Below are 144,179 nucleotides of genomic sequence, written 5' to 3'. Positions count from 1 at the left end.
GCTCCCTACAACAAATAAGTGATGGAATACCAGATGGGATTTTACATAGTGACCAAAAAACAGGAAAGTCAGACGGTTGATGAAACAATAAAAATGCATTTAGATATTGCCCAAGAACAAGACCTACAGTGTTTTAAGAATGTTAACTGTTTGAAACAGACTCAAGCTATAAAAAAAGGGGGAAAAAACTGGGAAGATGTAAAAATAAGAATTTCAAAGAGGCAAATCAGACATAAAAAAAACAAAGAATACTGACAAAAGAAAATGTCATGTGACCACCATTGTTATGAGACAAATGCAGAATATAGAGAGAGTAAAAATAAGCAAATTAAAATATGAAACAATCCAAAGTTTTAAAGAATCTGTTCGTGACCACAACAAATATAAATATAATGATGTTAAGTTTCAGGAGTCAGTTTGTGACTACAGCAAAAAAACAGAAAAATTTACATTGATTATGCAATTTATTGTTTTCAAAAAGAAGTAAAGGGGCGACTTCCGGCGGTGTTCCTAAGCGTATGGCGGCATAATCCCGCACTCCCGCCCGTTCGGAGTTTATTTCCCAATTTGAATAATAATAAGAATAGAATTTTTGATAATCAGTGATGGAAGGGGAAAAGTGCAGGAAAGGCAAGGGAAAGCAGTCTATGAGAGCTGAGAAGAGTGAGAAAATAATGACTGAGGGCGTCATGGCCGAGGATCAAGGAGAGCGTGATGGCGCACGTGGACAAAATGCTTTAACAGCCGTGGATATGGAAGTTGCCATCCGCACAGATATAAAGATGATGTCAACGGAGATGAAGACTAAACTGAGTAACTTTCGAGATAGAATCAGAGACGACTTGAAAAAGGAGCTGGCGGACATTCGAGAGGAAATTCATCAGAAGCTTAACGAGGTCGCAACCGATCTAAAAACGACTGATAGAGTGAGTGAGGCCGATGCTCGGATAGCCGAAGCTGAAGAGTGGTCCGTGGACTTTAGAGAGGCCCTGAGCCAGTCACTAAGAGCTCAGGAAAGTTTGCAGTTAAAGCTTACAGACTTGGAAGCACGCTCAAGGCGTAACAATGTTCGCATTTATGGGATCCCGGAGGGAACTGAGGTAAACAATATCTTCCAATTCATAGAGAACTTTATTAAAAAAGAGCTGGAATCCCTTGCTGATGTGGACCTTGGAATTCAACGATGCCACAGAGCGCTCGGCCCAAAACCGCCTAGGGAAGCGCAAGCCAGATCGGTAATTGTCTACTTTCAGCAGTTCAAAATTAAAGAGATGGTTCTTCATTCTGCGTGGAAGAAAAAGGAGATTTACCACAGCAACAGGAGGATCTATTTTGATCACGACTACCCTGCAGAAACGCTAGCTAAAAGGAAGGCGTATACGCAGATCAGGAGGGTTCTTAAAGAAAAAGGAATATGGTTTCATACACCGCCGCCAGCGAAACTGCGAGTCTTTTTTGACAGTGGATCGATTACTTATGAAAACGCAGCGGAAGCAGCAGAGGACCTGAAGAAGAGGGGATTCACGATTGAGCGGGAGAAAACTGCTGAGGCTGCGGAAAAAGCACGGAAGGTCTCCTGGCAGCGATCAACAAACGCGAACACGGCGAATCGGCAGACCCGCCAAGAACGGATCAAGGAGAAGCTACAGAGTTTTCACCGCCCAAGATAGATCTAACGTTAGAGCTATTAAGGTAATCGATGCGGGTGACAACAGACCGTTAACTGACTGCATTATAAGAGTAAAACATTTCGAGTAAGTGAGGCAGTTGTCTGGTTATGGACACTAATGCTTTAATGACATTAGCTCCAAGGGACAAGGTTTAATGCCCTCAACGTGGGAGTAAAGACTAGGTTAAGTTACCTATGGTCATTTTTATTTAAGTTGTTTGTAACGTCCCCACAAGTCGTTTATTCTTTATTCATTATATTTTTCCTAATGAATTCCTATTGCTGATTCTTTAGTCCTGTCAAATTTAACTGATTAGAATCACCCTTAGCCTTTAGTGAAAATATAGCTGACCGACAAGTACGGGTAATACATCTGTTTTTGACTTTTCTAAGTGCATATACAGTACATCCTTTAGTGTGCTATAGGTTGCACTGAAGGGGGGCTCTGGTGATTAGCTGCTGGACTTTCCCCCCCACATCACGAAGTAGTTATTACTTCACAATGGAGGTCTACCTGTGTTTTTTAATTATTTTTGTTGTTGTTGTGTTCTGATTTTGTTATACAGTTCTAATATAGTTCAGGTTTGGTCACCAATAATGTGGTTGCTGTGGTCTAAATGCAATGTCAGGAATATAGGGTGATTACCCTTAATGTAAATGGTTTAAACAATCCAATTAAGAGAAGCAAGGCTATTGCAAAGATGAAAAAGGAAAAGTTACACATCACATTTTGGCAGGAGACTCATTTCAACAGTGCAGAACACGAAAAATTTAAAAAACTAGGGTTTAAGTATGTATTTTACTCATCCTATAAGAAAGGAAAAAGAAGAGGGGTAGCTATACTAATTTCTAATAGTGTACATTTTCAAGTGGTTTCTGAAATTTCTGATAAAGAGGGCCGTTATGTTTTAGTTAAGGGATTTTTAGGTCAGAAAGAAGTTACACTAGTTAACGTGTATATAGCCCCTGAGCAGGACAATTCCTGTATTAAAGAAATTTTTCAATCCTCTGGGGTTTTAATATGTGGAGGAGACTGGAACACCCAAATACAGCCTAAACTCGATTCCTCTAATGCACTAAAGAGGTTAACTTCTAGAGCTAGTATAACAAAAAAACTTTTGATGGAGATGGGACTGATTGATGTGTGGAGGGACTTCCACCCAGCAGACAAGCAATTTACATTCTACTCTGCAAGTCAAGATGTTTACTCAAGAATTGACTATTTTTTTATTTGTAAATCAGACAGGCACAGAATTATAGATTGCAAGATAGGAGTCAGAGATATCTCTGATCATTCAGCTGTCTACTTGACCCTGCATTTAGATAATAAAAGGAAGGATATGTTGTGGCGACTTAATACAAGCATTTTAAATGATAGTACATGTAAGGAATATGTCCAAAAAGAACTGGGGGATTATATGGATAACAACGATAACGGGGAAGTATCACCAAGCGTCCTGTGGGATGCTTTAAAATCAGTGATCAGGGGAAAACTCATAGCTCTCACATCATATAGAAAAAAGGAAAGAAGTAAAAAGCTGCTTGAACTACAAAACAATTTGAACCTTTTAGAGAGAGAACATGTTGAGAAGAAGAAACCATATATATTAAATCAAATAAACAATGTTAAAAAGAAAATAAATAAATTATACGAGGAAGAATTAGAGAAAAAAGCTACATTTATTAAACAGAGTTATTATGAAAATGGTCCTAAAGCTTTGAAGCTGCTGGCATGGAGGTTAAGGAAGCAACAGGCTGAGAATACAATATATGAAATTAGGGATCCCAAAACCAGAAAGAATTGCCATAAGCAAGAAGATATTAATAATATTTTTGAAAATTACTATAAAAATCTATACAAGGAACCACATATAACCAGCTCAGAGGAAATACATTTATTTTTAGAATCACTTGACTTACCTTCCATAGGTGAAGTACAAAATAAAGCCCTAATGGCAGAGATCACAAAAGAAGAAATAGTAAAAGCAATTTCTAGATTAAAAGTTAATAAAGCGCCGGGAACAGATGGCTTTCCAGCCGAGTGGTATAAGGTTTTTAAAGACCAATTAGTTCCTATACTATTTAATTGCTTTAACTATACACTTAAAGGAGGTGAACCACCAAGAACATGGAGTGAGGCAATAATTTCAGTTATTCCTAAAGAGGGAAAAGCAAAAAGGAGTGTAGTTCATTTAGGTCAATTTCTGTATTAAACATGGATTATAAATTATATGCATCGATATTAGCTAAAAGACTGGAAGATATAATACCAGAATTAGTGGACTCAGACCAGACTGGATTTGTACGTGACAGACAGACACAAGATAATATTAGGCGGGTACTGCATGTAATTGATCATATCACTAAAGAAAACATCAGTGCAGTAGTAATTAGTTTAGACGCAGAGAAGGCATTTGACTCGGTTCGCTGGGAGTACCTGTATTTGGCATTGAGAAGATTTGGTTTTAAAGATGAGTTTATTAGATGTATCAAAATGTTGTATTCATCACCAAAGGCTAGAATAAGAATCAATGGGCATCTTACTCAGAGTATTAACCTGGAAAGAGGCTGCCGCCAGGGATGCCCTCTCAGCCCTGCCCTTTTTGCTTTATTTATTGAGCCCATAGCACAGTCAGTTAGAGATGAGCAGGAGATAAAAGGTATTACGTTTCAAGGCTTTGAGCAGAAGATTTGTCTGTACGCAGAAAATGTTTTGTTGTTTGTTACTGATCCAGAGGTTAGTATCCCTAGGTTGATGTCCATCTTAGAAAAATTCGGCACTTACTCGGGATATAAATTAAATGTTCAAAAAACACAAACCTTAAGTTATAACTACACCCCTCAGAATTATATACGGAGTAGATTAAAATGTAAGTGGACTTCATCAAGTATTAAGTACTTGGGGATTATAATAACAAAGGATATTTCTAAACTGCTTGATAGCAATTATGGTCCTATAAGTAAGAACATTAAATCGGACATAGATAGGTGGTCCCAACTGCCCCTAGAGATGCATAACAGGATAGATACAGTTAAAATGAACATTCTCCCCCGACTCTTATATCTCTTCCAATCCCTACCAGTCGAGGTGCCTTTAAAACAATTTAATGAATGGGATAAGTGGATTTCAAGATTCGTATGGGGGGTAGGAAGCCAAGAATTCAATTCAAAACATTGCAGCTACCGAAAGAAAAGGGGGGCAGATCACTGCCATGTTTATCAGACTATTTCAAAGCAGCCCAGCTAAGACCTTTAGCATGCTGCTGTAACCCAGAGTATACAGCAAAGTGGAAGGACTTGGAGACCTCACAGCTGTCTGTACCATTGCAATCAGTGCTGGGTAGCAAACCTTTATATGAACAGTATTCTAAAAGGTTGAATCAATGGACTAAGGTTCCTTTAAGAATCTGGTTTAAAGAATGCAAATCTCCGTTACTTGAAAGACAATCTAGATTACTAAAATGGATTGCTTTTGACCCCGACTTTAAACCAGCAAGGGCTGATGGGAGGTTTCAGCTCTGGTATAGGCTTGGCATCACATCTTTTAGCTCAATTTCATCAAAAGGAGAATTAGATAGCTTTCAGGAAATTTCAGATAATTATGGTTTGGGAAAACTTGATTTTTTAGGTACTTACAAACTCAGACTTATTTTAATAAAGAAATACGGTACATGGAGAAGCATGACACCAATTTAATTGATCTATTTATCGACATGTACAAAAATAAAGATAATAGGAAACTAGTTTCAAAATTATATCTAGCCATTCAATTCATTAAAAAGCATTCAACAAATAAGATTAGATTAAAATGGGAAAAATAATCTGGTCTAGGTATTTCCGAGGAAGACTGGCTGAATATCTGTTTTGTACAGGCGACTTCTACCAGCTCGGGTATGTGGAGAGAATTCTGTTGGCGGAATCTTGTTAGATACTTTGTAACCCCCAAGTTAAAAGCTATTCAGTCCTGCAAGAAGGGAAGTGGTCTATGTTGGAGGAAATGTGGGGAACAGCTGGCAGACCATTTTCATGTATTCTGGAGCTGCCCAGCCATTCAGTCATATTGGCAGGAGGTAATACAAGTAATACATTTTATTTTCGGTGATGGGATTGACTGCTCATTTTATACAATTTATCTGGGCAACTTAGCAGCTCATTTGATGAAGAAAGACAAGTACCTTTTAAAGATATTATTAGGCAACCAGCAAGAAAGCTGTAACACAAAAGTGGTTACAATCTGAACCCCCAACAAAGGCTGAATGCCTGGACATTATGACCAGTGTCCAAGATATGGAGAGCATGACTTTCGCTTTAAATTTACAGATGAACAAGTATTTACAGTATTGGGATAAATGGATTGTGTTTATGACTTTATGACTTGTTTATAGACCAATGTATCATCTGTTTAACCTTTTCACGCGTGAGTTTCAAATATTCCTTACCGACCCCCCAGCGTGAGTTTTTTTGCACGTGACTTCGGTACTCTGCAGCATTTGAACTCACGCCAGCCTTTGAACAGTCACCTTGCTAGGTAAGGAACACTACATGCATTGCATTGCAAGCTTCTCTCGTTGACTCGAATTCTAAGAGCTACAAAAGTTGGTTGATTTATTACTGTAGCTAGCTAGAAAACGTCAGCTAACCGCTAGCAAACGTCAGCTGCCTGCTAGCTAACAAATCGTGACCAGTTATTCAATGCAGTGAAAATGAATAAACTATATAAAATGCATACAACGGGGAACGTAACTTCTAGAAAGTTTTTGCAATGGTTTTGATCGGTAGTAGTCGCTAATATAATTCGTTTTTGTGCATTAGTGTTGGCTGTCTGTTGGTACGTAACTAACACTTCTTGTCCCGATTTGAATGCTTTCTACCTGGTTAATATCATAGTATGGTCTTGAAACAATTACAATCAGGAAATATAGTTATAAACACTGTTTGAGCTAAATGTGAGTAAATAATAGCGCGGTTTTACCAGCCATTGTTACGTTACTTGTAGCTAGGTATGCTAATGGTGCGTTCTAAACATGACGTTCTAATCACACCAGTGTGATCGTACGCTCCAGGGACCACTCTAGATTGATCACACTGGTGTGATCGTACGCGCCAAAGGGTTAATGTAATAATGTATAAGTGACCAAACGATTGTTCTGTTTTGTTTAGATGTGTTTGTATGTTGTTATGACAGTTTTGTTTTGGTTTTGTTTTGTTTATTTTCAAAAGAAAGCATATAAAAAAAAAAGTAAAGGCCCGGCCAGAATTTGTTTGCTGTGTGTGTCACTGCCTACTGTTCAGAAAACAGGTCATAGAATGTAAAAAAATATTATCTTTAAATAATCTAGTGCCAAAAGCTTTCACACTAGATATGTTGACAGATCCCCAATCTTTAAGAAAACTTTTGCATTTTAATGAGGGCTATACATTTCTAAAAGCTGTTAGTGGAGCTCCTCCATTTTGGCAGTCTGCACAGAAAGACTTATTTGCTATGTTGAGACAACTTGGGATTCAGAAAACAGGTTATAGAATGTAAAAAAATATTATCTTTAAATAATCTAGTGCCAAAAGCTTTCACACTAGATATGTTGACAGATCCCCAATCTTTAAGAAAACTTTTGCATTTTAATGAGGGCTATACATTTCTAAAAGCTGTTAGTGGAGCTCCTCCATTTTGGCAGTCTGCACAGAAAGACTTATTTGCTATGTTGAGACAACTTGGGATTCCCACATTGGTTTTGCTCATTTTCTTCTGCTGATATGAGATGGCCAGAGATGTTGAACACATTTTTCAAACAAGAAGGAAAAGCATGTGGCATGTTGAAACGACATCCAGTTACAGCAGCCAGAATGTTTGTAACTGAGAAGCATGTAGGTGGAAACATCATTCTTTGGGGATGCTTTTCTGCAAAGGGGACGGGACGACTGCATCATATTGATGGGAGGATGGATGGGGCCATGTATCGCGAGATCTTGACCAACAACCTCCTTCCCTCAGTAAGAGCATTGAAGATGGGTCTTCCAACATGACAACGACCCGAAACACACAGCAAGGAGTGGCTCCGTAAGAAGCATCTCAAGGTCCTGGAGTGGCCTAACCAATCTCCAGACCTGAACCCAATAGAAAATCTTTGGAGGGAGCTGAAAGTCTGTATTGCCCAGCGACAGCCCCGAAACCTGAAGGATCTGGAGAAGGTCTGAATGGAGGAGTGGGCCAAAATCTCTGCTGCTGTGTGTGCAAACCTAGTCAAAAACTACAGGAAACATATGATCTCTGTAATTGCAAACAAAGGTTTCTTCACCAAATATTAAGTTCTGCTTTTCTGATGTATCAAATAATTATGTCATGCAATAAAATGCAAATGAATTACTTAAAAATCATACAATGGATTCCGTCTCTCACAGTTGAAGTGTACCTATGATAAAAATCACAGACCTCTACATGCTTTGTAAGTAGGAAAACCTGCAAAATCGGCAGTGTATCAAATACTTGTTCTCCCCACTGTATAAGAGAGTGTGTAAAGAGAGATGAGAGAAAGTGTATTTGGAGGGAGGGAGTAGAGGGTAGGGTATGAATGTGTGTGTGGCTCAAAGAGTGTTTCTTGTTGAAGAATGGGAGGAGGAGAGTGTGGATTGTGTGTGAAGAGAGAATAAAAATGTGTGCGTGATAGTATGGAGGGATGAGTGCATATATTTGCCATCTTGTGTTAGCCACCTAGGGTTAGTCACCCTGCATTAGTCACCTTGCCATGAACTTGGAAGCCACCTGAGTGACAGCTAAAATCCTCTTCCTCTAGCGACACATGCATACTCAGTGGCCAAAATGATATGGTTGAATTCCTAATACCATTGACTTTGAATGGGAAAAGGTTTAGCTTGCTAAGCTGAAGAATGTTTGGCTTAGTTACCTCATTTAGTGATTAATCTCCAGAAAGTTATGTCTGACATTTGTCAGATTTTTGGTAGCTGCCGGGTATTCCCATGTGGATGTATGGCCTTATATAGTCAGTGACCCACCCACATCAATTTCAGTCACTGATTTCAGACATTGTTTGTGATATCAACTGTCCTTATATAACTTTTAAAGATAATGGTTCAAAGGTCCTTCACACCCAACAGCATGAAATCTGTTCAGCGGTCTCGGAGGAGATGTCGTTAGCGTGGTTTTCACAGAGGTCAAAATCAATCAATCAATCAAATGTATTTATAAAGACCTTTTTACAACAGCTGTTGTCACAAAGTGCTTTACAGAGACACCCAGCCTTAAACCCCAAAGAGCAAACAACAGGAGTGTTGGATTTCAGTGGCTAGGAAAAACTCCCTAAGAAGGCTGAATTTTAGGAAGAAACCTAGAGAGGACCCAGGGTCAGAGGGGTGACCAGTCTGATTCTGGCTGTGCCAGGTGAGATATTAAGAGTCCAATTAGAATAATAAATACATTTCTCTGGGCTAAATCTAGAGTCTATTTGATTCTAGACTAGTTCAAAAGTATGACCAGGTGGACAAGGACAGGGACAGCAACGGGCCCCCCATAACCAGGTAATCCGCAGGTGTGGACCAGGACCTCATCTCCTCCTAAAATTTAAAACTGGAGGAGACTGAGAAAAGTTAGTAGTACATCCCTCATATCCCCCAGCACAATAATATAACAGCGTAACACCTTGGAACTGAGACGGGGGGGTCCGGCGACACTGTGGCCCTACCCGGGGGAGGCCCCGGACAGGGCCCAACAGACAGGAAATCAATCCAACCACATTGCCAGGCATCAACCAAAGGGACACCCACCAACCGCAACCCCCCTGAATGAGGGCCGAGTATTGCTAGCGGCGTACAGCCCAATTGCACAAGTGCGCAACAGAGAGTCAACAACAAGCCAGTGACTCTTCCCCCGAAAGGCATTGGAGGGAGGGCATCCCAGTGGCGACGAGAGCCCACCTGGCAAGACAGCAAGGGTGGACAGTATCAAGCCTACTGGTCACCTTCACGCCCCCGGGCCAGGCTACACCTAATTATAAACCGTGCTGTAGAGATGAGTTTTTAGTAGACACTTGAAAGTTTGCACTGAGTTTGCATTTCTAACCTTAATTGGCAGATCGTTCCACAGGAGTGGAGCTCTATGAGAAAAGGCCCTGCCGCCAACTGTTTGTTTAGAAATTCTAGGTACAATTAAAAGGCCTGCATCTTGCAATCTAAGGTTACGTGTAGGTATGTATGGCTGGATCATTTCAGCCAGATAAGTAGGAGCAAGTCCATGTATTGATTTATAGGTTAAGAGTAAAACCTTAAAATCAGCCCTAACCCTAACAGGCAGCCAATGTAAGGACGCCAGGACAGGAGTAATGTGTTCACATTTTTTTGTTCTAGTTAGGATTATAGCAGTTTATTTATTAATTTGTCTGGATAACCAGAGAGAAGAGCATTGCAGTAATCTAATCTAGAAGTAACGAAAGCATGGATTAATTTTTCTGCATCAGTTTTTGATAGAAAGTTTCTAATTTTTGCGATGTTTCGAAGATGAAAATAAGCAACTCTTGAGACATATATTATATGTTCTTCAAAGGAGAGGTCAGGGTCAAGGGTAACGCCAAGGTTTTTTACAGTTTTTTGGGATACGACCATGCAGCCGTCGAGGTTCACAGTGAGATCTGCTAGCAACGCTCTTTGTTTTTTGGGTCCTAAAAGGAGCATTTCTGTTTTATTTGAGTTTAAGAGCAAGAAATTCTCTGTCATCCACTTCCTAATATCTGAAACGCATGCTTCCAAAATAGCTAATTTAGGGGCTTCTCCATGCTTCATTGAAATATATAACTGTGTGTCATCAGCATAACAGTGAAAGTTAATATTATGATTTTGGATTACATCGCCCAGAGGGAGCATGTATAGTGAGAACAATAATGGGCCCAGAACCGAGCCTTGAGGAACTCGAAAGCATACCTTTGACTTGTCAGAGGATATGCCATCCACACTAACGAACTTATATCTTTCAGATAAATAAGATTTAAACCAGGCTAGAACATGTCCACGTAGCCCAATATTGGTTTCCAGTCTCTCTAAGAGAAGGGAGTGATCAATAGTGTCAAAAGCAGCACTAAGATCAAGAAGCAACAGGACGGATGCGGAACCTTTGTCTGAGGCCATTAGAAGGTCATTTGTTACCTTCACGAGTGCAGTCTCAGTACTATGATGGGATCTAAAACCGGACTGGAATATTTCATAAATGTTTTTGGTCTTTAGGAAGGCATTCAGTTGTTGGGAAACACATTTTTCTAAGATTTTTGAGAGGAACGGGAGGTTCGATATAGGCCTATAATTGTTTAATATGTCGGGATCTAGATTAGATTTTTTTAGAAGAGGCTTAATTTCCGCTATTTTTAGTGAGTTTGGTACGCATCCGGAGGAAAGGGAGCAATTTATTATGTTCAGCATTAGCTGACCTAGCACAGGAAATAACTCCTTAAGTAATTTTGTAGGAATCGGGTCTAGCTGAGAGTTTGTGGGTTTAGAACTCATTACAAATTTTGTAAATGTGTCGAGCGATACGGTATCAAAAAATTCAAGTGTCCCCATTGACACCTGGTCAGGGAGGTTCAGGAAATTTTTTGGACAACTGAGATTTTGAGGACCATAACTATTTAAGGAGTCAGTTATTTGTTTTCTAATGGTGACGATCTTTTCATCAAAGTAGTTCATGTATTCATTACAACTAAAGTGAAGACCCACTTCACTTGCTAAGCTTTGCTTTTTTGTTAACTTTGCAACTGTATCAAAGAGACATTTTGGATTGTTTTTGTTCGCCTCAATCAGGTTGGAGAAATAAGCTGATCGAGCAGACGTGAGTGATTTTCGGTATTGTACTGTACTGTCTATCCAGGCTAGTCTAAATACTTCCAACTTGGTGGAGCGCCACTTTCGTTCCAATTTTCTGGAGGCTTGCTTAAGTGCTCTAGTATTGTCGGTGTACCAGGGAGCAAGTTTTTTGTTGCGTATTTCTTTAGTTTTTAGTGGTACAACTATGTCTAATGTATTTCGCAGTATTGCGTTTAGATCCTCGATTTGATCGTTTACAGATTTATTTACTCTGTCGTTAATGAGCGAACTAGTAAGAATATCAAGGAATTTATTTGTAGTCCGAGAATTTATAGTACGGCTTTTGAAACTCATTGTTTGGGGGGGCAAGTGGATTTCTTGTTTTAACGGTAAATGTAATAAGACAGTGATTCGATAATCCAGGATTTTGGGGGTAAATTATTTGATCTAGAATATCTATTTCTCGTGACAGGACTAAATCTAAGGTATGATTTTGGCAATGTGTTGGACCTGAGACATGTTGGATGAAACCCATTGAGTCAATTATGGCTTCAAAGGCTTTTTGAAGAGGATCATTGGAGTTTTCCATATGAATATTGAAATCGCCAAAAATTTGAATACTATCTGCCATGACTACAAGGTTAGACAAGAATTCTGGAAACTCATTGAGGAACAATGTGTATGGCCCGGGGGGCCTATAAATAGTAGCTATGTAAAATTATTTTTTTGGCCTGGTTAACTTTCATGAGTAAAACATGAAACTCTGTGATATGTTTGAGAGTAAGTTTATATTTACTGTCATAAATATTAGCGACACCCCCTCCTTTTCGGGACGCACGAGGGATATGATCACTAGTATAGCCAGGAGGAGAGGCCTCATTTAAGGCAGTGAATTCATTAGGCTTTAGCCACGTTTCACATAAACCAATAGCATCTAGTTTATGATCAGAGATTAATTCATTTACTGCAACTGCCTTTGGAGCAAGAGATCTAATATTTAGGAGTCCCATTTTGAGATGCGAAGTGATACAATTATTTTTATTTTTGACCGAGGTGGAGGAAGGCTTTATCTTAATAAGGTTGTTTTTGTTAGTACTACCTTGTTTAACTTTTCTCAGCCTGTAACGAGTCACAGTGGCAATAGGTAAAGCTGTACTAACTACTCTGGCTATGCTATTGACAGACTCCACTATGCTAGCAGGCTGGCTAACAGCCTGCAGCCTGACCTGCACCCTATCTCATGTTAAAGCTATAGGAGTGAGACTCCTGTCAATGTTCCTAGATAAAAGAAGAGCACCACTCCAGCTAGGATGGAGTCCGTTGCTCCTCAGCAGATCAGGCCTGGCCCTATTTCTGGGAGAGCCCAAAAAGAAGGCCAGTTATCTACAAACTCTACCTCCTGCTACGGGCAGAACTCAGTTTTCAGCCAGCGATTGAGTTGCGCAAGTCTGCTGTAGAGCTCGTCACCACCCCTAGCTGGGAGGGGGCCAGAGACAATTACTCGATGCCGACACATATTTCTAGCTAATTTACATGCTGATGCTATGTTCTGCTTCGTGGATAACAATATCTCTGTACTCTCTATACTTGCCAGTTTTAGACTTCGCTAGCACCAACCCCAGATTTGCGGCTACGTCGGTGGCTCTGCCCCCCGGTAAACAATGTACGATCGCCGGCTGATTCTTTAGTCTAATACTGCGTGTAATGGAATCGCCAATGACAAAAGTTTTCAGTTTTTCAAGGCCACCGGTAGAACATGCCTGCCGATCATTCCCCTCCGAAGACGGCTCGGGCCTTGACTCCAACTCTAGTGGGGAAAACCTGTTCAAAGTCTCAGTTGGTTTTAGCAACGATTCAGGTTTAACTGGTCGACGGCATTTCTTCCCAGTGACCAAGAGAAAGTTATTGCCCGGCTGCAGGAGCTGTGCCGGGGGGCTAACAAAACTATCGTTTCTACCTGGTGGCACTGACGCAGATTTTTCTATTCCTACACTAGTATAATCCTTGCCTGGCATTTGCGTCAGAAGCCGAGCCTCTAACTCTGCTATCTTTAACTTAAGATGAACATTCTCCTCCGTGTTGTTGCTACAACAATTACAGTGATAAGGCATTGTAATGATACTTAGCCTCAGGTGTTCAGGGGTGACTAGTTATGTTAATTATGTCCAAAAAGAGTCCCGGTGTAGAAAAGTTGGGTAAGAGGTCAACAGATAAATATTGCGTTGGTAAAACTCAAAAATAGAATTTTTACCAATTAGTTTATATCGAGTAAATTCGAAAAAGTTAGGGTTAGGGTTAGGGTAGGTAACAGCATGCAGAGTACAGCACGTCAACAATCCCACAATGCAGTTCTAGCAAAAAAATGAAAGTCAAAAGAAAAGAGCTGAGGAGGCCCGATCTAAATAGTCCTTACATAGTTTACATTGTCCTGTTGAAGGGACAAAATTGGCTCAAGTCAAACGCCGTCCACAGGGTATGGCATGGTGTTGCCAAAGGGAGTAATAGCCTTCCTTCTTTAAGATTCCTTTTCCCACTTCACCACCATCAAAATACCTCCAGACCATCACATCACCTCAATCATGTTTGACAGATGACGTCAAGCACTCCTCAAGCAACTTTCCATATAGTCTGTCTCACAAATGTTCTTCTTTGTGATCCGAAAACCTCAAAATGACAACCCAAAAAATTTAGGATATTTAATTGAAAATAGTAAAAAGACAACATGTTGAAACTGAGAAATGGCAATGTTTTAAATAAAAAACATGCCCATTTAGAATTTGATGCTAGCAAAACATTTAACCACTGTGATGCATCACCTTCTTTTAACAGTACTATGTAAGCGTTTTGGAACTGAGGAGTCCAGTAGCTGTAGTTTTGAATATGGAATGTTTTCCCATTCTTGCTTCATCTAGGTTTGCAGCTGCTCAACAGCTCGAGGTCTCTGTGGTATTTTTTGTTTCATAATATTGCAAATGTTTTCAATGGGTGACAGGTCTGGACTCTTTTACTACGGAGCAATGCTGTCTCAACATTTGCAGAGTACGGTTTCGCTTTCTCTTGCTGAAATAATCAAGGCCTTCTCTGAAAAAGATGGTATCTAGATGGCAGCATACTTTGCTCCAAAACCTGTATATATTGTTTAGCATTAATGGTGCCTTCAGAGATGTGCACCATTAAGACCCCCAAGTCATGTGCACTAATGCACCCCCATACCATCATGGATGCTGGCTTTTGAACTGTGCGGTTTCAACAATCTGGATTGTCCCTCTCCTCTTTAGTCCGGAGGATGCGCCTTCCATGATTCCCAAAAATAATTTCACATTTTGATTAGGCAAACCACAGGACAGTTTTCCACCTCAGTCCATCTTAAATGAGCTTGGGCTCAGAGAAGGCAAAGGGCAGTTCTGGATCTTATGGTTTCTTCTTTTAATGGTAGAGTTTTAACCTGTATTTGTATTTGTGGATGCAGCGACAATGTGTTCACAGACAATGGCTTTTGGAAGTGTTCCTGAACCCCCGCAGTGATGTCCACTACAGAATCAAGTCTGTTTTTAATGCAGTGCCGCATGAGGGCCTGAAGATCATAGACATCCAATATTGGTTTTCGGCATTGTCCCTTGCACAGAGAGATTTCTCTGGATTCTCTGAATCTTCTAATGATATTATGAACCGTAGATGATGAGATCCACAAACTCTTTGTAATTTCCATAATTGTGTTAATATAAACAAAACTAACTGATGAGCCACTGAGGGGTATTCTGGGCTGGTCGCTGGGCCTGCCCCTGGGAATGCCGATGTTGTCCCCACCGAAACGAGGTGCCTCTAGGCATCTCTGCGTTACTGTTTTTTGTTCTCCCCAATTAGAGGCTGTTGTGTAAAGGGAACTATAGTTTGACTATAGTGTGTCTCCCCAAACAGCGGCTGACGCCTCATCCTTTATTCTGGGGGCTGTCCTCAGCCATCAACAGACAGATGGAACATGGAGGCCCATCATGTTCATCTCCAGAGACCTGTCTGAGGCCGAAAAACATTATGCACAGATTGAAAAGGAGGCCTTAGCTGCAACTTGGGCATGCTAACAGCTGACATCCTACCTTCTGGGACTGAAGTTTAAGTTAGAGACTGATCATAAACCTTTGGTGCCACTTCTGAGTACTAAGGCTCTAGATGAACTCCCTCCCAGGGTACTGAGATTTCGGCTAAGGCAGATGAAGTTCACTCTTGACATAGTGCACGTGCCAAGCAAGTGCCTCATAACCGCAGATGCCCTACGGAGACCCTGAAGTGCAAATCACAACAACAAATCATAAAACACAACGACAAATCATAAAACACAACAACAAATAATAAAACACAACAACAAATCATGAAACACAACAGCAAATAGGAAAACACAACAGCAAATATGAAAACACTTCAACAAATCATGAAACACAATGACATTAACTTCTAACGGAAAAGGTAGGGCCTATCTAGCAGAGGACGGAACCTCCTGATTGGACAGAAGGACTGCCTGTCTTTTAAAAGGAAGGAGGGGTGAAAAACACGGAAAAGCGCCTATTTTGAAAACATGAGTACTCCTGAAGATACTTTCGCTATTATAAAGAATTATTTTGATGCAGGGCATACATACGACGTGGTAGTTGATATGTTGTCAACCAATCACAACATCAGGATGAGTATACGCACTTTGAAGTCACGTTTGAGAGAAGCAGGGTTGTACAGAAGGAAAAACTATTTACAACTGGATGAGGTAAGACGTGCCATCCTTACAGAGCTGCATGGACCAGGGCAACTATTCGGCTATCGGATTATGTGGCAAGTACAGCAAAAACACAAGCTACGTATTAAACCAGTGGTTCCCAACTACGGTCCTCAAGTACCCCCAACAGTACACATTTCCATTGTAGCCCAAGCCAAGCACAGCTGATTCAAATTGTCAACTAATTATCAGGCTCTCATTGAGTTGAATTGGGTGTGCTTGTCCAGGGCTACAACAAAAATGGGTGCTGTTGGGGGTACTCGAGGACCGGAGTTGGGAACCACTGTATTAAACGACACACAGTGATGAGACTGCTGAAGCAGGTTGAAAGAGGTTTGTGAGGCGTACATATCACTCCATGGGTCCAAACTACATTTGGCATGTAGATGGATACGATAAGCTGAAACCCTTTGGCTCTCTCAGGATGTATAATTTGTTAGATGATAAAGATACTAAAACAATGTTGACTTTTCCCTTTTAGAAAAAGCGACTGCTGTGTCCCTAGAGGATGTCTTGCTGTTTGCTACAGGGCTCGCATCACTTCCACCTGCTGGAATAACACCACTACCATGCATCGAGTTCTTACCAAATTTGCTATTCCCTATGTCAAACACCTGTGCAAATGCGCTAAAGCTCCCTTTCCTTGAGACCTACAGTGTCTTTGAGACAAACATGGAGTTTGGCTTACAGAATTCTCCATGCTTTGGGTGCATTTAATGCTGTGCCAAGTCTGGATTTTGCCCAGTCTTAAACCTGCAGTTTATAAAGCGTAAAAGAGTGCATGCACAGTTCAAAGTATTTTAATGTGTATTAATTCTGTTCATTACTTTGTTCAATGAAAAATCACAGAACAAATGTTAAGTACAGGTCACATTACAAGTAACAGTAAAATTGTACTCAGCTAAAATGTATGTAGTTTCACATTTGAAACATTGTATAACATGTTTTGCTTGCAAACAAGCTTGTAAACAATACCTCTTGAAAAGAACCACGTTTCTTTGGTTGTTCAGACCTACAATTGACACACAGTTAACTCAATGGTGAATCAGAAAATAAACAAACAAATATAGTTTGGGAGTTACATTTGAGTTTAATGTATGTCTCCACTCTGGTATGACACTGCATATACCGAACTTCACTTGCCAAACATGATACTCAATAAACAGCTAAGCCACATTTGAGAATGTTTTCCTTTAACATCTGGCCTTTAAGAGTGGACGGCAGTAGACCATATTTATAGGCCAGCTATTTCTTTCAAGGTGACATATAGTTCTGAGGCTGACTCCCAATCATGTGGCTGCTGTAATCCATTTTGCTCAACAGTCTGTTGAAGATAATCCTGGATGTCTGGATCACTGCATGAATGAAGAGTTTGCCTTGACTCTGGAAACGTATCCAGTTCCCTGTCTTCAATTGCCAATACACATTCCCTTGAACCAAACCTGCATAGTGACACAATAATTCATCATAAAGGGAAAACATGACTCCAAATCCAAATGTATTTCCAATAATATGTGTGGTGCAATTTAAACTTTAATACACATTATATATTTTTGTAAGAATGGATATAGTCAATTCATTGTCAGTTGATATGAGAGTTACCTATGAGGTAAGAGAGTTCGTCTGGAATTCCCCCAGGACATGATGCAAGTCTGGAGAGTCTAATCCTGTGCTTATTCCAGAGGTCTGTGCTCTCATCCAGGTCTTTTTGCAGAACATTACTGAAGCAGAATCTCAATAAGTCCTGATGTTCATGGCTGCCATTAAAGTGTCCAGAGTCTCTCAGGTCTCCAAACAGGTCCATCCAAAATTGAGCCCTAGGAATACAATAGAAAGTTAGGCTACTTATTTTACACAAGAGCACAAGATTATAACTATTGAATAACTACAAGTAGGCTACTACAAAACACATTAATGTTGCTGCTGCCAATATCAGCAAAATAAATCTGATAGTGTGAATGCATAGGTGGAAAGGCACTGCATGACCCCTCAATAATGCATGAGTGGATATGACTGCAGCAGAGGGCCGCACCTGTCAATTAGGCTACCTGAGATCTCAGAAACACAAGGAGATTGAGCGCTGTCAGACACAAAATGATTAACATATAACAGGAAGATATTTCTATGCGGTCTGTTGGGCTAAAAAGTGATTTCAGTCCACGGGCACAACCTATTAAAGCTACATCGTCCAGTTTTATGTGGCCAGCTGCTTTTATCAGGATGATAATATGCAAATATACATAACTATATGTCCGTGGTAACAGCAAATACATATTGGACCTTTTTGAAAGGTCTTTTTGAAACTTAAGTTTATTGTTATCTAATTCAATCGAACATGCAGTTTATAGCGTGATCAGACATGACATTAACGTGATTTACATCTACTATTTTATATTAATTTGGGAAAGATTAGAGCCCATCCAGACTGTTTTACCTGCTGAAATACTTTTTTATTTGACTGAAATCACTTTTTGGCAGATGAACACTTTTTGCTGTAACACAATTACACTTATATGCGGCCGCAGCCGATTATTTACCTTCCTTTTCTCAAAATGGACCACCACGCCTCGATACGTTGATTCCCAACCGATGATCCATAATTGTGGCTTAAGGAGCCTGCATAGTAGTCTGTATACTCGTGTCTGAGGGTACACTGTATTGTAGCCATGGTGCCATTTTCAGTCCCATGGTCTGTAGTTTGGACCCATGGGGTGATACGTACGCCTCCCAAACCTCCGGCATGTTTTCGCATCCGTTCCTTGTGGATTTAGTTGCTTCAGCAGTCTCATCACTGTGTGTCGTTTAATACGTAGCTTGTGTTTTTGCTGTACTTGCCACACAGTCCGATAGCTGAATAGTTGCCCTGGTCCACAAAGCACTGTAAGGATGGCACGTCTCACCTCATCCAGTTGTGAATAGTTTTTCCTTCTGTACAACCTTGCTTCTCTCAAACGTGACTTCAAAGCGTGTATAATCATTCTGATGTTGTGATTGGTTGACAACATATCAACTACTACATCGTATGTATGCCCTGCATCAAAATAATTCTTTATAATAGCGAAAGTATCTTCGGGAGTACTCATGTTTCAAAATAGGCGCTTTTCCGTGTTTTTCACCTCTCCTTCCTGTTAAAAGACAGGCAGTCCTTCTGTCCAATCAGGAGGTTCCGTCCTCTGCTAGATAGGCCCTACCTTTTCTGTTAGAAGTTAATGTCATTGGCCCTCATTCAACATTCTTGCGTAGAAACGGGCGTATATGTTGGCGTAAGATTTTGCTTACACTCCTCTCACCGCCTGACTTATGAAGCTGTGCGTAACTTTAAAATGCAGGTGTACGCAATACCTGCCCTTGATAAATGCCGCGGCTGAAAATGATCGTCATTAGAATAACACGCCCCTATATATTCAAGTCATTGCTTCCCCCACGCCCTCATTTTACGCCATGGACACACGGAAGACGTCAAAAAAGAGAAACTTCTCTGACGTGGAGATTGAGACGATCATAGACCATAGACTGTAAAAAAAAATGGACGACACCCCTTCGCTCTTTTCCATTGGTGAAAACTGAAGCCGCCAGTGTCCCGATATGGCGCTGACATCTTGGACTTGCGTCTGCGCAGATAGTGATCTTGGGACCAGTTCTGCGCAGTAGTTATGTGCAGTAGCGAGCAGGAAGTAAAGCCGTAAAGCCGCAAAATCAACTGCCCCACCCCTGTGCCACAAGCGTGCCGCACAAGCCCTGAAAAGTGAAGCCAAAACGTCTCGATTGCCACCTGGTGAGTGGTCCTAGTATAGGTCATAAACCCCGCCTCCCCATGTTATTCAATGGGACGCGAGACCAACTAAACAATTAAATTACCCTTCAAATATATTTTTTCCGAAGCTGGTTTCTGTCATTAACTGTAGTTTGAATCACGCTAATGTAAATTCAAGAGTTTGTTTTTAAAATAAGTTGGTTTTTAGTTAGTTATTTAATGCTCTAAAAACGGTGGTGTGACGTCGTGATTGACTTTCTATAATTGATATAATTTCACACGGACATAATGGGTTGTTCTGCAGTAGATTGTGCTCACCGATCTGGCATTTCCTATCGATCTTTGAATTTTTTTCGGTAAGTAAAATTTATAAGCCATTTAATTAGTAAATAAATGTAATGGGCTAGCTAACGTTAGCTAAAAGACAACAATCCTCGTTAATAGCCATGTTAATAGCTAGCAGGTGATCGTTAGCTAGAAGTTACCAATTATTTTTGTATTAGGCCTATTCTAAATTAAGGTTAAACATGATGTAAGTTAGGCTATAACATATCGTCTAGGTTTAACAAGCAAAGATTGTACTGTACTTGGACTTGATTGAACTCTGTTTAAATGTGTGGTTAGTAGGCTACTTGTATTTACCTTATTTTAATGAGGTTGGAGTGGTACGGAGCAGACAGAGTTCACAGGAGCAGGACTCCACTTCCAAAACAGTGCAGCGTGTGCTTGCGATTGATTACGGTATGTGCATTCTGCAAGGGAGAGTGAGGGCGGGGCACACATAGACATAATAAAGAGTAGATGCTGCATTGGCTGCTGGGGCGCGAGAAATACGGCCACCATCTTTGACCGGTCATACTCCTAATATTCTAGTCACAAAATACAACCAATAATACGGTAATGTTAAATCTTACTTGTGAAAAGTAATCCCCCGAGCCCTGCTTTCGATGGTCCGCCGATATGAGCAGGAGTATGCTCCACAGTGCACTGTAAGATTTAACATTACCGTATTATTGGTTGTATTTTGTGACTAGAATATTACCAGAGAGTTGAGAAGGAGCAAGGATCTTTGATATTACTGTACTGAGATCGTATCCAGCTAGCTAGGCTATGTGTACTGCACCAGCCGGTGTTCACCCAGCGAACTGAGACTTGATAAGTCATATTCTATAACACTGACTTAGATTACAACTGACTCAAGAATGCTATTGTAGAAATAAAGCAAATATTACTGGTATAACATTGGCCAGCTAATTATATATTTATATAAATAAAAGACGGTATTATCATTGTTGGGCAGTACTAGCTTAGCTAGTAACTTAGTATTTTGGTGGTAGCTTCACTATTTCCAGAATCAAGTAACTTTTCAGTAGTAGTAACTCCTTTATTTACCAAGTAGCTTGGCCACACAAGCTACTTTTCTTGTCATGTGAAATTAGCACAACTTAAAGTAGCTTCCTATGTAATGAACTAGCCTACTGCTGTGTTTGTGTTACTTAGCTTGCTACATTTGACTGGGTGGTAGCTTTTGTGTAGTGAAGCTTTATTCATGACAGAGTAACTAATAGCTTAGCTCACTGCAACTTCCAAGTAACTTGCCCAACCCTGTGTATTATTCACGTGTAATTCACCCTAACAAAAGTAAGTTACCTCTCATGTCTCATACCCACCCCACTTAAAATAAAAGCAACAGGGACTTCCGGTTTGGCGAGATGGCATAGACACACGTTAAGTCTCGCTCCCACTCTTTTTTCTGTCTTTAATAGTTTTAAAACCCTAGGCCCAGACCTGTTATCGTCCGGCTACATAAATTCCAAGTAAAGGAATTGATCATCCGCGAGGCCAGAGCGAGGAGGGGAAAGCTTCATTACCAAGGCACACCAATCTCTATTTACGAAGACTATGCACCGGAGGTGGTGGAACAACGCTCCAAGTACAGAGAGGTGCTATCTGAACTGTACAATCTTGGCCTAAAACCAGCGCTGTTGTTCCCGGCCAGGCTTACTATCGTAACGAAGGATGGTGAGAGGAGAAGATTTGTGTCGGTCACTGAAGCCAAGGACTACATTGCATCCATTCGTCCTGCTGAGGTCTAAACTTGAAGTGAGTTGTGGAGTAACTCATGACTGGATCGATTGACTCATGAAGCGGTATTTCTTACATGCTTGGATTTCCATATTGACTTGGATGTGTGTGTTATACATAACGGTTGGTCGTTACATATGATAGTGGTTACACTAGATCTATAACGTTACTGTTAGATGGCTTTTAATTGGCATTATGGAGGTATAGTTCTGTATACACCCCTGTGTCCACTTCGTTCAGTGATTTAGCTCTAAGTTTATATCAATGTACACTTACAGGTATGCCAATTTATTATTATTATTATTACTTTTTTAAATAAAATTTTTATTTATCCATTTACTTATTTACTATTATTTTCTCTCCTCCCTCTCATCTCTTCGTTAGGCCTGGTGCTTGTGGTCACTATACACATTCTGTTTTAACAAATTTACTTACTTATTTATTTATTTTTGGTCGGCCCACTAGCCACAGGTTAAGCTATCTGCAAGGTTTTGTTTATTTTATTTATTATTATTATTTAATTTTCTTAGCCACTGAGGGACTAGTTTTACGGCTGTAGTGCCTATAGTTTGGGTGTGATGCACATTATAGGTAGTACTTGGTTACTACACTTGTTCTCTTTCTGCTCAGTGCGTTTTGTTTTTAAGTCACAGGCGGGACTAAATACAAGTGTTATCCCAAATGGATTTGTGTTCTACATCCTCTACACTTATTTTGTCTGCTCGTAAAAATGTGCAGTGGTGCCTACACTGTGCCTTTTTGAACATACATGAAAATGGTTATAAAGAGTTTACAATATAATTATTTTCTCCCTCTTGGCGAATTTACATGGTATATGGTCATAACCTAATTTTTGTTGTTTACTTATATTATGTGCCCGCACATTCGTTGATCACTTGACATTTTCTTTACAAAAGGGTAGGTTGTCGTTTCAATGTGGTGGGAAAGAGACGTTGGGAGTCTTGTGTTGCTGTAAAGCGTTGAGCCGTGTTGCTCGGACAATGTTCGTATTTTGGGGGAATATTTCTGGTGAGGCCACAAATACGTTTATTTTTTATTTATTATTATTTTTTTGTCTCCTCTTCTTCTCTCCCGTTGCAGAAGCCCATACAGTTCCATTTACAACCTTATGCATCGCTCTACATGGCGGTCGATATGGCGAGGATGAGTAAAGGTGTGCGCCTGATTTCATGGAATACCAAAGGAATGAATAAGGCCATTAAGATTGGTAAGGTAATGACGCAGCTGCAACATTTGAAAGGGGATATTATATTCCTACAGGAAACGCATCTTAAAACATCAGATATCCAACGAATCAAAAAGCCCTGGATGAGTCATGTGTTTCACTCGAAATTCTCGGCCAAAGCTAGAGGGGCTGCTATTATTATTACTAAGAATATATTGTTTGAACCAACACATGTTATTGAGGATGTCAATGGCCGTTATGTCATTGTATCGGGCTCGCTACAGAGCCTTTCAGTGGTCCTAGTCTCTATCTATGCTCCCAATTGGGACGACGAGCAATTCTTCATCAACCTTTTTGCTAAAATCCCGAACAGTGACCATCATCACATACTGATAGGAGGCGACTTTAATCTAGTGCAAGACACAATTCTCGACAGGTCGTCCTCTAAGCAAATTAATCTATCCAATTCTGCCAAAGTTGTTTTTAACCGCTCATCTCATTTGGGAATTTCAGACCCCTGGAGGTTTAAAAACCCCCAGAGTAAAGTTTTCTCTTTTTTCTCTCCGCCTCACCGAACCTTTTCCCGGATTGACTTTTTCCTGATTGATAATAAATTGTTGCATCTGGTTACCACTAGTGGCTATCACCCCATAGTTGTTTTGGACCATGCCCCCACCTCGCTTGATATTAATCTTCCTCTTAGTGTTATCTCCCCTTCACTTTGGAAATGTAGTTCTCATTTATTAGCACATCATGAGTTTAAGGACTTCTACTACAATCAGAATATGATTGTCTGATGACTCATATTGTTGAGAGACAACTGCAGCAATCCAAGCAACGTTTTTTTGAACACGGCGATAAGGCGGGTAGACTTCTAGCCCAGCAGGCCCGTGCGGCCATTGCCTCTAGATTAATTCCAAGAATTATGGCCCCCAGTGGTAATCTTACCACAGACCCAGCTGAAATCAACAGAGTTTTTCTAGACTTTTACATTAACCTCTATACTACGGAACAGTCTTCAGCTCCGAAAATGTTCCCCAATCCCTTAGATTCTTTAATATTTCCTAGAATTGACGAAGAGTTGGCTAAGGAATTGGGCAGCCTTATTTCCCCCCAAGAAGTCAAAGAAGCGATTAACTCCATGCAAAATAAGAAATCCCCAGGCCCTGATGGGTTTACAGTTGAGTTCTACAAGGCATACTCTACTTTATTAGTCCCAATCTTAGTGAAGATGTACAATAATTCATTTCAAGAAGGTCAACTCCCATCAACGCTATACATGGCTTCTATATCCTTACTTTTGAAAAAGGACTGGAATCCCACTTCCTGCGGTAACTACAGACCCATTTCTCTGCTAAATGTGGACTGTAAGATACTAGCCAAAATTCTGTCTACCCACCTCCAAAGGGCAATGCCATCCATAATTTCATCAGATCAAACAGGCTTTACATTGGATAGGCATTCTTTCTTCAATACTCGGAGACTACTTTACATTATTTTTTCTCCTTCATCTAATACCCCAGAAGTCGTAGTTTCGTTGGACGCGGAGAAAGCCTTCGATAGGGTCGAGTGGGAATACCTCTTCTTTGTGTTAGGAAAATTCTGGTTTGACCCCAAACTCATTTCTTGGATAAGGCTTTTGTACGCTTCCCCGTCCGCATCGGTACATACCAACGGTGTTCGATCGCCACCCTTTTTACTCCAGCGGGGTACGCGTCAAGGCTGTCCGCTCTCGCCTTTGTTATTCAATATAGCTATTGAGCCCTTGGCCATCTGGCTCCGAAGTCACGATGCATTTAAAGGCATCACACGTCATGGCATGGTCCATAAACTTTCCCTTTATGCAGACAACTTGTTATTATAAGTCTCTGACCCCATAGCTTCTATCCCCCCTATACTATCTGTTCTAGAACAGTTTGGCTGCCTATCAGGGTACAAGTTAAACTTTCAAAAGAGCAAGTTATTTTTTGTTAATCAGCTGGCTACATCTCTTCCTCATTCTTTATTCCCCTTTAAGTTAGCCTTGGATGGGTTTAAATATCTGGGGATATTTATCACCGGTTCGCTTAAAGACACCACTTTTGGAAAGATGCAAGTCAGATATTGCTAGGTGGAGTTCCCTTTCCCTTTCTGAAATAGGTTGGGCGAACCTTATTAAAATTGTTGTTCTGCCAAAGTTTTTGTATCTTTTCCAGCATCTTCCAGTCTGCATTAATAAATCATTTTTCGCCAATTTAGATCAGCAATTGAATGGATTCCTTTGGAATAACAAACCAGCTCGCATTAGGAAGTCAGTCCTTCAGCTTCCCAAATCTGAAGGGGGTTAAGCACTGCCAAATTTTCGATACTACTATTGGGCATGTAACACCCATAAATTACTTTATTGGGTTGGCTTCAAAAGCTATGCCTCTTGTCCGCCCTGGGTGCATGTAGAGATATCTTCCTCTCGTTGCTTACTTTCTAATATCTGCTCCCAGCTTCCCCTTGGATTACACAAAATCTCGAGCAATCCTATAGTTTTCAATACTATTAAGATTTGGCATCAATTCAGAAAACAATTTGGTCTACATAGAGCTTCGATTCAGATGCCAATTTCAAATAATCACTTATTTTCCCCGTCCCTTTCAGACAGCTTCTTTGATATTTGGGCAGCTACTCTAAACGACCTGTATGAAAACAAAGTGTTCTCCTCTTTCTCTTCTTTATCAGAAAAATTTAACCTTCCTAATAGTAATCACTTTCGCTTTTTTCAAGTGAGGCACTTTATTCAAAAGTTATTTCCCCATTTTCCCAATCGTCCTCCCGAATCAGAAATTGATTCAATTCTCACCTCCAACTCTGGTCAAAGTCGACTGATTTCAACCATTTACGGTAAAATTATCTCCATAACCCCTTCCCCAATTGACTCCCTTAAGCTAACCTGGAAGCATGATTTGGGCATTGACATATCCGACGACCAGTGGAAAAACATTCTCAGTTTATTTCACTCTTCATCTATTTGTGCTAGACAGAGCCCACTTCACTAATGCCAGACTGGCAAAACTATTTCCTAACAGAAGTGATGCCTGTAACAGATGCAAACAATCCCCAGCTGATCATCTTCACATGTTCTGGTCATGCCCGGTGCTATCAGATTATTGGTCCGACATTTTCAGAACTCTCTCACAGGCCCTCAATTACACTATTGTCCCTAATTCCTTGTGTCCTGTTCGGCCTTTCCCCAATCACATGTATACCAGCTACAGCGCACTGCGTCATTGCCTTTACTACTTTGCTGGCCAGGCGCGCCATCCTCCTTAAATGGAAGCATGCTTCTCCTCCATCACATGACGATTGGATAAGAGAGGTATTGCAATGCATCCACCTTGAAAAAATTAGACACTCTCTTAAAGGTTCGCTGAGATCATTTCATAAAACTTGGAGCCCTATACTGACTACTATTGAAGGCCTTACCGTGATGTCAAGAACTCCTGACTAAACTTGTGTGGGGGGGGGACTTTTCTTCTTCTGTTTACTGTTTTATTATTTTTATATATATTTTATTTATTTATTTAATTTTTTCTATTTATTTATTTCTATAGTACTACAGGTGGCCTTGGGGAAGGGGGGGTTGATGGGTGTGGGTCTATATTGCTGAGTGGAACTGTGTAACGAGGACGCGCATGGAGGACGCGCCACCCCTCCCGACGTGGTGTTTGGCGCACGTCATCGCCGGCCTTCTAGCCACGCCGCTCCTCCTCCCACGGCACTGTCCTGTCTTGTTATTGCACACACCTGGTGTCCATTCCCTCATTAGATCGCATATATAAGTTCCTGTGTTTCTGGCTGTCTTTGTGTGGTATTGTTCTATGTGCGGTGTACGTTTGTATTGAGCTGTCTACACGCTTGTTTTGCGCCTGTGCGCCTGAGTTTTACGCGTGCCCTTTGTTAATATATCTATAGCGATTGAAACTACCTCCCTGGGTTGGCTCCTTATTTCACACACCTACTACACCGGTTACAAAGGCCTGCCGGTTCCTTCCTCTCCCTGGTCTCCCGACGGCCCTGCAGACCGCGGAGGCTCTTTTCACCCATGCCTTCCGGCACTACGGGGTGCCGGAGGACATTGTTTCTGACCGGGGCCCTCAGTTCACGTCTCGGGTTTGGAAGGCCTTTATGGGCCGATTGGGGGTCTCGGTCAGCCTCACCTCCGGGTTCCACCCCGAAGCCAATGGGCAGGTGGAGCGTGTGAACCAAGACCTGGGGAGGTTCCTGCGGTCCTATTGCCAGGACCGGCCGGGGGAGTGGTTGGAGTTCCTGCCCTGGGCAGAGTATGCTCAGAATTCACTCCGCCACTCCTCCACTTCCTTGACCCCTTTCCAGTGCGTCCTGGGGTACCAGCCGGTCTTGGCACCATGGCAGAGCCAGCCCGAGACCGGGGCTCCGGCGGTGGACGACTGGTTCCGGCGCGCCGAGGACACCTGGTCCGTAGCTCATCGGCACATCCGGCGCGCCGGGGCTCGCCAGAAGTCTGCTGCCGACCGCCGGCGCAGCGACGCCCCGGTCTACACAGTGGGCGACCGGGTCTGGCTCTCGACCCGGAACCTCCCTCTCCGCCTGCCCTGCCGGAAGCTGGGCCCGCGGTTTGTGGGGCCGTTCAAAGTCCTGAGGAGAGTGAACGAGGTAACCTACAAGTTACAACTTCCCCCTGATTACAGGATTAATGCCTCGTTCCATGTGTCTCTCCTCAGGCCGGTGGTGGCTGGTCCCCTCCAGCAACCTGAGGTGCGGGAGGTCCCTCCGCCCCCTCTGGACATTGAGGGGGGCCCGGCGTTTTCGGTCCGCTCTGTCCTCGACTCGAGGCGCCGGGGGGGGGGCCTGCAGTACCTGGTGGAGTGGGAGGGGTACGGCCCGGAGGAGCGTTGCTGGGTGCCGGCGGTGGATGTTTTGATCCGGAGCTCCTCGCCGACTTCCATCGTCGGCGCCCTGATCGTCCTGCGCGGCGTCCTCCGGGTCGGCCCTGGGGCCGGCGGGGGCGCGCTGCCGGAGCCGCGCGTCGAGGGGGGGGTACTGTAACGAGGACGCGCGCCACCCCTCCCGACGTGGTGTTCGGCGCACGTCATTGCCGGCCTTCTAGCCACGCCGCTCCTCCTCCCACGGCACTGTCCTGTCTTGTTATTGCACACACCTGGTGTCCATTCCCTCATTAGATCGCTTATATAAGTTCCTGTGTTTCTGGCTGTCTTTGTGTGGTATTGTTCTATGTGCGGTGTACGTTTGTATTGAGCTGTCTACACGCTTATTTTGCGCCTGTGCGCCTGAGTTTTACGCGTGCCCTTTGTTAATATATCTATAGCGATTGAAACTACCTCCCTGCGTTGGCTCCTTATTTCACGCACCTACTACACCGGTTACAAACTGTTCTATTGATTTTTCTTTTCTTTCAGACACCTTGTTGCATCCTACATCTGTTGTAACACCCATTATATGTCTGCAGAAAACTTAATAAAAATAAATATTAAAAAAATAAAGGCAACAGAACATCTGATAGTAGAATGGTTTTCAAACAAGTTTATTATTTAGTTCAGCGGTATGTGCTCACCTACAGGTTCAGCCAAGATCACTTGGAGCTCCTATTTAATTCAATCAGAGCGTCAGGTAGGGTTGGTGTTCTTTTAATTACAATTTTGAAAATATACCTAATGAATATCTTTGTCTTGTGAGTATGTATGTATCGTGTGCCTGTTTTCCATATAAGGAGGCTGGAATAACAATCCATCGGCACTTCCAGGCCATCTTCCGCCGTATGATGGTTCGGTGTGGTTTCTCACCTGTGTAAAGCCCTATATAAATATAATGTATTTTTTAAAATTATTATTTTAATAAGGTGCTGAGTGCATCATTCTGACTTGTTGTCATTGGTTGTGTCTGTGTTTCTCAAAATAAGGCTGCACCACATTACCAAACTCACCTCTATTGAACTGCAGAAAGGGAGCACGAGGAAGAACTGTCCTCTTTCAGGGGTTTTAGAGCGTGTGCATGTGTGTGGTTCCACGACAATTCAAGACTTTAATCCTAAATTCCAGCATCCCAAAACTAATTCTAAGCTTTATATCTGTACTTTAACCTTACTCATCACACATAGTATCTTTATGTCATATCTGTCATCATTCTGACAAGATTAACACTGAAACTGAAAGCAATGGCTTAAAACTGCCTGAAAACAGTGGTCTGTCACATTTTATGTGAATACTGCTGTAAGTGTTGGTGGGTCTGTAAATACCTCTGTTTGTTTGTGTTTCATGAACTCTAGCCTCATGGTGTGTCTCCAGGAATCCAAATGTTGGTCTCCTTTGCCTTACACTGGGTTTGTGAGCTTGTGTTTAATGAAGTCTATCTTTACATTATGTCCTTGTGTTTGTGACTGTCTTAGCCCTGATCTCTTTCCCTCTGGGTCTGAAAAGCACTAGTAACTGTTTTGAAAATTAATTATTACTACATTAATTAAGTTTGCAGACTTTTCATCAGAGTTTCAACATAGTAAATGTGCAGTTTAACCTTTTCACGCGTGAGTTTCAAATATTCCTTACCGACCCCCCAGCGTGAGTTTTTTTGCACGTGACTTCGGTACTCTGCAGCATTTGAACTCACGCCAGCCTTTGAACAGTCATCTTGCTAGGTAAGGAACACTACATGCATTGCATTGCAAGCTTCTCTCATTGACTCGAATTCTAAGAGCTACAAAAGTTGGTTGATTTATTACTCTAGCTAGCTAGAAAACGTCAGCTAACCGCTAGCAAACGTCAGCTGCCCGCTAGCTAACAAATCGTGACCAGTTATTCAATGCAGTGAAAATGAATAAACTATATGAAATGCATACAACGGGGAACGTAACTTCTAGAAAGTTTTTGCAATGGTTTTGATCGGTAGTAGTCGCTAATATAATTAGTTTTTGTGCATTAGTGTTGGCTGTCTGTTGGTACGTAACTAACACTTCTTGTCCCGATTTGAATGCTTTCTACCTGGTTAATATCATAGTATGGTCTTGAAACAATTACAATCAGGAAATAAAGTTATAAACACTGTTTGAGCTAAATGTGAGTAAATAATAGCGCGGTTTTACCAGCCATTGTTACGTTACTTGTAGCTAGGTATGCTAATGGTGCGTTCTAAACATGACGTTCTAATCACACCAGTGTGATCGTACGCTCCAGGGACCACTCTAGATTGATCACACTGGTGTGATCGTACGCGCCAAAGGGTTAAATAAAAAAATCATAGCTACATGTATGACCTTTGCAGCAAAAAAACCTGCATGAAAATCAGTAAGGTATTCACTGAGGTATGATTAATTAAATGCGCTGACAGCTCGTTTCACCTGCCAAAACAGATTACATTGAGTGGAGTGGCAGACCGGTCCAAGATGGCGGTCCCACGGCTCGTCAGCGCCCGTAGGCCGTAGCGGTCGATGCGGCGTCTACTCTTTATAATGTCTATGGAGACGAGGAGGAGGTAGAAAGAAATAAAATTGTTTTATTTGGCAGTTTAAAAAGAGGAATAAAAGATGATGATATGATGTGGAGTACCATTCATTCACATTAATAATTGCATGACAATTTGTAATATTCATCTTATTATTTTATGATATTTATTATTAATGACGTTTATTGTTATTTAGAAGAAGAATGTCGTTATTATTATTATTTCTATTATTATTATTATTATTTAAAAGAAGAAGAATGTCATTATTATTTTGTCAGTCTGAATTATATTTTGGTCATTAAAAGCCTTTTATTACTGAACCCAGTCCGTGCGCAACAGCCGGGCCTAACCCTGAAACGTAATGTAAAGCGCACAGGCTCGCATCTGAAGGAATACATATAAATCAAATGCTTTGGTAAAGTCACACAAATTAAACATTGAAGGCCATGTTGCACAAAAATAAACACTGAAGTTTGTAATTATTATGTTGTTGTTTTTTTTTTACAGTGGGTCATAATATATCATATCTTTTAGTTTGTCAGTGCGTTAGGATTTTTTTTCTGCGCATTTTCACACTAACTCAAAACGTGCGTACACCACCTCCTGAGCTGGCGTAGGATTTGAGAGTGCCGTACGCCAACGTCCATATTGATAAATCTCAAAGTCACCGTGGTTTTGGGTGTACGCCAGGTGTACGCTGGAAATTTGGTGTACGCACTTTTGATAAATGAGGGCCATTGTGTTTCATGATTTGTTGAAGTGTTTTCAAATTTGCTGTTGTGTTTCATGATTTGTTGTGGTGTTTTATGATTTGTTGTTGTGTTTCATGATTTGTCGTTGTGTTTTATGATTTGTTGTTGTGTTTTATGATTTGCTGTTGTGTCTTATGATTTGTCGTTGTTTTATGATTTGTTGTTGTGATTTGCACTTCAGGACCACCGTAAATTCCCCCTTTGACATGCCCAACTCAGTAAAGTGTATCGGCAAACAATAATAAAGTTTGTCTAATTATATCTGATGGACTAGCTGCTATGCCAGAAAGCTAGAGCAACATTTATTCTGCAGTACTTGTAGGCTAGCTAGTTAGAGAAACATTATACAAATCTGTATGACTAGCAACGTGGCTAGCAAGCTTACTTGCTAACATATCCATGTTAATGTACTAGTATTGCATTCAAGCTTTGTGTATATTAGTTCTCTGATTTGATGCTACAGCAGAGTAATTTCCCAGAGTCAAATACGATATCTTGTAAAAAAATAAATCCATAAAATTCCTTGTTTTTTATTTTCCATTTATACTTTTGTACTGGTTTTGTGGGTAGTGCCAGTTGGTAGTGTGGAAAAAAAGTGTGGAAGTAGCGTTTGCTTTTCTCTATCTTTTAGGTATCTGCTGTTTTGTGGGGTCTTGTGTCCTCTCTTCCCTCATCATCCCCAAGTGGTCGAGTGCAGGACCCTGGTTCAGGGGGTCCAGGGGTGGCTCTTAGGCACCTCAGCTCCCTGACGTAGTCCCTCTCCAGCAGGAGCTTCTGCCTCTGGACTTGTAACTGGTCCTGGTGATCCCTCAGTGAGTGGGCTCTCTGGCTTAATGAAGCAATCAATCAATTAATACAATTTATGAACTCCTTTTTACATGAGCAATTTGAAACTGTTTACATTAACTCTGCCTGAAAACCAAAGCGGAAGCAAGGCATGGTGGCTATGCAAACTTCCCTAGGATGAAGGAACCTATATGGAAGAACCCTTCAGAGGGGTGTCCACACAGATATCCTATGAAATTCTATTTGTGCTCTTTATGTAATTCTATTGGTGGCTGGACCTGGATCAGCTGCTGCAGCTCTTCTCTCAGATGCTGGTTCTCTGAGGACACCTCTCTGGTGTGTGCCAACAGGCAGCGAGATGCCTCCTATTGGGGAGAAAGAGAAAAAAGGAGGCGAAGAAGAGAAGAGAGGGAGAACAGGAGTGTGAGAAGAGGTTCAACTGATTTTTTTCGTCGGCACTGGGATTCAAACTACGGGAGCAACCGTTCAGTTTCTGGCCTAATGCCTTAATAGCTAGGCCATATTGGCAGAGAAGAAGCAGAGATACTGACGGCTCATGACTTTGGGGCAATCATACATAACCAAGGGCATCTTGGGAAGTAATTTTCTTATTGTCCTCTGTAAGACAGGTGCTCTGAGGTGGCTAGGGGGATCGCCAAGGAGATCGCTGGGTGACAGACGGCTGAATAACTAATTGCAACGTGATTGAGAAACTGACTACTTCAATCTTTCTTACCTTTGTGATTATTCATTATATAATGCCAAGTTGTGTTATCACAGCATATTCCTCTTGTGGTCTTCTCCCCATGAGTAGAAAAGTAATATTATAGTGGTGGTTGGTATGTCAATTGTATGTACTATATGTTCTGTCAGTAGTTTTGGGGGGTTTTGTACAAACTGTAGTACTTCATTCTTCATTCATACCGCAGAAGATAGGTGAATGCTGAATAGTAGTTCTGAATTTTCCAAATGAATTACACAGAACTGTGTCTTGTTGGACAGTCTTGTTTATTCTGCCATTCCCACACCAGAAAGTCATATCACAGTGTGCTTATAAAGGCCTGTGTGTCTCTTACTCACCCTGTTAGCTGCGAGGGTCAGGGCCTGTACTGTGTCATTGGCCTGAGCCTCATACCTACAATAATAAATAACAATAATATTATAATACATTAACATACATGTAGCTCAGGGGTGTCCAAACTATTCCACGGAGGGCCGTGTGTCTGCAGGTTTTTGCTCTCTCCTTGATTGACTAATTAGGTTACTTGTTCGTTTCTAACCTCACCTGGTTGTGTAGGTGTGAACTGGGAACCAATTTATAGGAATTTTGAGAGAACACCAAGGGTTTGCAATGCTATCAAAAAAGCAAAGGGTGGCTATTTTGAGGAATCTAAAATATTAGAATATGTTTTCAGTTATTACACACTTTTTTGTTAAGTACATAATTCCATATGTGTTCATTCATAGTTTTGATGCCTTCAGTGAGAATCTACAATGAAAATAGTCATGAAAATAAAGGAATCGCATTGAATGAGAAGGTGTGTCCAAACTTTTGGCCTGTACTGTATATTGAACTAATTTAAATATAGTAGTTGTCTGTGTTTGTGCTTTGAGACAAGCATTATTCCAATCTGCCACTTCAATGTCATCTTGTATATACATTTTCCAAGTGTTTGATTTATCTAGTGTAGATTCAGCACTATAGTCAACCGATATGTAATAATATAATACATGGCCCTTCCCTTCTAAATTTCCAAGTGTGTCCTCAAGTTAAGGTGGTTTCAGGTCATACTTTGATGACATAGCTTTTTTTGAGATAGTGTTTTTTTAGGGATTTTATATCTCTGACATAACTGATCAAAAGTTAGTAAAACTCCATCCTAATAGAGATCCATCAGTTTATGAATACCTTGTGTATTCCATGACCGGAATCCTCCATCTTTTGCACCAGTTATAAACTGTCCATTACCCAAAATAGGAGTAAATTGGGATAATACAGGCATATCCCCTATATGTTTGCATGCCGCTGAAACTGAAATTGTATTTTTAAGAAAATGTGTGAGCAGGTAAAACATGTCTTTTATTTCTTATGGGATTCATATTCAACTGTAGGTTATAACAGAATGGCAATCATATAACAAAACATTGCAACAAAGAAAAGAAAAAAATAACTTACCCCTGTTCAAATGTCTGCATACCTTTAGTTCTTAATACTGTGTATTGCCCCCTTTAGTATCAATGACAGCATGCAGTCTTTTGTAATAGTTGTCTATAAGGCCCCGAATTCTTGCAGGTGGTATAGCTGCCCATTCAACTTGGCAAAATGCATTTGGTCGTCTTGCATGAACCGCACGTTTGAGATCTCCCAAGAGTGGCTCAATGATATTAGCCAGTAGACTGATGGCCACTCCAGGCCTTGTGCTTATGGTCATTGTCGTGCTGGAAAGTCCTTGAGCATCCCATGTGCAGCTTTTGTGCAGAAAAAAGCTAATCGTCTGCCAGTATTTTCTGATTACATGCTGGATTCATTTTGCCATCAATTTTCACAACATTCCCCATGCCTTGAGAGCTTACACAGCCCCAAAACACCAGTGAGCCACCACCATGCTTCACAGTGGGGATGGTATTCTGTTCACTATAGGCCTTGTTGACCCCTTTCCAAACATAGTGCTTATGGTTGTGACCATATGGTTGTGCCAGAAACTGTGATGCGTGTTAAGGTGTTGTCGAGCATATTGTAACCAGGCTTTTTTGTCGCAGTTAAGTCTTCTTTCTGACAACTCGAACATGCAGCTCATTTTTGTTCTTTGTATTGTGTTCCTTGAAACAACCACACCGCCTTTTCCAGAGCAGCTTGTATTTCTCCTGAGGTTATCTGTGGGTTTTTCTTTGTAGCCCAAAAACAATTCTTCTGGCTGTTTTTGCTAAAATCTTTCTTGGTTTACCTGACCTTGGTTTGGTATCAAGAGATCCCAGAATGTTCCACTTAATAAGTGATTGAAAAGTACTGACTGCCATTTGGAAGGCTTTGGATATCTTTTTATATCCTTCTCCATCTTTATAAAGTTCCATTGCCTTGTTACCCAGGTCTTTTGACAGTTATTTTCTGCTCCCCATGGCTCAGTATCTAGCCTGCTCAGTGTATCCACATGAGAGCTAACAAACTCATTGACTACATACACACAGACATTGCAATTTAAAAAGCCACAGGTTTTGGGAAATTCACCTTTAATTGCCATTTTTACCTGTGTGTGTCACCTTGTGTGTCTGTAACTAAGGCCAAACATTCAACTTTTGCTCAGGGCCATTTTGGTGATTTTTGTTATCATTTCGATTTAAAAAGGAGCCAAATATCTGTGATGATAATTGGCTTCATATGATCACTATCCTTAAATAAGACCTTTTTGGCATGATCAGTCATATTTAAAAAATCAATGCCATAATTTCACAATTTCTGCTAGAGAATGCAAATGTATGAGCACTGTATGAGCACAACTGTATGATTACTGCCAAAGATGCTTCTACAATGTACTGAGTAAAGGGTCTGAATTCTTATTTGCATGAGATATTTGTTTTTATTTACAATAAATTGTCACAACTGTCTAAAAATGTGTTTTTGCCTTGTCATTATGGGATATCGTGTGTAGATTCATGGTCAAAATAAATGAATATACACTACAGATCAAAAGTTGGGGGTCACTTAGAAATGTCCATGTTTTACATGAAAACATACATGAAATAAGTTTGAATAGGTACTTCATAGCAAAATGAATAGGAAAAACAGTCATTGACAAGGTTAGAATCCACAGGGTATGGCATGGTATTGCAAAATGGAGTGATAGCCTTCCTTCAAGATCCCTTTTATCCTGTACAAATCTCCCACTTCACACTAAGCACCCCCAGATCATTGCATTGCCTCAACAGATGGTCTGCATCTCACAAAGGTTGCTCTTTAAACACATTACATTTAGATTTGTCTGCCCATTACATTTTTTTCTAGTTTTCTTTTGCCTTAATCTTTTCTTTTTATTGGCTAGTCTGAGATATGGCTTTACAACTCTGCCTAGGTATGCATGCTGGTGTGGCCTCTTCACTGTTGACGCTAAGACTGGTGTTTTGCGGGTAATATTTAATGAAGCTGCCAGTTGAGGATCTGTGAGACATCTGTTTTTCAAACTAGACTCTAATGTATTTGTTGTCTTGTTGTGTTTTCTGGTTAGAGACAGTTTGTGCTGTTCTGTGAAAGGAGTAGTACACAGCGTTGTACAAGATCTTTAGTTTCTTGGCAGTTTCTCTCATGCAATAGCCTTCATTTCTTTGCACAAGAATATACTGAATATTTCTGGCCATTTTGCCCCTGTAATCAAACCCACAATTGCTGATACTTTAGAGACTCGACTAGGCTTAAGAAGGACAGTATTATTGGTTCTTTAATCACCACAACAGTTTTCAACTGTGCCAACATTATTGCAAAATAGTTTTCTAATTATCAAAAACAAGTATATTTCTAAGTGACCATAAAATGTGATTGGTCATGTACATTAACAATATATAAAAATAAAAAGTGAGGAGATTGATTGGGTCTGAATACATTCTGAAGGCACTGTATAGAGGCCTATACATTTTAGTGTGATGAGGCATTTAGAGACGTGTGCACACATGCAAAAAGAAACATATACACACCTTTCCTTCTCACTGAGGAAGCCAGCCTTCAGGGCCTGTAGGGATTCAGAGTGACGACAGTGCATACTGATCACCTCCTTCTCCAGTTCTGCTATACGTCCCAGTTGCTGTTGCTGAAGACTCTGCCACACACACACACACACGCTGTTACAACACAGAACTGAAAACCCATACAGTATGCATACACAAAGTATTGTTTGAAGAAATATTTGAAAAAAAAACACAGAGTGAAACAGAAAGAGGGCATGTATTTTTCACTGCTTTGTATATGAAAGTAAAATTCAAAGGTACATCTATAAGTAATATATCAGAAATTTTTAATATTAGTATATAAAATGTACAATCAGTGGTGTGTGAACAGGGGAAAAGCAAATGAGGGAGAATAAATTGGTGAAAGGGGGAAGAGAAGGTTTAGGAGAGGGGGAGATAATCGTATACCTTGAATTCTCTTAGCTCAGCGATCTCAATATTTAACAGCGCCAGTTCATTTTCCTTCTCCAGAATCTCCTTCTTCAGCTCTGTTAGGATAGGCAAGGTTAAGGTTAGGTTTGATTAGAGTTGGAATAGATTAGGGTTAGCTTAGACATAGGTCTCTCTGCTTCCACCCCACTGGCCTGTGGTGCTTCCTGCAGACTCACCATTGGCCTGTTTCTGATATTTTCCCAAACTTTCCTCCCTCTGCTTCTTCAGGGCCTCCAGCTCCTGGTGGTTCTGGTCACTAAGGGTGATGATGGCACTCTGACGCTTTTGTGTCCACTTGGACATGTACGACATGTACTCTTGCTGAGAGGAAAGAAGGACATTTGGACAGGTGAGAAGGATAGAGATGAAGTATGACATGGAAGGTGACAGAAGGAGTGAGGGAGGCAAGGAAGGAGGGAGGGAGAGAAAAAGGGAGAGAAAAAGTGGGAGAAGTGATCAGGTTAAGGAGTCAAAAGGAGAAAATGAGGCACACAGGCCAAGTAAGAAAAACTATATGTGTGAGCTGACTTTAACTTACACTCTCCATGCGAGTCTGATTGGCCTCATTCTGTAAGAACTCGTTCTCACGCCGTCTGGTAGAACAACTCAATTAAGGGCAGTTACAAAAGTAGTATATTAGAGGAGTTACAGCTATCACAGGGACAAAATAACTAGCTAATCAAATAACTAGCTAATAATTTGTATGAGACAAAGAAAAAAAGAACAACACAGAAGAATATATGAACAATATAAACAATATATGAATGGCTATGCACTTGCCATTTGTCGTACGAAATACTTTGTATTTCTTTCCAATGATAACTGAAAAATAAAAGATGTGTGTGTGTATATATATATACAGGTGCTGGTCATAAAATTTGAATATCATCAAAAAGTTGATTTATTTCAGTAATTCCATTCAAAAAGTAAAACTTGTATATTATATTCATTCATTACACACAGAATGATATATTTCAAATGTTTATTTCTTTTAAGTGGGATGATTATAACTAAAAACTAATGACAATCCCAAATTCAGCATCTCAGAAAATTTGAAAATTACTAAAGACCAACACAAAAAAATTATTTTGAGGAATGTTGGCCAACTGAAAAGTATGAACATGAAAAGTATGAGCATGTATACTACTCAATACTTAGTTGGGGCTCCTTTTGCCTGAATTACTGCAGCAATGCGGCCTGGCATGGAGTCGATCAGTCTGTGGCACTGCTCAGGTGTTATGAGAGCCCAGGTTGCTCTGATAGTGGCCTTCAGCTCTTCTGCATTGTTGGGTCTGGTGTATCGCATCTTCTTCTTCACAATACCCCATAGATTTTCTATAGGGTTAAGGTCAGGTGAGTTTGCTGGCCAATTAAGAACAGGGATACCATGGTCCTTAAACCAGGTACTGGTAGCTTTGGCACTGTGTGCAGGTGCCAAGTCCTGTTGGAAAATGAAATCTGCATCTCCATAAAGTTGGTCAGCAGCAGGAAGCATGAAGTGCTCTAAAACTTTCTGGTAGACGGCTGCGTTGACCTTGGACCTCAGAAAACACAGTGGACCAACACCAGCAGATGACATGGCACCCCAAACCATCACTGACTGTGGAAACTTTACAATGGACTTCAAGCAACGTGGATTCTGTGCCTCTCCTCTCTTCCTCCAGACTCTGAGACCTTGATTTCCAGAGGAAATGCAAAATGTACTTTCATCAGAGAACATAACTCAGCAGCAGTCCAGTCCTTTTTGTCTTTAGCCCAAGCGAGACGCTTCTGACGCTGTATCTTGTTCAAGAGTGGCTTGACACAAGGAATGCGACAGCTGAAACCCATGTCTTGCATATGTCTGTGTGTGGTGGTTCTTGAAGCACTGACTCCAGCTGCAGTCCACATTTGTGAATATCATATTTCAGTCTTTTCATGTGACAACACAGAGGAAATTACACTTTGCTACAATGTAAAGTAGTGAGTGTACAGCTTGTATAAGTGTACATTTGCTGTCCCCTAAAAATAACACAACACACAGCAATGAATGTCTAAACCACTGGCAACAAAAATGAGTACACCCCTAAGTGAAAATGTCCAAATTGGGCCAAATTAGCCATTTTCCCTCCCCGGTGTCATGTGACTCATTTGTGTTACAAGGTCTCAGGTGTGAATTGGGAGCAGGTGTGTTAAATTTGGTGTCATCGCTCTCACACTCCCTCATACTGGTCACTGGAACTTCAATATGGCACCTCATGGCAAAGAACTCTCTGAGGATATGAAAAAAGTATTGTTGCTCTTCATAAAGATGGCCTAAGCTATAAGAAGACTGCCAAGACCCTGAAACTGAGCTGCAGCATGGTGACCAAGACCATACTGCTGGAAAATGATGGTGGCTACAAAAAATATTGACACTTTGGGCCCAATTTGGACATTTTCACTTAGGGGTGTACTCGTTTTTGTTGCCAGCGGTTTAGACATTAATGGCTGTGTTTGACACTGTTATACAAGCTGTACACTCAGTACTTTACATTGTAGCAAAGTATCATTTCTTCAGTGTTGTCATACTCAAGTATTTACAAAAATGTGAGGGGTGTACTCACTTTTGTGAGATACTGTATATACACTGAACAAAATTATAAACGCAACACTTTTGTTTGTGCCCCCATTTATCATGAGCTGAACTCAAAGATTTAAGACTCTTATGTACACAAAAGGCCTATTTCTCTCAAATATTGTTCACAAATCTGTCTAAATCGGTGTTAGTGAGCACTTCTCCTTTGCCGAGATAATCCATCCACCTCACAGGTGTGACATATCAAGATGCTGATTAGACAGCATGATTATTGCACATGTGTGCCTTAGGCTGGCCACAATAAAAGGCCACTGTAAAATGTGGAGTTTTACTGTATTGGGAGGGTCCAGAGGGGTCCGAAAACCAGTTAGTATCTGGTGAGACCATCATTTGCCTCAAGCAGTGCAACACATCTCCTTCGCATAGAGATGATCACGTTGTTGATTGTGTCCTGTGGAATGTTGGTCCACTCCTCTTCAATGGCTGTGTGAAGTTGCTGGCTATTGGCAGGACCTGGAACACGCTGTCATATACGCCGATCCAGAGCATCCCAAACATGCTCAATGGGTGACATGTCCGGTGAGTATGTTGGCAATGCAAGAACTGGGATGTTTTCAGCTTCCAGGAATTGTGTACAGATCCTTGCAACATGGGGCCGTGCATTATCATGCTGCAACATGAGGTGATGGTCGTGGATGAATGGCATAACAATGGACCTCAGGATCTCGTCACAGTATTTCTGTGCATTCAAAATACCATCAATAAAATGCACCTGTGTTCGTTGTCCATAACACACGCCTGCCCATACTATAACCCGACCGCCACCATGGGCCACACGATCCACAACGTTGACATCAGCAATCCGGTCACCCCACACGACACCATAAACGCTGTCTGCCATCTGCCCTGTACAGTGAAAACCGGGATTAATCCGTGAAGAGAACACCTCTCCAAAGTGCCAGACGCCATCGAATGTGAACATTTGCCCACCCAAGTCGGTTACGACAACGAACTGCAGTCAGGTCGAGACCCCGATGACGACGACGAGCATGCAGATGAGCTTCCCTGAGACGGTTTCTGACAGTTTGTGCAGAAATTATTTGCTTAAGCATACCGATTATTGCAGCAGCTGTCCGGGTGGCTGATCTCAGACGATCTTGGAGGTGAAGATGCTGGATGTGGAGGTCCTGGGCTGGTGTGGTTACATGTGGTCTGCGGTTGTGAGGCTAGTTGGATGTACTGCCAAATTCTCTGAAACACCTTTGGAGACGGCTTATGGTAGAGAAATTAACATTCAATTCACGGGCTACAGCTCTGGTGGAAATTCCTGCAGTCAGCATGCCAGTTGCACGCTCCTGCGACATCTATGGCATTGTGCTGTGTGATGAAACTGCACATTTTAGAGTGGCCTTTTATTATGGCCAGCCTGAGGCACACCCGTGCAATAACCATGCTGTCTAATCAACATCTTGATATGCCACACCTGTGAGGTTGATGGATTATCTTGGCAAAGGAGAAGTGCTCACTAACACAGATTTAGACAGATTTGTGAACAATATTTGAGAGAATAGGCCTTTTGTGTACATAGAGAAAATCTTAGATCTTTGAGTTCAGCTCATGATAAATGGGGGCAAAAACAAAAGTGTTGCGTTTATAATTTTAAGTGTATATATAACAATGACAATCATAGAACTATTCATTCTAATGACTTCCTGGATTAATTGCCTTAAGTTTAAAATGACACCACACTTGACAATGGTCAGTATTTTCAAGGTCTCTTAAAAAATGATGCATATCACTCCATAACATTTCAGAACTTAGTGGTCTGTGTGTGACAATTACCTGCAGTAAGCAAAGGGAAAACATTGGGAATCATAGTCCGCCAATCATTTTGAACAGGTGATCTTTTCAGGACAGGATGTGGTTCCCTTTACAGTACCATTAACAGTCTTATTTTATGTGACTTCATCAATGAGACGGAAAAAGGTTAGCCTTATGGGCAAATTAAAGTTATTTAAGGCAGATGACACATGGTCCATCTTTAACCCAGTAGACCTGTATAAAATGGTTTTATTAGAATTATCATTGTTTTGATTAACAACTAGGTGCTAAAGGAAAATACATGGGAAATGTGACATGCAAACACCAATGTCTGGTCCCACGGCGTCTGTAAAAGGTCAATGATTTAAAGGATACAACTTTTCCACATTCCTCTTGAGGTTGTTTAAGGTGTCCGTTAGCTTGTCGTACCTGTAGGTTACAGTAAGATAAGGATTCCTGAGTCACATGAAGACAAACAGACAAACAGAAATGTCTCACTCTCTCTGTAGCAGATTCTCTCTGTCAGACCCTGTGTTTTCTGTGCCCACTACTCCAGTTCCGGCTCCATCCTGTTTACGGGCAGAATCTCCTTTCTTCTTAGGGGGCATTCTAGGGCCCAACACAAATACCACGCCCATGTTAAAAAGGTAAGTCAACACAACTGATCAAAGCAACTGTAAATCTTTAACTCCAAATGTGCACGCATGCACACACACACACACACACACACACACACACACACACACACACACCGTAGCTATCTAAATTAAAACAAAACTTTTACTAATTCTACCTTACCTTAACCCTAATGAATTCCAAGTCAAAGTATATTAATTGTCAAATGCACAAAATAACACAGTGTGTCCTTCCGAGAAGAGAAATTCTTATTCACGCCTATATTTAACCTAGTCCAAATTCCTAACCCTAATTCTAAGACCAATCGTAACTTTGGCCCTAAATCTAATAATTATTTGATTAACCTTAAAAAGTCCTACAAAAAAAATCCTACTTTACTAATCTTAACTCTAAACATTCCCCTAAACTTAACATCCACCAAGCCATCACCTCAATAAACTAACATTCATGTCAAAACTTAACCTTTGACCTACCGCCTATCAGCTCACCCCCTAGCAGACATATGCCCCGCGGCATATTCATTACTTAGAACCAGTGGTTAATTTGAGCTGGAACAGGATCCAGCACTCCATATTTTTCTCAGTTTTTCCGGCACCTACTTTTCACCCATTTGGAAATTTATTTTTCCATCACTGTGTTCGCTTTGCACTGTAACAATTCCACTAGAAGCAATCAGATTTCATAAAGTTGCCTTTTCCTGCAGCCTCAGCACTGCCTGACAAGATTGTGAACGTTTTTTTTGTTGTTGTCCGCTATTTGCGCTACCGATGTAATTTATTCTGCGTCGATTTGCCAACCGGATTCATGTCTCTTGCGCGCCCCAATGTGTTTCGGGACATCCCGATTTACAAATTAAGCACTGCTTATAACTAATCGTATTATCACACTCAACGCTTACATAGTTTGCTTTCTGGTAATAACTCGAATTGCAACTAGAACGTAATCAACTACCCACCCGTATAGTGAAACGAATCAGATAAAAAGTAACAAATATCTCTAACCTTCAAATGCATACTCCAGTCAAAACGTTCCCTTATTCGTTGCCAAGACAACAACGACGACAAACTTGTACAGTCAAGTCTGATTGCCTAAATATTAAAATAATCACGATTATTCATAAGCACTGTATAGCATAACATGTAGGCAAGTATCACTCTGCGCCGGAATGTAAAAATATTCTTATTATTCAACAGACAGCGTTTGCCCTACCGAACTTACCTGATCATGACCACTGCTCAACAATTATTTATCATTACATTACCGTAAATATCCTCTAAAAGGCGCAGCAGCCCAGTCCCGTATACATTGTGCGGGTTTTCCTGGAAACGGTCAATATGCAATAAACGTAACCAATGTATGTTTATTCAGCTTGTTTGTATCAATTATACATAACTCGTATTAATAACAAATAGCGTGACGGTGTATGGAATACACAATTCTAGATTCTATTATCATGTCATATGACACAAGAACACGAGAATATAGTATCCAGTCCTCACATCTTGGGTGAGTCTGGTGCGCTTGTGCAAGGATTGTTACAGCAGGGATAGCCAGCGGTGGTGGCGCTGAGGGAAAGGATGGAGATTGAGAACTACCCCAGATTTCTGAACTGAAAAACCGCACGAGCAAGGCGTTCGGTAGGCTTGGCTACTTCTCGGCTCTGTTGAATTGCTTGAGGGCAGCGAGGCGCACGGTGGAAGAGGCGAAATACAGCAAAGATGGACGATAGCAGCGAGTTCCTTTGCGGGGTTGTGGAAGGTAAGCAGCACGGTCTTTTGGTTGTCTGTAAGATCTTACGATGTTTTCACAGAGAAATTAAAAATCTGTTTGATCAGAATTACCATGCAGGGAAAAAGGTATTGTTTCCCTTGTTTGGGGTGCGATAGCTTTTGTAGCCATGTGATCAGTCAGGCATAACCTGAGATCACAGTTTTATCTTTGTTATTATATTAAACATAGCAATATTCACAATCATCATACTATTTCGTAATAGTAATGTTTCTCATTATTGGTGTCGTAGTCAGCCAGCCAGTAACCCAGCTTGCTAGTCAGTTTGTCAGCCAGCCATTCTCTGCTGTCTGGTGCTTGTGGCTAGTGATATTGAGACAGTCTCAATGGAACATTGTTGAGAAATACATAGAGATGATGCTGATGCTGATTAGTTATAGATGTTTTGTAAATTGTACTTGTAACGCGCGCGCACGCACACACACACACACACACGTTTGCCTTTTCTTTCTTATCGAGACCTGCGACATAACCCTGACTCAGAATTGCATGTTCCCTGTTACCTAGCACTAAACCTAACACTAACTACAGTTGTGCTCAAAAGTTTGCATACCCTTGGAGAATTGGTCATGTATGTGCCATTTGTAAAGAAAACATGAGTGAGCAGGCTCATGTCTTTTATTTATTGTGGGATTCACATTCAATAGTAGGTCATTACAGAATGGCACAATCACAAAACAAAACATTTTCAACAAAGGAAAAATGAACTGACACCTGTTCAAAAGTCTGCATACCCTTAGTTCTTAATATGGTGTGTTGCCCCCTTTAGCATCAATGACAGCATGCAGTCTTTTGTAATAGTGGTCTATGAGGCCCCGCATTCTTGCAGAAGTCTTTGGTCGTCTTGCATGAACCTCACGTTTGAGATCTCTCCAGAGTGGCTCGATGATACTAAGGTCAGGAGACTGATGGCCACTCCAGAACCTTCACCTTTTTCTGCTGTAATCACTGGAGGGTCAACTTGGCCTTGTGCTTAGGGTCATTGTCATGCTGGAAAGTCAGAGAGTGTCCCATGTGCAGGTTTTGTGCAGAAGAATGAAAATTGTCTGCCAGTATTTTGTGACCATAAAGCTCTATTTTGGTCTCATCACTCCAAATTACAGTTTGCCAGAAGCTGTGAGGCGTGTTAAGGTGTTGTCAGGCATATTGCAACCAGGCTTTTTTGTGGCATTGGAGCAGTAAAAGCTTCTTTCTGGAAACTCGACCATGCAGCTAATTTTTGTTCAAGTATCGTCATATTGTGCTCCATGAAACAACCACACTGTCTTTTTCCAGAGCAGCCTGTATTTCTCCTGAGGTAACCTGTGGGATTTTCTTTGTACAATTCTACAAGAACAATTCTTCTGGCTGTTTTGGCTGAAATCTTTCTTGGTCTACCTGACCTTGGCTTGGTATCAAGAGATCCCTGAATTTTCCACTTCTTAATAAGTGATTGAACAGTACTGACTGGCATTTGCAAGGCTTTGGATATCTTTTTATATCCTTTTCCAACTTTATAAAGTTCCATTACATTGTTATGCAGGCCTTTTGACAGTTATATTCTGCTCCCCATGGCTCAGTATCTAGCCTGTTCAGTGCATCCAAGTGAGAGTTAACAAACTCATTGACAATTTATACACAAACACTAATTGCAATTTAAAAAACCAAAGGGGTTTTAAATTGCTTTAATTGCCATGTTCACCTGTGTGTGTCACCTTGTGTGTTTGTAACAAGGCCAAACATTCAAGGGTATGCAAACTTTTGATCAGGGCCATTTGGGTGGTCTCTGTTATCATTATGAGTTGAAATGTAGCCAAACAACTATGTGATAATAAATGGCTTCACATAATCACTATCCTTAAATAAAGTTTTTTTTTGTATGATATTTTCAAAATAAATGCCAAAATTTCACATTTTCTGCCAGGGTATGCAAACTTATGAGCACAACTATATAGCCTAAATAACATAACGTTTGTGTGAACTAAACAAAACCATAATGTCTAAACGTAACCCTAAATCTAAAAGTAATCCCAGTTAACATTGCTCATTTGTGAAATTTATCCAAACCTAATCTCAAAAGCGGATATAGCATTTTCCTTGATTGATTTTCAAGGTTTTGTTTTCTTTGTGGAGACTTCAGGATTACACACACAAAACACACAGGGATAGACAAACAGAAACCTATGGACACTGGAAGCAAACTATAGACACTGGAGATTTCCCCAAACCTCTTTAAAAATCACTTATTTTGTTCGGCAATATGGCCAAGTGGTTACTGGCAATTGACTAGTGTCCGGAGTGTCACAAGCTCTTATTTCCCTGAAATCTGTCGTTCTCTCCCTGAGCAATCACAATTAACCCTAATTTAATGTCCTCCCCTATTACATTCCCCAAGGGTGTTGCTGAAAATAAGAATTGGTTCCTAATTTACTTGCTTAATAAAAAATGGAAACAATAAATATATAATATATAAATATGTATTGTATTTTATGGCTTTGGGCTGTTTGTACATGAGGGATTGCATTATTCTGAAATTGTGAACTGGCACTTTGTAGAATCCTGTCTCTAACATTTACAAGACTGCATTTCTAACAATAATATGACAATGTGTCCTCCTCTTTCCAAAGGAGAACTTTTCTGTTTTAAGAAATATTTGTATATGCTTCGGGTCCCTGCTATTGTGAAAATAGCACTGCCGACTGTTTTGAGTACAAGCTAGGACCCAGTATCTCTATTCCTGTGTTGATTAGAAATTGAAGGAACTGTGAGCTTGCAAGCCATAAAGTAAACTTGTCTAATCTGTTAACTGTAACACGTCAACCTACTAGTCCAGGAACCCCTATTATATCTATTAAACTGGCTTTACTTAATATCAGATCTCTCGCCAACAAATAATTCTTGGTAAATGACATTATAATATCCTACAACCTATATTTTATGTTTCTCACTGAAACTTGGCTATAACAGAAGGTGGCTATAAACAGAAGATTGTAGTGCTACTATTTTTAACGAGACAGGACCTGAAAAATGTGGCTATATGAATACATGTTGAAATGGTAGGAAAGGAGGAGTGGCTGCCCTATTCAGGAAGATACATTCCAGTGCAAAGAAAATACACTAGGTAATTTTATTTCTTTTGAATACCTCTGTTTTACATTGAAGGCTAACCATTTTCCGACCTCCATGATATTCTGCAAATTATATTGATGATTTTGCTGAACTACTCTCTGTTATATCAGTTGATTATAACTTCTTTATTATTACAGGGGATTTTAACATCCTCATAGATAATAGTACAGACAATAATGCCAAATAACTTGCACTACTTGACACTTTTGATCTCACTCAACATGTGAAAGAGCGTACACACACTCAAGGCCACATTTTAGATCTGGTTATCTCTAAAGGTCTCTATTTCCTCTGCCATGGTTAAAGACTTGGCCCGGTTCAGATCATTTCTGTGTCTTTTTTGATTAATTTATCACCCTGAATGTTCCAGGAAACTCTGTTTCTGTTAAGAAAAAGGTATATTAATGAGAGTACCAATGCTGACTTTATTGAAGCCATAACTATCTCTCCAACAATAAGTGTTGTGTCAGTTGATGTACTCCTGGATAATTTTAATGCCAAAATATTGAATATCATGGATCGTGTTGCACCGGTAAAGTTAAAGAAAACTATGATCAAACAGAAAACACCATGGAGAACCACTATGATGGTAAGCGCCCTGAAAAGAAAATGTAGGAAAGTGGAACGTAAGTGGAGGAAAACTAAACTTCATATTCACTATGACATCTATCAACAAAACCTTGGTAGGTTCAACAATGAGTTACGTAGGGCCAGACAGCAACATTTATCGGGAATGATCAACAAAAATATCAACAAAACCCGCACTCTATTTGTCATGGTCGACAAGCTTACAAACCCAATAAAGCAGATTGCATCAGAACTCATGTCCAGTGTGAAATATAATGAAAAAAGTATTAGACGGAACATCAGAACTACACAGTCTAACCAGGACTCTGTACCGTCACCACGACCACCAAGACATAATTTGGTTATTATGTCGCATTTTAATACAATTTATAAAAAATCCCTAGAAGAAACAGTTCGACATCTTAAAGCTTCCACTTGCTGTCTCGACACACTGCCATCAGACTTTTTCAAATATTTTTTAACTCTATAACAATGTACCTACAGCAAATAGTTAATAGCTCTCTGCAATCAGGCATTTTCCCAACATCTCTAAATACAGCTGCCATTAAGATCCTATTAAAAAAAAGAACACTGGATGTATCTATAATGAACAACTAAAGACCTGTATCAAATCTCCCTTTTATAGCCAAGATCATTGAGAAGGTTGTCTTCAATCAACTCAGCAATTTTGTGACCTCAAGCGGTCTCTTAGACAAATTTCAGTCAGGTTTCCGACCTCACCACAGTACTGAAACGACGCTCATTAAAGTTTTAAATGATACATGGCTGAACACTGATTCAGATAAAATAACAGTTCTGGTTATTAGATCCCAGTGCAGCATTTGACACTGTAGATCATGGAACACTTATAGATAGGCTGGAAAATTGGGTAGGACTCTCTGGGACAGTCATTGATTTGTTCAGATCTTATTTAGATGGCCGGAGTTACTTTGTCACCATTGGTAATCATGATTCTGATAGGGTGGCTATTACATGCCTCTCTATATGCTACCTCTGGGCCAAATTCGACAGAACAACAACATTAACTATCACAGCTAAGCCGATTATACTCAAATATATATGGCTCTCGACCCATGTGATAACAGTTCAATAGACTCTCTGTGTCACTGTTTAGAGCACATAAATACTTGATTGAGATTATTGTGTGTGGCAACAAAAATAAAAGAACAAGTATTAGTAAAGAGCTGGATTATTGGGCCCTTAAAACCAGGGACCAAGTGCGTAATCTTGGTGTTCAGACTCAGACCTCACATTTAACAGTCATATCAAAGCGGTCACCAAAACAGCATTCTAAAAAATATAGCCTGAATCAAAGCCTTGGTGTCCCAAAAAGACCAAGAGAAGCTCATCCATGCTTTTATCTCTAGTAAGGTTGACTATTATAATGTCCTATTAACTGGACTCCCCAAAAAGACTGTAAAACAGCTGCAGCTCATTCAGAATGCTGCTGCTAGAATGTTAACTAGGATCAAGAGAACAGAGAACATCACTCCGGTTCTTAAATCTTTGCATTGGCTTCCAGTCAGTTACAGAATAGATTTCAAAGTGGTGCTTTTAGTTTATAAATCTCTGAATGGTTTAGGACCCGAATACATTTCTGATATGTTTGAAGAATATAAACCAAGCAGGGCTCTTAGATCCATGAACACATGTCAGCTAGTAGAGTCCAGAGTCCAAACTAAACATGGAGAAGCTGCGTTTAACACTTATGCTGTACACAACTGGAATAAACTATAAGAAGATCTTAGACTTGCTCCAAACGTATCCATTTTTAAATCCAGGTTAGCACTTATACTTAACCACACTGTTTAGCCTTATAGCTTCCAATGTTTTTATCCCATTTTTTATCTTTATATGTTTTCTTATTGTATTTTGTATTAGTTTAGTAGTTTTCATTAGAAAATTTGTTTTTATGTTATTGTACTTTCATGTATTTTTCTTTGTAAAGCACATTGAATTGCTTTGACATATGAATTGTGCTATATAAATAAACTTGCTTGCTATATTCATTTTTCTTTCAAAAGCAATGACTAGGTCAATAAAGCAGCTGCACAGTACTGCCTGTTGTTTATAGCGAATATGATGTAATTTAGGAAGATTTATGTTGCTGACAAACCCCCATGTTCAGTTCTGAAGCATGACTGCACCTCAGAGAGAAAGTCAGTGGGACTCAAAATGGCCGGTTATCAGTATATTTACTAGATATAAAAAAAATATTTGGATAGGCAGAGCAAGATGGAAACAGTCAGATGTAATGGCTCCCAGGGTTGTTGCTGTAAATAAGATTATGTTCTCAGCGTACTTGGTAGAATAAGTATTATTTTGCAGACAGGCCTGACTAATATGAAGTGAAACAGAATGGAGAGATCAGACCGTTTTCACCAGGCTAAGTATCTATATGGCCACTTATACAGGCCTGTGAAACAAAAGTACTAATATGGATCAATTGTGTGATTTAAATGACATCTCTGTTTAATTGAATATCAATCATTTTCACACTCTCTTCTGTGCTTTTGTGTATGTATGTTAGGGTTTTATGGGAGGCCCTGGTCTATGGAACAGAGGAAGGTGCTCTTCCAGTGGTGAGTACTCACTTTGGTACATACAGCATTTACAGACTTTTTCCCCATTTTGTTTACGAAAATTCAACTGGTAGAAATGTGTTGTTCTTTAGGCCTGTGTAATGGGCCTCTGAAGCTCCTAACATAATCAACTGCATATCTGGGTAATGGGGTCTCAAGGATGTCAGAGATTTGGATTGGATTTAAGTTGGGGCTACAACTAAACCACTCAATTACATTTACTTTTTATTCTTTAGCCACTCCACTGTAGATTTGGCTTTCTTCTTTCGGTCATCGTCATTCTTAAAGATGATCTTTTGTCCTAGTTTTAGCTTCCTGGCAGAGGGCAGTTCTCAATTAGACCTAATGTTTTGTGCTTTGCAAAAGGTTTTGTGACATGGTTACATATTCTCCTTAGTATTGTCTGGCATACTTCAAACTGGATTCAAGACGGGCATTAGTTGTGTTGTGGCTTCTTTCTTGCTACCCTGTACTCTACCATACTGGCCAGATTTATTTAAAATACTGTTGTCACATTGACTAGGTTTTGCCATAAAAGCTTGTAGCTCTGTCAAAGTACACATTTGTCATCTTGGTAGTCTCTCTGATTAGTGTCCTATTTGCACAGTCATCTAGTATGGATAGCCTAACTGATCTAGGCAAGGTGTTGTTGGTAATACAACATGACACTTCACTATACCTTGACAATTTCATTAACTTATGCAATATGGTGTGTTAATAAGTGGGCAAAATCCCAATGTAAATGCTTGAAACTCTAAGGCACTGACAGTCTAGAAATGTAAAAACACAATGAGAAAATCTAGGCAAGATCATGCACTATTTCACACAATAGAATGGATAGATTCTATTCGCGGTCAGCGATTCATTGTTGATTAGATAAAAACATATTGGCAATGGACAACATTTTAGTATTAAGCCCAATTATAGCCTTTCAAGAGCAGAGGACAGGGAGGCCTCAAGATTTATTTTATGTTGAACAAACACAATGCTCTCAGTCAATCAAAAATGGAATTAAACCTCAAACCTGAGTGTTAAACAAGGGAAAAATGAGTTTTGATCTTTCTCAGGGGAAAACATACATGTGCACAGTTATTAGGCAACAATTAGTGTGCGGAATTATTAGGCAACTAAATTACAAAAATAATTTGTCCAACTCACTTGTTTATTCAGAAAGTGCAACAAATATTATATAACATTTCAGATCCTCCGTCACCTTTAACTGGACTTCCACTGCTATGCCGACGTCAGTCAGATCTACCTCACCATTAAATCCCTCACCAACCCGCCTCTGTCTCATATTGAAACTTTGACAAAACTGAACTTCTACTACTTGGTACAAAATCCACACTAACCAAAGCCGGCACCTTCACCCTCACTATTGATGACTCTGTTGTATCTCCATCCCCTCATGCATGCATCCTCAGTGTCATACTGGACTCCTCACTCAGCTTCCAACAACACATAAAACAGAAAGTCAAATCCTCATTCTTCCACCTTCGCAATATTGCCAAATTACAGTCTTCCCTGTCCCGCACTGCCGCTGAAACCCTAATACATACATTCATAACCTCCCGCACTGCCGCTGAAACCCTAATACATACATTCATTTCTGCCCGTCTTGACTATTACAATTCTCTCCTTTCTGGCATTAACTCTTCATCTTTCCATAAACTACAACTAGTTCAAAATTCAGCTGCAAGACTTCTAACACACACCCAGTCCTACAAGAACTCCACTGGCTCCCAATCTCCAGAGCCGTTGAAAAAGAGATTTGCGACACTCCCATAGACCGCCATAGGAACTTTGGAATGCGGAAGTAACACGTGTCGTGGAGCAGCCAATAGTTCCAAACACTGATAGTTCCAGCACTGAAGACCATTAATATTAGGAGCTTCCGAATTACGCTCGCTGGTAAGTTGATGAAATTATTGTAATTTTGACTATTAAACACATTTTCCGACCTCTCATGAATCAGTATTTTATTCAGTATTTTATTTTTTTATGTAACAAGTTTTAGTTAATGTTTATTGGAAGATAATAGATTAATTATCATGACCATTTTACTAACTAAGTTATACTGAGCACTACCAAAAAGGCAGACAGACGTTTTCAGATGTGCTGTCCAAGCTCTTTAAAAGAAGCACAAATAAACTGACTATGTTGAGGACCGTAGTGATCATCCAAAGAAAAACTTGCTGCAGCAGATGAAAGACACATTATGCCACAAACAGCATCATCCCTTGTTTTCGGAAGATGTTTAGCAGTGCCATCAGGTCAGAGCTGCAGAAAACTGTTGAACCCTGGTACACCCACCTATTGTCTGGGGAAGTCTGGTCAGAAGTGGCTGTCATTGAAGATTTGGGGCAAAAAGATGTACCTCCGACATAGAAAATAGGCCAAGAGACCTGGATATGCAGGAAAATGACAGCAGGTGCTCTGGACTTTATGTATGTAAATGTATATGTGTGTGTGTGTGTATGTGTGTGTATATATATATATATATACATACACATATACATACATATATATATATATATATATATATATATATATATATATATATATATATATATATATATATATATATATATATACACATTTGATATATTATGGGTTAAGGTTAGTTGTGTACATATTTATACTTAAGAGTAGGCCTATACTAGTCTGTACAATGTGTACATCATATCATATGGATGTATTATTCATTTTTTTTTGTGTGTGTTTTCTGATACATGGTTTAGTCTATGATTAAGGAAGGATGAATGGGTACATTGGCCATACATAATCAATCCCATTAACAGTTATGGGTCGTATTTAGGAACATAGTTAATTCACTCAGTAATTATATCTCCGGTTTCATTTCATGAAGTTAATATTTACCGAACATTGCTGCAAATATAGTCATTGCTGTAAATGCATTCTACGTTATGGGAGTCCATTTCCCTCCAAAATTAAACACTAAAACGTATTAATGCTGTTTCCGTCACTCTCCCCCCAAAAAAAGTATATTGTATGCATTTAATGTTAGCGTAAACATAATAATCAATGTACATTATGCGTCAATATTTACCTATAATTGCTGCAAATATAGCTGCTACTGTCTGTCCTGCTTAAACTCATTCAAACTGGTTGACAGCGCAGCTCTGTTTGGAACTATTGAGAGCTACATAAACCACGTGACTGCGTGGCGGTGAGCTCAATGTGTGTCGCAACTCCCTTTTTCAACGGCTCTGCCAATCTCTAAACGCACTGACTTCACAATTCTTCTTCTGACATATAAAGCCCTCCACCAGCTTGCTCCACCCTATCTCTAGGACCTTATGTTCTGCCACTGCTGGCCTCCTTATCATCCCTCGATCCAAGCTGCGGAGCTTTGGAGACAGGGCTTTTTCACCGGCTGCTCCAAGACTTTGGAATGCACTTCCACCATTCATCTGTGACTCCGAATCTGTTGCCACCTTCATCCACCACCTCAGGTCTCATCTGTTCAAACAAGCCTATCCCTAGTCCCTCCGAATCTGTTGCCATCTTCATCCACCACCTCAGGTCTCATCTGTTCAAACAAGCCTATCCTTAGTCCCAGCCCTATGTTGTTTGACCCACCCCCCCATTTAGTTTTTTTGTAAGCTACCGCTTGACTCGTTGCTCAGTTGTGCGTATTGTAAAGCGTCTTTGGGTCTTTAGGTATTATTATTATAAAAATGTCTGTCCTTTCAAAAATATTCAATGATCGATTTAGCCACCCTTCTTTTCAGTAACTGCCATGAGCCTTTCATCCATGCAGTCTGTCAGTCTGTTCATGATCAACTTTCACTGAAGCAGCAACCACAGCCTCCCAAATGCTGTTCAAAGAGGTGTATTTTCTTCCCTAACTGTAAATCTCACGTTTGAGAAGGATCCTCAATAGGATTTAAGTCCGGTAAGGAAGGGGGCAAATAGCTTGCCCCAGCTTCACACAAGGGGCAAGCTATCCTCCCCCACATGGCTAACCTCTTCAACTCTTGGAGAAGACTCACAGCATCTGGACAAACAATAGATTTATGAGTAACCCTATAACCCTATAATGATACCAGTCGATAATGACCCTAAACACCAGATCCCCCTCTCCTACATTCCTTTTCTTATCCAAACATGGGGACTCCGTACTTTTAACTTGTAACCCATTCATACATGAATTCTTCCTGTACCACTGCTTGAAGAATGTATCTTCCAGAAACTGGCAGTAGGTATGGGAGTTGAGTTTCAGTCCATCTTCAACCCAAAAAGGTCCAACTACCTCATCCTTAATGATAGCAGCCCATACCAGTACCCCTCCTCTACCTTGCTGGCGCCTGACTTGAAGTGGTGCCCTGTGTCCATCAGTGATTACCACAGGCCCACCAAGAGTCACTCTCATTTCATCTGTACATAAAACCTTTGAAAAATCTGTATTTCTTTGCCCAATCTATACGTTTCAACATGTGAATCTTATTCAGTGGTGGTCTTCTTTCAGCCTTCTTGACCTTGACCATGTCTCTGAACACTTGACACCTTGTACTTCTGGACACTCCAGGTAGGTTGTAGTTCTGGAATATGGTGGCACAGGAGGATAATATGTTCCTGGTAGCTCTTCTCAAATCTTTTGCAGTTAATTTGCGTCTTTTCTTCTCCATGCATTTTTTGCACCCCAGTTGGATATTCGCAACAAAACGTTTGAGTGCCGCTGGTCACACCTCAATAGTTTAGCTATTTCAAGAGTGTTGCATCCGTCTGGCCCGTTTTACCTGGCCCGTTTTACCTGAAATCTAATCATTATGCACTTATTTATATAAGGTGTTATTCACTGTTGCTACACCCTCCCTCCTTACACAAATACATATCACCTGAAAATGATTAAATCCAATGAGCATTCCAACTCCAAACCATATACATTTGAAAAAGTGCATAGAAATAATAATATGATCAGAATACTCACTTGCCTAATAATTGTGCATGCGTTGTAATATTTTGTATTATTAAGGCAAGAGTGTCATAAGATACACCAAATAAAACAAATTATTTAACAACAATAAACAGTATCATTTGCACTCAAAGTTAAACATGATCTGGAATCGATCTCGCACCATAAAAAATTAAAGCAGCAAGCAGCGTTTAGCGGGTTTCAGCATTGAAGCTACTACTAGCCAGATTGCAAATTTTACTGAATGGATGTTTTTCAGTCTCCCCCAGTGCAAAGCATATTGATGAAATCACCTTTTGCTTGTTGTATGATAACGATGAGGACAGAAGAGATAATCATTATAATTTTCAAAAGGTACAGTTGGGAGAACGCATATTTGATACACTGATGATTTTGTAGGTTTTCCCACTTACAAAGGATGTAGAAGTCTGTAATTTTTATAATAGGTACTCTTCAACTGTGAGTGATAGAATCTAAAACAAAAATTCAGAAAATCAAATTTGACATAAGTATTTGATACATCAGAAAAGCAGAACTTAATATTTGGTACAAAAACCTTGCAATTACAGATATCATACGTTTCCTGTAGTTCTTGACCAGGTTTGCACACACTGCAGCAGGGATTTTGGCCCACTCCTCAATACAGACCTTCTCCACACCCTTCAGGTTTCGGGGCTATCGCTGGGCAATATGGACTTTCAGCTTCCTCTAAAGATTTTCTATTAGGTTCAGGTATGGAGACTGGCTAGGCCACTCCAGGACCTTGAGATGCTTCTTTACGGAGCCACTCCTTAGTTGCCCTGGCTGTGTATTTTGGGTCATTGTCATGCTGGAAGACCCAGCCACGACCCATCTTCAATGCTCTTACTGAGGGAAGGAGGTTGTTGGCCAAGATCTCGCGATACATGGCCCCATCCATCCTCCCCTCAATACAGTGCAGTCGTCCTGTCCCCTTTGTAGAAAAGCATCCCCAAAGAATAATGTTTTCACCTCCATGCTTCACGGTTGGGATGGTGTTCTTGGGGTTGTACTCATCCTTCTTCCTCCAAACACGGCGAGTGGAGTTGAGACCGAAAAGCTCTATTTTTGTCTCATCAGACCACATGACCTTCTCCCATTCTTCCTCTGGATCACCCAGATGGTCTTTGGCAAACTTCAGATGGGCCTGGACATGCGCTGGCTTGAGCAGGGGGACCTTGCGTGCGCTGCAGGATTTTAATCCATGACGGCGTAGTGTGTTACTAATGGTTTTCTTTGAGACTGTGGTCCCAGCTCTCTTCAGGTCATTGACCAGGTCCCGCTGTGTAGTTCTGGACTGATCCCTCACCTTCCCCAAGATCACTGATGCCCCACGAGGTGAGATCTTGCATGGAGCCCCAGACCGAGGGAGATTGACCGTCATCTTGAACTTCTTCCATTGTCTAATAATTGCGCCAACAGTTGTTGCCTTCTCACCAAGCTGCTTGCCTATTGTCCTGTAGCCCATCCCAGCCTTGTGCAGGTCTACAATTTTATCCCGGATGTCCTTACACAGATCTCTGGTCTTGGCCATTGTGGAGAGGTTGGAGTCTGTTTGATTGAGTGTGTGGACAGGTGTCTTTTATACAGGTAACGAGTTAAACAGGTGCAGTTAATACAGGTAATGAGTGGAGAACAGGAGGGCTTCTTAAAGATAAACAAACAGGTCTGTGAGAGCCGGAATTCTTACTGGTTGGTAGGTGATCAAATACTTATGTCATGCAATAAAATGATAATTATTTATTTAAAAATCTTACAATGCAGTTTTCTGGATTTTTGTTTTAGATTCTGTCTCTCACAGTTGAAATGTACCTATGATAAACATTACAGACCTCTACATGCTTTGTAAGTAGGAAAACCTGCAAAATCGGCAGTGTATCAAATACTTTTATGTGCTGTCTATGAGGACAAGTTGGATGGATTGGACAAAAAAACTATTTTTTGTACAATTTTTTCAGACCTTTTACCTATGATCTCTTAAAAAAATTATCAAAGAAAATTGGTGTTAAGAGCTTTGTTTCAGAAAAGGGTTAGGATGGAAGAAAATAAAGAGATGGAATTGGAAGTTGGTTAAAGGAGAAAGGGTGACAGATAAAGAACAAAAAGGGTGAAGAGAACATTTGTAATAGGAAATTAGCGAAATATAGATTAATGTTAGAAAAGTTTTTCTTGTGTAAGGAGAAGTATGCATATAGTTTAGCCTAAATATTTTAATTTTGTTGTATATTAATTTTTATAATTAATTTAAAGAATTTATATTTGAATAAAGGGCATCAAAAGTAAATTATTGTAATTGAATTGTGTAATGTTTTAAAATTCTTGAATGTACCATATGAACCCTGCCTTTTAGTTACTGATTTTATTTATATCCGACTTACATTTGCTTTAGGTCTATTTCATACATGTTATAATAATATAGGGCTATTACATTTTAGAGTACCTTTTATGTCCGAAAAAAATATAATTGTCAGCTATGAACTGCAGAAACATATTTGTCCCCCTCACATTTGAAATCAATCCATAAGTAATTAATTAAAATAAATACACATAAAACATTTAGAAATCTTGAAGAAAAGGTAGAGACTGAAATTTTAGTAGCTTGATAAAGAACTCCATGTGCGTTTGAGTCACTATTTATACCAATTATTTCAAGCCTAAAGGATCGTGGATATTTTTGATCATCGTCAGCGCGTGTTCCTACATGCCGGGACAAGCTTAGATCCTGTCTGAAGCAAAAACTTGCAAAATTTTGAAAATCAAGCAAGGTAAGATTTGTACATTTTGCATATGTGTCAGTTACTTAATAAGTTACTTATTTAAGGTTACAAACTGTAAAAAAACAAGGTGAATAACTGTGTGCTGTTGGCTTGGTTGGTAAGATTCAAATCGGCTAGCTAACTTTACCAACTAGCACTGAAGTTGACGGTAACTGATGTGCTTGTTAAGCTGTGTTAGTTTGTCAGCGACATGGTGTCATGTGCTTGGAACATTTACCTATAGCTTTTACTTCTAATAGGTTCTTTTTCATTTCAGTACTAGGTTGAAAGCCAACATTGCACAATTACATTGCACAGTTTACAAAATTGGCTATATTGCTAATAAAGAAAGCACGTGTATGCACAATTATCACATTCGTTTCTCTCTACAGTTAAACAATGTGGCTTGTTTTCAAGCAAAAGCAAATTGGAAAATCGACATCAGTCATATAACAATCGGTAAGTTGTCTTTTAATGGACTAGCATAGTCAGCTAACTTAAAAACAAATTGCTAATTAACTTTAAACTGAATTTGTACCTGGAAATGGGTTCTGATTAAGAAAAAAATTATCAGTGTGTCTAATTCTTTACAGGGGCTGAAGGAAGTAATTACTGACACATTTTAGTATGTCAATGTTGTCACATCAAATTTAATTAAACAATTATCAAGATCCAAAACATGTGATTAATCTCATAGTGCCAGTGGTGACAAAGTAGAATATTTAGCTTGATTTATGTCTAGAAGCACTGGACCATACTTAATTTGCATGTGGAAATTATTTTAGACTAATGTCTTCCTCCTGGTCTTCCTTTACCCCTTAGGCTGTTCTCAGGCTGCTGTGTAGTTCAAAGTAACATTAAGAAAGAAATAAGACTAGTTTTTCTAAAGAATTCAAAACATTGAAAGGTTATGTGGGTCATCAGGGACTACACATTCATGAAGCACATGGCCAATATAAATGTATTGTCGGCTGCAAATCTCAGTTTAAGAAATACTACTTTTAAAGCTCATCTATCGTCATCATCCGGTGTGGCACAACGTGAGACTATGCAAGGACCGTTCATATGAAGCAATCCTCGCTGTCAGAAAGAAAGCTTGGATCTGGAAGAGCTTCTTGCTCATCTGAGGTCACATGTTTCACAGAGAGTAGTACTACATTGCCCATTTACAGACTGTAATAGTACCTTTACACTGAGATCTTAATTTACTGCTCACATTTCAAGGCGGCATTGACATGCATTGAATGATTTTAAATAATTAATTTTATTGCATGACATAAGTATTTGATACATCAGAAAAGCAGAACTTAATACAGTCATTGCCAAAAGTGTTGGCACCCCTGAAATTATTCCAGAAAATCAAGTATTTCATACAGAAAGGTATTCCATTAACACATGTTTTGCTATACACATGTTTATTCCCCTTGTGTGTATTGGAACAAAAAAAAAAAAAGGAAAAAAGTAAATTGGACATAATTGGACACAAAACTCCAAAAAAGGGTTGGACGAAATTCTTGGCACCCTTAACTTAATATTTGGTTGCACACCCTTTGGAAGAAATAACTGAAATCAATTGCTTCCTATAACCATCAATAAGCTTCTTACACCTCTCACCTGGAATTTTGGACCACTCTTCCTTTGCAAACTGCTCCAGGTCTCTCATATTGGAAGGGCGCCTTTTCCCAACAGCAATTTTAAGATCTCTTCACAGGTGTTCAATGGAATTTGGATCTGGCCTCATTGCTGGCCACTTCAGAACTCTCCAGCGCTTTGTTGCCATCCATTTCTATGTCCTTTTTGAAGTATGTTTGGGGTCATTGTCCTGCTGGAAGACCCACGATCTCAGACGCAAACCCAGCTTTTTGACACTGGGCCCTACATTGTGACCCAAAATCCTTTGGTAATCCTCAGATTTCATCATGCCTTGCACACAGTCAAGGCACCCAGTGCCAGAGGCAGCAAAACAACCCCAAAACATCTTTGAACCTCCACCATATTTGACTGTAGGTACTGTGTTCCTTTCTTTGTAGGCCTCATTCCATTTTCGGTAAACAGTAAAATTATGTGCTTTACTAAAAAGCTCTATCTTGTGGACAGATGAGACCAATGTTTTCCCAGAAGGATTTTGGCTTACTCAAGTACATTTTGGCAAACTGTAGTCTCTGTGTCAGCAGTGGGGTCCTCCTGGGTCTCCTGCCATAGCGTTTCATTTCATTCAAATGTCGACGGATAGTTTGTGCTGACACTGATGCACCCTGAGCCTGCAGGACAGCTTAAATTTCTTTGGAACTTGTTTGGGGCTGCTTATCCACCATCCGGACTATCCTGCGTTGCAACCTTTCCTCAGTTTTTCTCTTCCGTCCACATCCAGGGAGATTAGCTACAGTGCCATGGGTTGCAAACTTCTTTAATGCTGCACACTGTGGACAAAGGAACATCTAGATCTTTGGAGATGGACTTGTAACCTTGAGATTGTTGATGTTTTTCCACAATTTTGGTTCTCAAGTCCTCAGACAGTTCTCTTCTCTTCTCTTCTTTCTGTTGTCCATGCTTAGTGTGGTACACAGACACACAATGCACAGACTAAGTCAACTTCTCTCCTTTTTATCTGCTTTCAGGTGTGATTTTTATATTGCCCACACCTGTTACTTGCCCCAGGTGAGTTTGTTTCAAGCATGTTATGCTCCTTTAATTTGATTTATCCACAATTTTGAAAGGGTGCCAATGATTTTGTCCAGCCCATTTTTGGAGTTTTATGTGCAATTATGTCCAATTTACTTTTTTCCTTTTTTTTGTTTTGTTCCAATACACACAAAGGGAATAGACATGTGTATAGCAAAACATGTGTTAATGCAATACTTTTCTGTGAGAAATACTTGATTTTCTGGAATAATTTCAGGGGTGCCAACACTTTTGGCCATGATTGTATTTGGTAGAGAAACCTTTGTTTTTAATTACAGAGATCATAGTTTTTGACCAGGTTTGCACACACTGTAGCAGGGATTTTGGCTATCAGAGACTTGTTGATGGCTATTTAGCGAACATGAAACCATTATTGTGCTAATTAGCACTAGCTGGAACAATAATATGCACACTTTGACCAGTTTGCACAAGCCTAAATCTAGCTAAAAGGCCATTTAATTGCTTCTTCCGAGCAATATTCACTTATGCATAAGGTTTAGTTAAACAACCCACAATGCATGTTTTTTTTTGTTGTTTTTTTTAACATCAGGTTGTAACAGTATTTTCCAGCAACAAATGGAATCAAGAAGTGTCTGCTCGGACACAAGCTCGTTAGCTTATTGTCTCAAGAAAATACTTTGGAGAAACCTTCCTAAAACGTGTTTGCGCTCATACAAATAGAATAAACAAGAACATTGTGTCACAATTGGCATAGTGGTGGAGAGGAAGGAACCAGGCGCAGGCAGAGTGGCAGGCAATGTTGTAATTTTAATTGAAAAGAACTCAGAGCACTGAAAACACACTAAACGAAAACAAAATGGCTGGCTATGCCGCAAAAAGCCATTAACCACGGACGAGAACAACCAACAATGACCGACAAATGAGGGGAGCAGAGGAGCAACATTTAAACACATACTAATGACCGAATTGGGACCTGGTGTGAGTGATAATCAAAGACACATGACAAGTCCGAGATGTGTTTGTGAAGGAAAAGTAAACCGGGAAAAGCGGGATATGACGGGGCTGTCCGTCACCTCACCGTCACACAATGAATGATTTTCTAAGTAGTATTATTGTTTCTCCGTCATCATCAATTTACTTGATTATATAGCCAATTAGCTAAATGAAGCGATGTAACCTACTTGTCAAGTAGAAAGGTAGCCAACTCTGTATCACACAAACTTCAACTCTCTCGATTTACCTGCTTTCTCCGTAGGGTGGCTGGGCGATCCCTTAGAGATAGGGTGAGAAGCTCGGTCACCCGGGAGGAGCTCAGAGTAGAGCCGCTGCTCCTCCACATCGAGAGGGGTCAGCTGAGGTGGCTTGGTCATCTGTTTCGGATGCCTCCGGAACGCCTTCCTGGGAAGGTGTTCCGGGCCCGTCCCACCGGGAGGAGACCCCGGGGAAGACCTAGGACACGCTGGAGGGACTATGTCTCCCGGCTGGCCTGGGAACGCCTCGGTGTCCCCCCGGAAGAGCTGGAGGAAGTGTCTAGGGAGAGGGAAGTCTGGGCATCTCTGCTTAGACTGCTGCCCCAGCGACCCGGCCCCGGATAAGCGGAAGATGTTAATGATGATGAGGTAATAAGCTACAACTGCTATTAGACATTAAAATGACCGCAGCTTATACTACCTCCCATGTAAGTTATGTTGTGGAAATTTCTATGCACAATGTATTCTCTCTGAGTAAAGGACTGAGTCCCACTGTTAAGATAGGTACAGGAATGTGTGGGACCTGGTATTTGCATAGGGGACATCTATTGTCTGTCCAGATGCAGATCAATGGGTTTTAGGACAGGATAGGAGAAGATACAGCAAGGGGGCAGTAAGGTCAGTTGGCCCCTTTGGGTAAACATTATTGCAGGAAGGATAAGGTGGGGGAAGATAGCATTTGACGTGTGTGATAGAACAAAGGGAAAGGTGTTTGATTGACATGAAACAGATGGCAGCATCTTACCACACCCCTTCTTCCTATGTAATAAATACTGTCGAAATGATGTTTTTATTTAGAAACTATCCACCGTTACTTTGTAACCTGTATACTTTCTCCTTGCAAGCAAGATTAAAACCGTTTATTGCGCAATTGATTTCTCCTGTCTTACCTACCATTTTCATAGAACTTTGGAATTTTAGAAATTGCCATCACAGTTACTAGATATTCAAATTATTTGCTTTTGTTTTTACAATATTGCTTTACTTTTGACGTTATATAATATCTAGCTAGGAAGTTACAATATGTTGTGGCCTGAAGACTGTAATGTAATCTAGACTGGATGTCCCTGGATAAACATGTAGCGAGGGACACATTCAATCAACCATGAGGTAAGAGGCCTTAGCTACTGAAAGTTCTAAAGAAAAGCCACTGCTAACGTTAAACCTCTCCAGCTTGAGTAGAATGTTTGATTTCTTATTGGTTCGAAATAATGAGTATACTTTGGTGGGGAACATGTGAAAATATAATGCATCTTAAGCAGAGAAACAGCCCTTTCAAATTGTATGTCATACAATAGCAACCCAGTCAGTGAACTGGTAATCGGTTAATGAATAATCCCTGGGGAAATGTGTATATTGGACAAAATCTAAAATAATTTTCCCCAAACAACTGCCATTTAAACACTATTAAACTGAGTCTTGCTTGTTTTGTAAGGTGAAAACATTTAAAATCAGCATAGAAATACATGATACTGTTACAAGTTACAGCCATTTTAGTGATTGATGGTATTTAACTAAAATTCTACAGAATATTTCATAATCAGACTTTCTGACTAAAACTAAACTGAACCTGTACACTGATTTACCAAAATATTATGACTACTGAGCAGGAGTAAAGACCAGAGAAACCACATTTTTATGGCCAGACGACTGAGTCAGAGCATCTGCAACGGCAAGGCTGGTAGTCCGAAGAGGGACAAACCACAAGCCGGCGACAGGGTGTTGGGCGCCCAATGATCATCAATGTGCGAGGGCAACAAAGGCTGTCCTGGCTGGTCTGAGCCGTCAGAAAGCAGTGTTGCCAACTTTTAGCGATTTTCAGACCCCCTTAGCGACTTTTTTTCAAAAAAGCGACTAGCGAAAAAATCTAGCGACTTTTTATGGTGTTATTGGAGACTTGTTCTTACTCTTCTCAACGAGCAGCGGGTGACGCCGTGGGCCCCTCTCCCATCTGAAAGCACTCACAGGCGGCTCAGTCCTGGCACAGCAGTTCCTCCGAGCTGCAGTCAGAGCAGGAGATGTTAACTCCTCTGCGTCCAGACTGAAAATGAATCGCGCATGCGCTCCGCCAGAGTGTCTCTTTTGGGTAACGGTCCCAAGCCCAGATAAAGGAGGAGGGTTGGTTTAAAAAAAAAAAGAATCGACAGAAGAAAGTTAATTTGTAGTTCTAAACATATTTAGGGGGTTTTTACTAACTTTTTGTCTCTCCTACGACGTTATTCCTCTCATACAGGCAGCGTCCATCTCGTGCAGTTGGTGCAGTTCTCTTAATCCATGACCATGATCATATCTCCCCTTGTGTGTTGCTCTTAAGCCTTTTGATTTTGACTTAAATAGAGCCTCCTTTTTTGATTTGTTCATAGTTTTTTTGCTCAGGTGATTATTTCTTGTACATGGACAACATTTGTAAATACGCATGTATATTCTTTTCCCCAACGAGAGTTTTATATGTTAAAAAAAAAAATCCATTCATGATGCTGATGGGAAATTATGCAAATTAGGTGATGATGTCATTTAGCGACTTCTAGCGACTTTTAGGACAGCCAATAGCAACTTTCCTTACTGAGGAGTTGGCAACACTGTCAGAAAGTCTATTGTGGCACGAGTCACAGAAAAATGTACTGATGGTTACAGGAGGAATGTGTCACAACCAGTGTTGGGGAAATCCTGCTAAAGTTAATGTTTCACCTACTAAAGCCATGCGTACATCTCCAAATAATGTCAAATTGATATGTAGCCTCGACTATCGATTTGTGCAGCGGAAAGCTGAGCTGCCATAATCAGGCTTGGAAAGCAGTTTCGGTAGTATTATTTACCTCGCTTATAACCAAACTTAATGGTTTGTTTTTTGAGGTGTGTTTATCAGTGTATAATGCTACAGCTGTTCTTCATTGTTCACTGCAATGGATCTATCTAGCGTTGAAGTCTGTATGTGAATAAGCTAGGCATGAAAATGTGGAGGCACTTGCAATACAAAATAATGTATTTATTTAAGAGATTCTTGCGAGAACTAGATCCAAATTTTGTTTCTTATTATGGTATATGATTACTTGAGATAATAGGATTGGTCACTCCTGCTGTATAATTATTAATAATGTAATATCCGGGTGACTGACACTGATTATGCAATACCTGACTATGTAAATACACAATAACCCATTAAATGTGTGCCTTCTGAGCAAAAGTGACTAACATGAATATAGAATCAAAGAATCAAAAGTAACCAAGTAACCATCGAAAGCACATACAATGACTGGACATTGGGACTGGACATTGGAGCAGTGGAAAAAGGTGGCCTGGTCTGATGAGTCCTGTTTTCTTTTACATCACGTGGACGGCCTGTGCATCTTTGCCATTTACCTGGGGAAATGATGGCACCAGGATGCACTGTGGGAAGACGACAAGCTGGTGGAGGGAGTGTGATGGTCTGGGAAATTTGACACATGCCACCTTCTTAAACATTGCATGGCAATGGTATTCCCTGATGGTAGTGACCTCTTTCTGCAGGATAATGCGCTCTGCCACACTGCACACATTGTTTGGGAATGGTTTGAGGAACATGAGTTGTCCTGGCCTCCAAATTCCCCAGATCTCTAGTCCAATCCATGGCAAATCCACCTTGCAATTTACAGGACTTGAAGGATCTGCTGCTAATGTCTTGGTGCCAGATACCACAGGTTCTGGCTTATCAGTGCATATCAAACATTAATCAGCACTAAATTCACTTTAAAATACAATTTGATCTTCCATGTTCTATCGAAAGAGTAAAACAAGTTATAATATTAATGAAATAATCCCTATTTTAGAATAAAAAGGTCAGTGGAATATATTGACTCAAACAAACCTATTGGAAACTTTGGAAATCATTGCGGTCAAAGCAGTATATTATAAATTAATCTTATATTAATTTATATGTAAAGGCATTTGATTTGAGGAATTTTGAAGGATGTATGTGATAAGGAAAAGGTACGAGTGAAAAACATTCAGGACAGTTTTATGGTGGAGGAGCAGCTCGGGCTTTTGGTGGAATAGAAAATGATCTTATGTAGCTGTGGAAGTAAAAGCAGTTTGTAAGAAGTAGTAATAGGAAGCAGGGCCAATGTGAAAGTAACAGTCCATCAGGAGGAGGAAAGAAGAGTAGAGGCGAGTGTGAAGTCTGTCTTGGATGGGGTGTTGGGAGTTCAGAGACTGATGCTGGGTAGCTGGCAGACCTATGGAGGGAAGGAAAACCAATGGACAGGCATCAGTTGGTGTGCCATTAAGCAAACTAGAAATCTGCAACCTATGCATCCCAGCTAGATCTTTTAATGCAAACTTAGATTTTATAATTTAAAAAACTGACTCAAACACATGAATCAGTAATAATATAAGGTCCTAAATTGTGTACTAGAGATTCCTTGGAGTGGGTCAAACTCCAAAGTGCTGTCAGGAGAGCAGAAACAGATGCCCAAGCCACCTCAGCTGACCCCTCTCGATGTGGAGGAGCAGCGGCTCTACTCCGAGCTCCTCCCGGGTGACCGAGCTTCTCACCCTATCTCTAAGGGAACGCCCAGCCACCCTGCGGAGAAAGCTCATTTCGGCCGCCTGTATCCGGGATCTTGTCCTTTCGGTCATGACCCAAAGCTCATGACCATAGGTGAGAGTAGGAACGTAGATTGACCGGTAAATCGAGAGCTTCGCCTTGCGGCTCAGCTCTTTCTTCACCACGACAGACCGATACATCGACCGCATTACTGCAGAAGCTGCACCGATCCGTCTGTCAATCTCCCGTTCCATCCTTCCCTCACTCGTGAACAAGACCCCTAGATACTTAAACTCCTCCACTTGAGGCAGGCACTCTCCACAAACCTGAAGTGAGTAAACAACCCTTTTCCGACTGAGGACCATGGCCTCAGATTTGGAGGTACTGATTCTCATCCCCACCGCTTCACACTCGGCTGCAAACCGTCCCAGCGCATGCTGAAGGTCCTGGTTTGAAGAGGCCAACACGACAACATCATCCGCAAAGAGCAGAGACGAAATCGTGTGGTCCCCAAACCTGACACCCTCCGGCCCCTGGCTGCGCCTAGAAATTCTGTCCATAAAAATTATGAACAGAACCGGTGACAAAGGGCAGCCCTGCCAGAGTCCAACATGCACTGGGAACAAGTCTGACTTACTGCCGGCAATGCGGACCAAGCTCCTGCTTCGGTCGTACAGGGACCTGACAGCCCTTAGCAAAGGACCCAGGACCCCATATTCCCGAAGCACTCTCCACAGGATGCCGCGAGGGACACAGTCGAATGCCTTCTCCAAATCCACAAAACACATGTGGATTGGTTGGGCAAACTCCCATGAACCCTCCAACACCCCGTAGAGGGTATAGAGCTGGTCCAGTGTTCCACGGCCCGGACGAAAACCACACTGTTCCTCCTGAATCCGAGGTTCTACTATCGGCCGTATTCTCCTCTCCAGAACCCTGGCATAGACTTTCCCGGGGAGGCTGAGAAGTGTGATCCCCCTGTAGTTGGAACACACCCTCCGGTCCCCCTTCTTAAAAAGAGGGACCACCACCCCGGTCTGCCATCCCAAAGGCACTGTCCCCGACCGCCACGCGATGTTGCACAGGCGTGTCAACCAAGACAGCCCCACAACATCCAGAGACTTGAGGTACTCAGGGCGGATCTCATCCACCCCCGGTGCCTTGCCACCGAGGAGTTTCTTGACCACCTCAGTGACTTCAGCCCGGGTGATGGACGAGTCCACCTCTGAGCCCTCATCCTCTGCTTCCTCAATGGAAGATGTGACGGCGGGATTGAGGAGATCCTCGAAGTACTCCTTCCACCGCCCGACGACATCCCCAGTTGAGGTCAACAGCTGGCCACCTCTACTGTAAACAGCGTTGGTAGGGCACTGTTTCCCTCTCCTGAGGCGCCGGACGGTTTGCCAGAATCTCTTCGAGGCCAGCCGATAGTCCTTCTCCATGGCCTCACCGAACTCCTCCCAGGCCCGAGTTTTTGCCTCCACAACCACCCGGGCTGCAGCCCGCTTGGCCTGTCGGTACCCGTCAGCTGCCTCAGGAGTCCCACAAGCCAACCAGGCCTGATAGGACTCCTTCTTCAGCTTGACGGCATCCCTTACTTCGGGGATTGCCGCCTCGACAGGCACCGGAGACCTTACGTCCACAGCTCCGAACGGCCGCTTCGACAATGGCGGTGGAGAACATGGTCCACTCGGACTCAATATCTCCAGCCTCCCTCGGGATCCAGGCGAAGCTCTGTCGGAGGTGGGAGTTAAAGATCTCTCTGACAGGAGACTCGGCCAGACGTTCCCAGCAGACCCTTACAGTACGCTTGGGCCTGCCGAGTCTGTCCAGCTTCCTCCCCCGCCATCGGATCCAGCTCACCACCAGGTGGTGATCAGTTGACAGCTCCGCCCCTCTCTTCACCCGAGTGTCCAAGACATACGGCCGCAGGTCAGATGAAACGACAACAAAGTCGATCATCGACCTGCGGCCTAGGGTGTCCTGGTGCCATGTGCACTGATGGACACCCTTATGCTTGAACATGGTGTTCGTTATGGACAAACTGTGACTAGCACAGAAGTCCAATAACTGAACACCACTCGGGTTCAGATCAGGGGGGCCGTTCCTCCCAATCACACCCCTCCAGGTGTCACTGTCGTTGCCCACGTGGGCGTTGAAGTCCCCCAGTAGAACGATAGAGTCCCCAGTTGGAGCACTTTCCAGCACCCCTCCCAGAGACTCCAAGAAGGTCGGGTACTCTGCACTGCCGTTCGGCCCATAGGCACAAACAACAGTGAGAGACCTATCCCCGACCCGAAGGCGCAGGGAAACGACCCTCTCGTTCACCGGGGTAAACTCCAACACATGACGGCAGAGCTGGGGAGCTATAAGCAAACCCACACCAGCCCGCCGCCTCTCACCATGGGCAACTCCAGAGTGGTGAAGAGTCCATCCTCTCTCAAGGAGTGTGGTTCCAGAGCCCAAGCCGTGAGTAGAGGTGATTCCGACTACCTCCAGTCGGAACCTCTCAACCTCACGCACTATCTCAGGCTCCTTCCCCGCCAGCGAGGTGACGTTCCACGTCCCTAGAGCTAGTTTCCGTGTCCAGGGATCGGGTTGCCTAGGCCCCTGCCTTCGACTGCCGCCTGATCCTCTACGCACCGACCCCTTATGGTCCCTCCTGTGGGTGGTGAGCCCACGGGAAGGCGGCCCCACGTCGCTCCTTCGGGCTATGCCCGGCCGGGCCCCATGGGGAAAGGCCCGGCCACCAGGCGCTCGCGTGCGAGCCCCAACCCCGGGCCTGGCTCCAGGGTCGGGCCCCGGCTGCGCCATACCGGGCGACGTCACGGAACTCAAATAATTATTCATCATTAAGGGGTGTTTTGAACCGCTCTTAGTCTGACCCGTCGCCTAGGACCTGTTTGCCTTGGGAGACCCTACCAGGGGCATATAGCCCCAGACAACATAGCTCCTAGGGTCACTCGGGTACTCAAACCCCTCCACCACGTTAAGGTGGCAGTTCATGGAGGAGGTCATAAATCTTGAATATCATCAAAAAGTGTATTTCAGTAATTCCATTCAAGAAGTGAAACTTGATATATTTCAAATGTTTAATTATTTTAATTTTGATGATTATAACTGACAACTAATGAAAACCCCAAATTCAGTATCTCAGAAAATTAGAATATTGTGAAAAGGTTCAATATTGAAGATACCTGGTAGCACACTCTAATCAGCTAATTAACCCAAAACACCTGCAAAGGCCTTTAAATGGTCTCTCAGTCTAGTTCTGTAGGCAACACAATCATGGGGAAGACCTTGCACAAGGAGGGCAAGACAGAAAAGGTCATAGCTAAAGAGGCTGGCTGTTCACAGAGCTCTGTGTCCAAGCACATTAATAGAGAGGCGAAGGGAAGGAAAAGATGGGGCAAAAAAAGTGTACAAGCAATAGGGATAACCGCACCCTGGAGAGGATTGTGAATCAAAACCCATTCAAAAATGGGACATATGCAAGATATCTTGCATATGCAAAACAGACATATGCAAGACATGGGTTTCAGCTGTCGCATTCCTTGTGTCAAGCCACTCTTGAACAAGACACAGCGTCAGAAGCGTCTCACCTGGGCTCAAGACAGAAAGGACTGGACTGCTGCTGAGTTATGTTCTCTGATGAAAGTACATTTTGCATTTCCTTTGAAAATCAAGGTCCCAGAGTCTGGAGGAAGAGAGGAGAGGCACAGAATCCACGTTGCTTGAAGTCCAGTGTAAAGTTTCCACAGTCAGTGATGGTTTGGGATTTCATTTTCCAATAGGACTTGGCACCTGCACACAGTGCCAAAGCTACCAGTACCTGGTTTAAGGACCATGGTATCCCTGTTCTTAATTGGCCAGCAAACTCGCCTGACCTTAACCCTATAGAAAATCTATGGGGTATTGTGAAGAGGAGGATGCGATACGCCAGACCCAACAATGCAGAAGAGCTGAAGGCCACTATCAGAGCAACCTGGGCTCTCATAACACCTGAGCAGTGTCACAGACTGATCGATTCCATGCCACGCCGCATTGCTGCAGAAATTCAGCCAAAAGGAGCCCCAACTAAGTATTGAGTGTTGTACGTGCTCATACTTTTCAGTTGGCCAAGATTTCTAAAAATCTTTTTTAATATTCAATTTTCAGAGATACTGAATTCGGGATTTTCATTAGTTGTCAGCTATAATCATCACAAATACAAGAAATAAACATTTGAAATACACTCACCTAAAGGATTATTAGGAACACCATACTAATACTGTCCCCTTTCGCCTTCAGAACTTCCTTAATTCTACGTGGCATTGATTCAACAAGGTGCTGAAAGCATTCTTTAGAAATGTTGGCCCATATTGATAGGATAGCATCTTGCAGTTGATGGAGATTTGTGGGATGCACATCCAGGGCATATATAATATAATGTACAAGTTTAATTTTTTGAATGGAATTACTGAAATAAATAAACGTTTTGATGATATTCTAATTTTATGACCAGCACCTGTATATAATTTGCCTGTCTCTGTCCTGTGTCTATTTGAGATATTTTATATTCTTTAATAGGACTTTAAGAAAGAGGCTAGGGAGACGGATGAAGGGCAGGCACTCGGCAATGCAGGGGCTCAAAACCTGTCACCAGGGAGATTGGCCCTCATTTATCAAAAGTGCGTACACCAAATTTCGAGCGTACACCTGGCGTACACCCAAAACCACGGTGACTTTGAGATTTATCAATATGGACATTGGCGTACGGCACTCTCAAACGCCAGCTCAGGAGGTGGTGTACACACGTTTTGAGTTAGTGCGGAAATGCGCAGAAAAAAAAATCCTAACGCACTGACAAACTAAAAGATATGATATATTATGACCCACTGTAAAAAAAACAACAACATAATAATTACAAACTTCACTGTTTATTTTTGTGCAACATGGACTTCAATGTTTAATTTGTGTTACTTTGCCAAAGCATTTGATTTATATGTATTCCTTCAGATGCGAGCCTGTGCACTTTACATGACGTTTCAGGGTTAGGCCCGGCAGTTGCGCACGGACTGGGTTCAGTAATAAAAGGCTTTTAATGACCAAAATATAATTCAGACTGACAAAATAATAATGACATTCTTCTTCTTTTAAATAATAATAATAATAATATAAATAATAATATAACGACATTCTTCTTCTAAATAACAATAAACGTCATTAATAATAAATATCATAAAATAATAAGACGAATATTACAAATTGTCATGCAATTATTAATGTGAATGAATGGTACTCCACATCACATCATCATCTTTTCCGCTTCTTCCGCTTTTTAAACTGCCCAATAAAACAATTGTATTTCTTTCTACCTCCCTGGTGATCGTCTCAATCTCCACGTTAGAGAAGTTTCTCTTTTTTGCCATCTTCCGTGTGTCCATGGCGTAAAATGAGGGCGTGGGGGAAACGGAGACTTGAATATATAGGGGCGTGTTATTCTAATGACGATCGTTTTCATCCGCGGCATTTATCAAGGGCAGGTATTGCGTACACCTGGATTTTAAAGGTACGCACAGCTTCATAAATCAGGTGGTGAGAGGAGTGTAAGCAAAATCTTACGCCAACATATACGCCCGTTTCTACGCAAGAATGATAAATGAGGGCCAATGTGCGGTCCGGAGTTGGGAGTTTAGACTGCTACACCAGATTCCAGCACGTGCCCTGTCTTATAATATTGTGCTTGGCTGAATTATAATGGTTTGTCCTGTGAGGATAAGTAGGCCTAATAGTATGAATCAGCCAAAGCCTTTACTGTACCATTTATCAATATCCTAATCTGCTATGAGTCATATATATCAATGACCTGTTCCTCTGCATACACCAGTAGGCAAGTGTCCTCACCTGTCACCTGTCCTCACCATACATCTCTTCATATAAACAATAAGAAATGAAATACATAGTTAAATTAGTCGCCTCATTTCATAAATCCATAGAACATTATCAGAAATTATCAGAAAAAAACTATTGTCTCATCTATCACATGGACATGTGGTGAATGGTAGATAAGTATCAATGAAAGACAATGAGACGTTCCTGCTCAATGACTTTTTTACTACTCGTGAGTTGGACTTTTTGTTTTTGACAGAGACCTGGCTCCATGCTGGTGAGTTTACTCCTCCCTCAGAACTTCTTCCTGTCATGGTGCGGTGAGCAGCAGCGCCACCGTGCCATATTTTCACAAGTTCCCATATTCTCACGAACACATCCCGGACTGTCACATGTTTTCAATCCTTCACACCAGGTCCCAATTTGAATCGTTTATGTGTATATATGTTTCCCCTCTGCTCCCCACATTGTGGCTCATTGTTCTTGTCGTGTTTGGAGCCGTTGTTTGTAAGTACTTGTTCCATTGCATATTGTCGTTTTTGCTGCTTTAGTCAGCCCTTTGCTTTTGTGTGTTTTGTGCTCGGTGTTTGTTTATTTCTTGTCTATTAAAGACTCCACACCGACTACACCTGCCTGCACCTGGTTCCTTGCTCTCGCAACACATCACTACACCACCTATTGTGACACTTCCTCCGGAGTGTAATTTCCTCAGCAGCCCTAGGACTACTGGCAGGGGTGGAGGGCTAGCGTCTGTATTCAATTTTACTTTCAAATGCCGGAAGACTCCTTCTGACAGTTTCGTTAGTTTTGAACTGCAACTGTTTGAGTTCAACCATCCTTTTCCCATACTGTGCACAGTGGTGTATCGTCCACCTAAAGTAAATAAGGTTTTTTTGATGGATTTGCTGACTTTTTGGCGGCGATTATGTTGGATTACAATCGTTTGTTAATTGTTGGTGATTTTAACATACGTTTGCTGTGAAATTAGGCCTTTGGTCAAGGGTTTTATGAGTCTTGTAGACTCCTTCAATCTCGTTCAGTCAGTGACTAGTCTGACACATGGATATGGGCACACACTGGACCTTGTGTTGTCTTATGGTTTATGCATCCACGTCACTGAAATTTGTGATATTTGTATATCAGATCACCTGCCTGTTTTGTTTACTGTCACAGTTCCCTGCTCTAAGGCTGAAAATTGTGTTCCTGCACATAAATTACATGTGATTAACCCCTTAACTTCATTGCATTTTTCTAATGCTTTTAACAAGTCTATCTTGTGTAATCTAGATGACAGCTATGCTCTTAGCGCTGATGATTTTACTACTCTCATGCATTCCACTTGCACTGATATCTTAGACTCTGTGCGCCGTTTAAATCTAAATACGCTAAGCCAGCTTTAGAGCCTTGGATAGTACCCGTACTCTCAGACAGCCACTTAGACGAGCTGAAAGAAAATGGAAGAAGAATAAACTCCAATTTTCCCCTAGGAATGCTATGTGACTGCTGTACTAACTATCAGAGATGTTAAAGCTGCAAAAGCACAATTTATATCAAACCTTGTTTTTAACAATAATCATAGGCCTCAGGTTCTCTTCAACTCTCTTAACTCTCTGATAAACCCCAGTAGCGTGGCTTGTATTGTTCCATCAGCCAAACTGTGTGAGGATTTAAAAAAAACAATTATTGGAAAGATTGCTGCTCTAAAAAAAATTATTCTGCTCCCTTTCCTTTTTCAGCTGTCTTCGATCAGTTTAAGCCTGTATCACTCATCATTAACAAAGGTAGTTCGTACCATGCGCCCCACAAACTGTCCCCTGGATTCCATTCCCTCGCGTCTTTTAAAATGTTTTTGATACGGTTGGGCCCAGTAGTATTAATATTCGGATTTATACTTGCCTTATTTCTGGGTGTGTTCCAGCTGCGTTTAAACATGCTGTAGTACAACCTCTTATTAAAAAAATAAACCTTGATCCTAATGTTCTTTCAAATTTTAGGCCCATCTCTAAGCTACTTTTTCTCTCTAAAATACTAGAGAGAGTAGTTCTTAACCAATTGACTATGTTTTTAGAAAATCATGATATACAGGAAAAGTTTCAGTCTGGCTTCAAGCCACGTCATACTACTGAAACGGCACTCTTAAGAGTTTTTAATGATCTCCTTGAAAACATTGACTCAGGGAGCCCTGCTATTCTGGTGCTTCTGGACCTGTCTGCACCCTTTGACACAGTGGATTATTCTCTTGAAACGCCTTGAAGAGTCCATTGGCATCAAAGGAACTGTCATGAAATTGTTTGAGTCATACCTGACTGATGGGAGTTTTTCGGTCCACCTAGCCGAATTTTCATCTCTCCTCTCACTTGTGGGGTCCCCCATGGCTCCATTTTAGGTCCCATCCATTTCTCACTATATATGTTGCCCTTGGGGTTGTTAGATTCTGTACATTTTTAATCCATGAATACAATTAATGCAACAGGGAGAGCCATCTTTATTCAGTTACAATGTTAACCTTCCTTCTTTCATTTTTCTCTCTCCTTTTTCTCGCCAATGATAACAAAGTGAACACAGTCTTTTATGCCCCAGCACATCCCCTCCAATATCTGGCTGTCTTCCAATCACATACGTGTATTCTGTATCCTAACCTTACATGGCCTAATAGTGTCCCCTCTTAAGTTTCTTGGCTTCACAGCTTATCAAGTTGTGTGGGGCCCCTCAGTAGTAGATACCAACTGCTTGCGATACGGTACCTCATATAGCACAAGATAACGAACCACTCTTCTAACAAGAGAATAGAACTAAAATACATACATATCATCAGGTAAAGACAGGTTTCCTCACAATACTGTCTATGACAGTCACATGGAAAACTCCTATCAGGAGGTATGGACAGAATGTGTCGAACCCATCAGAAATGGGGCATCACATTTCCTACCTATTGTCCTTCATACAGAGATCTTTAATACTCACATTCATTTTGTAATTCAGTAAATTTTCATGCCCAATATCTATCAGGGTAAATTTTTAAGAAACACTATCTCCTTTCATTGCTTTGCCGACAATGTACAAATATACACTCACCTAAAGGATTATTAGGAACACCTCTTCAATTTCTCATTAATGCAATTATCTAATCAACCAATCACATGGCAGTTGCTTCAATGCATTTAGGGGTGTGGTCCTGGTCAAGACAATCTCCTGAACTCCATACTGAATGTCAGAATGGGAAAGAAAGGTGATTTAAGCAATTTTGAGCGTGGCATGGTTGTTGGTGCCAGACGGGCCGGTCTGAGCATTTCACAATCTGCTCAGTTACTGGGATTTTCATACACAACCATTTCTAGGGTTTACAAAGAATGGTGTGAAAAGGGAAAAACATCCAGTATGCGGCAGTCCTGTGGGCGAAAATGCCTTCTTGATGCTAGAGGTCAGAGGAGAATGGGCCGGCTGATTCAAGCAACTTTGACTGAAATAACCACTCGTTACAACCGAGGTATGCAGCAAAGCATTTGTGAAGCCTGGAAGAATGTTGCCTGGTCTGATGAGTCTCGATTTCTTTTGAGACATTCAGATGGTAGAGTCAGAATTTGGCGTAAACAGAATGAGAACATGGATCCATCAAAGCCTTGTTACCACTGTGCAGGCTGGTGGTGGTGGTGTAATGGTGTGGGGGATGTTTTCTTGGCACACTTTAGGCCCCTTAGTGCCAACTTTAGGCCCCTTAGTAGACCGTTTGTTAAGAATCTCGGTTTTATCTTTGATAGCTCCTTGAAACTCGATATGCAAATTAATCTAGTAGTGAAACTACTAGCTTCTTTCAGCAAAGACTTTTGGCAAAGGCTATGGTCTATCTTCCTCCGAGGTATTTTCAGAAATGTATTCATGCATTTATTACGTCTTGGCTGGATTAATGTAATTTTTTTGTACCTGGGGGTAGATTAGAAAACCTTAAATCGTCTCCAGTTAGTAAAAAATGCTACCGCTCGACTTTTAACTAGTATAAGAAAATGGGAGCACATAACACCAATTTTGGCCTACCTCCTTCCTGTTAGTTTCAGGATTGATTTTAAGATTTTAATTCTTGTCTTTAAAGTCTTAAATGGATTGGCAGCTTTATATCTGTCTGAACTTTTACATCGTCATTCTCCAGTCCAAGCACTGAGGTCAGCTAGCCAGTTACTTCTAGTTGTCCCAAAAGCCAGGCTAAAAACTAGAGGGGATCGAGCTTTCGCGGTGGGTGGTCCCATCCTCTGGAATAGCGTACAGCTGCATATTCGAAATCCCCAGACTATACACACTTTTAAGTCACTGCTAAAGAGGGACCTTTTTACTCTGGTTTTTAATCTTAGCTGAGTTGGCATTAAATGTCTGTGCTGATATTTTGTCTGTGTCTTATGTGTATCTACGTAATTTCTTACCTGTAAATTTCATATATTTTGTATACTTAGTTATTTTTTTCTGTACAGGACTTTGGTCAACGACAGCTGTTTTAAATGTGCTTTTTAAAATAAAGTTGACATTGACAAAAAGGATAATAAGCATTCCTATTGGCAAAATGTGGATTAGTAATAGTAATTGTTAGAAATCAGCCGTTTCGTAAAGTGGCTGAAATAAGGATAACCCGTTGTCAAGGGAGACAGTAATTCAATTAATTATTGCAGCATTAGATAGTCTTGTTCATGAGGTTACAGACCTGGTCTTCCTTACACAACCTCAATCTCATTTCACTCAATCTTATCTCACTGTAATGTTGGTTACAAGCTGATATATACATTGAAGGGTGTGTTTACCTAGCAAAGATCAGGTTTCTTAGACAGTAACTCCCATGCCAAATGGTCAATGTAAAACATTCCTGTGGTTAGTAGAGCACAACCTACAGAGTGAATCTAAACAGAAAGGTTTCTGTTCTCATTATCTAGGCACATCCACTTCCAATGCAACGTACATTCACATTGTAATTGTTAATGCTCAGATTCCACACTACCCCCTATCAAACATTTAAGAAAAGCATTGATAACATTGAAAAACATTACAAGTACAAATAATGACAAGAAAAGGCCCATACACACATGTTACAAATGACTAAGACGAAACAACCAAAGGAGTATCTGACCAATCTGGTCTTATTGTTCCTCAAATGAAAATGTGATACTAATACTATTAGTGTTAACGTTCTTCAGCAGAAAACCAGACTCAACATGACATCATAATTAAAACATTTCCCCCAAGTCCACTGAACAATCAAAACACCCCTTGTCCGTATCATGATCCATGCTACAATATCACACAAAAGACTTATGCATATCCTATTGTACCTCTGAAAGATTCTACCTTTTAATATAGGAAAAACATGTACCTTTGACAGGGACCACCTATAATAGGGAACAATTCACTTTCCAAACATACCATGATAGCCGTCATAATGTAGATCATTAAGCATCATCACAATTACGCACAAGTCCAATACTGGGACTGTCATCATACAGAGTTTCCCACCTGAGAGAAACAAACCTTCACACATATTAAATCACCATATCAGTTCATTTAGGAATATCTTAGATTGTAAGGAAAGAAGTTAGTTTCCAATCAAGTGTCCTTTAGTTCCTGTCTTCAGTTCTTTGTCTTGCATCAGTAATGAAAGTTCCTATATCAGTTATTGCAGTCAGTATGATGTGGACCCAGCAAATTACCTGGTTGTCCTAACAAGTCAGTGTAGGTGTATAATGGAACATTGAGTGTCCAACACTTCACTTATTCAAGATTAACACCACATCAGTGTCTTCCACTGTGTTGGGACTATGTGACCTGCCCAGTCAACTGGCCTGTGGTTCTCTGACCTGTAGTATGTGGAGTCCTTTAGGACTCAGATGGGTTCTCCTCTCATTTCGCTGTCAATGATTCATCTAGAAATGTGATCTGACCCTGGCATGGTCCTGCCATGTGAGTGGTCAGGAAAATTTGGAACATAAAGTTCCTTTTCCATCCAGAACTGGCTTGGTTGATGTTTGGTTCCTTGTGCTATATTATTGCCCTATAGCAACTAGCAGTGGAATAAGATTGTCAGACTTGACTGTGCTTAGCCAAATCTGAAATGGTTAGATCTATGCTATTCAACCATTAAATGTTAGACATTACATCAAACAAAAAAAAAAAAGCTCAACGCCATCCTGAACCCGCACTGGCCATCTTTTCAGGACTGACATGAATAATTGGTAGTGATGGATCTATAATCCATTCGATAAGGTGTTGTGTATGTTCATCAATACAAAGTGAACATGTTAAAAAACACAAACATTCACTAACACCATCAAAGACATCAATGTGCAATACAGTCGCTTGTGCAAAGGAATTATAAACCATATAACCTATTAACAAATGTGTCTAACATAGCTAAACAGCTCTTAAATTTGACTTCACACAGGTCTGGGAAATTGGCTATCATGCATTTATAATATCCTTTAATTTATTGGCACATGCCAGACCAAAAATTGTTTTGCCCTCTAGGGGATAAGCAGCACAACTAAATTATAGGAGTGAAAAACTCCAGCCCATGTTTGCAGTGGTTTACCTAGTGCAACCACCAGGGCAATTGTATTAGTATAGCTACAGCACACAAATTTTGCATTTTTACAGGACAATGGCCAAACTACCTCATGGCATACAAACCGTGTCTTGATTAACCTCCTACATTTTAGGGAATTCACAAACATAGATTCATTTTTAGTCCAAATAGTGGCGGTCAGCCAAACCCTAAATCACAACTTTAATGCATTTTCTTTGACCACATCTGTGGTTCAATTGATTCTTCTATCAGCAAAAATTGGGAATGACTTTAGGTCTCTACCCACACTTCAGTTGGTTTCAAAACCATACATTTCAACATTAAAGCGATTGAGAGGAAAATATATTTTGCTTTCACTTGATGTTTGATTATCCCAAAACGGAATATGCTTTTGTTGGTAAAATTAGCACAGATGAGACCAGTCTCAACACTAAAATGTAACCCTCAGTAATAGGCTTCTCTGATGTAATGGGAAAGGTTGGTAAGGGCCATCCCAAGTTGTTCCGCCCCTCTTCCTGAAGCCCTATGCTTCACTTACCTATGTCGAACCAATAAAAAGGCCAAATGTTTTGTTTGAAGTAGGTTACATTTATATTCTCACACATAAAAAATCTGACATGGGCCTCAGACTGTCTGTGGCAAGATATGTTAGATTTCTCAACTTGGCATATATCCTTTGTTAACTGAAGATTTTTGATTCAGTGTCCAACCCATCTAATATTTTTGTGGTTTGTAAAAATGTGCTTATCTTTATCTACACAGCAACTCAACATTAGGGTGGAAATTAAGAAAACTCTTAAGAATGGTAATGTAGACCGAAAATAGATGTATGACGACACTAAAATCAAGGTACAATAATTAATCCAAAGGACACTGTGACGGCAATTCCATCGATCAGAACTCTTAAAGGAGGAAGTACAGAGACAAAATTCTCTAAGCACAAGTTAACCATTTTAATATTATTTGCAAATAAGAGAGACTCGTCAAATGCTTACCAACATAATTGTCCGAGGAGTCTCTGACTCCATACATGCACAATCCATATTTATTACAGTGAAAAGGGGTGTGGTAAGTTGTTGCCCATCTGTCTTGTGTCACAAAGGCTTTACCCAAAGGGCGGGCTGTCCCCCCACCTTATCCTTCCTGCCATAATGTTTACTGTTGTGTTTACCTAAAGGGGCCAACTGATCTTTCTTCCCCCCAAGGACCACATTCCTAAGGAACAGAGAATTGACACCCTTCTTTGTCTAGGCAGGAGGACATGGCCCAAATACCTAATAATCCTCTGATATTATACAGATGGGTGTCTGTGATGGAAATTCCAATGTATCGACAATCGGAGTAAGGAACACAGAGACAAAGTTCTCTTTGTACATTCTGACAGTTTTATTAACTATTTATGCACATATGAGAGACACGTCAACCGCTTACACACACATAATCGTTTGAGGAGTCTCTGACTCAATATAGCTCATTCAACCGTATATATCACATAGAAAAAGGGGTGTGGTAAGATGCTGCCATTGGTCTTGTCACAAGAGTTTACCCAAAGGGCGGGCTGTCCCCCCACCTTATCCTTCTCAACTCCTGAGGAGACACAATGTCTGGATAGTCAACAGAGACACTAAAGGGTTATACAGATTTACGAGTACCCCTCTAATCCACCCGTGCCGGTCAAGGATGTCTCCTATTCAAACACCAGACCCCTCTCGGTATCTTTAACTAGTAACCCATTCATACATGTATATGACGACAAAGAATACATCCTTCTTCTAGGCAGGAGGACATGGCCCAAATACCTAATACTCCTCTGATATTATACAGACGTGTGTCACAATCAAAGTACAGATTTACATAGAAAAGACAGACATTTCTTTACTTAGAAAGACAGACATTTCTCAAATGCACCTTAGTTCAAAATTTCCATAACAGTGTCACAATACCAGCCAATGGAAAGACACATTTCTCAAATGCACCTTAATTCAAAGTTTACATAACACAACTCGGGCTGCGACATTTACCTTTTCAAGTAAGCCCAATTTCAAAGCATTGTCCAGATGACTCCCGGTGCTCTCATGTTTTGCAATCCTCTCAGAATGATGTTTAAAATATTTGTAACCCATTGTTAGAAATCGGCGGTTTCGTATAGTGGTCAAATAATGTAGAACCCATGTCAAATCGAGGGAGAAATTCGTTCACGTTTATTGGAAAATTGCAGCACAGATGTCATTCGGTGAACGTTCCATTACCTGCTCACTGTAATGTTGGTTACCAGCTAGCCTATACATTAAGGGCATTTCTAACTAAGACCATGTCTTTAGAAGTCAACCCCCATGCCATATGACCATCGTAAACATTCCTACACAGAGATAAACAGTGAGGTTTCTGTTTTTCTCATTATCTAGGCACATGCACTTCCAATGAAATGTACATTCATATTTTAATTGTTAATGCTCAGATTCCACACCATCCTCGACTAAGTACCATCTCTACCAAATAGCAGACATGGAAAACAGAAGTGTTTTCTTTTGTATGCTAACTGTTAGCCACTTTTTCTTCAAAAACCACTCCACATTAAACCCGCAGTTACTTTTACCAGCAGTTGATGACAATATCCCGTGGCTGATGGGCACCAAGTCTCTTTACTTCAAGTTTCTCTTTTCAAACCGGTGCTCGAGTATGAAATCTACTTTATTATTTTCTCAAGTTATCTGGCGTTTGTGAAGCTAACAAGCTAGCTAAGACAATCTACCCTACTCGCTCTTCTTGCCGACTAATGTTGGCGCCAGACAGACATACAGCCAATCAGGTTTGAAATACGAAATGACGCTGTAGTGGGGCTACCGGCTGTCAGCCCCACTTGGCATCAAATCTGTGTGATCTACATTGATCACACTAACATTCTGAGCAGGCATATTAATATTTTCACATGTACAAGGTACATTGCTTTGTGAGAGAGGGGCTAGCCCCACATTCACGCTTAGCCTATGGCCTACTACTGTGATCTTGAATCGGCAGAACACTGTCTGAAGCAGCAAGGCAGAGACCAATGAACATGAAATAAAATCCTAACACAAATGATATGCAATTTAGGAAGATGCTATATTCATAGATTGGAAGTAATCTTCGCGAAATAAAAATGTGTGCCCCACCTGCCCCTAATAACCAGTCGCCCCTGTACCTAGCAAAGATCAAGTTTCCAAGACAGTAACCCTCATGCCAAATGGTCAATGTAAACATTTCTGTGGTTATCAGAGCGCAACCGACTGAGAGAATCTAAACAGAGAGGTTTCTGTTGTTCTCATTATCTAGGTAACAATCCAGTATAAACCAAACTTGAGATTCAATATGTCAGTAGCTGTTGCTGAGTTTTAGCTAAATATATTTGACTTTGATAGTTAGTTTGGTATAAACAGAAACGAAAATGAAACGAAATGTACATCATACTGACACAATTACATGATACTCACCTTATTTCACCAATTTGAAATGGAAAAACGTTTTAGGCAACATTTACTCGCAAGCTATCACTGGTAGAAACTTAAATAGAATGCGAATTCTCTCCTCTCTGTTTGCTTGCTCGTATTTAGCTTTCTGTTACAGCATCTAACTGGCTAGTTTTAGTGTATTTACTTGCTCATACTGGTAATTAAATGTTTTCTGCTATTTTCACTAGTGAAAAGGGAAAATTTGGAAATTCCACATATGAATCAATAAATACAGTTCCGGAAAAAATTAAGAGACCACTGCACCTTTTTCTTTCCTTTCCAAAAAAGTTGAAAAGGAATGTTTTGAGTGAGGAACAGAAGCGTTAAATTTGCAGTGTTCTCTTAATTTTAAGAGAACCTTTTTTGTCAGGATTGACTACTTGGAGAAGGAATACCAAAATATTTTCACATAGTTTATGGTCTTAATGTACTCTGAAATTAAAACATAGAACTAATATACAATTGGAAACATGAAAGAAATCATGGACTTTATGGAATTCATGGAATTTTTTGACTCGTCCAATTAGCCATCTTTTGCAGACATTACAGCTGAACACACTTGTGGTATTCTTTATACAATGGAAATCAAATAATGTTTAGAAAGTTCTTTCCAACACTTCCAGAAGTTCCCACCAATGTGTTGCACTTGTAGGTAGTTTTGCTTTCACCCTTCTGACCAGTTCTTCCCAATGCAGCTTGATGGGGTTTAAGTCTGGAGTCTGTGCTGGCCATTCCACTATTTGAATCCTACTGTCTTGTTCTTTTGTTCTACTGTATTTCTGACGTAGCCTGAAGGTATGTTTTGGGTTATTGTCTTGCTGTAGAATGAACCCTTGACCAACTAAGGCGTATACCAGAGGGTATTTCATGGCGCTTCCAAATGCTGTGGTAGCCGTTTTGGTTCCCGGGTGCCACTCACACTGTGCAAGTTGCCGACTTTGGATCCAGCAAAAGAGCCCTAGGCCATAACTCTTCCTCCTCTTATGTTTGACAGTTGGTGTCACACACTGAGGAACCACCACTTCACCTACTCGCTGGCGTAAGAAAACACTATATGATGAACCAAAGTATATTTTGATTTATTGGTCCACAAGAACTTCTTCCAGCCTAGCCCACTAATGGTCCTTCATGGCCCCTGATGGTCCTTCATGGTCTTATTTTGACATCTTAGAAATTGCTTTCTTACTGCCATTCGACCTGTCAAACCTGCAGCTCAAAGTCTTCATGTGAGAGTTTCCTCCAGTTTCCATTTACTTTTTGTTGGTGTAAGAAACTACTGACTGAAACTTTGGCCTTCTTTGCAATTTCTCTAAAGGAAATACCTAGACTTTTAAGGGTTATAATGGTCTGTCTGTCTTCCTTTGTAAATTGCCTTTTTCCCACCATGATGATAGCAATATGCTACTTCCGGCAGTACAATGTTGACCAAATGCTTGAGGGTGTAGAACAACAGTGTGTTCCAACATTGCTTTTATACAGACTGAAGGTTTGTAAGTAATCAACAGAAATCGGGACACCCGTAGGAATTTATTTGATTAACTTTCAAGGATTTATTTACTTCTATTGCTATACAGCAGCTGTAATTTGTTAGCCCTTGACTTTTTCTCTAAAAAATGCTTTTTTGTATCTCTGAAACATACATAATCTTTCAGTGTTAGGTAACCTTAACTTTTTTTAACCTCTGGCAGTTTACCCTTTGTAACATTTCAGGTTATTCACTGGACTTGAACTGCATACATTTCAATAAAAACTATATTGGAGGTGTATATATCAATAGTAATTACCTTTCTTAATACAATATGTACTGACACCAATCTGCAATCTGTCACCATGGGTAGCGTATGCCCATTAGGCTGTTTCAACGGCCAAAATATATGCCATACCCAGCCTCATTACTGCTTAAGCCAGCTTCTGATAAATATTGTTGTAAACAAATAAATAACCAATTCATATGTAACATTATGAAAATAGCAGATTGCTATCTTTAACAGCTCAGAATTGCTAATGAATGTGCATTTCACACCTGCATGACCATCTTAACAACAGCCAAAAATAGCTGAAAGAGCTCTGAAAGAGGGAGAGTGAGATGTCATAATACTATGTTCTATAAATATTGCAGGCAGTCAGATTTCCAGAAACTGAAATGAACACTGAATCAATAACAATAAATAGCTCTCTCTCTCTCTGTTACTTTCTCTCTATTCAATTTAATGTTAAGGTTTTCACTGACATTTCTTTACATTGCCAAAGTGGTAAGTCAGAATGCTGTAAAAAAAAATTTACAAATAAAAAGAAGTAACAGTACACATATGTTGTAAAATGATGTTAGGAAGTGCAGCTCCGATTTCCACCTCATTTTATGTGCATTGTGCAGTCTTCTCCCAAGAGCCAGATCTTGCTCAAGGAGTATGCACCAAGTTAGTGTTTTTTATTTGGGAGGATTTATTTATGGTTAGTCCTAATTCTGCTCTGCATTTGTTATTTGGGGTTTGGTGTACTTTTGGAATACCTTTGCTCAATTCTGCATGTAGTCTAAATTCTCTCTCTCCCTCTCATTTACTCCCACCCTCTCACAGTTGTTCTCCCTCTCTGTTTCTATCTTTCCCTGTCTCTTCTCTCTTTCTCCACCCTTCTCTATCTTTCCTCTCTCTGTCAGGATGCAGAGATGGGGATTGAACACCTATCTGTATGGTCCCAAAGACGATCTGAAACACAGACTACTCTGGAGAGAGGTCTACTCCCCTGAGGAAGAGAGTAAAGGATCTCTCCCTTTGCCAGTCTCTCTCATTATCCCATCATCTTAACTTTTTCTATCTTTCCTTCACCCACCACCTCTCTCCTTTCTCTCCTAACTGACTTTTTCACCATCTCACCATTTTTTCATGTCTCTTACATCTGCTTTTAATGTTTGTTTTTATCTGTCCTCTCCAGGTCAGTTGAGTACTCTGATAGTGGAGTCAGAAAAGAGAGGTGTAAGGTTTGTCTACTCTCTCTCTCCCGGTCAGGACATTGTCTTCTCATCTCCTTGTGATATTAAGTTGCTTAAACGAAAGCTACAACAGGTACACAAACACACATCTAACTAAGCAATATCTAAATTGGGACATAAAATATTGTCAAGTCTTATTTTTACTAACGTTAACTCCAAAAACTCAGCCTTAAGCCTAACAATGAACCCTGAACCTAGCATGTAACCCAAACTTATTGTAACCAAAAATGCATTATTCAAAATTAATTTTGTCCTCATAATATGGTAAAAACTGTTCATACATGCAGTTCCGGAAAGTCAAAAAGGTTTTGAGTGAGGAACAGAAGGGTTTAAATTAAGAGACCACTGCACTTTTTTCTTTCCTGTCCAATAAAGTTGAAAAAGAAAGTTTTGAGTGAGGAACAGAAGCGTTCAATTTGCAGTGGTCTCTTAATTTTAACCTTTCTGTTCCTCACTCAAAACCTTTTTGACTTTTTTGGAAAGGAAAGAAAAAGGTGCAGTGGTCTCTTATTTTTTTACCGAGCTATATATGCACACACACCAAGACTTCTGCCTGCCACTCTCTCCTCTCTGCAGGTGTCTGAATTGGGTTGCCAGGCGTTTGCAATCCTGTTTGATGACATTGACCACTCCTTGTGTCAGGCTGACAGCCAAGCCTACTCCTCTTTCGCTCATGCCCAGGTGTCAGTTGCCAATGATATCTACCAATTCCTGGGGGAACCGCCTGTCTTCCTGTTCTGTCCAACAGGTATTTTAAAGATTTCTATTAGACTAATCTATCAATATCTGTCTCACACTCCTTTATTTACCCTCACCCCTCTCTTTCGGTTAAAGATCTGTCACAAGATCTGTCCCTGGAAAATGATAATTTTCTATTTCTGGAGGGATTTACTGTTAGAACGTAGCTCTGGCATTAGTGCTGTAGCAGGTCCAGTCTCTCAGTGCTCTGGGGGATTTCAGTCTCCCCATTGCTTTCTTTCTCTCCTCCATTTGTCTAGAGTACTGTGGATCTTTATGTTCTCCCAGTGTGTCTAAGTCTCCGTATCTTATGACTGTCGGAGAAGACCTGCTGCCTAACATCTCTGTCATATGGACCGGTGAGAGACACCTGACAACACTACAAAACTACACAGCACCATCAAAATTACACAACTTAAAAACATGAACAGCTACACAACTGCTGTAACATGTCTTTAATTTCCACCAGTGATATACACAACATATAGACAACAGCAACACAACTACTAAACACAACAACACCACACTTAAAACAACTACAGAGCTTAGATCTCAGCAATGTGGACCGGTGAGACGCGGCTAACCCAACTATAGCAGGTCTACAAAACACAGCATACAGTGAACAGCCAAAGCACTTCTGTTTTTCATCCTATCTTTTTGATAAGGGAAAAGGACCTGAGACAGAAAGTAAGTGGAGTTAACTTCCAGGTAAGAGAAAATACTTGTTTTTTTTTTTGGACCCTCGAGAATGTGATGGTAATTATCGATCAGAACTCTTTTAGAAGGAAGTACAGAGACGAAATTCTCTGGGCACAATTAACAGTTTTATTAATATTTGCAAATATGAGAGACGCGTCAAACGCTTACATACATAATCATCCGAAGAGTCTCTAACTCGATACATGTCATTTCAACAGTATATAAGGGAGGAAAAGGGGTGTGGTAAGATGCTGCCCATCTGTCTCATGTCAATAAGACACATTCCCTTTGTCCTATCCTCCCCCACCTTATCCTTCCTCCCATAATGTTTACTGTTGTTTTTACCTAAAGATCCAACTGATCTTACTTCCCCCCCAAGGACCACATTCCTGAGGATCAAAAGACTGACACCCTTCTTCTAGGCAGGAGGACATGGCCCAAATACCTAATAATCCTCTGATATTATAGGATTATCACAATCAAAGTAAAGATTTACATACCAGCCAATGGAAAGACAGACATTTCTCCAATGCACCTTAGTTAAAAAGTTCCATAACACGAACCAGAGATGAATAACCCTAGCTTATTGACAGACAAAGCTTTCATCTCAATGATGTGGACTGGTGGAACACACACAGACACCATAACCAACTACATACAAGAAAATATAACAACAAACACAGCCACAAAAACCAGCTCAACAACAAACACCTTATGACAATACACAGCTTAAATTTTAGTCCCATGGACCAGTGAGACACACACACACCACTAAAAGAACACCACACCAACACACCTTTCATATATAATATTATCATAGCCCATTTTGCATCTTTCCTATCCAGGTAATAAGGTGATCTCTAGAGAGCTGAGTGTAGAGGGTCTGTCTGAGGTAGAATCTGTCCTACAGCGCCCCCCTGTGGTTTGGGACAACCTACATGCAAACGACTATGACTCAAGGTAAGAGAAGAAAATGGATAAGAGGAGACTGTGTGAATAATATTTTTTGATATTTAGTTAATTAGTTTAAAGGGTTAGGATCATTTTCCCAGTTCAAATTCCTTATTCTGCTTCCAGGCGCCTGTTTCTGGGCCCTTTCAAGGGTCGCGAACCCCAGCTGGTCACCCACCTTCGCGGCCTGCTGCTCAACCCAAACTGCGAGTTTGAGGCCAACTACATTCCCCTGCACACACTGGGAACCTGGTTCCGCACTGGGAGGAAGGAGAGGAATGGTGACAGAACAAGGGAGGGAAGTGGGAGTGAGGGGGTTAGAAGAAGGGGGAGAAAAGTGTTAAGGGAGAAAAAGTTCCACTCTGGGACGAGGGAGGAAAGGGGCAGAGTAAGGTGATGAGAGAGCGAGGTAGAGGCAGAAAGGATGAATGTTAAGGCCAGTCATGGGAGAATCTTGATTGCGTTTTCTTGATTTGTTACATCAACTCTCCTCAACTCCTTTTCAAAACCCAATAAATGGAAATGTCAGAGGTACTTGCCCCTAGTGCAGTAAAGGGGACACTGCCCTGTGTGGAGTGTTTAATGACCCATCTTTTGGAAGGGTCATTAAACAGGTGTCTTTTCCCTCAATGGTCGCTAAAGACCCTAAGGCACATTTTGTAGAAGGAAGTGTTAATGCAGGTGTCCTGTCATCATATCATGGCCATGTAATCATCCCCGGCTTTCAATTGGCTCATATATTCCCTCTCCTCATCCTGTAGCAAGACAAATGTACATTTATAAAGTACTAAGTGGTCCAAAGTAGTGCGCTACATATGTTAATGGCCTGTGGTTCCATTTTGGGCGTACATAAACAAAGTCACAGGCCATGTTATCCATGATGATGTTTCTACCAGGTCTTCTAAAGCACACCCACACACTGGGTAAATTCAGCACAGCTGATTGCATGCATTATCCAGCCTGAAGATTTTCAGTATGTGAACCCATTGCGCCATGTTATAATTTTTAGTGTAACATGAGGTAAATAGTTACCACTTCCATATGTGGGTTTAGAGGAAATCATGGGTGTAGTTGAAAAACAAAATTAAAAAGGAATTTGCAGGTGCAAAAATAAGTAAAGCATTGGCAGTGTCATGTACACTACTGTTCAAAAGTTTTAGCACCTCTGAAAACTGTTGTGCTGATTAAAGAAGCAATAAAATTGCCCTTTAGACTAGTTCAGTATCTTCAGCATCAGCGTTTGTGGGTTCAATAACAGACTCAGAATGTCTAGAAACAAAATCGTTAGTCTATTCTTGTTCTGCGAAATTAACGCTATTCCATGTGAGAAATTGCCAAGAAACTGAAGATCTCGTACAACGATGTATAGTACTCCCTTCGCAGAGCAGTCCAAACTGACTCTAACCATAATAGTCTCAAAGGACATCAGGAAGCAGATGGGCCTCATTAATTGGAAGCTGCCGAGCTGAGCTCAATGGCAGATGGCTCTCACCAGGGTGTTGGCCCAACTCTGATGCAGCAGAGGGCGCACATCCACCACAGTATTCTTTCCGCCACTTTATTATTATAATTTTTTTTTATGTTCCTCACCATTTTGTGTGTGTTAATTTAGCATTTTTTGACTCAGACAATAGGTTTTATGTGACTTGGGTTTAAGTTTAAGGTTTGATTTAAAGCTAAGGATTAAAGAAAATAGGATTTTCAAATGGGAACTTTTGCGTCCCCCCAATGTGCTAAAGAGTACTAAAATATGCTTGTGTATGATTCTGTTGTGTTGACTCACTAGGTGAGGAATACCAGTACTGTCCAGAGATGGCGCTGTCTGATGCACTGCAAGACTGGATGGATGAGCTCAGTCAACCACTGCAGCCTGGTAGGGTGTATGAGTCTGATTTTCAAGCTGGAGCTCAGCTAATGCTGTTCTAGATGTAATTTAGATTCTGAGTATATTCTATAATCCTTCCCATCTAGTAATAATTCAAAATCTATAATTCTCACGAAGTGTATATAATTCTACTCATTATATTTCTATCAGTCTAATAATTACACTTTAATTATTGTAAAAAGAAAGACGATGGAACAAAACCAATTCAGACATTGGGTGAGGGCTTCAGCTTTGGTTTATAGGCAGCTCAGAAAAGTAGGTTTTTTTCGTGAAGGTAACATATATGGTGCAGCCAAAAAAGAGAGCTCTTATTGTCTGGACTGGTCCTCCTCTATAGGTGATGCGTCAGTGGCTGTAAAGGAAGCCTCTTTTGGACTAAACTTTGGTCTAAAAACTAGAAAGGCTAACAGCAATGGGGGGACTAGAAAGCTAACAGTAATGTGTTTCTGATGTATCAGTTAAAGTAGCTAGTTAACTACCTATTTCTACACACATTCTATAATTATCCTAATTGTACTTATTTTAGTTCTATAACTCAATTATTTATTTATTATTCTAGTTATATCTACTTATTCAATTTCTATAATCCTATGCATTTTAATTCTATTCATTATTGTTCTAGAGTCTCTAAATTCTACTCATTCTAGTTCTGTAAACATGTCATACACAGGTCGCAGGCAGGGGGACCAGAGATCATCGGGTCCAAGGCCAGGAAGCCCAGAGAGGGAAGACGGTCATTCCACCACGATAGAAGGCTGCCCTCAATCCAAGTCATCTAGAGACCACATGGAGCAAGATAGATTCCCCCCCTCTAGCCCTGAGGAAGAGGATGGGGTGAGGAGGGCAAAGAAGGAAGAAAGTAAAGAGGGAACGATCAGAGAGAATGAGAGTGAGAGAAAGCCCCACAACGACCGGTTCCACCAAGGCCCAGAACAGCCAGAGGATCTGGGGGAAGTCCCAGTGGAGATTGCCAACGTCAAGTTGCTATGTAGCGGGAAGGCTCCTCTAAGTGAATCTCAGGTCCAGTTGCTGGTAGGCCTTCACTACCTTCCCCATGAGCACGGCCCTTCAGCCCAGAGACTTTTACAGGACCTGACATGGCTCAAAGCAAACTGTCACCTGGTCAGTGCTAATGACAAGAAAGCACCACAACAAAAGGTCAGTGTGTTTTGGTCTGTGTGTCTGTGCTCCTGCCCGTGTGTGGGGTGTGTCTGTGTGAAGGCTTTTGTATCTCAACTGAAAAATGTGTTAAACAAATATATATATATATATATATATATATACACACACACACACACACACACACACACACACACACACACACACACACACACACACACACACACACACACACACACATACAGCTCCGGAAAAAATTAAGAGACCACTGAACCTTTTTCTTTCCTTTCCAAAAAAGTCAAAAAGGAAGGTTTTGAGTGAGGAACAGAAGAGTTAAAATTAAGAGACCATTGCAAATGTATCACTTCTGTTCCTCACTCAAACCTTCATTTTCAACTTAATTGGAAAGGAAAGAAAAAGGTACAGTGGTCTCTTAATTTTTTCCAGAGCTGTATATATATATATATAAGATTCTTGAAAGTAGCCACCCTTTGCCTTTATGACAGCTTTGCACACTCTTGGCCATCTCTCAACTAGCATGAGGTAGTCACCTGGAATGCTTTTCCAACAGTCATGAAGAAGTTCCCACATATGATGAGCACTTGTTGCTTCTCCTTTACCTTCCTTCACAACACATCCCAAGCCATCTCAACTAGGTTGAGTTAGGGTGATTTTGGAGAACAAGTCTTCTGATGCAGCAATCCATCAATCTCCTTTTTGGTCAAGTAGCCCTTACACTGCTTGGAGGTTGGTTTTGAGTCATTATCCTGTTAAAAAAATATTTTCCCCCCAAGCGCGGACCAGATTGGTTGGCGTATTTTTGCAGAATTCTGTGGGTGTGCATTAAATTTGAATCACTGACTGTCACTAGCAGAGCAACTCCACAGCATCACATCTCCTCCTCCAAGCTTCACGGTGGGAGCCACTCATGTGGAGATAGTCCGTTTACCGACTCTCTGGAATCTCACAGAGAGTCCAAATTTGGACTCATAATAACAATGGACAGATTTCCTCCGGTTTAATGACAGGATGAAATGACAATTTCTCTTGTTTCTTGGCCCAAGCAAGTCTCTTTTTCTTATTGGTGTCTTTCAGTTGTGGTTTCTTTGCAGCAATTTGACCATGTAGGGCTGATTCACAGTTTTCTCTGAACAGTTGATGTTGATCTCTGTAAATCATTTGGGCTTCATTCTGTTAATTTCTGAGACTGGTAACTAATGAACTTATCCTCTGCAGCAGAGGTACATCAGGGACTTCCTTTCCTGTGGCAGTCCTCATTAGTTTCGTCATAGCATTTTGCGACTGCACTTTTTTCCGGGTTGACTGACCTTCATGTCTCAAAGTAATGTTTGACTGTAATTTCTCTCTTGCCATAATATGGACTACTACAGTACAGACAATGATGGTCTTCTGTATACCAACCCTTTGGTTCAAACGCATTAAGAAGAAATTACACAAATAACTTTTGACAAGGCACAACTGATAATTGAGATACATTCCAGGTGACTACTTAATAAAGGGGATGGATATAATGCAAAGAGTGTGTAAAACTGTCATCCAGGAAAAAGCAATAATAATAGAATATTAGGATTTGCGTCTGACTGTGGCATTTTGTGAACATCAATTCCACTTGTCCATAGGTTTGTGTGTTTGTTTACTTGTTTATTTATCTGTTTCTGTTCGTGTTATCCTATCTGTATGTGTGTGTATTACAGACAGAGGAGTGGCGCTGTCGAGCAGCTCGGTTCCTAGGTGTGTGTGAGGAGATTGCTGTGCTGCATAGTACCGTGGTGAGCGGAGTGAACCGAGCCGTGCTCTATGATCTTTATCCATATGTATGGGACCTCCGAAACACCGCGCTGGTGGCCAAGGCCTTTATCTGCTGGTTGGGTGAGTAGAGGAGGAGGGGGGGAGTTATAGTGAATGGGATTGATTCTATTCTTTCTTTATATCCCCTCTCACTCCCACTCTGTCCTCCCTGTCTCAGATGGGCGGGTGTTGAGTGACAACTCTCCGCTGGGTTCCTGGAGAAACTGCTTCCACTGTGAGTAGCGATGACACCTGATCTCTCCTTCCTGATCTTTGAACTCTGACCGTTGAACTTCAACCCCTTATCCCCAATCCCTCAATTATGACCTCCATTTTGACTCTGCAACCCTGCTCCACATTGGGCCGATATAGAATTGGTTGCTTTGTGATTGACAGGTGAGTGTTTTTCTCTGTTAGGGTGTGGGACGACCACAGGGGCGGATTTACTGGGCGTGGAGTCAGAACCCTGGGTGTTCAAAGGGGGCGTGTCCGGAGAGGTGCAGGTAGGCTGTGTGTTTGATTGGATGACATATTCGATGACGTGGCACGTAACCACAGTACTTTATTGATTGCTTAAACAACCTGTTTAATAATGCCTGTCTGCCTACCCGTTTGTCTGTCTCTTACTGTCTGCTCATCTGTCTGTGTACCTGCTCGCTGGTCTGTCCTACAGATGATTCTACCCATAGGCAGTAACAGTGAACTGTTCACCCACCCTCCTCCTCTGTTCCCCACATCACGACTGTATAACATAAGACCTTACCACAACAAGGACAAGGTGAGAGGGCTTTATATCTGTCTCCTTTGATTCTCTCTCATAATTCCACTCTCACACACTCGTCATTGTCAGGTGACTGACTGTATGGTGTTGTGATTATGTGAATGCATACATTATATTCTGTCTGTATTCAAATATTTGATATTATGGTGACTGTGTGCATATGATGTGGAATATTTTTGTATTGTTCTTCCTACCCTCTAGGTGGAACTGTACCGTATAGTGTGCCAGCTTCACCAGAGAGCACAGGGGAGTACTGACTCCAGCACCATACATCCTGACCTTATCGGAGACAGGTGTGTCGGTGATTGTGGTCTGTGAACAAAATGAGGACTTTTCAAACTGGAACCAACCAAGGTGCAATGATCAGTGGTGGAGGACAGATGATCAGTGGTGTGCGTGCATCCCTGCAGGTGTCTAGGGCCCTGGCTGGCTCTCTGTCCTGAGTACAGCGTGGTGCTGGAGGATGAGCTGGGTGTGTGTGGGTGTGTGTTGGGTGTGGTGGACGTGCGTTCTTTCGCCAAACGCTGTCAGGCATGCTGGATGCCCGCCATGAGAGATAAATACCCAGCTTGCACCGGACACGCCAACACACAGGTGAGAACACACAGTTTGGAAAACAAAGAGCTTCACTCATTTACACACACCCTTAACACACACAAATATTTATATTTTAGGTTGGAAACATTTCTCACAAAACGGGGGTGGGATGTATCTGAATTTTTCCAATAATAAAACTTTGGAAGATGTTCTGGGATTCATCCAGTCTCTATCTTCCTTAACACCAGAAAGACCTGGCCTTGCTGGACCACCCTTTCCTACTAGGCATTGGGAAATAGTTAACTGTTGCTTTAAGGGCTGCTGGTTCTGGCCAATGGCTGCTAGAAGCAACTGGCAAGGAAAGGGCCTCCTTACATATAAGACATTTTCAGCTTACAATGACAACTGCAGAGCATAATTACCAGACTCCACGGGGATAGTCCAGTAAGAGAACATTTCATGCAGACTTTGCATCCAGGGGAAAGACCAAACGCTATTTCCATTCCAGTAGGTAAAGCTTCAGTGTGAGAAACCACCGCTTTAGCAAGATATTTTGTATTGGTATTTCACTCTTCTGGCTATGAATGGAGCTGAATATCAGCAGGTAGCTTTATCCCACAACTAAAAGTATAGCTACAGTAGATATTCGCTAACATTTATTTGTTGAAGGTTCTAGTGCCTGAAAAGAAAGTTAAAAACTTCATAACACCTGGGACTTGACAAAAACAGCCATCCACCTTTTTTTGTTATGTTTAAGCTGTATTCACCGTTCTGTTTTATTTGTCACTCTACTGGGGAAAATACTTAATTTCAACAAAATATTTTTACATTTCCAAACTAATATCAAGCTATAATTTTTGTTGTTGAACGAAGCTAATTGGCAGACTGCTGCTCTCATCTTTCACCTTCCTTTTACCAAAACCCTCCTGTCAGAACAGGCGTTGATGGCACACAAGGACGAGTGAGAACCCTAGCAGGAAATCTAAAGTCAATAACATACCACAATGGGTGATTCCCATTGTGGTTGATTCCCATTGTGGTTGTCTTCTATCAACTCAGCAATTTTGTGACCTCAAGCGGTCTCTTAGACAAATTTCAGTCAGTCTTCCGACTTTACCACAGTACTGAAATGGCCCTGATTAAAGTTTGAAATGAAATACGGCTGAATATTGATTCTGATAAAATAACAGTTCTAGTTCTATTAGATCTCAGGGCAGCATTTGACACTGTAGATCATAGAAGACATATATATATAGGCTGGAAAATTGGGTAGGACTCTCCGGGACAGTCCTTGATTGGTTCAGATCTTATCTGGATGGCAGGAGTTACTTTGTCACCATTGGATTCTATCAGGATTCTGATAGGGTGGCAATGACATGTGGAGTTTCCCAGGGATCAGTTCTAGGACCGCTTCTGTTCAATCTCTATATGCTACCTCTGGGCCAAATTCTACAGAATAACAACAATAACTACCACAGTAATGCAGATGATACTCAAATATATATGGCTCTCGAACCGTTTGACAACAGCTCAATAGATACTCTGTGTAACTGTGTAGAGCACATAAATACCTGGATGAACCAAACTTGTCTACAATTAAACCAAGATAAAAAAAATATTATTGTGTTTGGCTACAAAAATAAAAGAACGAGTATTAGTAAAGAGCTGGATTCTCTTGCCCTTAAAACCAGGGACCAAGTGCGTAATCTTGGTGTTTTGATTGACTCAGACCTCACATTTAACATTCATATCAAAGCGGTCACCAAAACAGCATTCTATCATCTAAAAAATATAGCCAGAAAAAAAGGCCTGGTGTCTCAAAAAGACCAAGAGAAGCTCATCCATGCTTTTATCTCTAGTAGGGTTGACTACTGTAATGGCCTCTTAACTGGACCAAAAAGACTGTAAAACAGCTGCAGCTCATTAAGAATGCTGCTGCTAGAATGTTAACCAGGACCAAGAGAACAGAGAACATCACTCCAGTTCTAAAATCTTTGCATTGGCTTCCAGTCAGTTACAGAAAAGATTTTAAGTGGTGCTTTTAGTTTATAAATCTCTGAATGGTTTAGGACCCGAATACATTTCTGATATGTTTAAAGAATATAAACCGAGCAGATCTCTTAAATCCATGAACACAGGTCAGCTAGTAGAGCCCAGAGTCCAAACTAAACATGGAGAAGCTGTGTTTAGCAGTTATGCTGTACACAACTGGAATAAACTACCAGAAGATCTTAGATGTGCACCAAACGTATCAATTTTTAAATCCAGGTTAAAAACACTTCTCTTTTCACGTGCCTATGACTGAGCTCTTAAACTCAGTTAAACTGTTTAGCCTTACAGCTTTTATAGCTTCCTATGTTTTTATCACGTTTTATTTAGTTTTATCCTATTTCTATTTTCTTATTCTGTTTTATTATTATGCTGTATTTTATATTTCTCTTTTTATTTTATTTTCTTTGTTATTAAATGTATATTTTGCTATCTTTTACCAATTATAATGCAAGTTCTGGTGCTATCAGAGGAATAACCTCTGTGTAAATGTAACAATTGGCTGATGAAGGATAATGCAAGTTCTTGTGCTGCTGTTTAGACATTTATGTAGGGTATTTTCTCACAAAAGGACTGACGAGTTTATCTAAGTGCTGGAGCGCGAGGATTGAGATACCGGGGTGGTAAACAGTTATGGTAACTGTAAATCATTGAGGATGAATATTAAATGCATATACAGACATGGCATGAATGTCCCCCTGGAGAGAGCCAAGTAAGACATTGATGCAATGTTTATCTCACATAGGGACTGACGGGTTCATCCTAGCATTGGAATGCGAGGATTGAGATAGAGAATTGTAACAATCTTACTGTTTTAATTCCATTGCATTTGGTATTTTTATACATAGAAGCATTGAATTTCTTCTATGTATGAATTGTGCTAAATAAATAAACTTGCTTGTTAAAAATGCCTAATAACACGTTTTGCTTTTGATTCAGTATAAAACATATATTAAAATGTGTGTTGAATAGCCTTATGAATAGCCTTATTCTGGAAATGTCTATGACAAAAGGGGGAAAGAGACAATTAGAGTCAAGTGAGTCAAAATGACTAACTCGGCATCCCCACAGTGACAGTAAGTGCAAAGTATCTAAACCAGAAGGCTTTTATTAAAAGCAACAAACACACTGAGTAAATTACTAAATGTCAAAGTTGCTGCTTTCAAAAACAGAACACACGTGGTTGGCCAAAAGTAATTCTGCTAAGATGTCTAGATCTGTATTATAGTCAGAACATCAATTCCAGGACTAAGTTCGAAATCCTATTATGCCTGCTCTGACACTCGTTAGGAGAGGCAGGGCTTGCAAGCAACCACTTTCTTCAGTATTCTTCTATTTCCCTCACTCTCCTTATTTGCTCATTGTATGTATGATCTAACTCCAGTGTGTCCTCGTGTCCTGTAGGTGGTGGTACAGCAGCTAGAAGATGACCAGGGGGAGTACCATGACTCTATTCTCTATCACTTCCCATCCCAGCTTCAGCTGGATGCTCTGCCTGACCTGGTGGATGTCAGTGTGACTCGCTGCCTGCTAACTGCACTCCTTACTGCACTCAAAGCCAATGGTGAGTGTGTGTGTGGATAGGCGTGGATGAATGTGTTTGTGTGTGTGTGTGGTTGGAGGTCTTTATATTACTGAAATACAAATGTGGTGACATGTTCTTTCTAATAATTTTATTTAAAACAGTTTATTTTAAAACATCACAAATGTTTTCCTTATTTCCATCTCAGATGGGCTGAGGCGTCAGAGTATACCATATGACAAAGGGGAAGTTTGAGGGGGTTGGTTAGCCTCTTTTATTGGTCACTTTATTGGTTTTTTCATTGTAGCCTACAACATTGCCCACATCTGCATCTGACCCTGTATTGTGTGGCTCATAAGCTTCAAGCCATATCCGTCTTCAAGGGGTGATTATGAGGGTTTATTCAGAAGCAGTGGAAGAGTTTGACTTAAATTGTATGGAAGTGAAGAATGTTCTTCAGACTCAATATGGAATTCAAAGTGGAGCGAGTTGGCCTACTTCCCCTATCCACAAGTTTTGCACAGCCGTGGGGTATTGACCACCTGGACTATCAACAACTAGGAAAGGACGCTACACATGCTATCACTGCATCCATCGTTGCAAGTGGGCCTTTTCATGGGAGAAAAGTGATTACAGGTTTCCTAAGAGAGCAGCAGGTTTTCGATTGGGAGAGAGGTGTCAGGCACACACTTGAACAGATGACACCAGTGTACACTCAAATGAGAAGGGAATGTACCACAAGACAATTAAATATGCATATCTACTATGCTGAACATCTCATCTTCATACGCTTATCCGGTATCGGGTCGCGGGGGCAGCAGCTCCTGCAGGGGATCCCAAACTTCCCTTTCCCGAGCCACATTTGCCAACTCTGATTGGGGGATCCCGAGGCATTTCCAGGCCAGTGTCGAAATATAATCTCTCCACCTAGTCCTGGGCATACCCCGAGGTCTCCTCCCAGCTGGACGTGGCTGGAACACCTCCCTAGGGAGACGTCCTGGGGGCATCCTTACCAGATCCTTACCATCCTTGCCATAAATCACATATGGACCAAAAACTCAGATTGGTTTGTAACAATGGTTTGTCTTGTTGTGCCTTCCCTTCTCTTTTGGTGTACATTGGCATCATCTCCTCAAGTGCATGTCTGACACACCTTTCTCCCAATCTCCCCTTTGAATTCCGTATGAAGACTCAATACTTCCATACAGGTCAAGTCAAATTCTTCCACTAGCTTCCAAATTACGCTAATCATCAAAGACAGACATGGCTTTAAGCTTAACGAGCCATACAAGCAACCCCTTAACTGGGTGAGATCCAGATGTGGGATATGTTGTAGGCTACAACGAAAAAAAAAAAAGACCAATAAAAGAAGCTAACCAACCACCTCAGACTCCCCTTTCTCTTATGTTTTAGTTCGATGCCACAGCCCATCTGAGCTGGAAATAAGAACATTATCCACTTTTGTCTCAGAGACCAATAATCCAATGAAAAAAATTTCTGTCGATAAACCAAAAATCTGAAAATTTAAAACACAAATCCATGAACCACATTTTTCTAATGTTTTGACAAAAGAATAATTGAAAATTTAAATAGCAGCATTGATTCAATTGTAACAGTCTGCTGCTGACTGTGGGCTTTGCTGCTGACTATGGGCTTTACTGCTGCTGCTCTTTTCTGGTGTTTCATTTCAAAGCTGTTATCTTGGGAAAGGGAGGTTGCACAAAGTATTAAATGAAGGGGTCCAATAAATGTGGCATACGTATATTTGAGAACAAGAAAAGGAACCAAGCAAACCTAGTTTGGTCGGCCTACAATTAGAAGGCAGGATTTTTGTTGCCTTCACTAGTTTTGAACCTGGCTTGTGGAAACCCTTCCTCTTTAACTGCCCAAGGGCTTGTGACCTAGCCTATATTACCTCAAAAGCATGCACGGATGAAATAGTAGCAATATAACCATAAATGTACTTTAGGCTTACTACAACGCAGCTACCAAAGGTTGTATCCAGCAAAGTCTTGGTCTATCCTGAACAAAATAGTTTTTTTTTTCCTATTTCATTTCATGCCACAACATTTGTTTTTTTTCATTTATGAATGACATTGATACAATAACTATCAATATAATGGGACTATAACTGACTTTTTTTATCAAGTCTATCCTGAACAAATTCTAATGCATAATTTGCTTTGACTTAAGCGAGGCTCAAACACTGGTCCCCTGTGTCGGAGTCCGCGTCTCTAATCACTGCCCTATTTAATAGTATGTGTTCAAACTATGGACAGTGCTTGACAACTTCTGCACTTATTTAATTCTAAGTAATTACAATGGGGTGTCTCAGCCCTGTAATGTGTCTATTTGTAGCCCATGTAAACTGATAATAGCCTATGTACATTGGTAGAAGGTTGCTGGTTGATCCAACACTTAATCAAACCGAAGCTTTTCAAGGTATTGTAATATAATCTTTACACTGAGATGTGGTTAGAATCAGGTTCAGGCGGGTGCCGGTAAACAGTAGCTTACTTGGTAGCTGGTTGGCCACAGCAAAACAAAACCAAATTCAACCAAATGCATAACGTAGGCTACTTGATTAATAGGCAAAGGCATAAGGTACGCAAGGTTTATCTAGAAACATTAATCAGGTGAAATCTGTAATTCATATATATAAGATCTATTTGTAACAAATTATTGTGAGACACATTTTTATGCTTTTAATTAGGCACATTCTTCTCTCGCCGCAACTTTTCCCTTGGTCCTTATTGTATAAAACACAGTACTGCACTATGTTTTCTGTAAATTTTCCTGTGCACAAACTACACTACAAGGGGTCCTATGAATGCTGTTTTATATTCTTAGAAATAACTTTTTCTCAGTAAGAATTTTCCATAGGCTTAGGTCTCTTTATTATAATTCCTATCTACTAATAGTAGACATACTCATAGAAATAATGATTGATTCAATCACATCAGAAAAAAAGGGATTAAGAATTAATATTAATTAATTGAATAATTTGTTTAGGGTTGTCCTATAATAGCCCTTTTATTATAAATAAATGATATATGTTACCAAATGGCATGGGGCCTAAATGGTGTGGCATCCTGTTCCCTCACTCAGGGAACAAAGGTTGTAGACATAATCCAAGGTTCCCTTTCGATTGGTCACTTTAGTACCACAACGGAGACAATATAAAATGCCGCTAATTCCGGAGAGATGGACTACTAACGTGAGGGCCAGAAGCAACCTGCCCAAAAACACAGGAAAACAGGCCCAATGTTCAAAGCCTTCCGACCCCCAAGCCAAAAGCACCAAAGGTGCCAGGCAAGGGGCAGGGACATAAAAGGTGCACAAAACAGACATGTGGGAAAAAAAGCGCTACGCAAATCTCCGGCATACATAAACCTACCAAGAACATACCCTGACAGGTGGCACTTGATCCCGACCACTACCATAGACATGCCCACCACAAACCAGGGGAAGAGACATCGCCTGCAGAGCACAGCTCGGCAAATAAATGAGGAGGGGTTTCCACGATTCTCTCATCTTTTCACTTGACGAAAAAGTCAGTTATCGTCACCTATATTGATAGTTATTGTATCAATGTCATTCATGAATGAAAGAAAAACAAACGTTGTTGTGCCATGAAATGAAATAGCTTTAGCAGTGTAAAGTTCATCTTCAATCTCGCTAGCAATTGCTCAATTCTTATGACTTCTTATGACCCAGTGGCTACACACCTGTAGGGTCTTATCAGGCGTGATTGTATTTGTATTCACGATTTTACTTGACGCATGCTCGTCTCCCCATTGTGACCAACTGAAAGGGAACTGCATTTACTTCAGAATTGTTTCATTTTGTGAGCTACTTTACCATGTCAATGAAACGCACATATCAAGAGCAGATGAGAGCTTTGTTTCCACAGCATGCTATTTATTTCAAATGCGCAGGGTTGTAGGAACAGCATTTTAGCTGGAGTTTTGAGGTTGAAATTGGCACTCGCAAATATTTGATTTTGTACATTGCCAGTGAAAAGTTTTAGAACACCCCCATTTTGAAAATGTTTATTGAAATGTAAGCAGTTCAGGAAGTCCAGTGAATAACATGAGATGGTACAATGGTACGCGTAAACTGCCTGAGGTAAAAAAAGGTTTATAACTGAATGTACATTCCGGAGTTAAAAAAGTACTTTTTCAGGGAACAAGTAATGGGTTACAGCTGTTTTGCATCAATGGAAGTAAATTAAGCCTTGAAAGTTGATGCTAATAAATCCTACAGGTGTCCCAAATTTTGATGATTAATTACAAACCCTCTGTTTGCATAAAATCAGTGTTGGAGCAGACTGTGTTGCTACACCCTCTTAAGCATTATTTGGACAGTTTTGTATTGCACAGAGTAGTATATTTCTTCCTTTAGAGAAATTGCAAAGAAAGCGAAGGTGTCAGTGAGTAAAGTTTCCTACACCATCAAAAGGCACTTGGAAACTGAAGGAGACAGGAAGAGATCTGGCAGTCCCAAAGCCACAACAGAATTCAGAAGACAAGTTTCAGAGAGTGAACACCATGTGTGATATGTGGCTCACAAGAAATCTGCTTCAAGCACAGCTAAAAACTGATCTTGAGTAAGTCTCAGTTTCAACTGTGAAGAGAAGACTTTGAGCTGCAGGTTTGATAGGTTGAGGTGCAGGTTTAGATAAGATGGCACAATAAGGCAAAGAGGCATGCCGGGTTTTGGTTCACTGTCAAGTAGGTAAAGGGATGTTTCCTCAGTTTGTAACACCAGCTGTCTCAAATGGAAGAGGAAGCTTAATTGTCTTGGGCTCTTTTGCTGGATCCAGATTTGGCAACTTGCACTACATGACCATAAACATACCTCCAGGATGTCAGAACTACCTGAAAAGAAAAGAACAAGATGATAGGCTTCAAATCATGGAATGGTCAGCACAGTCTCCATCTATGTGGTTTTGGGGATGAACTGGGCAGAAGAGTAAAAGCAAATTAAAGCAAACTAGAAGTGCAACACATTTGTGGGAACTTCTGCAACACTTTTGGGCAGAACTTTCAGAACAATATTTGATTTCCATTGTAGAAAGAATGCCACAAGCGTGTATGTCTGTTAGGTCTGCAAAAGGTGGCTTATTTGATTAATCAAACATTGTAATACATTTTCTACTATCAATCCCATTCTCTCCAATATTTTTTTTGTTCAATGCTTTAATATCAGAGTACATTAAGACGTTAAACTGTGTGAATCTTGATTCATAGTTTGAGTAAAATACTACTGCCTGGTATGAAAAATGTACTTCACCATATTGCTTATCTTCCAAGATAATTTTATCTAGAACACAATCATTAATTTTGTTTTGAGAAATTCTGAGCTGAGCCCAGAGACTAAGCCAGTGGCAGAGATCACCGGACCACCGTAGGTCACATATCAGTTATGCATTTTCTCCAATTTAGATGCATTTTAATTAACTAGCTGGAAAATATTGACGGTAGTCCACATTATGCTAGCTAAGATTACTAAAATTTACTCTTTACAATAGTGGTGTGCAGAAGGTGTGACGGACAGCTCCGTCATCTCCCACTTTTCCCGGTTTCCCATTTTTCTTGTCTCCAATTGTCACTCACACCAGGTCCCAATTAAGTCATCAGCATGTGTTTAAATGTTGCTCCTCTTCTTCCTTCATTTGTCGATCATTGTTGCATGTCTCTGTGTGAGTTCTTCTGTAGTGAGTTACGGTTTTCTGCATAGCCAGCCCTTTTTTCGTTTTGTGTGTTTCAAGTGCTCGGTGTAATTTTCAAGTAAATATTCAACATCGACTGCCATTCTGCCTGCGCCTGGTTCCTTCCTCTCCACCACTACACCATTCCTGACAGAATGACCGACCAAGAAAATAAGGTAACCCGCAGATGTGTAAACACACTCCGCCATGGTCACAGGGATACGCTTATTTAGGCTACTCCCCTCCGATGTCACCGACGAGAGGGGAGTATACCTGGAAGAGGGACTGGGGATCGGACTCCCTCTCGTCTGAAGGCTCGGAGGAGGAGTACCACGATTTCGGGGGCAGGCGGAGGCCCCAAGGGCACGGCTGCCACTCCTGGAGGGGTGGGAAGACGAGCCCTTGCCGCCGCTCGCGTAGGGGGTGGTGGAGGTTCCCCAGCCATGCTTGGTGCCAGCTCCAAGGCGTTGGGCGACACCTTGAGTGGAGCCTGTAGAAGCCCTCCTGGACGTTGGCAGGTGTGAGGACTGGTGGGGCTTCCGTGACCCGCTGTACCTGGTCTCACCTCCAGTGGTGGAGCCCCTGGCCAGCCTGAAGCAGCCAACGCCTGCTCCACGTCCGGTGCCAGGTCCTGCTGCCTAGGAACTGCAGCCAGCGCCTTCTCCTGCCCTGGAGCCACCGCCTCATCCCGCCTATGCCAGCACCGCCCTCTCCTGTCCCGGACAGCTCCGTCATCCACTTTTCCCGGATTCCCATGGTTCATGAACTCACCCGGACTCCTTCATTTGTCTTGTCTCCAATTGTCACTCACACTAGGTCCCAATTAAGTCCTCAGTATGTGTTTAAAAACATTGCCAGGTGTGACAAATGTGTGTGGTTTACTCTGGTTCAATAAAGGAAGAATCACTGCAGCTGGTGTCATTCACTATTATTTGTGTGCACATGTTCCATCCTGTGAGTTCATGTGTGCCCTGTGTGTGTTTTACAGGTTCTCAAGGTGTGTTCTGTGAGATACAGCCTACAGATCGTATGAGGTTGGAGTTCCTGACTAAACTAGGCTTCCTGGAGATACCCAGAGGAGATGCCCGGCACAGAGAAGGAATGGTACTAGGCAGGCTACTCTGAACACAAAGACCCATACCTACAGTCATTTATAGGCACGTACATACACGTTGATAAGCGCTCTGCAGAAATTGTGTAGTAGAATCACTAGAACAACATAATTACCGTAAGCTTAATCACACACATAGGTGATAGAGTTAGGCATAATTGTCCACACACAAAAAAAACACATTACAGAGGTAAAACACAAGCTCTCGCATGGCTGAGGGCTATGAAGATAAGATGGACACTAAGCAAATATGGGTGTTACGCACACTCAAATCCCACTCAGTCTAGGTCTTAGGACATTGCTTGCACATAGCATCAAATACACAAAACTGTACATAGCATTGGTCACTGTCCTTTTCTTCCTATCTATAAGCACAAGAACAACAAAACGTCCGTCAAACATTTTATACATATCTGAGTAATAATGTCCTCTGCATGAATGTACATTTTTTACTAACAAGATTTAGATCTGGATTCAATCTAAGCATATTTGTAGAAAATGCATGTTTAAAAAGGCATCTGTGTTTCAGGGGATAGCATGTTTGCCCACTGAAATGGTAGGTTTATTTAAACAGTGAGAAACAGAAGAACAACAAAACAATCTAGAACAACGCATGTCAAAAATTTTATACAATTATTTGAATTTTAATGAGTGAAAGAAGTATTCGACACCTCTGCAAAAAATTACTTAGTACTTGGTGGCAAAACCCTTGTTTGGCAATCACAGAGGTCAGATGTTTTTCTTGTAGTTGGCCACCAGGTTTGCACACATCAAGAGGGATTTTGTCCCAATCCTTTTTGCAGATCTTCTCCAAGTCATTAACGTTTCGAGGCTGACGTTTGGCAACTCGAACCTTCAGCTCCCTCCACAGATGTTCTATGGGATTAAGGTCTGGAGACTGGCTAGGCCACTCCAGGACCTTAATTTGCTTCTTCTTGAGCCACTCCTTTGTTGCCTTGGCCATGTGTTTTGGGTCATTGTCATGCTGGAATACCCATCCACGACCCATTTTCAACGACCTGGCTGAGGGATGCCCCAGACCAAGGGAGATTGACAGTTATTTTGTGTTTCTAACATTTGCGAATAATCACAACAACTGCTGTCACCTTCTTACCAAGCTGCTTGACAATGGTCTTGTAGCCCATTCCAGCCTTGTGTAGGTCTACAATCTTGTCCCTGACATCCTTGGACAGCTCTTTGGTCTTGGCCTTGGTGGAGTGTTTGGAATCTTATTGATTGATTGCTTCTGTGGACAGGTGTCTTTTATAAAGGTAACAAAATCAGATTAGGAGCACTCCCTTTAAGAGTGTGCTCCTAATCTCAGCTCGTTACCTGTAAAAAAGACACCTGGGAGCCAGAAATCTTTCTCATCTCATCTTCATCCGCTTATCCGGTATCGGGTCGCGGGGGCAGCAGCTCCAGCAGGGGACCCCAAACTTCCCTTTCCCAAGCAACATTTGCCAGCTCTAACTGGGGGATCCCGAGGCGTTCCCAGGCCAGTGTCGAAATATAATCTCTCCACCTAGTCCTGGGCCTACCCCGAGGTCTCCTCCCAGCTGGACGTGCCTGGAACACATCCCTAGGTAGGAGGTAGAGTTTGTAGATAACTGGCCTTCTTTTTGGGACTCCCCCAGAAATAGGGCCAGGCCTGATCTGCTGAGGAGCAACGGACTCCATCCTAGCTGGAGTGGTGCTCTTCTTTTATCTAGGAACATTGACAGGAGTCTCACTCCTATAGCTTTAACATGAGATAGGGTGCAGGTCAGGCTGCAGGCTGTTAGCCAGCCTGCTAGCATAGTGGAGTCTGTCAATAGCATAGCCAGAGTAGTTAGTACAGCTTTACCTATTGCCACTATGACTCGTTCCAGACTGAGAAAAGTTAAACAAGGTAGTGCTAACAAAAACAACCTTATTAAGATAAAGCCTTCCTCCACCTCTGTCAAAAATAAAAATGATTGTATCACTTCGCATCTCAAAATGGGACTCCTAAATGTTAGATCCCTTGCTCCAAAGGCAGTTGCAGTAAATGAATTAATCTCTGATCATAAACTAGATGCTATTGGTTTATGTGAAACGTGGCTAAAGCCTAATGAATTCACTGCCTTAAATGAGGCCTCTCCTCCTGGTTTTACTAGTGATCATATCCCTTGTGCGTCCCGAAAAGGAGGGGGCGTTGCTAATATTTATGACAGTAAATATAAACTTACTCTCAAACATATTACTGAGTTTCATTCTTTCGAAGTTTTACTCATGAAAGTTAACCAGGCCCGATAAATCATTTTACATAGCTACTATTTATAGGCCCCCCGGGCCATACACATTGTTCCTCAATGAGTTTCCAGAATTCTTGTCTAACCTTGTAGTTGTGGCAGATAGTATTCTAATTTTTGGCGATTTCAATATTCATATGGAAAACTCCAATGATCCTCTTCAAAAAGCCTTTGAAGCCATAATTGACTCAATGGGTTTCATCCAACATGTCTCAGGTCCAACACACTGCCACAATCATACCTTAGATTTAGTCCTGTTACGAGAAATAGATATTGTAGATATCATTTACCCCCAAAATCCTGGATTATCGGATCACTGTCTTATTACATTTACTGTTAAAACAAGAAATCCACTTGCCCCCCAAACAATGAGTTTCAAAAGCCGTACTATAAATTCTCGGACTACAAATAAATTCCTTGATATTCTTACAAGTTTGCTCATTAACGACAGAGTAAATAAATCTGTAAACGATCAAATCGAGGATCTAAACTCAATACTGCGAAATACATTAGACGCAGTTGCACCACTAAAAACTAAAGAAATACGCAACAAGAAACTTGCTCCCTGGTACACCGACAATACTAGATCACTTAAGCAAGCCTCCAGAGAATTGGAGCGAAAGTGGCGCTCCACCAAGTTGGAAGTATTTAGACTAGCCTGGATAGACAGTACACTACAATACCGAAAATCATTCACGTCTGCTCGATCAGCTTATTTCTCCAACCTGATTGAGGCAAACAAAAAAAATCAAAAATATCTCTTTGATACAGTTGCAAAGTTAACAAAAAAGCAAAGCTTAGCAAGTGAAGTGGGTCTTCACTTTAGTTGTAATGAATACATGAACTACTTTGATGAAAAGATCTTCACCATTAGAAAACAAATAACTGACTCCTTAAATAGTTATGGTCCTCAAAATCTCAGTTGTCCAAAAAATGTCCTGAACCTCCCTGACCAGGTGTCAATGGGGACATTTGAATTTTTTGATACCGTATCGCTCGACACATTTACAAAATTTGTAATGAGTTCTAAACCCACAAACTCTCAGCTAGACCCGATTCCAACAAAATTACTTAAGGAGCTATTTCCTGTGCTAGGTCAGCCAATGCTGAACATAATAAATTGCTCCCTTTCCTCCGGATGCGTACCAAACTCACTAAAAATTGAGGAAATTAAGCCTCTTCAAAAAAAATCTGGATCCCGACATATTAAACAATTATAGGCCAATATCGAACCTCCCGTTCCTCTCAAAAATCTTAGAAAAATGTGTTTCACCTGAATGCCTTCCTAAAGACAAAAAAACATTCATGAAATACTCCAGTCCGGTTTTAGATCCCATTATAGAACTGAGACTGCACTCGTGAAGGTAACAAATGACCTTCTAATGGCCTCAGACAAAGGTTCCGCATCCATCCTGTTGCTTCTTGATCTAAGTGCTGCTTTTGACACTACTGATCACTCCCTTCTCTTAGAGAGACTGGAAACCAATATTGGGCTACGTGGACATGTTCTAGCCTGGTTTAAATCTTATTTATTTGAAAGATATCAGTTCGTTAGTGTGGATGGCATATCTTCTGACAAGTCAAAGGTATGTTTTGGAGTTCTTCAAGGCTCGGTTCTGGGCCCATTATTGTTCTCATTATATATGCTCCCTCTGGGCGATGTAATCCGAAATCACAATATTAACTTTCACTGTTATGCTGATGACACACAGTTATATATTTCAATGAACCATGGAGAAGCCCCTAAATTAGCTATTTTGGAAGCATGCGTTTCAGATATTAGGAAGTGGATGAGAAAGAATTTCTTGCTCTTAAACTCAAATAAAACAGAAATGCTCCTTTTAGGACCCAAAAAACAAAGAGCGTTGTTAGCAGATCTCACTGTGAACCAAAAAACTGTAAAAAACCTTGGCGTTACCCTTGACCCTGACCTCTCCTTTGAAGAACATATAAAATATGTCTCAAGAGTTGCTTATTTTCATCTTCGAAACATTGCAAAAATTAGAAACCTTCTATCAAAAACTGATGCAGAAACATTAATCCATACTTTCGTTACTTCTAGACTAGATTACTGCAATGCTCTTCTCTCTGGTTATCCAGACAAATTAATAAATAAACTTCAATTAGTGCTGCACACAGCTGCTAGAATCCTAACTAGAACAAAAAAATTTGAACACATTCCTCCTGTCCTGGCGTCCTTACATTGGCTGCCTGTTAAGATTAGGGCTGATTTTAAGGTTTTACCCTTAACCTATAAATCAATACATGGACTTGCTCCTACTTACCTTGCTGAAATGATCCATCCATACATACCTACACGTAACCTTAGATCGCAAGATGCAGGCCTTTTAATTGTACCTAGAATTTCTAAACAAACAGCTGGCGGCAGGGCCTTTTCTCATAGAGCTCCACTCCTGTGGAAAGATCTGCCAATTAAGGTTAGAAATGCAAACTCAGTGCAAACTTTCAAGTGTCTACTAAAAACTCATCTCTACTGCATGGTTTATAATTAGGTGTAGCCTGGCCCGGGGCGTGAAGGCGACCAGTAGGCTTGATACTGTCCACCCTTGCTGTCTTGCCAGGTGGGCTCTCGTCGCCACTGGGATGCCCTCCCTCCAATGCCTTTCGGGGGAAGAGTCACTGGCTTGTTGTTGACTCTCTGTTGCGCACTGGTGCAATTGGGCTGTACGCTGCTAGCAATACTCGGCCCTCATTCAGGGGGGTTTTGGTTGGTGGGTGTCCCTTTGGTTGATGCCTGGCAATGTGGGTGGATTGATTTCCTGCCTGTTGGGCCCTGTCCGGGGCCTTCCCCGGGTAGGGCCACAGTGTCACCGGACCCCCCCGTCTCAGTTCCAAGGTGTTATGCTGCTATATTATTGTGCTGGGGGATATGAGGGATGTACTACTAACTTTTCTCAGTCTCCTCCAGTTTTAAATTTTAGGAGGAGATGAGGTCCTGGTCCACACCTGCGGATTACCTGGTTTGGGGGGCCCGTTGCTGTCCCTGTTCTTGTCCACCTGGTCATACTTCTGACCTAGTCTAAAATCAAATAGACTCTGGATTTAGCCCAGAGAAATGTATTTATTATTCCAATTGGACTCTTTATATCTCACCCGGCACATCCAGAAGAGGACTGGTCACCCCTCTGAGCCTGGGTCCTCTCTAGGTTTCTTCCTAAAATTCAACCTTCTTAGCGAGTTTTTCCTAGCCACTGAAATTCAACACTACTGTTGTTTGCTCCTTGGGGTTTAAGGCCGGGTGTCTCTGTAAAGCCCTTTGTGACAACTGCTGTTGTAAAAAGGGCTTTATAAATAAATTTGATTGATTGATTGATCCTTACCAGATGCCCAAACCACCTCAACTGGCTCCTTTCGATGCAAAGGAGCAGCGGCTCTACTCCGAGTTCCTCACGGATGGCTGAGCTTCTCACCCTATCCCTAAATCCCCTTTCAGCCGCTTGTACTCGCAATCTAGTTATTTTGGTCATGACCCAGCCTTCATGACCATAGGTGAGGGTAGGAACGAAAATTGACCGGTATATCTTTTTGTCACAGCGAATGCAATACCGCCCCTGCTGCTCCGATTCTCTGGCCAATCTCCCGCTCCATTGTCCCCTCACTCGCGAATTAGACCCTGAGATACTTGAACTCCTTTACTTGGGGTAACGCCTTATTCCCTACCCGAAGGAGGCACTCCATCGGTTTCCTGCTGAGGACCATGGCCTCAGATTTATCCCAACTGATTCGCACTCTGCTGCGAACCGGTCCAGTGATTGCTGAAGGTCACAGACCGATGATGCCATCAGGACCACATCATCCGCAAAAAGCAGCGATGAGATCCCCAGCCCACCTAACTGCAACCCCTCCCCACCCCGACTAATCAGATATCTTTCTGATTTATACGATTTTTTACATGTTATTCTGTCTCTCAATGTTCAAATAAACCTACCTTTAAAATTATAGACTGATCATTCCTTTGTCAGCGGGCAAACGCACAAAATCAGCAGGGGATAAAAAAAAATTTCCTCACTGTAGATTCGTTTTTGCTAAAATAGCATTTGGCCAGATTCAAACCCCATGGTAGGCCACACGTTATGCTTTATTAACAGAGAAGAGAAACTGAAAAAGATAAGAGAGAGACTGCAGAAATGTCAGTAGGCTCTAATCCAAGCCTTGGTGCAAATACCAGCTTTGACCGTGTACCACCCACTTCATTACTTTCTAACAACTTTTCTGCTTCTGATTCAATACTTTTTTAAACAGTAGCACTTACTATTTATTGTACTTGTTGTATTAATGTTTTGATCTCAAATAATTTTGTTTATACTATGGTCTAAAGTAGTGAGATTGACATTTGGGACTATTTTTTTTCTTAAAAGAACACTTGTTTAGAGTGATTAATATCAGCCTTCTTGGCAGATTTGCTTATTACGTATCATTAAGTAAAACTCCCATGTGCTGGTTGCTTTGTAATGAGATCTGTTGCAAGGCATCTAAGGCTGGGATTGTTCAAACAGCTTGCATTCCTGATGTTATCTCAATGGGAAATTACCTTTAAATGTCAAGTGCGCTGCAACACGGTTTTAAATTAAATTTTAGCCTACCTGTTTATTCAGGGTGCCTGAATGTCATGTTCCTGTGTAGAAAGAAGTGTACATGTTTACAAATGGTTGCGGTAATACCAATGTTTTATGTACAACATTATACAATATTTTTTTGTGTTAACACTATTAAAATTTTATTGAATGTGCCATCAATGTGCCTTTCTGTGTTTGTCTTAAATGATGTCGTCTATACAACAGTAAGGCCATGTTTAGATGGGCAGTTAAAAGTGACCTGTATCTGAGTGTAAAAAATAATTTCACAGCATTTATGTAAATGTCATATGACATACTACAGTATAAACTTCAAAAGTAAATCAAAAGTGCTGGACAGAGCAAAAAGGTCTCACTGTACAAATACTTTGGGAGTTTACTATATGCACACACACATACTCAATTTAGCCATATTCCTGGAGATTGCATTCAGCGTGCACTACCGTTCAAAAGATTGGGGTCACTTAGTTTGAATAGGAAATATAGCAAAACGAATAGCAAAGAGTCACTGACAAGGTTAGAAATGATTTTTAATTTAAATAATAATTGTGTCCTTCAAACTTTGCTTTTGTCAAAGAATCTTCCATTTGCAGCAAATACAGACTTCCAGACCTTTGGCATTCTAATTGTCAATGTGTTGAGGTAATCTGAAGCGATTTCACCCCATGCTTCCTGAAGCACCTCCCACAAGTTGGATTTGCATGATGGGTACTTATGTACCATATGGTCAAGCTTTTGCCACAACAGCTCAATACGGTTGAGGTCCAGTAACTGTGCTGGCCCATCCATTATAGACAGAATACCAGCTGACTGCTTCTTCCCTAAATTGTTTTTGCATAGGTTGGAACTGTGCTTTGAGTCATGTCCTGTTGTTGAGGGAAAATCACTCCAATCAAGCGCTGTCCACAGGGTATGGCATGGTGTTGCAAAATGGAGTGATAAGAGTTCTCTTTTAACCTGTACAAATATCCCACTTTTACCACCACCAAAGCACTTCTTGACCATCAAATTGCCTCCACCATATTTGACTAACTTAGATTTGTCTGTCCATAACACTTCTTTTTGAATTTTTTTTGTGCCTGTAATTGAATTGCTGATACTGAACTAGTCAAAAAAAAGGCCAGTTTTATTGCCCTCTTTAATCAACACGACTGTTTTCAGCTGTGCTAACATAATTGCAAATTATCAATTAGCCAAATAACAATTGGCAACAGGACTAACGGTTGCTGATAATGGGCCTCTGTAGGTCTATGTAGATATTCCATAAAAAATCTACACTGTATTTCTGATTAATTATATGTTATTTTAATTGACCAAAATTTGTTTTTAGGACATTTCTAAGTGACCCCAAACTTTTGAACGGTAGTATACATGCTGCAGAAGTCAGCTAAATGGAAATTTGTATTACATTTCAATGCATTTTCAGATTGAATCCTGGCCTAACTGTTTATTCAGGGTGCAAGAAGGTTTAAACTATCATGTTACTTGTGTGGAAGAGGTTTCTTTGTTTATAAATTATTGCAGTAATGCCAATGTTTGCAAATGTAGTGTTATACTATTAAAATACGTTTTCCTTCTTTGAATGGGCCTTTTGTGTTTTGTCATGATTTGAGGTTAAATCCCAAATATTATACAGGGCTGTCAAAATGAACATTCACTTGTGTGTGAATCCTGCCATTAAAGGAGCACTTACGCTTTCAGTGATGGCATGCCATTTATGTGTGAACAGGGTGTAACAGCACGTTAGTACTCATACGTCAGAACAATCGGTGCAGTTCCAAGTTGGAAATTGGAATATCTATAAGAAAGCCGTGCATCTCCTCTGACCCTATTCTCAAATTGATCCCTAGACGCTGTGTGGTACAAATCTACCTGATAACCCTGCTTATAGCATGGCAAGTTATTATTTGTTGTTGCTACCCTAAACAAGACATTCATTTTATTGCTAGTTGCATTTCCACTAAAATATATAATCGCAGAACTAACAACTTCCATGCTGAGCGTAAATAAATTACATATGTGATCCTGATTAATGTTTGTGGATAAACATCTCTGGCTACCTTGCCTACCTTATGCCTTTGCCTATTTTAGTAACCTACCTTGTGGCATTTTGAGACACATGTATTTGGTTGTAGCCAAACACCTATCAAAAAAGCTACGTGTTTGAGTTCTTACAGTGGTAGAAGATAGTAGAACTACTGGATCATTGAACAGCAACCTTCTATTTAGATTTGCATGGGTTAAACAAAAAGTTTAACCCATTAGTTTAGGTTACTAAAAAACTAAAAATCATGTTAAATTAAGAGTTTTCAAAAAGGCCTTTTTCAATGAACAAGTAATGGGTTAAAAACAGACAGCTGTTCTGCAGCAATATCATTTTAAAAGTTGATGCTAACAATTCCTACAGGTGTCCCAACTTTTGTTGATTACTTACAAACCTGCTGTCTTTATAAAATCAGTGTTGGAACAGATTGTGTTACTACACCCTCTTAAGCATTATTTGGAAAGTTCCACAACAAGCGGTAGGCTTCAAATTATGTAACGGTCAGCACAGTCTCCAAACAAGCCCCATCAAATGAACTGGCCAGAAGTGTGAGAGCTAAGCAAACAAATTGAACCTCATTTGTGAAAACTGCTGCAACACTGTTAGGAAAAACGTTCTGAACAATATTTCATTTCAGTTGTAGTAAGAATGCCACCTATATTTTAGGCTTTTATGTCTACAAAAAGGTGTCTACTCTGATCATTCAAAAATATTCCATAATGTATTTTTTGTCTATTTGTTTATTTGTTCTACAGGTGCTGGTCATAAAATTAGAATATCATCAAAAAGTTGATTTATTTCAGTAATTCCATTCAAAAAGTGAAACTTGTATAATGTATACATTCATTCCACACAGACTGATATACACTCACCTAAAGGATTGTTAGGAACACCATACTAATATTGTGTTTGACCCCCTTTCGCCTTCAGAACTGCCTTCATTCTACGTGGCATTGATTCAACAAGGTGCTGAAAGCATTCTTTAGAAATTTTGGCCCATATTGATAGGATAGCATCTTGCAGTTGATGGAGATTAGTGGGATGCACATCCAGGGCACGAAGCTCCCGTTCCACCACTTCCCAAAGATGCTCTATTGGGTTGAGATCTGGTGACTGTGGGGGCCATTTCAGTACAGTGAACTCATTGTCATGTTCAAGAAACCAATTTGAAATGATTCGAGCTTTGTGACATGGTGCATTATCCTGCTGGAAGTAGCCATCAGAGGATGGGTACATGGTGGTCATAAAGGGATGGACATGGTCAGAAACAATGCTCAGGTAGGCTGTGGCATTTAAACGATGCCCGACCAGCACTAAGGGGCCTAAGGTGTGCCAAGAAAACATCCCCCAAACCATTACACCACCACCACCAGCCTGCACAGTGGTAACAAGGCATGATGGATCCATGTTCTCATTCTATTTATGACAAATTCTGACTCTACCATCTGAATGTCTCAACAGAAATCGAGACTCATCCAACCAGGCAACATTCTTCCAGTCTTCAACTGTCCAATTTTGGTGAGCTCGTGCAAATTGTAGCCTCTTTTTCTTATTAGTAGTGGAGATGAGTGGTACCCGGTGGGGTCTTCTGTTGTTGTAGCCCATCCACCTCAAGGTTGTGTGTGTTGTGGCTTCACAAATGTTTGCTGCATACCTCGGTTGTAACAAGTGGTTATTTCAGTCAAAGTTGCTCTTCTATCAGCTTGAATCAGTCGGCCCATTCTCCTCTGACCTCTAGCATCAACAAGGCATTTTTGCCCACAGGACTGCCGCATACTGGATGCCGCATACTGGATCCCAGTAACTGAGCAGATTGTGAAATATTCAGACCGGCCCGTCTGGCACCAACAACCATGCCACGCTCAAAATTGCTTAAATCACCTTTCTTTCCCATTCTGACATTCAGTTTGGAGTTCAGGAGATTGTCTTGACCAGGACCACACCCCTAAATACATTGAAGCAACTGCCATGTGATTGGTTGATTAGATAATTGCATTAATGAGAAATTGAACAGGTGTTCCTAATAATCCTTTAGGTGAGTGTATTTCAAGTGTTTATTTCTTAAAATGTTGGTGATTATAACTGACAACTAATGAAAACCCCAAATTCAGTTTCTCAGAAAATTTGAATATTGTGAAAAGGTTCACACTCTAATCAGCTAATTAACCCAAAACACCTGCAAAGGCCTTTATATGGTCTCTCAGTCTAGTTCTGTAGGCAACACAATCATGGGGAAGATTGCTGACTTGACAGCTGTCCAAAAGACGACCATTGACACCTTGCACAAGGAGGGCAAGACATAAAAGGCCATAAAGAGGCTGGCTGTTCACAGAGCTCTGCGTCCAAGCACATTAATAGAGAGGCGAAGGGAAGGAAAAGATGTGGTAGAAAAAAGTGTACAAGCAATAGGGATAACCGCACTCTGGAGAGGATTGTGAAACAAAACCCATTCAAAAATGTGGGGGTGATGCACAAAGAGTGGACTGCAGCTGGAGTCAGTGCTTCAAGAACCACCACGCACAGACATGGGTTTCAGCTGTCGCATTCCTTGTGTCAAGCCACTTTTGAACAAGACACACCGTCAGAAGTGTCTCGCCTGGGCAAAAGACAAAATGAACTGGACTGCTGCTGAGTAATGTTCTCTGATGAAAGTACATTTTGCATTTCCTTTGGAAATCAAGGTCCCAGAATCTGGAGGAAGAGAGGAGAGGCACAGAATCCACGTTGCTTGAAGTCCAGTGTAAAGTTTCCACAGTCAGTGATGGTTTGGGGTGCCATGTCATCTGCTGGTAATGATCCACTGTGTTTTCTGAGGTCCAAGGTCAACGCAGCCGTCTACCAGGAAGTTTTAGAGCACTTCCTGCTGCTGACCAACTTTATGGAGATGCAGATTTCATTTTCCAACAGGACTTGGCACCTGCACACAGTGCCAAACCTACCAGTACCTGGTTTAAGGACCATGGTATCCCTGTTCGTAATTGGCCAGCAAACTCGCCTGACGTTAACCCTATAGAAAATCTATGGGGTATTGTGAAGAGGAAGATGCGATACACCAGACCCAACAATGCAGAAGAGCTGAAGGCCACTATCAGAGCAACCTGGGCTCTCATAACACCTGAGCAGTGCCACAGACTGATCGACTCCATGTCACACCGCATTGCTGCAGTAATTCAGGCAAAAGGAGCCCCAAATAAGTATTAAGTGCTGTACATGCTCATATTTTTCATGTTCATACTTTTCAGTTGGCCAACATTTCTAAAAATCCTTTTTTTGTATTGGTCTTAAGTAATATTCAAATTTTCAGAGATACTGAATTTGGGATTTTCATTAATTGTCAGTTATTATCATCACAATTAAAAGAAATATACATTTGAAATATATCAGTCTGTGTGTGAGGAATGAATATAATATAAAAAGTTTCACTTTTTGAATGGAATTACTGAAATAAATCAGCTTTTTGATGATTTTCAAATTTTATGACCAGCACCTGTATACTTTTATTTCAATAAAACAAACTATGTGAATTTCTATAAAAGGTTTTGACCAGGTGTATACTTCACTTTCTGGCTCTGCACCATCTCTTCCTCATTTCATCACGTAATCCGAATTCTTTTGATTATTGCCCGCATCTGTTTCCCTCATCACGGATCCTATTAAAGTTCCAGCTTTTCCATTGTTCTTTGTCTCTTTGTTTTGGTTTTACCCATACCTAGCATTGTTCTGTTCAGTTTTTTTCTTGTGATTTAGTTGCTGTTTTTTTCTATTTTATTTATTTTTATTGAACGTCCTCCATTCTTCCAGCGCATGAGTCCTGCATACACTTCACTGTTACAGTACTGTAATTTAGATACTGATAATAGTTTTATAGTTTCAATACATGAATAAATCTAAGGTTATTTTAACTTTACAGTTTCTCAATAAGGTATACAGTATCTGCAGACCACAAGTCGGGGGCGTTACTTAATATGGGGGTTCCTGAATATTAAGTCACCCCCACTGATGTTCACCATTGGTCAGTTTAAATGGGGGTTCCTGAATATTAAGTTATGCCCACTGATGTTCGCCATTGGTCAGTTTGGGGAAATCCTGTTTTGACACACGGCCCAATGCTAGGTGTCATGTATGGGTATGAATTCATTACGTTGAGTGTGCTAATTGAGGAAGAAGAGTTAACTAACGTTACAACTTTATCTCAGAGTCCAAATGTTGGAGCCTTTCTGTGTTGTATAACCCTAAGACAGCACTGTGTGCCACAACACCAGTGGTCGAAATCACGGCACACAGAGTGAACTTTCAATTCATGGGAAACAGCTCTGGTGGACATCCTTGCAGTCAGCATGCCAATTGCACGCTCCCTCAAAACTAGCGACATCTGTGGCATTGTACTGTGTGATGAAACTGCACATTTTAGAGTGGCCTTTTATTGTGGCCAGCCTAAGGCAAACCTGTTCAATAATAATGCTGTCTAATCAGCATCTTGATATGCCACACCTGTGAGGTGGATGGATTATCTCGGCAAAGGAGAAGTGCTCACTAACACAGATTTAGACAGATTTGTGAACAATATTTGAGGGAAATAAGCCTTTTGTGTACATAGAGAAAGTCTTAGATCTTTGAGTTCAGCTCATGATAAATGGAGGCAAAAACAAAAGTGTTGTGTTTATAATGTTGTTCTGTGTATGTACCAATTGTAAATAAAACATGAGTGAGCAGGCAAAACAAGTATTTTATTTCTAATGGGATTCACATCATAACAGAATGGCACAATCATAAAACAAAACATGGCAGCAAAGAAAAAAAATGAAGGGAACCCTGTTCTAAAGTCTGCATACCCTTAGTTCTTACAGTTTTTTCCAACTACTTACACACATTTTCTGAAACTAGTTCAGATTTTTTACTCTACACACAAATCCAAAAATTGCACAAACAAAATGCCTCATATCTCTTGCAAGATGAAACACAGCATTCAAAATACCATAAACACATTTCAATATCAAGTATTTGCATCAAATGGCAAACAGTTTGTGCACAATAATATATTTCATGTACACACTGTTGTTTAAAACCTAAAGCTCTTCTGGCCTTCATAATCTGAAATGTAAAGTTCCATACAATGTTCTAGTGTGAAATTAAATGTGTTGAGGGGTTGAAACACAGTAAACACCAATGCGATAAATATTTAGTGTTATAAAGACCAAGTGTGGCATGGTGGTGGTGGACACTTGTGTGTGAAGGCAGCACACATGGTCACATTTACCCCAAGCTGTCCAGAGACATTAATAATGGCCCTCTGTCCAATTACATTCCTCCCCCCGCACCTGGTTTTGGTGAGGTTGAAACCAACCACATCCACATAAATATATTCATGGAGAATTACATGAGCATCCATCTCCAATATTCTCTGTAACAGACAAAATAATATACAGATCAGTGAACATGGTACAGTCCAATAGTTGAAGTACTGGAAGTGGTGTTGCATACATACATACATGGTCACATTGCAGATCTTTGACTCTTTCAGAGTTTCTCTCAAATGCCACCTTGTACACTTGTTTCATTGTTATTCTGTGCCGCTGGAGGACGCGTTGCAATGTCGACAGGCTAACTGCATCGATGTTGTGGAACACTGCTGCATCATTTATTATGTAGTCTCTTATCTCTCTCTTATCTAATTTTAATGGCATTGTTGGCCAAAACCCTATTGGCTCGTCCTCCACGATGTCATAGACTTTGCACTCTGTAGAATATTCAAAAACAGTGTGTGCAGTATAGAACAACAGTTTGACAGTTTGACAGGTAGTTGTAATACAGTACTTTTGCCATCCACTCCTACAATGCAGTGCAGTAAATTATGGAGGAAATATTTATTCTTAATTCAAATTGAAAGTCCAAAGAGAAAACGAAGCAAGATCAAATTAAAAATATTATTATTTTACTACACTACTAGGAAAAATCATGCCATAAATACATTTAAAAAGTCTAATTTAAAATGCACAGCTTAAATATAAATGCTTAAACTGAAATATTTTAAATCTTTTATTGATTGAGAGAAAAATCAAATATGAAACTCAAAATGGAAAATGGAAAAGCTTAAATGTAAATCTCAAATAGAAAAACAAAATATATATTTTAGTCGTTGCACTTTATCATTTTCAATTTTATCTTTTGAATTTTACATTTGTCAATTGCTGTTTGACATTTGAAGATTCAACTTTTCAATTTAGATTTAACATTTGGCTTTTCATTGTAACTTGACACTTGTCAATGTACAAACCCGATTCCAAAAAAGTTGGGACACTACAATTGTGAATAAAAACAGAATGCAATGATGTGGAAGTTTCACATTTCTATGTTTTCTTCAGAATACAACATAGACGACATATAAAATGTTTAAACTGAGAATGTATAACTTTAAGGGAAAAATAAGTTGATTTAAAATTTCTCAAAAAAGTCGGGACATGGCCATGTTTACCATTGTGTGGCATACCCTCTTCTTCTTATAACAGACTGCAAACGTCTAGGGACTGAGGAGACAAGTTGCTCAAGTTTATGAATAGGAATGTTGTCCCATTCTTGACTAATACAGGCTTCTAGATGCTCAACTGTCTTAAGTCTTCTTTGTCGCACCTTCCTCTTTATGATGCGCCAAATATTTTCTATGGGTGAAAGATCTGGACTGCAGCCTGGCCATTTCAGTACCCGGATCCTTCTTCTATGCAGCCATGACATTGTAATTGATGCAGTATGTGGTCTGGCATTGTCATGCAAGGTCTTCCCTGAAAGAGACAACGTCTGGATGGGAGCATATGTTGTTCTAGAACTTGGATATAACTGTCAGCATTGATGGTGCCTTTCCAGATGTGTAGGCTGCCCATGCCACACGCACTCATGCAACCCCTTACCATCAGAGATGCAGGCTTCTGAACTGAGCGCTGATAACAACTTGGGTTGTCCTTGTCCTCTTTAGTCCGAATGACATGGCGTCTCAATTTTCCAAAATGAACTTCAAATTTTGATTAGTCTGACCACAGAACACTTTTCCACTTTGCCACAGTCCATTTTAAATGATCCTTGGCCCAGAGAAAACACCTGCGCTTCTGGATCCTGTTTAGATACGGCTTCTTTTTTGACCTATAGAGTTTTAGCCGGCAACGGCGAATGGCACAGTGGATTGTGTTCACCGACAATGTTTTCTGGAAGTATTCCTGAGCCCATGTTGTGATTTCCATAACAGTATCATTCCTGTATGTTATGCAGTGCCGTCTGAGGGCCCGAAGATCACTGGCATCCAGTATGGTTTTCCGGCCCTGACCCTTACGCAATGTTTTCTGGAAGTATTCCTGAGCCCATGTTGTGATTTCCATAACAGTATCATTCCTGTATGTTATGCAGTGCCGTCTGAGGGCCCGAAGATCACTGGCATCCAGTATGGTTTTCCGGCCCTGACCCTTACGCACAGAGATTGTTCCAGATTTTCTGAATCTTTGGATGATATTATGCACTGTAGATGATGACAACTTCAAAAATTGTTTCTCAGAGAAACAATTTTTCTCTGAGAAACTCCTTTCTGATATTGCTCCACTATTTTTGCCACAGCATTGGGGGAATTGGTGATCCTCTGCCCATCTTGACTTCTGAGAGACACTGCCACTCTGAGAGGCTCTTTTTATACCCAATAATGTTGCCAATTAACATAATAAATAGCAAATTGGTCCTCCAGCTGTTCCTTATTTGTACATTTAACTTTTCCGGCCTCTTATTGCTACCTGTTCCAACTTTTTTGGAATGTGTAGCTCTCATGAAATCCAAAATGAGCCAATATTTGGCATGACATTACAAAATGTCTCACTTTCAACATTCGATATGTTATCTAAATTCTATTGTGAATTAAATATAAGTTTATGAGGTTTGTAAATTATTCCATTCCTTTTTACGCACAATTTGTACAGTGTCCCAGCTTTTTTGGAATTGGGTTTGTAAATGAGGAGGCGTGGCCCAAAGGCTGGTGGAAGGGTTTGAAACGAAAGGGGTGCAGAGGCACCTTATGGACAGCAGGGGGAGCTGACAGCTGGGAAGCACACTGTCTGCAACTATATGGCAACAACACCGCAAGTTCAGGCAGCTGGGCTGTAGGGAGGACTGTTATTTATAAGGCAATGGCTTCAACTTTTTGAATGTATTCTTACATGTCTGACCATGTGGCCTCACACACAAACTCACCAGGACTGAAAATGTGCATTAACAACTCCACACAGTTCCCTATCGATCTGACAGTGAGAAAGCAGCAGACAATACAGCAGGTAAGAGTCTGCCTTTTGCGAATAGCTAACATTATCAGCTGCTATTTGCATCCATGACTAGTTCCATTTATACCATGGCAACTTGCAGAATAGATCTCATCTATGCAGTCTGTCAGATTCTGATCAGAGTTGATCTGTTCATGATCAACTTTCGCTGAAGCAGCAACCACAGCTTCCCAAATGCTGTTCAAAGAGGTGTATTGTCTTCCCTGACTGTAAATCTCATGTTTGAAAAGGGTCCACAAGTTCACAATAGGATTTAAGTCAGGTAAGGAGGAGGGCCAGGTCATTATTCGGGCATCTTTGAGGCCCTTGCTTGCTAGCCAAGCAGTGGAGTACTTGGATGCATGTGATGGATCATTGTCCTGCATAAAGAACATGGCCTTCTTGAATGCTGAGGACTTCTTCCTGTACCACTGCTTGAAGAAAGTATCTTCCAGAAACAGGCAGTAGGTATGGGAACTGAGTTGGACAGTTTTTGGACCTTTTCAACCCGTAAAGGTCCAACTACCTCATCCTTAATAATAGCAGCCAATACCAGTACCCCCTCCTCCACTTTGCTGGTGCCTGACTCGAAGTGATGCCCTGTGTCCATTAATAATCCATCTGGTCCATAAAAAATTCTGTTTTCAGGTATTTCTTTGCCCAATCTATACCCTTCAACGTGTGAATCTTATTCAGTGGTGGTCTTCTTTCAGCCTTCTTGACCATGGCCATATCTCTTAGCACTTGACACAATGTACTTCTGGACACTCTTGGTAGGTTGCAGTTCTGGAATATGGTGGCACTGGAAGATAATGGGTTCCTGGTAGCTTCAAGTTGAATTATTCTCAAGTCTTTTGCAGTTAATTTAAATATTTTCTTCTCCATTAATTTTTTGCACCCCAGTTGACTATTCACAACAAAACACTGGAATGTCCGCTGGTCACGCCTCAATAGTTTAGTTATTTCAAGAGTGTTGCATCCGTCTGAAAGGCATTTTAAAGTTAATGACTTTTCAGTGTCAGTTAAATCTCTTTTTTGGCCCATTTTACCTGAGGTTATGAAGCTGCCTAATAATTATGCACACCTTGATATAAGGTGGTATTCACTGTTGCCACACCCTCCCTCATTTCACAAATACATATCACCTGAAAATTATTCTATCCAATGAGCTTTCTAGTTTTTTTTGGTTTGGAGTTGGAAAATGCACATAGAAAAAATTATATGATTAGAATATTGACTTAATAATAATTGTGCACGCAGTGTATGTAACACTGTACTATACAGTAATGCTGAAGTATCCATTAGGTAGTTTCATTCCTGTTTTCATTTCTAAAGGTTTGAATTATAGATGCCACTGTAAATCGACTGAAGTTGGGCTGGACTCTCAGTCCAGCCTCCCTCATGGTTGACCCATGGTTAATAACATGATCAATTAGCGTAGCCCTAATCTCATCAGAGACAGCTGTCCTTCCACCTCTTCTTCGCCCTTTACCTCCTCGTTCTGATTCCCACGCGCTCCCTGCATGGTCTGCATCCATTGTTCTGAACAGGAAATCTGACCTTTGCATTGTATGTATAAGCCTATACCAACTCTCAAACACATCACTGATTTTCTCATGAACATTAACCAGGCTAATAAATCATTTACATAGCTACAATTTACAGGCCCCCAGGCCATACACAATGTTCCTCAATAAGTTTCCAGAAAACTAACCTTTTAGTCATGGCAGATAGTATTCAAAATGTTGGCGATTTCAATATTCATATGGAAAAGTCCAATGATCTTCTTCAAAAAGCCTTTGATTCCATAATTGACTCAATGGGTTTTATCCAACATGTCTCAGGTCCAACACACTAGATTCCTTGATATTCTTACAAGTTCGCTCATCAACGACAGAGTAAATAAATCTGCAAACAATCAAATCAAGGATCTGAACTCAACACTGTGAAATACTTTAGATACGGTTGCACCACTAAAAACAAAAGAAATACGCAACAAGAAACTTGCTCCCTGGTACACAGACAGTACTAGAGCACTTAAGCAAGCCTCCAGAAAATTGGAGCGAAAGTGGCACTCCACCAAGTTGGAAGAATTCAGACTAGCCTGGATAGACAGTACACTACAATACCGAATATCCCCACACTTGCTCGATCAGCTTATTTCTCCAACCGGACTGAGGCAAACAAAAACAATCCAAAATATCTCTTTGATACAGTTGCAAAGTTAAAAAAGAAGTGGGTCTTCACTTTAGTTGTATTGAATACATGAACTACTTTGATGAAAAGATCATCACCATTAGAAAACAAATAACTGACTCCTTAAATAGTTATGGTCCTCAAAATCTCAGTTGTCCAAAAAATGTCCTGAACCTCCCTGACCAGGTGTCAATGGGGACACTTACATTTTTTGATACCGTATCGCTCGACCCATTCATAAAATGTTTAATGAGTTCTAAACCCACAAATTACCAGTTAGACCCAATTCCAACAAAATTACTTAAGGAGCTAGATCAGCCAATGTTACTAAAAACTCATCTCTACAGCACGGTATATAATTAGCTGTAGCCTGGCCCAGGGGCGTGAAGGTGACCAGTAGGCTTGATACTGTCCACCCTTGCTGTCTTGCCAGGTGGGCTCTCGTCGCCACTGGACCCCCTTTTGCCTTCAGAACTGCCTTAATTCTACGTGGCATTGATTCAACAAGGTGCTGAAAGCATTCTTGAGAAATGTTGGCCCATATTGATAGGATAGCATCTTGCAGTTGATGGAGATTTGTGGGATGCACATCCAGGGCACGAAGCTCCCGTTCCACCACATCCCAAAGATGCTCTATTGGGTTGAGATCTGGTGACTGTGGGGGCCATTTCAGTACAGTGAACTCATTGTCATGTTCAAGAAACCAATTTGAAATGATTCAAGCTTTGTGACATGGTGCATTATCCTGCTGGAAGTAGCCATCAGAGGATGGGTACATGGTGGTCATAAAGGGATGGACATGGTCAGAAACAATGCTCAGGTAGGCCGTGGCATTTAAACGGTGCCCAATTGACACTAAGGGGCCTAAAGTGTGCCAAGAAAACATCCCCCACACCATTACACCACCACCACCAGCCTGCACAGTGGTAACAAGGCATGATGGATCCATGTTCTCATTCTGTTTACGCCAAATTCTGACTCTACCATCTGAATGTCTCAACAGAAATCGAGAATCATCAGACCAGGCAACATTCTTCCAGTCTTCAACTGTCCAATTTTGGTGAGCTCGTGCAAATTGTAGCCTCTTTTTCCTATTTGTAGTGGAGATGAGTGGTACCCGGTGGGGTCTTCTGCTGTTGTAGCCCATCCGCCTCAAGGTTGTGCGTGTTGTGGCTTCACAAATGCTTTGCTGCATACCTCGGTTGTAACGAGTGGTTATTTCAGTTAAAGTTGATCTTCTATCACCTTGAATAAGTCAGCCCATTCTCCTCTGACCTCTAGCATCAGCAAGGCATTTTCGCCCACAGGACTGCCGCATACTGGATGTTTTTCCCTTTTCACACCATTCTTTGTAAACCCTAGAAATGGTTGTGCGCGAAAATCCCAGTAACTGAGCAGATTGTGAAATACTCAGACCGGCCCGTCTGGCACCAACAACCATGCCACGCTCAAAATTGCTTAAATCACCTTTCTTTCCCATTCTGACATTCAGTTTGGAGTTCAGGAGATTGTCTTGACCAGGACCACACCCCTAAATGCATTGAAGCAACTGCCATGTGATTGGTTGATTAGATAATTGCATTAATGAGAAATTGAACAGGTGTTCCTAATAATCCTTTAGGTGAGTGTATTTCAAGTGTTTATTTCTTAAAATGTTGGTGATTATAACTGACAACTAATGAAGCATGGAGAAGCCCCAAAATGTGCTACTTTGGAAGCATGCGTTTCAGATATTAGAAAGTGGATGATAGAAAATGTCTTGCTTTTAAACTCAAGAAAAACAGAAATGCTTGTTTTAGGACCCAAGAAAAAAAGAGCTTTGTTAGCAGATCTCACTGTGAACCTCGACGGCTGCATGGTCGTATCCAAAAAACTGTAAGATACTTTGGCGTTACCCTTTACCCTGACCTCTCCTTTGAAGAACATATAAAATATGTCTCAAGAGTTGCTTATTTTCATCTTCGGAACATTGCAAAAATCTAATTTCCTAGGTGTATTGCACAAGATGACATAAGATGTGATCTGGATGAGAACGTGTGGCCAACTGCAGAAGTCAGGGTTGACTGGTGTTGCTACTCTATCTGTATCGGTAGATGGTGTATATACATTGTTTTGTATTTTGGAATCACTCAGTGCCAAAAAATTGCATAATACATACTGAAGCATATGGTATCATGTCTGATTAATTCCTGTAACATATTGCAGGGAATTCTAAACAGTAGTGGGGTGTCATTCTTGTTTTGTTAAGACATTCTACATAAGAAAAAACATTGTGTAATGCAACCTGTTGTGTTTTTTCAGTCATTGTTTTATGAGTGACAACGTGTGCTTGTTGGGTGACAACTTTAACAAGTGTTTTGAAAGAATTAGTTGATTTTAGACATGTATGAAGTGTTTTGGAAGTTTTAGTGAATTTTGGATGGGTAATTACCTGCTGTGCCAAGCTAAAAGTTAGTTGGGAGAACTGTATGAATAGTTTTGAAAATGTGACCTACAGTAAGTATTGAGAAATGGGTCCTAGCGATTGTAAAAAAAACCCTGTAATAATATGGGTACAGAGCAGTTTTAGCAGTGATGACATCTATGTACATGTTAAGGCATTGTGTTCATTTTCTAGTTATCAGCATGTGCGTGACGCCTTTTCTCAGTTATTTCTGCACTGCACTCCTGTTATAGCTTGTTTTAACATGTTCTTTTTTAGCAGAGGGTTCTTCTTTCCTGACTTCTCATTTTGGACAAGTTTGTGCAGACTCTTTTTGACAGTTGACTTATGCACTTAGACACTGATTGTGGCATTATTTCAGTTTATAGTAATAAGTACGTTATTTGCAGGAAACAACAGAAACAAAGAAATAACACATGGTAACCACACTGTGTGTCACTGTCTATGCATTCAGACCACCATTTCCTGTAATTCTCAGAAACACCCTTTCTGTGCACTTCTTTCATTTCTGTTCCTGTTCTTCCTAGAAGAGGTGATGACTGATATAACAACCAAGAACAATATAAAAACTTCAATACTTTCAGTTTTTATTGAATTTCAGGTAGCACTTTATTTTGGAGGATGGAAATAACTAGGTAATAACTATAATAATAGAAACAGAGGAAACCACTGAGTTCATACTTCTAGAAAGGTGTCAGAAAATACAGTGCATTGCAGTTTGTTGCTTATGGGGCTGCGTAGCCTCAGACCAGTCAGGGTGCCCATGCTGACCCCTGTCCACTGCCGAAAGCGCCAACAGTGGGCATGTGACCATCAGAACTGGACCACGGAGCAATGGAAGAAGGCGGCCTGGTATGATGAATCACGTTTTCTTTTACATCACGTGGATGGCCAGTTGCATAGAGAACAGATGGCACCAGGATGCACTACGGGAAGGAGGCAAACCAGCGGAGGCAGTGTGATGCTTTGGGCAATGTCCTGCTGGGAAACCTTGGGTCCTGCAATTCATGTGGATGTTACTTTGACACGTACCACCTACCTAAGCATTGTTGCAATGTGCATCCTTTCATGACAACAGTATTCCCCTACGGCATTGGCCTCCTCAGCAGGTTTATGTGCCATGCCACAAAACAAAAATGGTTCAGGAATGGTTTGAAGAACACAACCTGTTCAAGGTGTTGACTTGGCCTCCAAATTCCCCAGATCTCAATCCAGTCAAGCATCTGTGGGATGTGCTGGACAAACATATCCAATCCATGGAGGCCCCACCTCACAACTTCCAGGACTTAAAGGATCTGTGTAGGGATATTTTCATAAAATGTTATTTCACATTAACCTGATGAAGAGTAGACATAACATCTCATGTGATCATCTGTATATTAATTGAGTTTTAATTGATAAAACATTTAACCATATTATTTTCCCAAACAGTTTAATTGTTAAGAGAGAGTGATGAATTATTGTTCCCATGGTCAGTGCAATGAGTGGTTGTTGTTATCTCATATTGAGGACAGAAGGACCTGTAGCTTGTCCTCGACTGTCTTGGCAAAATATTGGGAAAATTTGAGAAGGATCCATTCAGAAATTAGCATAATGGGAGGACCTAAATCTGACAGTGTTTTCCACGATATCTGCTGCTAACGTCTTGGTGCCAGACACCACAGCACACCTTCAGAGGTCTAGTGGAGTCCATGGCTCGATGGGTCAGGGCTGTTTTGCCGACAAAAGGGGGACCTACACAATATTAGGCAGGTGGTCATAATGTTATGGTTGATCGGTGTAAATCAATAGCAACAAAAGGCAACCTGTAGATGAAAAAAAGTCCACTCACCATTATGATTATAATTTAAAAAGTCCATTCTCATGTCCTTCCTTTTGAAATGGATATTGGCAGGTTCACGTAGCTTGTCTTTTAATTTTAAATCCAAAACTTTATTGAGATCAAAGGCAGGGCTCACAGTCAGGCTAGCACCATCCTTGTGTACAATGCCCTCACTGCAGTGCAAAAAGATAGCTAGCTAGGCTCAAGCGGGCTCAAGCATGAGAAAACAAGAAAAGGCTTGCTAGTGGCTCTGTATTGATGTATACTAAGGCCTTGAGGTGTCATACAATTGTCCCCAACAATTACAAGACAATTTGTTATTGGTCCAAAATGGTGCTCTATATGACGTCACTGTCAATTATCTTGGTAGAAATGATCTAGGTTTGCTCAGCGCTCATTGACTAGGCCCTCAGGCTTTGAATTGAAGGCACCAGCCAATGAGCGCTGAGCACACCTAGATAATTTCTACCAAGATAATACCAAAGAAAAATACTGATTGGATATTTTTTTCTCTTGGATATTAACCCTTCTTTTTCCAACACAAACTGAAGAAATTCAATAGGAAGATCATTACAATTAAGACAAAAAATATGAAATCAATGAAAATTATTACACACCATACTCACAGCATACTCGCCATTTCACCCATTGAGCATGTTTGGGACGCTCTGGATCGGCGTAATACAACAGCGTGTTCCAGGTCCTGCCAATAGCCATTGAAGAGGAGTGGACCAACATTCCACAGGCCACAATCAACAACCTGATCAACTGTATGCGAAGGAGATGTGTTGCACTGCGTGAGGCAAATGGTGGTCACACCAGATACTGACTGGTTTTCGGACCCCCCCCTCGGATCCCCCCAATACAGTGAAACTGCACATTTTAGAGTGGCCTTTTATTGTGGCCAGCCTCAGGCAAACCTTTGCAATAAACATGCCACATGTGAGGTGGATGGATTATCTTGGCCAAGGAGAAGTGCAAACTAACACAGATTTAGACAGATTTGTGAACAATATTTGAGAGAAATTGGCCTTTTGTGTACATAGAGAAAGTCTTAGGTCTTTGAGTTCAGCTCATGAAAAATCCAGGCAAAAACAAAAGTTTGCTTTTATAATTTTGTTCAGTGTATATAAAAATATATACAAATTTCTATCTATCCTTAGGACCTCCATGAGGGTATAGAGGGCCCTGATGGTTCCCCACTGCCCATTACCACAGAGGGCACAGAGGACACAGCAAGTGTGTACAGAGAGGGGGTTGGATTGAGGTAGAGAGGAGGGGTGCAGCATTTTCATTTGACAACAGAAGCCATTTTACCTTTACCAATTTTGCATGTTAGGATGCGCATTTGTATGCAGCCAAAAATAGTTCTGGTGAATGAATGTTCAATTGTCATAAAAATATAATTTACAAACTAACCTGCTTTAAAAGAACACAATTAAGGTATTTAAAATGTACAGCTGCACAAAAATGCTCTACAATAACAGTATGATTAGATTAAATTTATCTGTATCTGATATCTTCACATTTCCAACAAACGTCTGGATTCACACAATAAATTCAGTCTGGATTCACAGTTAATAAAACTAAATTGACAAAACAAAAAGTTTTACAATATCGTGGAAAAGTTTTTTCCATTTTCTTCCGTAATTCAAATCAAAAAGTGACATCCTCATATATACTAGATTCATTACACAAAGTGAAACGTTTCAATACTTTTTTGTTTCAATCTTGATGATTATGCCCTACAGTTAATGGAAATCAAAAATCCAGCATCTCAAAAAATTTGAATAAAAAATGTACAACATGTACAATGTACAATACAATAAATACATATTTAAAAAATATATTTTTTACCCTAAAGCCATTCTGCTTCTTTCTACCCTCACACTGCACTAATAAAGCAGAACATCACATGGATTGTTTAAAAGGGGCTGCTCACCAACATGCCAACCTCAACTTTGCAGTTCCTACTAGTTCAATAGAAAACATCATTGAGCTTGTTGTTTTAGTCCTAGATTAGGCTTAATCTAACAAACTCAATTAAGTTTTCGATTGAACTTGATTTTTTTGTCCTAGACTAGGCTTAATCCGTGTCTGTGAAACCAGCCCATAACCTTGAAGGAATTGAAAAATATAAATTCTGTTTATTTAATACATATTCAATGAGCCTTTATTTTGTAGTATATTCATTTAGATGTACAGCTCCGGAAAAAATTAAGAGACCACTGCACTTTTTCTTTCCTTTCCAAAAAAGTTGAAAAGGACAGTTCTGAGTGAGGAACAGAAGCATTCAGTTTGCAGAGGTCTCTTAATTTTAACCATTCTGTTCCTCACTCAAAACCTTCATTTTCGACTTTTTTGGAAAGGAAAGAAAAAGGTGCAGTGGTCTCCTAATCTTTTCCGGAGCTGTATATCCTATGCACCATAAATACAATGACATGTAATATATGTGCCTTATAAGATATCATTTGAATACTACTTGTTGCTGCAGTTCTATTTACACACATTTCTTCTTCAGTGTCCTAGTCCAAATGCAATGCATTTGTTTTTTAGGCTTGGTAAATGCTTTAACTCTAGGACCGCCAAATGCCTACGTGAATTGGCATTTGAGTTTGTAATTAAAATAAAACTACCATTTTGAAAGCTACATCCTCCTCCTTCCATGACTTTTCCTAAATAGGCATATACAGTGGGGAGAACAAGTATTTGATAACCTGCGAAATCGGCAGTGTTTCTTACTTACAAAGCATATAGAGGTCTGTACTATTTATCAAAGGTACACTTCAACTGAGAGACTGAATCTACCAACCAGTAAGAATTCCGTCTCTCACAGACCTATTAGTTTTTTCTTAAGAAGCCATCCTGTTCTCCACTCATTACCTGTATTAACTGCACCTGTTTGAACTCGTTACCTCTATAAAATACACCTGTCCACACACTCAATCACACAGACTCTGCTGGGTCTTCCAGGATGACAACGACCTGAAACACACAGCCAGGGCAACTAAGGAGTGGCTCCGTAAGAAGCATCTCAAGGTCCTGGAGTTGCCTAGCCAGTCTCCAGACCTCAACCCAATAGAAAATCTTTGGAGGGAGCTGAAAGTCTGTATTGCCCAGCGACAGCCCCGAAACCTGAAGGATCTGGAGAAAGTCTGTATGGAGGAGTGGGCCAAAATCCATGCTGCAGTGTATGCAAACCTGGTCAAGAACTACAGGAAACCTATGATCTCTGTAATTGCAAACAAAGGTTTCTGAACCAAATATTAAGTTCTGCTTTTCTGATGTATCAAATATTTATGTCATGCAATACAAAGCAATTTAATTACTTAAAAATCATACAATGTGATTTTCTAGATTTTTGTTTTAGATTCCGTCACTCACAGATGAAGAGTACCTATGATAAAAATTACAGACTAAATTCTAAATGCTTTGTAAGTGGGAAAACCTGCAGAATCGGCAGTGTATCAAATACTTGTTCTCTCCACTGTATTACATTGTTCCATTGTCCCAATTCTACACTGACAAACAGAAAACTATTTACAGACTATTTACTTGTTTTTTACCCCGTTTTCCAACTTTATCCACCAACAGCCCATGGCACTTAGCGTTGGTACCCAAATGGTACCCAGGCGCTAATCACTCCTCACTGAATGCAGGATCTCAATGGATGAATGCACAATACTCCCAGGTGAATGATCAGAGCCCTGGTTGAATTTGACTTAACATACAAATGAAACAAGATTTCCATGACCATTCATAAACTTAATTAGGCTATTATTGAAACATAATACAAATTATATAAGCTACTTATCACACATTACCGTTTTTCAATAGAAGATTCACCTTATTGTGTAGGCTAATTCATCAAATGTAAATCTAAAATGAAAGTCTACAGATGTATTATGCTAATTAATTATTCACAAAATGAAATATGGATATTGTTTACCAATGACCAATTCAACAATGTATTACACATTACTGTTTTTATATTACAAGAGAAAGATAAACTAAATCGCACATCTTATCAGGTCCCTTTGAATTTTATCTGCTTATTTTACTGAAGATTAATATTCTACAAATGTATTAGGCTAAATTGTTTCTCACAAAACAAAATACCAACGATATTCCTTACCACTAGAGCTATGCATTGGCATTAAAATCAACTAGATAGCCCCACCACAACCCCTGGAAGAGACCTGCAAAGATGCGCAGTGCACATAGCCTATTCATTTTGGACCTTATCTTTTTCTAATAACTGCTCTCAGTTTTTTGAAAACTAATGTCACCTATAGACAAATCGTATATGCCAGTAATCTAGGAGACTAGAGCTATGCATTAGCGTTAAAATCAAGCAACCATGCTTTAGGCTTATGTATGGCTATGCATGCCGATATCCTCTGATTGTCACAAACTGGTCAACTAATGTCTGTAATTTTACCTTGTACATCACCAAAATGAGATCAAAATGAAAACGAAATTATAAGGGATTTATTTTTGAATAATTTAAGTGTTGAGTAATTTTCATTTTGTACATTTGTAGGGCGTAATAAATAAACGAAAATACTATAGCTTGTGTTCTTAGAATTAATCGTTCTATGTATTCTTTTTTGGTCGTTTTATTGATAATTTATTGATGATAAGCCCTTCAATGCAAACACATTCTTGTATTTTTTCAAGTTCATTAACCATTTCAAACAAACAAAATCTGTAATTCATAATTTTTTTTGACTATTTTGCTGTATATAGTTTGATGACAACCTAGTAGATGAACAAACGCTCTGGCTGGATGTTGATGCTGCGGAGGAGAATGTGTATACAAATATGGCTGATTTGTATGCTAATGACAAAAAATGGCATTCGGCTCTGGTAGCTAATGTTCGTTTGAAAGGCTTGGCAGTCCAAGTGTTAAACAGACAATACACAGGAAGGAAGATATTGGAATGTGTCCACTGATAACATTGTGGGCTTAGTAGTCTTAAAACATTCCCCAAATCCCAGTGTTGAATTATAACAGAGAGGTAGTTTGAGAAACACGCTCATCTTACTTCCTCCCCAGCCTCTCTGCATGCATCTTAGCTCTTGCAACCTCAAATGTCTGGAGAACTGCCATCTTTGATACGTGTAATACAATTGTGCACTCACTTCACCAATTACATTTGAAACATTAAATCTTTTTTTGGAATCATATATTACATGGGTCAGAATACAGTTCCACCAACCTCATGATACGACAGAAGACCATCAGTGGGAAAAAGATGAATGTGAGCCTTGATCAGAGTCTTAGGGCAAACTTCATCCTTAGATTTTGGCTCCACCAAGGGAGGCTTATATCCACCCAGAAAATAATTGCCCTCTGGTATTATTAGTCCATCCTGGGTTCCCTACATGAATGTCCCTGGGTCTGGAGGAAGCTCCAGAGATGGAGCATGTCATCTGGCAGAAGCTTGTGGAGGACCATGAAGCTGAGGTGGTGACAAGATAGAACTGGGTTTACTTTTTTCGGAAGAAAGTTAACCCAACTTTTCTGCATTCAACACATATACTGAACATTACTTACTCAACATGATGCATTCCATGTTCAGTGCATTCACACACACATTTTGCGCACAGCTATTGAACATTCTGTCCTTGGCATGTTGCTAGATATTCAGTTCATATGGAAATAAAATAATACTTATACCTGTTGAAATAGTTACATGGGTGGCGATAGAAGGAGTATTCCACAGGCAAGAAGCCAGGGTGGTGTGTGGCTGATATGTTGGCTGCCTGAAGAGAGAGTGAAGACCAGCAGAATGACAAATATCAATATAATCAATAAACCATATGTATTAAATCAATTTATGAAATCAGTTTAAATTATGTATTGCATAAGAGACCCAATGTACACCTTGTATGATATACTTATCCAAACAGCTGTGATAGCATGACATTACTGGAACCAGAATTCATAATTTTTATCATCAGATTTTCTGGATGAAACTGGAAAAAAAGCAATCCCCAAAGCATTAATTAAAATGAAACAACTAAGTGAAGATTACACACTCGCTGAGAGGAACTTAAAACTATTGTAAAAAAGTACTCTTCAATCAATAACCATAAGGTGTTCCAAAATGGGGGGTATTGCAGAAATATATTTACCAGAGGAGTATTGCAGAAATATACTCAACAAATTTAACATATCCGGCTTCTCTTAACCAAATCAGAGTTTCTGGTTCCAGAATGCCAGTTTCTTGATTGAATCATTAGGTTAAGTGAAGTGCAGATTGGTTTTCAACTTATGTGAGCATGTAAGATTTAAAAAAGCCCTCATGACGATGACAGAAAATGTGCTGGACATCATGGCAATGAAAATATTTTAGTACTTTGTAACAAAACATTTTTGGTACCGCCTCTAACTATCGTGAAGAAGTTTTCTCCAAAATAATTTGTATGCTATTCATATCTTTATTATTTGATATTTAATTTATACCTCCTGCCAGGATTTTTGGCTACCATGGGGTTACAACAATAGAATGTGTTGTCATGACAAGCACTTCATGAATTGAATACATTATCCAGGGGTTATCAAACCTCTCCTTGGGACCACCAAACATTCCATGTTCTTTTATTTTTCCAGAGCTAGAACAGCTGATTTAATTTGTTAATTCATTATGACTACCTTGATTAGGTGAATCAGATGAGGAGGTTCGAGGTTACAACTAAACGAAGCATCTACTTGTCCATGAGGACAGATTTCAAAACCACTGGTCTATGCAATGGTCCTACTGTACCTCTGTAATTGATCAGACTATATTCCAATAGAAAAAACACTAATCATTTTAAAGGTAATCACTGTAATCACTGTGAACATGAAGAAGCAGTTTACATTAAGATAACTATGCGCAATGACTGTAATCCGACCTAGCATTAACATGTTTCTTGCTATGCGAATAGAAATTTGTCCACCGTTTTTAATACAGGGTGTACACTGGGTCTGAAATGCTTGGCTCCGTTTAAATTATTACGTAAAAAAAGGGGTGCCATTTTGGTCAAAAATCTACAGAATCCAATAACTTACCTGTGCGACTAGACCAACATAAACATCATCGATGGGAAAGAGAGACAGCTTGGTGGAGGCCTGGTGGAGGAGGGCCAGCGCCTCTCTGCAGAGAAGATAGCCCCCGCCACCAGCATAAGGAGGGTAGGGACCAGTGTATAGGGAGTAGGGGACATAGTACTTATTCCACCAAATACGTACAGGGTGGGTGTCCACAAAGATATGCCCCATGTAAAGAGGCTGGGGAGACGCCACTGTTCTTGCCTTATTTGTTTCAGTTTCATTTAGTCTCTCTGTCCCTTGTCCACTCTCTCTTGTCATCTTAGCCCTACTCTCCATCGCTCTCCCACTCCTTATTAATATCTTTCCCCAGTGCTCGCTTTCCGTCCCTGTCCGATCCCCTACTGATGCCTCTTCGCCTCTTCCTGTCTGTTCCCTCATCTCTCCACTGTCTCTTCTCATCACTGCTCTCTCCCTGCCCTGTAGCAGCCCCACTACTCTCTCCACGTCCACATAAACATCGTCATCCCCCTTTAGAACGTAGAGGACTGTTCGTGAACACTCTTGCTGGAACCAGTTCCAGAACAGGACCTCTTTCAGGGTCACGTTGAAAAAGGATTCTTGGAACATCCACTGAAGGATGTCCCCGTACCTTTCGCTCTCCTTCCTCACCCCAGAGTCACCTTCCTCTCCCCCCAGACCCAGCAGAAACACTCTGCTCACCCTCTCTCCTTTCAACACCCTCTCTCTGCCCCAGGTGGCTCGAATAGCAGCCCGACGGGCAGAGTGGGCAGGGTGGGACTTGATGGCCAGTAGCAGAAGGATTGGTCTGCAGCTGGGACTGGGACAAGAGCATTGGCAGGGGTTTCCTCTGGCTCCACGTCTGGATCTGGAGGAGAGAGAACCTAGTCTTTTGTGACTGGGTCCCGGGTTGGGTCTAGGTGTGGGGTTGGCTGATTGGAGACAGCTGCAGCAAGGCTGTGTGACGATGGGGTAGAAGCGGATGTGTCTCGACTGGAGGAATGCCCTGTGCAAGTCAGATGGGCTGGTGGGATTCAGCAGATATCTGCAGAAGGTGACATTCTGCCTGTATCAGTCTGTCCGTGTGTCCATGTTTCAAAGCTACAATATGATATTCTAAGTCATATTCATCCAGTGTGATTCCACCCCTCCTGTTTCACCCACCTGTGGAGCAGCAGCATAGCCCAGATGGACAGCGCTAGTGCAATCAGTTTGAAGACACGCCACCTGAGGAAGAGTCTCGTAATACAGCCTATGGGGAGAGATAAAGGCACAGTGGGGATGGCAGAGAGGAAAGTAGAAATAGATGGTGGGACAGAAAGGAGAAGTACGGGTTTTGAATGTTAGCAATGGGTGATGAAGACAGCTTTCGAAATTATCCAACGGAATAGCAGGGACTTACCCATAATCCTCCCTCGTGGTAAAGTAGTCGGAAATGATGTGAGATCTCCCGAATGTCACAAAACGACAAATTAATTGTTTCCCAATTGCCTATATATTATCAGCATAGTTTTTCAACTGCGGTCAACCTACCCGACTCATAAAACGCAGTCAAACGTAGACTGCTCGTAAAAATGAGCTGAAATTCTTTTTAGATTGGACATTCGGCCGTTCAAATTCAACGAAGTATTCTGTAAATCCAATATTGGTCTCATTGTGAGTAAAAAAGTGATGTTGCGCAGTCCTTATTTACCCATATTAACCGAGTATAAAGTTAACGCAGCGCGTTGAACTAACCGCTGTGTATCCGAGGCGAAACCGAAAAGGAAGCCTTCTCAAGGCGGGTGCTGGTTGTGGGCGCGTTCGAAATGTATACACATGCAGCCAACATCTTCAAACTTCAGGTTTCAATAGCTCTTACAAAAAGTATACAATGACTACGAAAAATATATATTCTTGATCGGGGGAGGGTGGGGAACACCAAACGCCAGTGAGTTCTTACCTGGACTTCGTGAAAGCCTGAGGACACCGGTTGTAGTAGCCAACATACCAGCTCTAGCTAAATACCATGTCAGCCGCGACACCGATACTGGAGGATTCTGTAGAGACATTCCAACCCTCATACAAGTCCAAAGACAAACCTGCAACTTCTGTGCCAAGAACACCAGTAAAACCAGTGCAAGGACTTTTACTGGCTGAAATCCTGAAAGATTGCACAATCCACCCAAAAGACTGAACCTGTGAAGGTATAGTTTAGAACAAAAGTCGGTGAACAAGGGCAGAATAATCCCTTCGACTTGTTGATGCAGGGACAGAGTAGTCAACATCTTCCTTAGTGAGGGAAGAACATTTTCCTGTTGGGAATAAGAAAAAAAGTTAATTGTTAGTTTTGAAAACATTGGACATTACTAAAAGTATAAATACATGTTACTTACCTTAGTTGCAGAATGGTCAATGTTACTGGTTTAACAGAGGGATAACTTCATTATTGTATATGGGATCATTATTGTAAAAGGAAGGAGTGTAATAGATTGATATTGTATTAAATATCCAAACAACACCTTGTGGCTAAGGCAGGGTACTGTAGTTAGCTGGTAAGATATTCCATGTAAAAAGTCTCTCCGAATTTTGACTTTGATAAAGCAACACGTGTCCAGAATGTTGTCTCATCTAATTATTATATATGAAGATATTACAGTTGGGCCCTCATGGAACCCTAATGGAGTCAGTTTCTGACAGTTTGTTCAGAATAATGCACACGAATAGCATGCTGGAGGCAATTTTGTAGGGCTCTGGCAGTGCTCCTCTGGTTCCTCCTCACACAAATGAGCAGATACCGGCAGTGCTGCTGGGATAATGCTCTTCTACGGCCCTGTCCAGCTCTCCTCGTATAATGGCCCGTCTACTGGTGTCTCCTCCATGCTCTTAAGACTGGACTGGGAGATACAGCAAAACATCTTGCGACGGCATAGATGTGCCGTCCTAGAAGAACTGGACTGCCTGTGACACTTGAATGGGCTGCAGGTACCGCCTCATGCTACCAGTAGTGACAAGGACACTAGCAAAATGCTAAACTAGACAATAGTCAGTCAGGAAGAATAAGGAGAGAGCAGTTAGTTGTCTGTGGCCACCACCTGCAAAACATTCCCTTTTTGGGGTTGTCATGCTGTTGCCTCTCCAGTGCATCTGTTGTCACTTTCATTTGCACCAAAACAGGGGACATTGACTCAATCGCTTTTGCTCCCTAACTGGACAGATATTTCTGAAATGGAATTGACTTTGTGTTATAATGGGATATTTATGTGTTCCCTTAATTTTTTTTGAGCAATTTTAAACAACACAGAGAGCATGTCTACTGTAGCATTTTGGAGAAATTTGCGTTTAAAGGTATAATGCGTCTCTGTGGAGACATAACTGCTACCACACCTAAAGCCAAAATAAAGGTTTTCCTATAATTAGTAAATTAGTTTCAGAGACATTCACATTGAAACATTTAATGTGTCTCTATGGAGACATGTATACTTCTAAACTTAAAGCTATACTTAAAGTTCAAATCCTATAATTAGTTAATTAATCCACTTGATTTCTGTTAAGGAAGGTCACCTTTAACACATATACAGCAATTTAACTACATTTTATAAAGGAGACCTTCCGTAACACCAATTATAGCTTAATTAACAGTTATACATTTCAGGTAAGAAAAATAATAATTTCTCAGTTGATACTACATATTATTGATTATGCTGACATTGTTTCTCAGAACACCTCTGACACTTATCCTAAGCCCCTTTATAATTTTATGATAAGTAGATTTGATTTGAGGTTTCCATATAGAACTCACCATTCATACTAAAGTAGCTTTAAGCGTGACAGCCGCCACGTCTCCATAGAGATGCACTATGCTATTAAATGCATATTTCTCAAAAATGCTACAGTAAAAATGATCTATGTAGTGTACATAGGAAACCAGCAGTTGGCTTTTCAGAGCCACCCCCCCCCCCCCCCCCCCCCCCCCGAAATGGTATAGCCGTGCACAGCATGTTTTACACTAGTTTTAGATTGGACATTAGAAAGACATTTTTTTTTTATCCAATATTGGTCTCACTGTGATTACAAAAGTCTATATGATGTCGCACAGTCCCCATTTACCCATATTTTAACCGAGCATAATGTTAACGAGCCACGGAGAACTAACTGCTGTGTATCGGAGCCAAAACCGATACACAGCGAAATTAGAAATAATGTAGTAGGAGCTATTGAAATGACGCCATTCCATCAAATTTTGAAACTTCAGATTTTGAAAATATAAAGGTTGTGCATAGATGTGACTGGAATTGCAATGTTCATTGTCGGATTACGCTCTTCCATATGGTAGTCCAGGATTTTCTTGTCTCTGGCCATCATTAATCAGGTAGGTCACAGGTCCAAGGTACTTCATCCCTGTTGCTTTGATCCACTTTTCCTTCCCCTCATGGAAGTTTCAGACCTTAACTGTGTCACCTTCAGCAAGGTTCCACAGAACCAAGGAAGCTTTATCATGGTAAATCGTTTGTTTTTGTTGTTTGTTCCCCACATTCCTGGCAAGATCTGGCTTAAGTAGACTGAATCTCTGGCTGGCTTAAGTTCTCAACTGACGTTTCAAGAAACGTTCGGCTGGTGTGGAGCCAGTCACAGTGTGCGGTGTGCTCCTGTATATTAGTAGGAAGTTTGCAAGCCTATGTTCTAGTGATATTGTTGGTCCCAGAGCTTCTTCACTCAGAACTTGTTTCATCAGTGCATATTTAACAGTCTGCACTGACCTTTCCGCTGCACCGTTTGAAGCAGGATGGTATGCAGCTACAAGCGGCTTCCTGAAGCCATTGCTCCTCAAAAAAAAATGATATTCCATCAATGTGAATTGCGGTCCATTGTCTGAGACTATTTCATCTGGTAGTCAACAAGAAGCAAAAAGGTTGCGCAGCACCTCGATGGTCTTAGCTGAGGTAATAGTCTTCATCGGAAAAACCTCCAAACATTCTGAGTGGCTATCAGCAATTACCTGAAAATACTGTTTGTCTTTCTTTGCCAGACACGGGCAGGCCACTGCCAACAATACAGAGCTGCTGTGAATAGCTTCCTCACAGTTTGAAAAACTGTAGCTCCTCGCTAATCCTTTCATGAGGCATATACCTGGGTGTCCTTGATGTAGATCATTCAGAAGTTTCTTTCTGTGCGCTAAGGGAAAATGACCCTTAGTCACCATAGAACACATCCTTGTTCTGCTGACAACTCCGTCTTTCAAATGGTTGTAGTATTTCATCTTTGATGTGCATCGATCAACCATTCAGCGTAAACTCTTGTACATTGCTAAGTACTGGGTCTTTACGTGTGGAGTCTGCAATGTCACTGGCGTGCAGCTCCTCCATTAAAGAGAAGTAGAAGATGTTGCTTTCCTCTCTCGTGTTATCTTTGCCTGCTCTCTGTAATTTGGAAAGAACATCTGCATTTGAATGATCTGCTAATTTTCTGTACTCAATCTCATAGTTGTAAGCCAGTTATAAGCCTACATCTGCATCCTTAATGCTGCCAGTGTGGGAATGGCTGACTTGGGACCCAGGATTGCCAAAAGTGGCTTGTGATCTGTGGTGAGTATACATTTCAGTCCATACAGATATTTGTGGAACATTTTTACACCAAAGATCAATGCCATTGCCTCTTTCTCAATTTGCGCGTAATTTCCTTCCGCAGCAGAGTTTTTGAAGCAAACACTATTGGCTTTTCCTCTCTGTTTTCCATGATGTGTGATATGACCGCTCAGTCTCCATACGGAGAAGCATCACAGGCAAGCCTTATTGGTTTCTTTGTGTCGTAGTGAACCACTGCAGTGCACTTGGAGCGTTTAGCACTGCTGCGACTTTGTCTTCAGTGGGGTGAATTATCAATCAGATGTCCTAAGTACTCCACTTTGTCTCTCATGAACTTACACTTTGCCTGTTTCACCGGAACTCCATTTTTTTCTAGCCGACTCAGGATTTAATCCAGTCTTTGCAAGTGTTCCTCTCTTGAACCAGCGGTTATCAGGATGTCACCTAAAAAACTGGTCACATGCTCTAAATCTTGCAATATTTGGTTAATTACTTCTTGGAAGATAGATGGGGCACTAGAGACAACATTTGATAGACGATGGTAGATGTTAAGTCCACTGTGTTTGTTCACCATAAGATACTTCTCTGATTCTTTGTCCACCTGTAGTTGTTGGTGAGCGTGTGATGTGACTTGTCATCCTTTGGAACCACCATGATAGGTGCTGCCAATTCACTTCTGTTGGTTTTGAAATTATGCCTGTGGCTTCCAGCCTGCCTAACCTTTTGTCCACCTTTTCTTTTAGTGTATAAGGAACTGGTCTGGCTATCTGAAAAATGTGCTTAGCATCAAGCTTGAGTTTGAAGCTAGCTTTAAACTCACAGATGGGGCCTTCATTAAACATTGCTTTGTGTCACTTCAACACAGCCTCAACATCAAAATCAATAATGTGTTCAGATTTTTTTAACTGCAAACATTTTCCCCCAGTTCAGTTTTATTGTTTTCAACCAGTTTCACCCTAACAGTGCTGGGGGATCTCCCTTTACTATCCCAAGTGGCAGCTATGCCATCTGCTTCCCATATTGCTCATTAACAGTCATGTTTTCTCCAAGTAAAATTGAGAGCTGTAGGTTTCTTTTCTCAAGGGTTAAATGAGAAAGTGTTCCTTTGTAGACAATTTCAGATACTAGTGTCACAGAAGCTCCTGTATCCAGTTGCATATTGTGTCAATGTCCTTCTAAGTCTACATTAACAGAAATGCAATTTTTTCATTAGTAGCTGTGTATACTCCAAAAGGTTCACTTTCAGACTTGTTTTCCTCTGGCTTTACTTAATTTTCCACATACTGTGTTTGGCCTTGTCTTTCTATTTCTACACATTTGTGCAATATGCCTCACTTTTGAACACTGGTGACATTTTTCTTTTTTATTAAATTTGCATACCTGATATGGGTGTTTACCATCCACCACATCAGTGGCAGGACTGATGCTGCTTATTGTCATCAAATTTCCTTTGGTCTGTGTCCTTTCAACTTTCTGAACGAAAAAATATTTTTTCGTCATTTTCTCTGTTATTAAAGACTTTGTTTACAGTTACCGCTTCCTTTAGTTTTCCTGAAAACTCTAACGTTTTCATATATGCCATCTCCAATCGACTGTGCAATTTGGCATGCACCTTGAAATGTATGATCACCCTCAGACAGCAATTTTCTCTGTATTGCTTCTTTTTTAAGTCCACTCACAAACTAGTCACATAGAGCCTCATTTAGATGATTAGCGTAATCCCAATGAATAGACAAAATGTGATCTGCTACCGACTTGCCCTAATGTTGAACTCTTTACGGTGCTTCTAGCCAATGGTATCCTGACTGCTGTTAGGTATCGAGACGTCCTAAGACCCATCATCAGCAGTGGGCCCAGGGTTCCTACTGGTGCAGGACAATGCCCACCTCATGTTGCCAGAGTGTGTAGGCAGTTCCTGGATGATGAAGACATTGATGCCATTGACTGGCCCTCACGTTCCCCAGACCAGAATCCAGTTGAGAACCTCTGGGACATTATGTATCGGTGCATCCGACGCAGCCAAGTAGCACCACAGACTGTCCTGCTCACTGATGACCTGATAAAGGTCTGGGAGGAGATCCCCCAGGGCACCATCTGCCATCTCATCAGGAGCATTCCCAGACATTGTCGGGAGTGCATACAGGTACGTGGGGGCCATACACTCTACTGAGTCACATTACAAGTTGCTGTGATTAAATGCATGCAAGTTGGAACAGTGCGTGCGTATGTCAGGATTTACATTAGCCGGAAAATGCAGGCAGTATCATGTGTAGTTGTCAGGCAGAAGATGCCAAATTAATAAATACACTGAACAAAATTAAAAATGCAACACTTTTGTTTTTGCCCCCATTTATCATGAGATGCACTCAAATATCTGACTTGCTCTATGTACGATCTTATACAAGTATTATCTTATACAAGTATTAATAATTAGGCTACAATATGATGATTTTCAAATCTCTGTCTGCGTAGCCTGTGTGTGCGAGTGCGCGTTAGTTGGGGTCGCTAAACATTTTCAGCCTCAGAAAGGGGTCGGCCTGTCAGAAAGGTTAAGAACCCCTGCAATAGGCTATAGTAGTATAGGCTATATTGCATATAGTAGTAAAATCATGGAGAGAAATGGACAATTTTATTGATCAACTGAATATGTGAAGCTGTTAGGAAAATTGTATTCCCTGTATTCCCCAATTTCTTTAGCATCTAGTGCTATAAAGTAGCAAGTGTGTGGCTGGAGTTCACTTGGTCTGTAGTGTATTTCCTTACAATGTCGCGAAGGGTACAATATCAGGCTCAGCAAGTTATAGACATTATACAAAATATTGTACCATGTGTGGATATTGAGGGAAAGAAATAGAACGAGGGCGGAAATGACATTCAAATTGAATCTGATTCAGAGTAAGAGACTGAAATCGAGTCTGCTTGTCATCCATTGCAAGAACCTGCAAGAAATGGTACAGGATGAGTTCAGCAAACTGTCGGGAACCCATGGGTGAAAATTTAACAATGCAATATCATAGTCTCCCTCGGGCCCACCCCATATGCAAGGGAAAATATTCAAGGGAAAAAGTCCTTTGAGCAGTTTTCTGTTTGACTGACACAGAAATATTACAAAATATTCTAACCCACACTCTTGCTGAAGCTGAACAAAATAGTGCGGAAAGATTTTGAACAGATGAGGAATTAAAAGCATTAAATTAAACCTCTGGTGTATTTTTTGTAAGCCTACACAACTCTGTTTACAATCTACCATGATATTTGGGGGTTGGGTTTTTTACCAATTTAACTTGAGACGTACCAAAAGACTGCGTTCAGTGTGGACTGAGCTATTTTTGTGGCATGGTAATGTGTGGGGTTATGGCCAATTGCTGGCAGTACAATATGATTGTTTGCCTAATGTGTGGCTTGATAGCCTCTTCACACTGTCTGTAAAGAATATGCGTTTGCTAATATGAAACTTTGCTGAAGGAAAACAGTTA

At 40.8% G+C, this 144,179-nt stretch overlaps 3 protein-coding genes across 9 annotated transcripts; 1 reads left to right on the top strand and 2 right to left on the bottom strand.

Moving 5' to 3' along the window:
* Positions 1 to 31,977: 31,977 nt before the first annotated feature.
* On the bottom strand, positions 31,978 to 43,680 carry ccdc166 (coiled-coil domain containing 166). 6 transcript variants are annotated; one of them, XM_013131955.3, is made up of 11 exons: positions 43,631 to 43,680; positions 43,414 to 43,500; positions 42,275 to 42,385; positions 42,152 to 42,205; positions 37,937 to 37,991; positions 37,575 to 37,719; positions 37,375 to 37,454; positions 36,937 to 37,058; positions 33,334 to 33,388; positions 32,532 to 32,618; positions 31,978 to 32,292 (listed from the first exon to the last, which is right to left on the bottom strand). In XM_013131955.3, the coding sequence occupies exons 3-11, from the start codon at positions 42,382 to 42,384 to the stop codon at positions 32,095 to 32,097; spliced, it is 906 nt and encodes a 301-aa protein (XP_012987409.1). In that variant the 5' UTR covers position 42,385; positions 43,414 to 43,500; positions 43,631 to 43,680; the 3' UTR covers positions 31,978 to 32,094. The 6 variants fall into 6 exon arrangements, with proteins under 6 accessions (XP_012987409.1, XP_034146682.1, XP_019898644.1 ...); XM_034290791.1 differs by having other exon boundaries at positions 42,305 to 42,385; XM_020043085.3 differs by lacking the exon at positions 43,414 to 43,500 and having other exon boundaries at positions 31,978 to 32,296; positions 43,631 to 43,675.
* Positions 43,681 to 43,750: 70 nt separating this feature from the next.
* On the top strand, positions 43,751 to 105,180 carry si:dkey-183c6.8 (protein O-GlcNAcase). Its single transcript, XM_020043082.2, has 18 exons — positions 43,751 to 44,170; positions 50,427 to 50,478; positions 85,178 to 85,275; positions 85,453 to 85,583; positions 86,087 to 86,258; positions 86,509 to 86,607; positions 87,793 to 87,907; positions 88,025 to 88,179; positions 89,685 to 89,771; positions 90,454 to 90,941; positions 92,618 to 92,792; positions 92,890 to 92,946; positions 93,129 to 93,214; positions 93,385 to 93,489; positions 93,694 to 93,785; positions 93,903 to 94,086; positions 97,483 to 97,642; positions 104,302 to 105,180. The coding sequence occupies exons 1-18, from the start codon at positions 44,131 to 44,133 to the stop codon at positions 104,436 to 104,438; spliced, it is 2,433 nt and encodes an 810-aa protein (XP_019898641.2). The 5' UTR covers positions 43,751 to 44,130; the 3' UTR covers positions 104,439 to 105,180.
* Positions 105,181 to 131,550: 26,370 nt separating this feature from the next.
* LOC105031420 (N-acetyllactosaminide beta-1,3-N-acetylglucosaminyltransferase 3-like) lies at positions 131,551 to 137,316 on the bottom strand. 2 transcript variants are annotated; one of them, XM_010905829.5, is made up of 5 exons: positions 137,082 to 137,316; positions 136,304 to 136,391; positions 135,140 to 136,184; positions 133,763 to 133,848; positions 131,551 to 133,544 (listed from the first exon to the last, which is right to left on the bottom strand). In XM_010905829.5, the coding sequence occupies exons 1-5, from the start codon at positions 137,200 to 137,202 to the stop codon at positions 133,445 to 133,447; spliced, it is 1,440 nt and encodes a 479-aa protein (XP_010904131.1). In that variant the 5' UTR covers positions 137,203 to 137,316; the 3' UTR covers positions 131,551 to 133,444. The 2 variants fall into 2 exon arrangements, with proteins under 2 accessions (XP_010904131.1, XP_010904132.2); XM_010905830.4 differs by lacking the exon at positions 137,082 to 137,316 and adding an exon at positions 136,542 to 137,060.
* Positions 137,317 to 144,179: the final 6,863 nt, after the last annotated feature.

The sequence above is a fragment of the Esox lucius genome, chromosome 24 (assembly GCF_011004845.1).
Source record: "Esox lucius isolate fEsoLuc1 chromosome 24, fEsoLuc1.pri, whole genome shotgun sequence".
Classification (NCBI taxonomy): Eukaryota; Metazoa; Chordata; class Actinopteri; order Esociformes; family Esocidae; genus Esox; species Esox lucius.
Note: the sequence above shows the minus strand (reverse complement) of the source record. Positions and strands in the feature narration are given on the sequence as shown.

Bases quoted from the DNA above. Each gene is read 5' to 3' on its own strand.
- ccdc166 (XM_010868445.3), bottom strand. The intron at 42,206-42,274 runs GTGAGACATTTC...TGTAACCTACAG, and splicing joins GAGAATCTGCTACAGAGAGA to GTACGACAAGCTAACGGACA. The intron at 32,619-33,333 runs GTGAGTAAGAGA...TCTCCCCAATAG, and splicing joins TGACCCTCGCAGCTAACAGG to GAGGCATCTCGCTGCCTGTT.
- si:dkey-183c6.8 (XM_020043082.2), top strand. From the start codon at position 44,131: ATGGACGATAGCAGCGAGTTCCTTTGCGGGGTTGTGGAAG. The intron at 90,942-92,617 runs GTCAGTGTGTTT...TGTGTATTACAG, and splicing joins AGAAAGCACCACAACAAAAG to ACAGAGGAGTGGCGCTGTCG. The intron at 93,490-93,693 runs GTGAGAGGGCTT...CCTACCCTCTAG, and splicing joins CTTACCACAACAAGGACAAG to GTGGAACTGTACCGTATAGT.
- LOC105031420 (XM_010905829.5), bottom strand. From the start codon at position 137,202: ATGAGGGTTGGAATGTCTCTACAGAATCCTCCAGTATCGGTGTCGCGG. The intron at 136,392-137,081 runs GTAAGAACTCAC...CTCTCCCCATAG, and splicing joins CAGGCTTTCACGAAGTCCAG to GCTGTATTACGAGACTCTTC. The intron at 133,545-133,762 runs GTATAAGTATTA...TCACCACCTCAG, and splicing joins CCATGTAACTATTTCAACAG to CTTCATGGTCCTCCACAAGC.